At 48.3% G+C, this 144179-nt stretch overlaps 1 protein-coding gene across 1 annotated transcript; it reads right to left on the bottom strand.

The window, feature by feature from the left end:
- Positions 1–12167: 12167 nt before the first annotated feature.
- Positions 12168–86984, bottom strand: LOC119971048 (beta-soluble NSF attachment protein). Its single transcript, XM_038806171.1, has 11 exons — positions 86609–86984; positions 83603–83682; positions 38984–39100; positions 36527–36573; positions 36308–36385; positions 32042–32097; positions 31871–31955; positions 27311–27415; positions 24484–24552; positions 19449–19499; positions 12168–16044 (listed from the first exon to the last, which is right to left on the bottom strand). Exons 1-11 carry the CDS (start codon positions 86704–86706, stop codon positions 15946–15948), a joined length of 885 nt encoding a protein of 294 aa, XP_038662099.1. The 5' UTR covers positions 86707–86984; the 3' UTR covers positions 12168–15945.
- Between the last annotated feature and the right edge of the window lie 57195 nt (positions 86985–144179).

Raw genomic sequence — 144179 nt, forward strand, 5'->3', positions numbered from 1 at the left:
ATGTGGCATAAGCTTGGGTTATTTTAACACGATAGAATGTGACCTGCCGCAGGGGGGATACGGTTTTACATCAGCTTTTCTCCAGCACCACAATTGGTTTATTTAAGCAAGATTAGGAAAACCCCTGTGCAGTGGTTAGCACTACTGTCTCACGGCACTGAGGACCTGGGTTCAATTCCGGCCCTCGTATGGAGTTTGCCCATTCTCCCCGTGTCTGCGTGGGTCTCAACCCCACAACCCAAAGATGTGTGGATTGCCCACGCTAAATTGCCCCTTAATTGGGGGGGGGGGGGGGGTAGATTTGGATACACTAAATTTAGTTTTTAAAAGGTTGGAAAAACCCCTATTTATAGCTTCTGCCACCTCTCCAACCACCAAAGGTACGTGTCATGAAGGTCTGGTGACCTATCCTTTCAGAGTTCTGAGTTTTTTCAGAACCAACTTTTTCCACACCATTTATTCCATATCGTCTGGTTATATTTAAGTTTCAATCACACTTCAATTTATTTAAAGAAAACATTATTTAATCTCTCAACCTCCATCCTCCACAGTTATAAACATGCTTCTTCCCTGAGTGGTTATTTCCCTATTTAACTATATTTATTTTGCTCATGAGAGCCCTTATTCTTTTCCTTCCTATCACCTCCGCAAGTTGTCTTTTCATATTATCTTTTGACCTTTCTAATCTCCCCTTTCACCTCATGATTAATTTTATCAGATGTCCTCTTTCAAACTTCATGTCAGTTTTAATCTCTTTTTATCCATGGAACTCACTTTCCTAATGCCCTCTCATTAAAAAAATGTTTAGTTTGCTTTTTACCCATTTTGCTGTGTAGGTTTCCTGTTGCTGGTCCATAGACATTCTTGCAAAAGGTTTCTGCCCAATCAACCTAAACTGCATTTTTGCCTAATTTTACTTATCTAGAAACTGCATAACCAGAAATATGATTTTGTCGCAAATAAAGCTGCATCTCTGTCATAGCTTCAGTATCACATCCCTCGTGGCTCCTATTATTATTGATTGATGAAATGTGGGCATCACTGGTCCATCCCTAATTTCCAATGAGAAGATAGGGTGGGCCACCACCTTGAACTGCTGCAGTCTCTGTTGTAGGCACACCCTCCGTTTTTTTACATAGAACAGTACAGCACAGAACAGGCCCTTCGGCCCTCGATGTTGTGCCGAGCAATGATCACCCTACTCAAACCCACGTATCCACCCTATACCCGTAACCCAACAACCCCTCCCTTAACCTTACTTTTTAGGACACTACGGGCAATTTAGCATGGCCAATCCACCTAACCCGCACATCTTTGGACTGTGGGAGGAAACCGGAGCACCCGGAGGAAACCCACGCACACACGGGGAGGACGTGCAGACTCCGCACAGACAGTGACCCAGCCGGGAATCGAACCTGGGACCCTGGAGCTGTGAAGCATTTATGCTAACCACCATGCTACCGTGCTGCCCCAAGGAAAGGATTTCTAAGATTTTGACTCTGCAACAGGTGCAGTGCCCTGCCTCAAGCCCAGATGGTGTGCGATTTGGAGGAGAATATCAGGTGGTGGTGTTCCCATGTATCTTGCTCTTATTTCCCTTGTTGATAGACGTCGCGGGTTTGGCGCATGCCATCAAATAAGCTTTGGCGAGTTGCTGCAGCGCGACCAACAAATGGTTTATAACTCTTGACTTTTGTTTTGAATACTTGTACATTCATACATGTACCACTCATTTGTGCTACTGTTATTTTTGAACGTTAACTTGTATTCTGTTCGCCAATTTTCTAATTTATATTTTTATTCTCCTTTGGTCCTTCTGCATCAGTGTTGTTCTATTTCTACACCTTCTTTCCACTTTCTGTCCTCTGGTGGCAGAATCAATTTTAGATGTTCTGTTAATCCTTCTAGATTTCTGATGGTCTAATCTACCATTGTTTAATAAGTATAGCCCAAATTTCAATTTTAAGCTGTGATTGGTAATGTTACCTTGTCCCACCCAGTCAAATTTTCCACGAGTTGATTATGAAACAAAATGATTGCAGTAATTTGGAGTTCTTGGCCAAATTACCCCTCTCCCAGCCTGAGTATTGACTTTTCTTATTCATTTACGGGATGTGGGCATCGCTGGTTAGGCCAGCATATATTGCCCTGGTTACCCTTCAGAAGGATAATGGAGTGGAAAGTGCCTTCGATAGAAAACATTTTTAAGAAAAATAAGGGTACTACTTTCATTTGCAAATATTAAGTAGTTTCAGTCTAAATCTCTGTCAAATACCCCCTTTATGTTATTGAACAATTTCCACTGGGTCACGAGCAACAATTGAGAATTGTGCCGAGTGACATTTTAAAATTGGTAATGGTGGGGGAAACTCTGTAGAGGACAGAAATAACAAAATTGCTCTGGCAACCTTCACCAGAGCATTCCGGCTGCCTGTGTCCGATCCGAGATAATGGACACAATCCAGGCTACTGGCGCCCTTTTTTAAAAAAAAATCACCAGCAAACACGAGGTGAGACCTCCCTAAAATGAGGAGTTCTGATGCTACTGATGTTGCCCCAAACAAATATGCAGCCTGAGACAAATGTGTAAAAATGGGGTGAATGTTTATATTTTTTTAGTGTAATTAAAGTGTACAGGCTTTCCGTCTTTGAAACCTTTGGATTTTTGAGCTGCGTTTTTCAATTTGAGAACAATATCTTCTTTTTAACGCCTATATTACAGACTTGACATTACCCTACAGTTTCTTCATTTGGATTTTTTAGATATTTAAAAACTAAATAGTCAAACTTTCAACGTGAATAGTTCTCCCAAAAACGTCTTATTTTATTTTCATACCTCAAATATATTATGGTGTGTATTTTCATCATGAGTGAAGCAAGATTGAATGTTGTCATTATTTGTTAGCATTGATAGTCTAATGCTTCAAACGAAAATGTTATTTATCTTGGTAAACATCAAGTACTATGTTTATTTTCTTATTTTCCTATGAAAGTGCTTATATGGGTAGTAAAGATATGAATGTACAACAGACCTTTCTTAATGTGTTTTTTAAAATCTTTCTCCACATACTTGGACAGCCTGTTAAAGCTTTATGATTAAAGTATTTAATTTAAATTAATGGGTCTTATCAAAACAGTAAACGTGGTACACACAAAACGAATTTAGGATCAAGAGCAGGCCATGCTGCTCCTTAAACATGCTCTGCCATTCAATTAGACCGTGGCTGATGTACACCAGGACCCCATTTACTCACCTTTGCTCCCTATCCCTTGCTAAACAAAAATCTATTGGGTCTTTGCCTTGAAGCTCCAATTGTTTTGTGATCCATCTTTGGGACACAGAATTCCAGATTTCTGCTGCCCTTTATGTGAGAAATTACTTCAGATTTTGCTCCTAAATGGTCCAGCTTTTGTATTAAAGTTCAGATAGCTTGCTTTTGATTCAAAAGAATATGGGATAAATGCGGAGAACTATCAAATCCTTTTAATTCAAACACCTTGATTAGCTTTCCTTTAACTTTCAAAGCTTCAGTGAGTACAAGCCAAGTTTATGTCCTTGTAATTAAAATCTCTAGCCCTCTGTCATTTTGGTGAATTTATGCTGTATTTCCCATGAAGCCAATGTATTGTCATTGAGGTGCAGTACTCCAGATGGGAAATATAGAACTGCAGTAATTATTCACTTTGCATTTCCACCTACCTTGATGTAAGGTCAGTACTCCATTATCCTTTTTCATTGCTTTAGCACCTGTCAACTACCTTTTATTGATTTCTTTGCTTGGACCCTCACTGCTTTGCTGCTCTATCAATCTTAGTTGCTCAGCGATTCAAAAATACTCTTGAATTCAGCTTCCTTGGGTCCAATGTGGATGACTTTGCAGTAGCCCAAATCAAACTCGATTTTACACATTTGTCCTCTGCAACTTACTGCTCCCATTTGCACTACTTGCAAATTCTTCTTAGTGTCCTCTGCAAACTTAGATCTGCAAGTCTCAATCCAAGTCATGAATAAATACGATGACAATTTGAGTCCATATCATCATAGAATTTACAGTGCAGAAGGTGGCCATTCGGCCCATCGAGTCTGCACCGGCTCTTGGAAAGAGCACCCTACCCCAAGCACACACTTCCATCCTATCCCCATAACCCAGTAATCCCACCCAACACTAAGGGCAATTTTGGACACTTAAGTGCAATTTCGCATGAACAATCCACCTAACCTGCACATCCGGAGCACCCCGAGGAAACCCACGCACACACGGGGAGAACGTGCAGACTCTGTAGACAGTGACCCAAGCCAGGAATCGATCCTGGAGCTGTGAAGCAATTGTGCTAACCACTATGCTAACGGATAACCGGGGAACAGCACTTTTTAGCATAGTGGTTAGCACTGTTGCTTCACAGCGCCAGCGTCCCAAGTTTGATTCCTCGCTTGGGTCACTGCGCAGAGTCTGCATGTTCTCCCCATGTCTGCATGGGTTTCCTCCCACAAGTCCCAAAAGACGTGCTGTTAGGTAATTTGGATATTCTGAATTCTCCCTCAGTGTACCCGAACAGGCGCCGGAATGTGGTGACTCGGGGCTTTTCACAGTAACTTCATTGCAGTGTTAATGTAAGCCTACTTGTGGCAATAAAGGTTATTATATTATTATTATGACGTCATGCCAATCGGAGTGCATACCCTTTACCCTCATTCTGAACTCTTCCTCCCAACCAAGTTGTAACCCAAGCAAAAGTCTTAACTCTAATTCTGTGCGCTATCATCTTTGGTAATATCTTGTTAATTTTCAAGTTGTATATAAGAAAGAACACTGCATTTTAGGAGTTGTACCTTGTCCTCCAGATGTTTCAAGGTATTTCTCAACCAATGAATTACTTCGGAAATGGGGTCACTGTTCAGGGCCGGGATTCTCCCCTACCCGGCGGGACGGGAGGTCCCGGCGGGATGGAGTGGCGTGAACCACTCCAGTGTTGGGCCGCCCCAAAGTTGCGGATTTCCCCGCACCTTTAGGGGCCAAACCCTAACCTTGAGGGGCTAGGCCTGCGCCGGAGTGGTTGGCGCTCCGCCGGCCGGCGGGAAAGGCCTTTGGCGCCACGCCAGCCGGGTCCGAAGGGACTTCGCTGGCCAGTGGAAGTCCGCGCATGCGCCGGAGCGTCAGCGACTGCTGACGTCATCCCCGCGCAGGGGAGGGGGTCACTTCAGGATAGCATGGTGGTTAGCATAAATGCTTCACAGCTCCAGGGTCCCAGGTTCGATTCCCGGCTGGGTCACTGTCTGTGTGGAGTCTGCACGTCCTCCCCGTGTGTGCGTGGGTTTCCTCCGGGTGCTCCGGTTTCCTCCCACAGTCCAAAGATGTGCGGGTTAGGTGGATTGGCCATGCTAAATTGCCCGTAGTGTCCTAATAGTAAGGTTAAGGGGGGGGAGTGGTTGGGTTACATGTATAGGGTGGATACGTGGGTTTGAGTAGGGTGATCATTGCTCGGCACAACATCGAGGGCCGAAGGGCCTGTTCTGTGCTGTACTGTTCTACGTCTGCCATCATGAAGACTCTGGTGATCGCAGAAGGAAAAGAATGCCCCCACAGCATAGGCCGGCCCGCCCGCTGATCACGGGCCAGGCCACCGTGGGGGCACCCCTCGGGGCCGGACCGCCCCGCGCCCCCTTCCCAAGGACCCCGGAGCCCGCCTGCGCTGCCTGGTCCCACTGCTAAGGTAGGTGGTTTGATTCCCACCGGCGGGACCGGCATGACAGCAGCGGGACTTCGGCCCATCGCGGGCCGGAGAATCGCCGGGGGGGGGGGGCGCCGACCGGCGCGATTCCCGCCCCTGCCGAATCTCTGGTGCCGGCGGGGGCGGGATTCACGCCGGTCACCAGCGATTCTCCGATCCGGCGGGGTGTCGGAGAATCCCGCCCCAGTTTTGTCACTTCTGAACAGCATAACCTCCCAAACAGCTGGGGTTAGGCAAGCTGTGTCTATCTAGACAGCTGGAGTCTTGGGGACAGTGCCATGTGATCCTTAACGGCTACCTTTAAGGTAGGCACAGCCACTATTCAATATTTCATTCAAAATTCATGACCTCCACTGCAGTATTGCAAGGGTGCTACATGGTTTGGAGGTGTCAGAATAGCTTGTGGAGATTCTGGTGAACAAGCGGGTGCAGTTTGAGGTGGGAGTATTGTTTCGGACGGGGGAGGTCGCTAAGTTATGGTTAGCGGTAAGCTGGAAGGTGGTCCTGGTCAACATATATGCGCCAAACTGGGGTGATGCAGATTTCATAAAGAGGGTGCTGGGGAAGATACCCGACCTGGATTCCCACAAGCTGGTTATGGGAGGGGATTTCAATACAGTTATGGATCCAGGCCTGGACCGGTCGTGCTCAAAAACGGGCAGAGTGTCAGCAATGGGAAAAGAGCTGAGGGAGTTCATGGAGCAGATGTTAGGGGGGGGGGGGGGGGGGGGGGGCTGGGGGGGCGGATCGACCTGTGGAGGTTTGGAAGGCCGACAGGGAAGGAGTTTTCCTTTTTCTCGCACGTCCATAGGGTCTACTTTCAGATCGATTGTTTTTTTTTAATACTGAGTAGTTATCTACTGACGGGTGGTGGATGCGCAGTATTTGGCAATCACCATTTCCGACCATGCCCCGCATTGTGTCGAGCTACAGGTGAGTGAAGAGAGTTTCCAGCGCCCGCAGTGGAGGCTGGATGTGGGACTGCTGGCGGATGAAGGGGTGTGGGAGAGGATGAGGAAGTGTATACAAAACTACCTGCAGGTCAACGATACGGGGGAAGATTCAGCAGCGATGGTGTGGGAGGCACTCAAGGCAGTGATGAGAGGGGAGCTGATTTCAATCCCAGCTCACAGGGACAAGACGGACAGGGCAGAAACGGACCAACTGTTCACGGAGATCCTGCAGATTGACAGGAGGCAGGTGGGGACCCCGAGTGCGGAGCTCTTGAGGGACGGAGGAGGCTGCAGGCGGAGTTTGGGGTGGTGTCCACGGGTAAGGCAGTGGAGCAGCTCAGAAAGGCGAGGGGTGCGGTATATGAACATGAGAAAACCAGCAGGATGCTGGCTCAGCACCTCAGAAAGAGGGAGGTGGCTAGGGCAGTAAAGTGGTGGGTGGAGGCGGTAACTTGGTAGGGGATGCAGTGGGTGCGAACAGGGCTTTCAAGGACTTTTATAGCAAACTATAGCTCGGAACCCCTCACGGGGCCGGAGGGGCTGAGACGCTTCTTAGACGGCCTGACATTCCCAAAAGTGGGTAGAGAGCTAGTAGAAGGGCTGGGCGCCCCGATCAGAGCTGAGGAGATATTTGAGGGCTTAAAGGCCCTGCAGACAGGTAAAGCCCCAGGGCCGGAAGTTTACCCGGCAGAATTTTATAAAAAGTTCTCCAAGACATTGGAGCCGCTGCTGGTCAAGGTTTCTAATGAGACATGGGACAGAGGGGTGCTGCCCCAGACGATGTCGCAGGCTACCATCTCTTTGATTTTAAAACAGTACAAGAACCCGGTGTCGTGTGGGTCCTATAGGCCGATCTCCCTTAATGTGGATGCTAAACTGCTGGCAAAGCTTTTGGCCACTATGATTGAGGATTGTGTGCCGAGTGTTATTGGGGAGGACCAAACGGGTTCGTTAAAGGTAGGCAATTGGTGGTGAATATAAGAAGATTGCTTAATGTGATCATGATGCTACCAGAGGGAAAGGAGGTGGCAATGGACGCATAGAAGGCGTTTGAACGGGTAGAGTGGAGCTACTTATGGGAGGTGCTGGGATGGTTTGGATTTGGGGTGGGTTTCATCGACTGGGTCAGGCTGCTGTATCAGGCCCCGGAGGCGAGTGTGAGGATGGCTTCTGACTATTTTAGACTGCACCGCGGGACAAGACGGGTGCCCCCTCTCCCCACTGCTGCTTGCGCAAGCTCTAGAACCACTGGCAATTGCTCTGAGGGTGGCTCGGGTCGGGGGGGGTGGGGGGGTGGAGCATAGAGTTTCATTGTATGCAGATGACCTGCTCTTGTATGTTTTGGACTCGATGGCGGGGATGGACGGAATCATGGCGACCCTGGGGGAATTCAGCCGGTTTTTGGGGTATAAATTGAATGTGACAAAAAGTGACATGTTTGTAGTCCAGGAAAGAGGCCAAGGGGACCGGCTGAGGGAGCTGTCGTTCCGGCTAGTTGGGGACAGTTTCAGGTACTTGGGAATACATGTGGCGAGGGATTGGGGTCGACTACACAAGCTGAACCTGTCCCGGTTGGTAGATCAAATGCGAGCGGAGTTCCCTTGGGATGCGCTCCCGCTGTCGTTAGCTGGGAGAGTACATACAGTTAAAATAACTGTCCTCCTGAGATTCTTACTAGTGTTCCAGTGTCTCCCCATTTTCATTTCACGTTCCTTTTTTAAGAGGGTAAGCAAGATCACTTTGGGCTTTGTGTGGGTGGGCAAGTCCCTGCAAGTGAAGAGGGTGATGCTCGAGCAGAACTGGGGGCTTGCACTGCCGAATTTCAGCAACTATTATTGGGCGGCCAATATAGCCATATAAGGAACTGGGTGGTGGGGGGAGGGTCGGATTGGGAGCGGGTTGAGGCAGCCTCATTTAGGGGTACCAGTCTGGGGGCGTTGGTGATGGCGCCTCTGCCGTTGCCGCCGGCGCGCTTCTCCACCAGTCCTGTAGTGGTGGCAGCCCTTTGGATCTGGGGACAGTGGAGGAGGCACGTGGGAGCACCGGGAGCATCGGTCTGGTCCCCGATATGTGACAACCATCGGTTTGCTCTGGGGAGGTTGGATGGGGGGTTTTGGGTATGGGGAGGGCTGGAATTGAGCAGATGGGAGATTTGTTTTTGGAAGGTAGCTTCCCTAGCTTGAGGACGCTGGGGGCCAAGTTTGGGTTCAGGAGGGGGAATGAATTCCAGTGTATTCAGGTGCAGGACGTTTTGCGCAGGCAGGTGCCATTTTTTCCACTCTTGCCACTAAGGGGGATCCAAGATAGGGTAGTGTCCAGAGGATGGGTGGGGAAAGGAAGTGTCTCGGATATTTACAAGGAGCTCATGGGGGCGAAGGAGACGCAGACCGAAGAACTGAGGCATAAATGGGAGGAGGAGTTGGGAGGGGAGATTGAGAAAGGCCTGTGGGCGGACGCGCTGAGTAGGGTTAATGGGACTGCAACATGTGCCAGGCTTGGCCTGATTCAATTTAAGATCGTCCACCAGGCCCATATGACAGTGTCCCAGGTGAGCAGATTCTTAGGCTTGGAGAACAGGTGTGTAAAGTGTCTGAGAGGACCGGCAGACCATGTCCACATGTTTTGTGCATGTCCAAAACTTAGGAGATACTGGCAGAGGTTCGAGGACGTCATGTCTAGAGTATTGAACACGAGGGTGGCAATGAGTCCAGAGGTGGTGATTTTTGGTGTTTCAGAGGCCCCGGAAGTCCAGGGGGAGAAAGAGGCTGACGTTTTGGCCTTTGCTTCCCTGGTAGCCCGGAGACGGATACTTCTAGCTTGGAGGGACTCAAAGCGGCCAAAGTTGGAAATCTGGCTGTCAGACATGGCGGTTTTCCTGGGCTTCGAAAAAATCAAGTTCGCCTTGAGAGGGTCGTTAGGGTTCGCCCGGAGGTGGCAACCATTCATTAATTCTCCGCAAAGAAGTCGATTGTCAGCAGAGGAGGTGGGAGGGTTTTGGGGAATGTAGTATAGGCGGTCAATTAGGCAGATCTGGGTGAGATGGGCTACGGCAATTGCACTATGCACTTTGTTTACTCTACAGTGCTTTTGTTTTCTCATTCTGTAATTCTACTGTGTACAATGCCAAAAAATACCTCATTAAAACAGTTTATTAAAAAAAAAGAATAGCTTGTGGAATCCAGTACTAAAATGGCCTTGAGGTCACAACCTCTGTCTCAGAAGTAATATTAAGCTCAACTAATATCAAGTATATAAAGTGGTTTTAATAATTTCTGTGCAGCTAATAAGCCTATCAAGCACACCCTGTTTTATGCATAGAATATGGATGTCAACATACAGCTCTAAAGTATATCTGCAATAGTTTGTATATAATATCCCTTAGTGTAAAGTTGACAGCTTAGCAGTGGTCCATGATGGCAGAGGTGAAGCAGCAGAGAGGGGGAAATTACTAAATACGTCACTATGTTAGTCTTAGCAGAGACCTGGGCATAGCTGGATAACTAGATACAACTGGCCACGTCAAAAGCAGTTATCTGTTCTGTTGAAGAAAAAGGAGATGTAAGCACTTAATACCAAAATGTTTTTTCAGGGGCGGCATGGTGGCGCAAAGCTTAGTAACTGCTGCCTCACAGTGCCAAGAACCCAGGTTCGATTCTGGCCTCTGGTCACTGTCCTTGTGGAGTTTGCACATTCTCCCCATGTCTGGGTGGGTATCACCCCCACAACCCAATATATGCAGCATAGATGTATTGGCCACGCTAAATTGACCCTTAATTGGGGGGGGGGGGGAAAGTATTGGATACTCTAAATTTTAAATAATCAAAAAAAGCTCCTGTTTATAAACACTAAGATCAGGTTCAAAGTAGGGTAATTGAGATGCATTCAAGTGTGAAGGTAAATTAAAATACACAATCCAGATACCTGGCGGTCTGGAAGATATTACCTTGTCAGGACTAATCTAGCTAGTTCCATTACCATGTATTTTACTGTAGCATGCAATTATTTCCCCCCCCCTTCAGATGCTTGTTCATTTCCCCTCAGCATCTCCCTCCCCCATACCAGACAGAGCAAGGGCAATGGAAAAACAGGAAAGAGGCTGAGGCGCTGCAGCTACAAATATGAGTGAAGATGTTTTGTACAAGGCTTTTGAAGCAGGGGAAGGGATTATATGAACTGCTTTAAAGTAGGAATTCAGAACGAATGCACTGATGCCTGAGTAGACGTAGCAAGTAAAACTCATGGCTGTGACATTCCACTGAGCTGTAAACTATGCAACATCCCAAATGATTGAAGAGAATCTCTTGATCGAGGCTGCCTAAACTGGAGAAGCATCCGCAAAGGTGTCAACCATTCAGAGTTCTTTGGCAGACCAAGATGGAGGCTAAGTGCAAACAGCAGAGGAAGTATACAAAAATCTGAGCATCCCACCCAACCACCAACAGCATCCAACACTACCTGCCCCACCTGGAGCAGAGTGTGTGAATCCAGTATTGGTATTTCTAGTCACCTCAGGAACCACAACACCAGAGTGGATGAAAATCATCCTTGGTGCCAAGAGACTGCTTAAGAAGTATCTGGCTCAAGGTCAGCTAGAAGATTGTGGTGTTTTAGTTCAGCAAGTGATAAAAAAAACATGGGTTATAGTTTTGGTGGTAGCTCGAGTGCAGGGAGGTGATCTTTCAAGAAAGCAAAGTTGTATTAGATGTGGGGAAGGAATCACAGCTGAAGGTCAAGCAGTATGCCAATAATTAGCACCTCTGGACTAAGGTGGAGATGGTAGCCAGGCTGGCTAACAATCAAATTCAGAGGAATTAATTGGCCAGCAGGAACTGAAGAAGCTGTGCAGTTTTGCAGACACAAGAGCAAAAGGAAATTTCGGTTTATGCAAGTAGGCAGTAGGACAGTGCAGCAACAAACTGGAATCAAAGGAAGTGCTACAGACGTAGGCAGATTTTTTATCAATAAGGCGATCGAGGGTTATGGGCAGAAAACAGAAAAGTGGATTTGAGGATCATCAGATCAGCCATGATCTCATTGAATGGCAGAGCAAACTTGATGGGCTGAGTGGCCTGTGGTGAATGTAATATAGATGTATATATGTTAATTAACACTGTCTTTGTACGTGCAGTAGCGCTATTCTACCACTAGGGGGAGTAGCGCTGGGAGCATTCAGGAACTTGTACTGGGCTCCACCCACGACTCCTCCCCCTAGTGCAGCTGTATAAATACCCGTGTCCAGAGTCAGCCTGAGTTCACTACGAGTTCATCATCAGGTAACAGGCTGGCTCTGAAGTAAGTCGATTAAAGCCTAGATTCACATCGGAAACACGTGTCTGGTGAACTGATGGTTCCATCATGGCCTACCTGTCTGTTCTGGATAATACTGAGGGGGATAGAATGTGAATGAGCAAGTGGAGGAGACCGAGACTGGAACTCCATTGTAAGTTCAAGGTTCAGGAAAAAAAAAGTCAAGGAACACACAGCTTTGATAATAGACAGGATATTTTATTTTAATGGAGGAATTGGTTTTTTTTGTGTGTTTCAGTAACAGACCAATTTTCAGAATCATTGGTCTTCATAGTTCTGCAAATTTGACAAAACACCACAAAGACTAGATTGTCTTGATGCATTCAATATTAAACGATTTCTAATACACATTTGTTAACAATACCTATGAAGACACAACATGCTGTATTTAAATAATTACACTGGGACAACACTAACATCGAAACACAATACATTGAAACAAGCATACAATCCGCACGACATAGTGGCAACAGCTCAGTGCCGTTACAAACAAGCTGGATATAATACCAAGGAAAAAGCCAGTGAAGTTCCTGTCAAAATACTCGCTGGTTGTCTAACAAAAAGGAATACACAGCTTTGCAGATATTTAATTTAAAATTTAAACCAGGGAGATGGATGTGCGTGTATGTGGCGGGGGGGGGGGGGGGGGGGGGGGGGGAAGTACTTTAAATTACTTCTTAACATCAAGGGGTGAAGTTCAGAATATCTTCCTCACTGGAATTAGAAGGAATTTCACCCCTATCTTTTTAAAGTCTCTCTGGCTTTCTATGGCATAGTTAAAGCTATCATGCCCCACAGTTGTCAAATATTTTCAATTAAATCCAGTGAGAGCTCTGGGATCACACATCACTATTTGTTCAAATAGGTTTACAATTTTACAGGTGTGGATGGGGGAAAAAATCCAGTGCTACTCTTGTACTGCTGTGTTATTTTGCCAATTGCCGAGTCAGATTTTTAGCCATATAGCAATTGCTTGGCCTATGCTGGGACCACAGAAGAAACCTCAGGATATAGATTTTATTTTTAAAAGGGGTAGGGAATTTTCACTATTAAATTGATTGAGATTGGGGGGGGGGGGGGAACAATATTCCTGACAACTGTGGGTCGGTGTGTTTCTGGTCAACTTGAGCTGGGGGAGAGACTAACTCCATCTAAACAATTTCTTTAAAACAAATGGAGTTTTATTAATTTGAAAGTCATTTGCTGAAAGCTCCAATTGAACAATTTTGTTATTTTTTAATACTAAAGAGAAGGAATGCAAGAGAAGTTATTTAAATTGCTTCATCCCAATGACCAAATTGCTGTGTGACAGGTTGCAACTCACCGGATTACACATCAAGGATATTTGCAGCATTTCATTGGGAATGTAATGAGAGAAATCCGAATTAATGTATTTTTCTTATTTAGTGCCCTATGCATAAAATGTTTATCCAGCACAAATAACTGCTACAATAAAAGACTCAAATCCACCATTAATAGAATGCCTAATAAGGAAGTTTCATCTACATTTTCAATTAAATGTTCAAGAATTGATTTCAGTGAAAATTGCTGCACTTGCTAAATTGGGCCTTTGCAACAATTTGAACCTTGATCCCAGAATTTCATCTGCTACTAGAAATTATTTTTCACAACACCATTGTAACTCCTGTTTTTTGCACAATCCAACTGCAGGTACAAGTTATACAAACTAACTAAACAATTATAGCTTCTAGTTTCTTTCCACTCTTCAAAAATAAATAACTTTAATTCAATCTATATTCTTTAGGTTAAACAGTTGAGGATTTAGTTTAAAAAATCAATTTACAAAATATTGAGACAAGAAAACGCAAAACAAATCACTTGAGTGTAACAACTAAACAGATTTGGAATGAGCACTAGTGAACATGGAGGACACTGAATCCCGACTGGCACCAAAACCTCTTGCTGTAAGATAAGCCTGCAATTTTCATTCTGAAAGTAATGTTATGAACTGAAAATACACAACAATACCTGTACTGAGTTCATTTGTCCGTACCCAGCATCTGCATTTGACAAAATTAAAATATTCTGAAACATAAAACGCCCATTCGTGCAACGTGAGTCAAGCCCAGCTTTGTGTTTTTTCGAAGAGCCAGGTTTGAAGCCGTAAAATAGATCAACAAATTAAATATTTTAGTTCAAGGTCAAATCTGAATACACAGTATCACAAACGCGGAAAACTAAACATCATCAAATGCAGTCATGTATTTGTTTGTAAAGTGTAAATCACAATCACAGGAACACTCAGTACATTGGCCAGCTTCTTTCGGATGCTTTAGTAAACACCGATGGGAACATGTTTATATGTAGAGTGCTCGGCTTCTAAAGATTGCATACGGGGATGGAATGTATTTATTTTATGAAGTATAGTTTATGGAGCCGGACACTTCGAATGGATTTGTATCTCCTCTCTCCCATGCCCTGAGGTGCTATTTCTTGTCCTGCATTCAGCTTATTATTTCTACTTGTCAATGGCAGAGTGGCATTTATTTAGTCTTGAAAGCTTTAAGGATAATACTGCTCATTTAAATCCATATGTGGGAGGCAATATTTGATCAGTGGACTCGCCTGTTACATTGATTGCTTGCAGTACAATTACAAGATCCTAACAGCATCATTACTATTCCCTATAACACAGCTAGGTGTTTCACACATTGACCAAGTGAATAATTTGCTCTGGCAAGCCTCCCCTTACAAGAAGTTTTGCAAAAATCGTGCCCAACAATACAGTTCACAGCTGAACACCTTTAAGCCCAGGCTAATAGTGTGTCAACGATGGACTTGCGCCCACGTACAATAAAGCAGCAGCAGCACACCATTAGACCCACGATAGGCGGTTATAAACTTTGTTACATATACATACATAAACACACGCAATGTCAAAAAAATTTGCAAAAGCCTTTCACAAAATATTCTGTTTTCTGGATTTACAAAAACAAACTTCCATTTATATAAAACATCACATACTCACTTGGACATACTGCCAATTGGAAAAGTTGCCACATTACCAACTATGCACCATGAACAGAAACAGCCTATGCCTGCCACTACATTCCATAAGCAGTTTAAAACAAACCTTTTCCATCATGTCCATGAGCATTCTAAGTTTAAAAAAATAAATAGTAGATTAGAATAAGTGGTTAAAAGAATGCCAATTGAAAGAAAAATCTACTTCAGCCATGTTAATAGAATTATTTACAGCTTGGAAATAAATGTGTTTTGATACATTCTTAAACCATTCCACAAATCAGACAGAACTAACCAGTTTACGGACTGTTTAATCCATAACACTAATTGGTGTGGCTAACATGAAACATTTTTTAACGTACAAAATGAGACACGAAAGACATTGAGTTTTTCCTTTTCCTTACAGTTATCTATGAATCCTGGCGACTGATCATATTTTTTTAAAATCAGCACCTGAAAAAAAGTGCAGATGAAGTTTTCGAACTGGAACATTTTGTATCGCTGCAGAGTCAACATTTTAAAATATGTTTCAATGATGTGCCATTTGGTGAACTAGCGTCATGAACTTCAGGGTTGACCAGAGTGCCGGAATTTCAGAAATTGTACTCCAACATAAGTTTCTCCACAGTCCTTTGCTGCAGCTGCCTGATAAGACTTTCACTGGCACAAAACAGGAAATTGTACTAGAATTCAGAATGGTTTTCAAGCAAAATGAACGTTAAAGGTATCTTAACCATGCCCTTCATAGTGCTGCGATGGCTATGGCTGGGATAATTCCCCAAATTGGACATTAATCAGCAGAATGGGCAAAAAACAAAATAGTTAAATGATACATTACACTGGCATAGTACACAAAGGAAACAAAACTGAACTATTAACACTGAAACAGGTATATCCATGTTTGTTACAACCCAGTACGCACAATAGCATGTCACAACTTAGGAACAGCGCCGCAATTTTTGCATAGCTTTCACTTGAGATCTCCTTCTCCGTGAATGGACTTTTTGATGCGTAGCAACATTGTCGTCAGCCATTGGTCCAATCGTGATATCGAATCAAATTCTTTCACCTATAGGAACAAACAAAAATAAAACGTCCATCCAACTGACAAGGACTGTTTGACATATGAGAACATTTTATCTGGCTTAGAAAAGCACAAACACACACCTGGAGATACCTAGGTAATTCAGAATTTCTAGCTTTGCCCATGTTTGACCTGGTGCCATGGGCTTCATGCAGTCAGATTCAATACTTTATTTTGAAATTTAGAGTACCCAATTCTTATTTTTTCCTAATTAAGGGACAATTTTAGCATGGCCAATCACCTACCCTGCACATCTTTGGGTTGTGGGGGCGAAACCCACGCAGACACGGGGAGAATGTGCAAACTCCACATGGACAGTGACCCGGGGCTGAGATCGAGCCCGGGTTCTCAACACCATGAGGCAACAATGCTAACCACTGCGCCACTGTGCCGCCCCTGTCCAGATTCAATACTAAGGACCCCCTACCACTGTGCCACGACTTCTTGTGGTTCAGGGCATTCCCAGTAATGACAATGAAGGAGAGTGGCTACTGGTATGGCTGTAATGTATGATTCAGTGAGCATGACTATGTCAGGCTGTTGCTTGACTAGCCTGTGAGTGAGCTCTTCCAATTTTTGGCATACATTAGTAAGGAGAACTTTGCAGGGTTGATTAGGCCATGGCGTCCAGCTGTCGTTTCCAGTGCATAGATCAATACTGTGTAGAGTGTCCAACTCTTATTTGACATTTTTTGTAATGGTTTGATATAGCCGAGTAGCTTGCAAGACTGCCTCAGATGGTAATTAGGAGTCAAGCACATTGCTGTTGGTCTAGAATCCTGTGTCAGCGAGGCTGGCTAAGGACAGCAGGTCTTCTCCAAAGGAGATTAATGAATCTGATGGGTATTCACAGCAATCTTGTAGCTTCATGATCATAATTTACGAGACTAGCATTTTTTAATCAATTGCATTCAAATCTCCCCAGCTGCTGTGGTGGAATTAGCATTAGTCCAGGCCTGTGTAGTACTAGTTCAATAACATTACCGCAAGGCTACCATTCCCATCCCTCCTGTAAAATGGCTTTGCAGGTGTTGAAGTTTCTCAATAGAAAAATCGAACCAATAGCAGCAAAAAAATGAATAATATGCACCACCCCATATCTTGTTACAATTATGAGGTATCTAAGATGGTTACACTTTGGGACTGTGTCTGTAATTTCAGGTAAATGAAGATAGCCTTGTGACCTGTGCTGACTTCTGCCTGCTCTGATTATTAAGGGATTTAACAGGGGCCAGATTGTTTTACTAGGAAGAAGATGCAAAGTATTTACATTTGAAGTCAATGGCAGAAGCCTCTATGCGGACAGAGGATAGACTGTGAGTCTCTAAAGTCACAGGAAAGTGTTACAAATGTCTGATTGTGACCAGTTGTGCTGAACAATGTTCATATATTTCCAAGATAAAAGAGAGTTGGGTTCCGAGGGATAACTAATCAGCATTTCTACCTGGATATAAGGCCCATGTGATTCACATTGCCATAGTGATTGGTCTTTGAGGGGGAAGGGTGTGAGATTTCCATGAAAACTCTCAGACAAGGTTAGTCCTCCAAGACCCTAGAGAAGGAGAGCAACTACAAGCAGCAAGATGCTGTGGTTCCTCATGTGGAATTGTGTGGGTGTGTCCACACTTGGACTAAGAAAACAAAATTCAGGAGGAGTTAAAGTGAAACTAGATTTGCTTAGCTTGCACTTTGAGGAAGAATCGGTGTGAAAAAGCCTCACTGTGAAAGTGAGGACCGGGAGAGACGGATAGTAAGTACAGGAGATGAGAGAGGTGGGTGGGGCTGGTGAGGGCGAGGGGTTTATATTTGGAGGAGAGGTTCGCAGTGTGGAAGAGTTGCAGGAGAGAGTAGTGTTCCTGAAAGGAAGTGAATTTAGGTATTTACAAGTGAGGGACTTCACAGGAAAGCGTGGATCGGGTTTCCCCGCTTCCGAAATATTCCCTTTTGGAACGGTTGCTGCGTCTGGATGTGGAAGGGGAGGGTAGGATTGGGGACATATATGGGTGGCTGGAGGAGCAGGGGGGGAATACAAGTGGTGAGGATCAAGGAGAAATGGGAGGAGGAGTGGGGGGGGGGGTAGTGAGATAGGATGGGGAGTGTGGAAGAGGCGATGTGCAGGATTAACTCGACCTCGGTGTGCAAGGATGAGTTTAATACAGTTTTAGGTGGTACACATGACTCAGGCGAGGGTGAGTGAGTTCTTCCAGGGGTGGCAGGCAGGAATGTGTGAAGTGTGGGCAAGGACCAGCAAACCACGCACATATGGTTTGGGGGTATGAGAAGTTAGAGAAATATACTGGGCGGACCTGTACGACTTCCTCCGACTGGAAAAGATCAAGTTCGAATTGAGGGGTTCAGGGGAGGGCTTTGAGTCTCGCTGGGATTGTTCACTGACATGTTTAAGGAATTGTTTGTTGCGGAGGGTGGTGAAAAAGGGGATAAACCTGTACAGTCTCTAAAATTGTGAGTTGGGGAGAACGTTCACCAGATTATTCATGTTTTTGTATTAGAACATTGAACATAGAACAGTACAGCACAGAACAGGCCCTTCGGCCCTCAATGTTGTGCCGAGCCATGATCACCCTACTCACCCACGTATCCACCCTATACCCGTAACCCAACAACTCCCCCCTTAACCTTACTTTTATTAGGACACTACGGGCAATTTAGCATGGCCAATCCACCTAACCCGCACATCTTTGGACTGTGAGAGGAAACCGGAGCACCCGGCGGAAACCCACGCACACAGGGGGAGGACGTGCAGACTCCACACAGACAGTGACCCAGCCGGGAATCGAACCTGGGACCCTGGAGCTGTGAAGCATTTATGCTAACCACCATGCTACCCTGCTGCCCTGAAATAAAATACATGAAAACAAACTACCAGGCTAAGGAAGGGAAAAAAACAAAAGTAGACTCTTCGAAGCTACAGATCTCCCTGGACTAGTTCTGGGAGAATTGAATGTCTATTTGAAGGACAGTGTAAAGTAAATCTGCGAAGCCGCTTTCAGTTGTGCTAAAAGAAAAGGGGGAATTTCCTGTTTGGTAGTCTGAAGTATAAATTAACCACAAAGATAGTGTTTAGTTGATGGTGCTTTTAGTTACAATAAAAGTCGTAAAATGTGAAATCCTGTCTAGTGATCCTTTCAGCTATTAACTGGAAATTTGAATTTCCTTTTAAAGGCTATCGGTCTCTATGGAGATTTTAACACTATGCGTCAGATCACCAATTCCTGAACTCTTTCGATAAATGAAACTATTAATCCATCTGAACTCTCACATCACAATGGATGTCGACCTATGTTTCTGAAACGAATGTTATTTAAAACGTATATTTTGAGTCTGCAATATTAATGGAGTTGAACCTTTCACAACTTGTCAGTACTTACTGCTTCGGTGTATGCTTCACCATTTTGTTCCTCATGAGCTTCAAGCAATTTCTATCAACAGGAAAAAGAAGAACAGTCAATACGGATGCAGGTGCAAGTTCACAATAGGGCTGCTATTCATGCCTGTCGCAATGAATGAAGTGACCACGCAGAGGTAAAGACAAAGTACGACAAGGAGCTGAGGGGGTGGGGTTGGTATATCTGGGGCAGTCCTAGGTTTTGGAAAAATGAGAGTCTTGAAAGACTTGCATTGATATAGAGCCTTTGATGACCAGCAGGCTCTGCAAAGCGCTTTACAGCCGATGAAGCACTTTTAGACATTGAGGTATACCCCATGCCAAAAATAAAAATATAGTGAGGGGAAATATGATATCCCCTTGGGGGATCCCCTTGGCTGTGCCTATGTACTGAGGATAGATCTTAAATTGGGAATCTGATCAATGGATTTATAACTGTTATTTTTCATTCTGTCTCTTACTGCTGATGATATGAAGGTTTATTCTGACAACTTTCTTTTTTCAAATGGTTATTGGGAACTGGTGTTCTCCTCAAACCTTGGAGTATCTTTCCTGTGCTGCAAAGATTTATTGCCACGGAGAACATAGCAGTGATAGGTACTCCAATCCAAGAATGCAAGTGGTCACTTTATTTTTGGCATCGTCCAGGTCCAGAACTCAAGTCACTGTCTATTTTACTCTATATTTTACTCTAATTTATTCTATTACACTGGGATGGTTTTGTTAGGGCAACAAGGAGTCTACACCAAGTAGATCGAAACATAAACTTACTTTATTTTACAATTACAATTATTTACAGTTCCAGTTGTTCCCTACTGGGTCTTCTCTAGTCAATGCCTTACTGGCCAACTCTATTTACACAAGGCCAAGTAACATGAAGTATCCCCCTTATTCTGCAAGTCCAACAGGGTAGTTAATCATCCATGCGGGTTATAATAGATGGGACCCGAGTTATAAATTGTTAAGATTTTTAACTCGGGGCTTATTTTAGCAAAGGACTGTGGTTGTTGTCTAAAAATAAGTGAGCAAAAGAGGGCAATGAACAGAATGATGGACAGCAGCAAGCAATGTATAGTAGCTGCTACTTCTATCATCAATGACCAAATTTGTCATAAAAATAAGCTTTATACAGTATCAAGCATTAGCGGGTTTGAGATATTTATACTTTTACAACTAAGGGGTGAGATTTTCGGATCCTTCCCGCCAACAGGATACCAGTTGCCATAGTTTGCCTCCTCCTCCACCGTGCCGGGGAGTTGGGGGGGGGGGGAGATTAGGAATTAGGAACGATATACTGAGGATAGATCGTAAATTGGGAATCTGATCAATGAATTTATAACTTATTTTTAATTCTGTCTCTTTCTGTAGATGAATGTCTATTCTGATTTATTCTTGCAACTTTCTATTTTTATGTAGCTATTCGGGCTGGTGGTTATTGCCACTCAGCCCTTCGAACCTGCTCTACTATGTAATAAGATCATGGCTAATCTGATTGCAACCTTTCATCTATTGCCAATAACCTTTCACCCCCTTGTTGATCAAAAAATCTATCTAGCTCAGCCTTATTAATATTCATGACTCTGCTTCAACTGCCTTTTGAGGAAGAGAGTTCCAGAGACTCATGACCCTCTGCGAGAAATAATTCTCCTCATCTCTTGTCTTGAATGAATGACCCCTTATTTTTAGATTCTGCCACAAGAGGAAACATCCTATCCACATCCACCCTGTCAATACCCCTCAGGATCTTAAAGGTTTCAATAAACTCGCCTCTGAATACTAATGTTTGATTATTCAATTTCTCAGTCGTTTTTAGTTTTCCATTCTTGCCGTAATTACTTACCTACTATAAAGGCAATCTTTTATGCCTCAGTTCCATAACACCTATTCAGCTTGTCATGAAATATTGATTAGTTAAGTGAAATATAAATAATTGAATTCATGTATAATTAGGATATTATACTTCAGAAATGAATAAATGGTTACCTTAGTTAAACAGGCCAACAGATCTTACCCAAAAGCCTTTGCAGATACATGCCCAGGACATCTCATCAGATAGAACTTTTCCAAACTGTTTCACATGAACATCCTGGTATAGGTTGTTACAAAAGCTTACACAAGGCACAGATACAGCATAATAGTGTCCCAGGAATAGTAGAATATTTAAGCTCGGTCTATTCTGCATCCTAAATGGCTTTTTGTTTTGAGAAAATAAAATGTTAAAAGAGTATCTTAATCTGCCGTAGTCAACGTTGTCTGCAAAGGGGGACACTGATGGTTTATATTTTTAGAAGAAAAATGAATCACACATTGGCTCTAGATGGTACAGAATGCCTCCTTAAATCATTATCAATTAATTTAAAATCATTAATCAACTTAACTGGAATATTGCACATCATTCTTACAAGATTCAATATTTGCTGAAATGGGGGAAAAAAAGATGTATCTGTAAAACCTCAGATACTTTCAACCAGTTTGCTTACTCAAACGTTTTCCCGATGTGTCTTTATTAACGAGGAGAACAAACAACAAATACAAGTTCAAATTCAACAATATTTATTAACACAAATTAACCCTTAAATTACCCACAAAATATACTAGAAGTACCCAAGATCAGTGTATACTACCCACAAAGATGGCTTGGTAGGGCTGTGGATTTGATCACTGCATTCCTTTGGTCTGTCTTCCCGAAGGTGGTTTTCACTGGAAGTCTCTTCCTTCCTTCTATGGTCTGGTCATTCTTTCTTCTCTGGTCTGGGCAAGGTCACCTCCCATGCCGAGTCTTTGCTGCCGAGGAATCCGGAGTTCCTACACCAAATAAGGTGATGGCGGGAACTGTGGGCATCTGAAAGTCTGAAGCGTTCTGAGCTTGCAACAATAGACCCATGCATATCAATCGGATCGATTATATCTTGATGGTCGATTGACAGGGCCGGTTCGGACACTTCTTGGCAGTCCTGTCTGACCTTTTGTGTACTCAAACTTGCCCAGTTTGAATTCCCATGAGGCTGTGCTGGAGCGACTGTGGCTTATTTTAAAGTACCCAATTCCTTAATTTAAAATGACCAATTTCAATCGGGCCTAAGCGCTAGGCCCTGGTAGGTCACCACAACCTCATAATGGACAAAGGAATCTTAAGATGCAGTAGAGTTTAAATTTATTTTGTAAAATACAATTGATGAGAATAAGAAAGTAAAAGTCATTCCAGACATTCCAGAAGATATTACAAACAGTTATTGACCAGATATACGCTCACAATTTTCACACTATGAAGCAACAATTAAAGAGTTATCAATAAAAGGCATGATATAGCCTTATAAAACAGGGAGGGGTTCATACAAAGAGATTGCACCCACAGCAGCTAAGGATGATGTAATTCAATCCAATAGACTACAAGATAGTCATTTGAGACAGGCAGGTTGTACAGAAACCTATAGGTCAACACTTCTCACACTGCTGAAAGGTTTTAAAGCGAGTTTCTGCTCTGGAGAATCCAGCTCATCAGACAGCTAAAACACTTGGGGATTTAAGGTAACACTTTGCTTTAAATATTTAACACATATTCGGAGACATTTTAGTCTGTAGTAAGAATCTTTTTTAATACTGGAACCATGTTAGAAATATTGGGTGCGATTCTCCAGAAATGAAAATGAAAATTCACGACGGCACAAAAGGGGAGCAGGGATGACCAATTCTGGCCCCCACAGGGGCCCAGCATAGCACTGGAGCAGTTCACACCGCTCCAGCCTCCCTTCCCAGCACCAAATGGATGCAGCGCCAACCCGACCATGTGTGGGGGACTTCCTCAGCAACATGGCATGGTGGTTCAGGGGCCAGCGTGCAAAAACGTAGGCCCGGGGTGGGGGGGGGGGGGGGGGGGGGGGGGGGGGGGGGAAGAGGCCGACCCGCCAATCAGTGGGTCCCGATCGCGTGCCAGACCCCATCGGAAGCCCCCCCGCCTAGGGACGGAGCCCCCCTCCCCGAGACTGCCCCCGACCCTTCGCGCAGAGTTCCCGCCAGCAGCGACCAGGGGTGAACGGCGCCAGAGGGACTCTGCCGTTTCCACGCGGCCACTCGGCCCATCAAGGCCGGAGAATCGGCGGCCCTGCCGCGGACAGAGGCCCGCGACTGGCGCCGTGCCAAACGCGCCGGTGCAAATGGCGCCAATTCTCCGCACCTCAGAGAATCGCATGCCGGCATCTGGGCGGCGTGGTGTGGTTGCGGCCCGACGCGGAGCTCGGAGAATCGAGCCCATTGTATTTTACATCTTTGTATTGACTTTAACATTGAGATGTGTTTAACAATTTGGTGTATTGCTAATTATGGTTCTTAAATAAATTAGTAAATCAGTTAGTACGGTATAACCGCTCATGTATGCAACTTGTAAGGACCTCAACTGTTGTACACTCTCAGTGAAGAGAGACTCCCAGACCCTTTTAATATCCATGTAGTTACAACCTAGCTGGTAATTATTAAAAAGGCCAGCTGGAAGAAGATACTGGGCTTGATTCTCTGGTCTCCCGGAAGCAGGAGGTGGCACGCCATTCGCTGGTGGCGGGATTCTCAGATCCCGCCCCTGTCAATGGGAATTTCCATTGAAGCCACCCCATGCCACCAGCGGGACCAGGGATTTCCGCCACTGGTGAACAGCCGGAGAATTCCGGCCATTATCTGGTGGTGGTTGTCTTTCTTGGGGAAGTAGTTATTGTTAGATGAATTGGACATTCTGAATTCTTCCTCAGTGTACCCGGAATGTGGCAACTGAGGGATTTTCACAGTAACTTCATTGCAGTGTTAATGAAAGCCTACTTGTGACACTAATAAAGATTATTATTCTTATTAGTTCATTTGCTTAGACTCAAAATAAGTGTCTGCAGGAAGTGGCTGTTTTAACCTCCAATTGAAGGAGTGCTCTAGATCTGGGATGGCTTAACAGAAAGCGCTTAGGGTTGAAATCCACTTCGAGCTTACCAGATAGTAAACCCTCTTTTTTGAGAAGTGTATTGATTCTCAAGCATTACCTTTAAAAGTTTGCATTCTCGTGAATCTGAAAATGCTGGGAACATTTCTTCATACTTCTCCAGAGCAATCTGTGATAAAACAATGATTTAATTTCATTACAGGCTCATTAAATATGCAAAATCAAAATGGAGGGATAAAATAAAATATTTAACTTATTTTTACTTAAATTGGTTTTCTTTCTTAATAACACTCATGTTCATAAGCATTTTCAATTTGGCTTATTAATACATTTCTGTTCATGATAATGCTAGCATTTCAGTCATGAATATATAGTGCCTCCAATCTGATTACACTTTTGTAGGTTACAGCCCCTTACACAGGAATGGAAAAGATGCTATATTAGCCTGAATTTTGCCAAGTGGTGAGGGAATGGATTTCACCATTCACCTCACTTACAGTTCATTGAATCACAGAATCCCTACAGTGCAGAAGGAGGCCATTCAGCCTATCAAGTCTGCACCGACCCTTGGAAAGAACACCCTACCTAGGCCCATACCCCACCCTATCGCCGTAACCTAGTAACCCCACCTAACCGTAAAGATATAAGGGACAATTTAGCATAGCCAATCCACCTAACCACAGGCCACAGACTTTTAGCAGGCTTGTCAGCAGAGATTTCCCTTCATCCAGCATGTGTTTGAAATAAGTGCTCTCTGCATGGGGATCTGTGATGTTGGAGACAGCAAGCAGCAGCGAAGCTTCTCAACCACATTGAAGAATCCTAACAGATTCATGCAGACAGGCAAAGTAAGAGGTAAAAATAAATTATGTTTAAATAATTGTACAGGAAGCAAACTTAATACTGGGATATACTAATAAGATTAAGGGAAAATAGTAAATAGAAAAGCTTTAAAAAATGGAAACCTGCAACTTAATTTCCTTGTAAAATATATTTTCATTGTCAGCAGAAACCTGCAACTTAATTTCCTTGTAAAATATATTTTCATTGTCAGCTGTATATATCATTTATTACACTCTTAAAAGCACATTTACTCCTTTTTGTAAAAGCTCAAACTTTGCAATCTGTCCTTAGTGCAAGAATGGTGATAACCAACCCAATTCCATGCCACAAAATTGATCTTGGTGACACACAGTGGCAACAGTGTGTACCATATGCAGCAATTTACCAAATCTCATTTGACAGCAGGTGCCAAACTGTGACCTGTACCATCTAGAAGGACAAGGGCAGCAGATGTATGGGAACATAACCGCCTGCAAGCTTCCTTCCAAGTACACATAACATTCCTGACTTAAACCTATATCACCGTTCCTTCACCATCACTGAATCAAAATCATGGAACCCCCTCCCTAGCAGCACTGTGGATGTACCTGCGGCAGATAGACCAGAGTATTTCAAGACAGTAACTCACCACCGCCTTCACCTTGCCAGTGATGCCTACATATCATGAAATAATTTTACAAATTTTGGTGGTGATGGCTGCAACAGCACCCCCTGGAGAAGGAGGGCATCACTGACAGATTTCCAAGCTTACCTGTGCAAGCGCGTATGTCAGGAGTTTCTGCTAGTTTTAATAGTAATAATGGTGAGTGTTGACAGTCTCACCATTATCCGTACAGTAAAATGTGAACTATTACCCCGTTTCATTCTCTATCTCTCTCTGCCTTTCCAGAAAATGTAACTACTCGCAAGAGGGAAATGAATGAACGATGATATGCTCCGCTCTCAATTTTATTTTGGCATGGCTTAGATCTCCACTTGTCCTCTACTACAAGTCAGCGCTGGCTGCCCCACCCAGCACAAGCTCGGCCCAGTTCCAAACTTACCCCAGTTACAAGAATACTTATGCTCTGCACATTCTATAAAATGACTGCCATCCATGTTCTCTGCTAAAGATAGATCACTCAAAGATAAACCCATCAGAGTTTCATCTGTAACCCACCTCTCCCAACAAACTCAAGTTGCAGTATTTCCACTCATTGCTCATGTAAAAGACAGTTCAATAACCTCAACTGTATTATCCTAATACTCACACTAATCCAAATAATGTCAGTTAGACATTTCGGCTCATATTTCTCAACATGCAATGTCTTCTTTCCTTTTGACACCCTACCTTCCTAAAATTGTTCTATTGGGTTTTTTTTTAACCAAACATGGAGGAGGGATATCAGTGGTGCTGTAATTGCAAAAGTAATTACCCTTTCACGCCACAAATGTACTTGAAATCCATCCCCAGAACTATGCCACTTCCTATACCAGTGTGATATTTCCATGAGCATAACCAACCATGTTGCTGCTCTCACCAACAGAGACAGCTACTCGTGGAGTTTTTAAATCTGTGGCTCAAAGGGAACTTTTTTTTATATTCCATTCGGGGATGGGGTGTCACTGTTGGGCCAGCATTTATTGCCTATCCCTAATTGCCCTTGAACTGTGTGCCTTGCTGGGCCATTTCAGAGGGCATTTAAGAATCAACCATATTGCTGTGGGTCTGGAGTCACATGTGGGCCAGACCAGGGCGGCAGATTTCCCTCCCTTAGTGAACCAGATGGTTTCCTGGTCATCGTGCTACTTTTAATTCCAATTTTTTAAAAATTGAATTCAAATTTTACCATCTGCCGTGGGGGGATTTGTACCCAGGTCCCCAAAGAATTACCCTGGGTCTCTGGATTACTAGTCCAGTGACAATGCCATTGTACCACCGTTTCCCCATGAACAGAGTTAAGGCTGTTGAAAATAATTTCATTTAGGGGCCTGACGACCAGCAGAAATAAACTTTCAACTCACCAGCCTGAGCTTGATTATCATCCGAATTCCACTCTACGCCCAGTACCCCAAGTAATGTGTGAGAATGAATTCACACCCACCTTAGCATTCAGCTCATCAACAATAAAATGGCACAGCGCTGCTTTGAAGAAATATTCCTTTGCACTATATTTCAGCAATGGGTTATCCATCGTATTGGTCCCAACCTGAAGAACATAAAGCACCACAACATGCTTGACTAGATGTGAGCACATAACGGAACAATGGGAATTTCTCTTCCCAATCATCCAACACAACTTTGGCGAAAACCTGGAGAAGCAATGTAAATGGAAGTTTGCACAGGTCTACAATCATAACCCGGAGAATTGAGCAAGTGATATCCCCCAGTTGTGTGTCCCAGTTTATGTGCTCCTGGCACTGCCAGGTTGGGAGGATTCAATGTGGCCGGACACTACGGCGTAAAGCCGGTTAATTATATTAAAATTTATGAAAAATCATGCAACTCAAAAGGCATGAACCTGATCATGTCGCCAGTAGCAGGGGGCAGGGAAGATCTCAAACCAAAATCTCACCAGTACAAATCCCGTTTTGGCTGTCTCATGAGATTTAACGACCGTAACGGGATTTGCACCCATGGCTAATGGAACCGCTAAATTGCACCCATTATCAAAGGGGAATTATTTCACATTGCTCGTCAGATTTACACGTTTACTTAATTAATTCATTTGATTCATTCATTCCCTTGAGGACAAGGTCTGCTGTGCTCGACACCTGAAACTGGGACAAAGGAACAAAGAACAAAAAAACAAAGAAAAGTACAGCACAGGAACAGGTCCTTCGGCCCTCTGAGCCTGCGCCAACCATGCTGCCCGTCTAAACTAAAATCTTCTACACTTCCGGGGTCCGTATCCCTCTATTCCCATCCTATTCATGTATTTGTCAAGATGCCCCTTAAACGTCACTATCGCCCCTGCTTCCAACACTTCCTCCGACAGAGAGTTCCAGACACCCACTACCCTCTGTGTAAAACATTTGCCTCGTACAGCTCCTCTAAACCTTGCACCTCGCACCTTAAACCTATCCCCCCCAGTAATTGACCCCTCAACCCTGGGAAAAAGTCTCTGACTATCCACTCTGTCTTTTCTCCTCATACTTTTGTAGACCTCATAGAAGCAGCACCTTCTTCAGAAGCCCAATATTTGAAAGCAATAATCACAGTTTGCTGCGCGCATCATGGCACCTAAAAACACTACCAGGTCTCAAGGCTAGAATCAGATACTCCCAAAAGGTTTTAAGAGCTCAGACACCCCTCAAGAGTGACCCAAGATCAGAGAATGGGAATGATCCAGGGTTACGAGGTTAAAAAGACCATAAATGTCACAACTCTGCCAACTAATATAGCAGGGGGATGGGAATCAATGCTGGATGTTGGAAGGTAGTAAAACAGGGACAGAAACAAAAGGAAGTAAGGGGAAAAGTGCAAGGCAGAGAAGACATAGTCAGAAATCCATAAGGGCGACAGTACAAGGTACAGTGACTGAGGGGAGCACAGTGAATAGGCCCAGTAATAACAAAAGGAATAAAACTGGAGATGTTAAGATTCAAAACAGAGGTAAAAAAACCAACATAAGTGTACTTAACCTGAATGCTCGTAGTATTCGGAATAAAGTAAATGAGTTGGTGGCACAAATCATCGTAAATGACTATGTTTTAGTGGCCATTACTGAAACATGGTTAAAGGATGGTCACGACTGGGAGTTAAATATCCGAGGGTATCAAACTATTTGGAGGGACAGAGTGGATGGTAAGGGAGGTGGTGTTGCTCTGTTATTTAAGGATGACATCCGGGCAATAGTAAGGGATGACATCGGTGCTATGGAGGATAAGGTTGAATCCATTTGGGTGGAAATCAGGAATAGTAAGGCGAAAAAGTCACTGATAGGAGTAGTCTATCGGCCACCAAATAGTAACGAGATGGTGGGGCAGGCAATAAACAAAGAAATAACTGATGCATGTAGAAATGGTACAGCAGTTATCATGGGGGATTTTAATCTACATGTCGATTGGTTTAACCAGGTCGGTCAAGGCAACCGTGAGGAGGAGTTTATAGAATATATCCGCGATAGTTTCCTAGAACAGTATGTAATGGAACCTACGAGGGAACAAGCGGTCCTAGATCTTGTCCTGTGTAATGAGACAGGATTGATTCATGATCTCATAGTTAGGGATCCTCTCAGAAGGAGCGATCACAATATGGTGGAATTTAAAATACAGATGGAGGGTGAGAAAGTAAAATCAAATACTAATGTTTTGTGTTTAAACAAAGGAGATTACAAGGGGATGAGAGAAGAACTAGCTAAGGTAGACTGGGAGCTAAGACTTTATGGTGGAACAGTTGAGGAACAGTGGAGAACCTTCCAAGCGATTTTTCACAGTGCTCAGCAAAGGTTTATACCAACAAAAAGGAAGGACGGAAGAAAGAGGGAAAATCGACCGTGGATATCTAAGGAAATAAGGGAGAGTATCAAATTGAAGGAAAAAGCATATAAAGTGGCAAAGATTGCTGGGAGATTAGAGGACTGGGAAATCTTTAGGGGGCAACAGAAAGCTACTAAAAAAGCTATAAAGAAGAGTAAGATAGAGTATGAGAGTAAACTTGCTCAGAATATAAAAACAGACAGTAAAAGTTTTTACAAATATATAAGACAGAAAAGAGTGGCTAAGGTAAATATTGGTCCTTTAGAGGATGAGAAGGGAGTTTTAATAATGGGAAATGAGGAAATGGCTGAGGAACTGAACAGGTTTTTTGGGTCGGTCTTCACAGTGGAAGACACAAATAACATGCCAGCGACTGATAGAAATGAGGCTATGACAGGTGAGGACCTTGAGAGGATTGTTATCACTAAGGAGGGAGTGATGGGCAAGCTAATGGGGCTAAAGGTAGACAAGTCTCCTGGCCCTGATGGAATGCATCCCAGAGTGCTAAAAGAGATGGCTAGGGAAATTGCAGATGCACTAGTGATAATCTACCGAAATTCACTAGACTCTGGGGTGGTCCCGGTGGATTGGAAATTAGCAAACGTGACGCCACTGTTTAAAAAAGGAGGTAGGCAGAAAGCAGGAAATTATAGGCCAGTGAGTTTAACTTCGGTAATAGGGAAGATGCTGGAATCTATCATCAAGGAAGAAATTGCGAGGCATCTGGATAGAAATTGTCCCATTGGGCAGATGCAGCATGGGTTCGTAAAAGGCAGGTCATGCCTAACTAATTTAGTGGAATTTTTTGAGGACATTACCAGTGCAGTAGATAACGGGGAGCCGATGGGTGTGGTATATCTGGATTTCCAGAAAGCCTTTGACAAGGTGCCACACAAAAGGTTGCTGCATAAGATAAAGATGCATGGCATTAAGGGTAAAGTAGTAGCATGGATAGAGGATTGGTTAATTAATAGAAAGCAAAGAGTTGGGATAAATGGGTGTTTCTCTGGTTGGCAATCAGTAGCTAGTGGTGTCCCTCAGGGATCCGTGTTGATCCCACAATTGTTCACAATTTACATTGATGATTTGGAGTTGGGGACCAAGTGCAATGTGTCCAAGTTTGCAGATGACACTAAGATGAGTGGTAAAGCGAAAAGTGCAGAGGATACTGGAAGTCTGCAGAGGGATTTGGATAGGTTAAGTGAATGGGCTCGGGTCTGGCAGATGGAATACAATGTTGACAAATGTGAGGTTATCCATTTTGGTAGGAATAACAGCAAACGGGATTATTATTTAAACGATAAAATATTAAAGCATGCCGCTGTTCAGAGAGACTTGGGTGTGCTAGTGCATGAGTCACAGAAGGTTGGTTTACAAGTGCAACAGGTGATTAAGAAGGCAAATGGAATTTTGTCCTTCATTGCTAGAGGGATGGAGTTTAAGACTAGGGAGGTTATGTTGCAATTGTATAAGGTGTTAGTGCGGCCACACCTGGAGTATTGTGTTCAGTTTTGGTCTCCTTACTTGAGAAAGGACGTACTGGCGCTGGAGGGTGTGCAGAGGAGATTCACTAGGTTAATCCCAGATCTGAAGGGGTTGGATTATGAGGAGAGGTTGAGTAGACTGGGACTGTACTCGTTGGAATTTTGAAGGATGAGGGGGGATCTTATAGAAACATTTAAAATTATGAAGGGAATAAATAGGATAGATGCGGGCAGGTTGTTTCCACTGGCGGGTGACAGCAGAACTAGGGGGCATAGCCTCAAAATAAGGGGAAGTAGATTTAGGACTGAGTTTAGGAGGAACTTCTTCACCCAAAGGGTTGTGAATCTATGGAATTCCTTGCCCAGTGAAGCAGTTGAGGCTCCTTCATTACATGTTTTTAAGGTAAAGATAGATAGTTGTTTGAAGAACAAAGGGATTAAGGGTTATGGTGTTCGGGCCGGAAAGTGGAGCTGAGTCCACAAAAGATCAGCCATGATCTAATTGAATGGCGGAGCAGGCTCGAGGGGCCAGATGGCCTACTCCTGCTCCTAGTTCTTATGTTCTTATGTTCTTATATAGCTGTGATGCCCCTCCCACTCTGGCTCAAAAATAAGGTACAGAATGTACTAGGGCTATACAAACATTGGGGAAAGGGGTCAGACATGCATGGAATGAAACAAGTTCCTATGATAACTGACCTGCTCGTAGATTTCTATTGCCTTCTGATACTGCTCTAGCTGCGCTGCATATGCAGCCACTTTTAGCAGGCACTTGTTAGCAGAACTGAAACAAGAATAGCCAAATCAGTAGTGCTTCTAGAAATGTGAATATGATGTATTTATTCATTGCACATATAGACTGTAAAATACCTGTTTGATTCTTCTCCTTTATAGTAATCTGCAGCTTGTTCATAGTGAGCAACAGCCTGAGAAATTAAACATGTAATAAATGGTTAAATGTCACAGTTCGCTCTTTGCAGCCTTACCAGCTTCTGTCGATCTCTGTGCTATACATTGCCAAAGGAAACTACTATATATTATCAGACTACTTGGGACATGATGGAATTGACTCGTCGCCCTTGAGTTGGTGACCTCTCGCGAGGCCTCACACGAGATTTGCGACACTCGAAAAATCTCGCAGGATTTAACGGAATCTTACGAGACATCGCGATCTGGATCTCGCCCTTGCTGGGCAAGATCTAGATTCTCATATTTAAGTGAGCCATTATGTGCAGTTTCACACTGGATTCCACAAACGTGGACCAGGTATAACGACACATGGGAAGGTCTCCTAGGTCATTAGCGACCTCCGGAGGTCGGGGTCTGGGCAGGGTGGCACCCTGGCACTCCCACTGACGCCCAGGTAGTGCCACCCTGCCACAACCTGGGTGCCTGGGTGGCACTGCCCGTCAAGGTGCCAGGTTGCACGTTGCTAGAGATCGGGCACGGGGATGCCTTGCCCTTAAGAGGTGGGGTGAGGGAGGGGGGGGGGGGTAGCAGGACCTGGTAAGAGATAGGTTGGCTGCAGTGGGGGGTCCTGAGACCACGGTGGGGTGGCTGAGGGGGGGGGGGTTCAAAAGATAGAGGCTGTATTTAAAAATGCACCCCGGTCCGTGAATATTCTTCTCGGTAGTGCAGGAAATAATGTAAGCACGGCCTTGGCGGGTGTTCCTTGCCAAGGCCAAATAAAATGGGCAAAGTGCCGTTAAATAGCCGTGGCCCCTCTAAATATGCCCAAAACAGGACTCTGCTTTTGTCCTATTAAATCGTGCCCTCGATTCTCCTTTTCACCAATCTTAGACAGGTTCTTCCTCCAACCCAGGGGATATTGTTTTAATTTATTCTTTCACGGAAGATGGGCTTCGCTGGCTGGGCCAGCATTTGTTGCCCAACCCTAATTGCCCTTGAATTGATTAGTTTGCCACATAATTTTAGAGGGCAGTTAAGGGTCAACTAAATTGCTGTGGATCTGAAGTCACATGTAGTCCAGAGCAGGTAAGGGCAGCAGATTTCCTTCCCTAAAGGACATTAGTGAACCAGATTTTTAGGACAATTGACAATGATTTTGTGGTCACCGTTATTGAGACTAGATTTTAAATTCTAGATTTATTAATTAATTTTAAATTCCACCAGCTGCTGTGCAGAATCCTTGACCCTGGGCATTAGCCTGTAGCATTTGGATTAGTGATTCAATGACATTACCATTACGCCACCAAGTGAAAGTGTGTTCCACTGCCATATAGGAGGTATTGGTTCATTTAGTCAAACTATACGTAACCATGAAAGCATGACTGGAGGCCCTAATGAATATGCATGACAAAATCTTAGCACAACAAACCATCAATTACACTCTAATTTTTAGTCCAATTTGCTGTTGCAAAGATTAATGTTAGAACCATAATATGGGCAACATTGGAACCTTGATTGGAAGACTGTCAATTAATGTAAAAGATAAATGAGTGTCCATAGACATTATTTATTTGAACTGCCAGAAGCCATGTGATAATATTCCACCTAAGATGCTATTAGGAATAATGAAAGCACGTGGAATTGAAGATAATTTATTGACAATGGGAGGGAACTGGTGGGAGATAGAGTCGGGATAATTCACAACGCTTTGAGGTTGACAAGGTAAGTTAGTAGGGCAGCTAAGAGAGCATATGGGACACTTGGGCCGCGATTCTCCCGAGTTACGAAAACTCGGGAAGCTGGCGTCAAAAACGGGCGCGTTTGACGACAGCCTCCGCCCCCCTGACCGGGAATCGATTCAGCTCCCCGGTCGGGGCTAGTATCGCGCGGCCGTGAACTCCGGCATCGCGGGCTTAACGAATTTCATTAAGCCCACTAGCCAGAGTTAGCGACGGCTGACGCGTCAGATGACGTCAGATGACGTCAGCCGCGCATGCGCGGATTGGACGACTCCAACCTGCGTATGCGCGTATGACGTCATCGCGCTTGTGTGTGAAACCCGCGCATGCGCGGGCCGTTATGCCCCACAGAAGCCCCGCGGATGGATCCATCGGGGCGGCGGAGGGAGAAAGAGTGCGCGGGGTAAGTACCCGCTGCCCGCGATTGGTATGGCCGTGCCAATCGGTGCTATGGTTCCCGGGAACGGGACTTTACGGCCGTGTTTACGAACGGTCAGAGCAGGTGTGTTTTACGCTTGTAAAAACGGCCGTAAAGGCCTTGGAAATCGGCCCATCAGCCAGGAGAGAATCGCTGCTCGCCGTAAAAAAACGGCGGGCAGCGATTCGTGTCGGGAGGCAGGCGTGGGGGGGGGGGGGGGAGGGAGAATAGCGGGAGGGCGTCGGACCAGCGTGTCCGTAAAAATTTACGCCGCCCGCTATTCTCCGAATTTTCGTGAGAGCGGAGAATTGCGCCCTTGGCTCTGTAAGTTGGACCATTGAATACAAAAGTCATGCTAAATGTGCAGTTAGGTGGATTGGCCATGATAAATTGCCCTTAGTATCCAAAAAAAAAGGATAGGTGTGGTTACTGGGTTACGGGGATATGGTGGAGGCGTGGGCTTAAGTACGGTGCTCTTTCCAAGAGCCAGTGCAGACTCAATGGGTCGAATGGCCTCCTTCTGCACTGTAAATTCTATGATTCTAAATCTTTTACAAATCTCTGGCTACGCTTCAGCTAGAGCACTGAGTACAACAGTGGATGCTGCACCTTAATAAGGATGAAGGTTTACCAGGATGACAACAGCGATAAGGGGCACTTATGTGGAGAGATTCTAGAAGCTGAGATTGTCATCTTTGAGCACAGTAGATTAAGGGAAAACCTAAAAGAGATATTCAAAATTTGACAGAGCAAACAGGGAGAAACTGGAAATTGGCTTAGTAACCAGAGGTCATTGGTTTAAAACAATTGGCAGGGGCGGCACAGTGGCGCAGTGATTAGCACTGCTGCCTCATGGCACTGAGAACCCGGGTTCGATCCTGGCCCCGGGTCATTGTCCGTGTGGAGTTTGCACATTCTTCCCATGTCTGCGTGGGTCTCACCCCCACAACCCAAAGATGTGCAGGGTTGATGGATTGGCCACGCTAAATTGCCCCTTAATTGGAAAAAACATTTAAAAAAACAATTGGCAAAGGAACTAAAGAGGAAATTAGGTTGTTCGGGTCTGGCATACATTAGATTCCGGCTACCGCATCTCAGAAAGGATATATTGACCTTGAAAGGGTGCAGGCATGATATGCTACCGGTGCTAAAAGGGTTAAAGTATAAAGATAGGTTGCATAGTTCAAGCTTGATAAATCAGAAACAAAGGAGTCTTAACTCCAAGCAATCACTGGAAGAATGAAGTGGAGATTAAAAGAGCTTTTTTCTTGATGGGTTCAGAATTCCCAGAGACTCCTGAGGATCCCTTTAAATGATCTGTTTGGCCCTGGAAACATTGAAAGAGTAGCAGTGGGTCTTTCTCAATCCCCCATCTCCTGCTCTTCCCCTCATCAACTCTATGCCCTTTCCAGCTGTATAACACATGCACAGGTTAACGTAGGGCAGGATTTACCGAGCAGACCGCCACGTGTTTTTCGGTGGCAGAGGCAGCCCACCAGCGGGATCTTCTGTTTCCACCGTTGTGACTTCCCATTGAATGCACCCCTTGTCGGCGGACATCCAAGGCAGGGGTGCACCATCGGTGGGACCAGAATATCCCGCTGGTGTGAATAGCTGGTAAATTCCGCCCACAGTCTCTGCTCTATTCTCAGAGACCTGTTTCAACACCAGTATCTGTTTTGAATTTCCAAATAATGTTTGCTTGTTTCTACTCACACCAATTCTGTGATCTGGACTGCCCATCACCTCAGAAGTTGGTACCTCACCATTTCTACTTACCTTTTTGTTTCTTAACTTTCTATCCCCACGTCAACCTCATTCACATGGACATTTCTTGAAACCCAATAATGTCATAATCAGGAAGCCCTCTTTCAGCTCCCAAATTTACTTTGGTCTTAATAGGAACATAGCACAACCAGAAAATACAGGCCGTTTCCCAGAGCATATGGATTATCAATACGGCCATCTCTACAAATGTACAAAATGGGTACCAAAATATTTTTAACAGTTTAAAAACGGTACAATGAAAAGCACACTGTGTGTAAAGAAGATTTAAGTATCATCCAATACCTTTTCAATGTCTACCAGTTCAGATTCATAAATTTCTGCAATGGTAATATGGTGTTTTGCTGCAATAGTAAATCGCCCCTATGGAAAAAAAATAGAGAAGCAGCCATTAAACAGTGCCTTCAAATGAATTTACCACATAAACATCATTTGTTACTCTGCACAATACAGATACATTAATCTATTTCAGAGATTACATGAATTTTAATGAAACTTTCTTACCATATCTGTGTATATGTCAATGGCGGCATTTAAGCAGTTGATGGCCTCTGTGGGGGAAGCAACAAAGGCTACTTCAGAAAAGAAATGTCCAGTTTTGCACTGTTCAATCTGGAGAGAGTATCTCAGTCATTTTAATTTCCTTTTTATAAAAGCACACTCTGGCCCTCCCACTGCAACCTTGATATCATCCAAACTTTATTTCCCATGTCCTAACTCAGACCAACTCCCATTCACCCATCATCCCTGATCCACAATGGTACTAACAAATCAGATTAATTATTTAGATACGTGTAAATTTTTTAAGTACAAATAGATAGTCTGCAAAAATTGGCAATTATGTGGATAAATCTGACAGATATTGCCAACAGGGACACCATATTACTTTTTCTTTTTTTTTAAATAAATTTAAAGTACCAATTAATTTTTTTCCAATTAAGGGGCAATTTATTGTGGCCAATCCACCTACCCTGCCCATCTTTGGGTTGCGGAGGTGAGACCCACGCAGACACGGGGAAAATGTGCAAACTCCACAAGGACAGTGACCTGGGGCCGAGGCCATATCTGGGTCCTCGGCACAGTGAGGCAGCAGCGCTAACCACTGCCCCTCATATCAGTTTTTCTACTGGCAACAAGACTATTGAGCTTTCCTAACAAAACAAAAACCAATGGTTTGTATGGGTCTGCTTCATTCATCTAGACCTGAACACACTCTGACCCTCCCATGTGCCACACACTGCAACATTTGTTTTTCAAATTTTAGAGTACCCAATTCATTTTTCCCCAATTAAAGAGCAATTTAGCGTGGCCAATCCACCTAGCTTGCACATTTTTGGGTTGTGGGGGCAAAACCCACACGAGGACGGGGAGAAAAACCCCACACGGACAGTGACTCAGAGCTGGGATTGAACCTGGGACCTCGGCGCCATGAGGCCGCAGTGTTAACCTACTGCACCACCATGCCACTCTTCACACTGCAACCTTGGCATCATCCAAATTCACACTCCCATTCACCCTCATCCCTGTCCTCGTCCCAATTTTAATCGCTCCACTGAGCCTCAGCTGTCACTGTGTCCATAGCTCTATGTGGGAAAGAGGTGAAACATTAGTTGTCGGGGGAGTGGTTGTTGAGGGACACAAGCTTACCTGTACAAGCACAATGGCCGACACCATTGAGGAACCTCTTATCAGCAGATCAGAATCTCAGGGTACAAGTCAATACATCTATCTCCACACATGCCACCTTCCTTTGGCAAGAGAAAGGTTTGTATGCAAAAGGGACAATAACTATGCAATTCTTTTAATGGTACCAGATGATACCAACTTATCATGCTGAGTGAGCCATAGAAACGTGTACAAAAACAGGAGGTCTTTCTCCTGATGCCAATCCATTTTCTTCCTAAAATGTAGCCAGGTCAGAGGTTTTCTTTTTTATCCATTCATGGGATATGGACATGGCTGGCTGGCTCAGCATTTTATTGCCCATCCGTATTTGCCCTTCAACTGATTTCAGAGGGAATTTTTAGAGTCAACCAGATTGTTGTGTGTCAGGCATCATATGTAGGCCAGACCAGGTAAGGATGGCAGATTTCCTCCCCTAAAGGATATTAGTGAACCAGATGGGACTTTCCAACAATAGAGTCATGGTCATTATTAGACTTTTAATTCCAGATTTTTGTTGAATTCAAATTTCACCATCTACCATGGCAGATTCGAACTGTGGACTCACAGAGCATTGCCATAGGTCTCTTATTGGTGACAATTCTATAACTCCATCCCCTCCTACTGCAGTAATTCAGTCAAAGCCATCACTGGGCACTGGCAGCCTTGCTTCCAAATGGGACCATCCTCCTTTGGAAGGATACCAACTTATCATGCTGAGTGAGCCATAGAAACGTGTACAAAAACAGGAGGTCTTTCTCCTGATGCCAATCCATTTTCTTCCTAAAATGTAACCAGGTCAGAGGTTTTCTTTTTTATCCATTCATGGGATATGGACAGCAGAGAGGACAAATCTCCTGCCTCAAAGGGAACAGCCCTGCCCACACATTTCACTATGGCCACAGTCATAACTCCCTTTACTAGAATGGCAAGCTGCAGTCTGTCTAAAGCTGCTGAATTTAACGTTTTCCAGACCAAATGCCAAGCCCTCAGGGCAAACCTTTCTGACAAGGGAATTTCCACTGAATCTCTGCTGCAGGTGGGCCCTGTATCCTCACCATTTCTGCCCACTCCTTCACAATTGATCGCCGCGTGGTAATCCTAGATTGGAGAGTTGCTGATGCAACACTCTTGGGACTCTAACCAACTCAGCAACCGAGTGTCAAAAGTGTGCACCGTATGGCTGCAGTTTCTCATTCTCTTGGATATCTACCACTAAGCACCTGCACCACTTGCACAAATGTCTGAATAAATAAACCGAGCAGGAATTCTGCATCCGCCATGTTTTAAAAATCCTACCTTGTGGATCTGCCTTCTTGTATGCGTTCCCGGCATCCACAAAACTGGTGGCAGCATCGTGTTTGCTTTGTAACTGTAGGTGCAGTCTGGCTGCTTGGCAAAATGCATTCCCCGCAGCTAGTCAATGGAAAGAAAACAGTCAAATCTACTGTACTTTAAACACATGGAGAGAACTTTACCCATGCAAACTATGAAGGCAGTCCCCTTTATTCAGCACATCTCATCAATCATCACATCTGCTATGACTAAATTCTCCAATCTGTGAACAAGTTCTGGTTTACACCGTTGCGTGGAAACAGGTTACATGGATGTGTATTGCCGTGCATTATAATCCTTTAAAGACTGCTGCAACAGCATTAATTTGTATCAACAATATTCTCATTTGACATGCAACCTCCTTTGCCATGCTTGCATCGAAGTCTACAAATCCATTGAAATTCCTTTTCAAGTTTGTCCTAAAGAAATGAAGGTAGAAATTACAGTTGCCAGTTTCAGTGGTTTGACACATAATGTATCAACTTGACATTGTCTGGATTAACGCACAGTTAAAATAGCATTAAGAAGAACATTACCTGTAAATGTGAATGGCTCATCCATACATTTCACAAACAGTAACTTTTAATATATGAAATCCATTAAGATAGCTATTCTACAATTGGCTTGGAGCTTCCAGTGTGACTAATTAGATCATTTACTCAATTTTAGTTTCTCTTGAATTAACATAGTTCAACACAGCAATTAACTGGTATTAATGTGCGATTGTTTTACTGAACAAAATTTTCAGCTAAAGGCCACTCAAAGAAGGTCATAGAAAAATAATCAAACCTCTTTGCCGCGCTTTGAAGAAAGGCAGCAGAAAGGTTATTCATAAAGAAAATACTTTCGTTGCAACATTAGAAAGATTATTCCAGTTACATTCAATTATTTTTTTTAAAATAAATATTTTTATTCTCCTCCTTTTTCACATTTTCTCCCAAATTTGCACCCACCAACAATAAACAATCAGTAACAAGTGTAATGTCAATCCCCATATCAATAACAGCAATCCCATTCTCCCACAAACACCCAAACAGCAGCCCACATGTTAACAGAAACAAATAACAAAAAGGAATCAGGAATCACCCATAGTCACCATTAATACATACCGTCCCCCTCCCCCCAACCCTCCCAACCCCCTCCCCCCTACCTAATGTGTGATGTAATCCAATTCTTGAAAGTGCATAATGAATAATGCCAATGAATTGTAGAACCCTCCATCCTTCCCCTCAGTTCAAATTTGACTTTCTCGAGAGTCAGGAATTCCAGCAGGTCCCCCCACCAACAGGGTCCGCCTTCGGGCAATCAACAAGGCAAAGGCTACAACATCTGCCTCAGCACCTGTTTCCAACCCCGGCTGGTCCGACACCCGGAATATGGCCTCCCGAGGACCCAGGTCCAGTTTTCGTGCACCACTTTGGAGATTAACCTAAAAACTTCTTTCCAGTAATCCTCCAGCTTTGGGCAGGTCTAAAACATACGATCGTGGTTTGCGCCCTCCCCACAATGTTCACACACATCTTCTACCCCCTCAAAGAGCTGACTCATCCTTGCCCCTGTGAGGTGTGCTCTATATACCACCTTCAGCTATATCAGCCCCAACCTCACGCAGGAGGTGGTGGCGTTCACCCTCCGGAGCACCTCACACCAGAACCCCTCCTCCATACGCTCTCCCAACTCTTCCTCCCACTTTGCCTTCATCCCTTTCAGTGCCTCCTCCTTTTCTAAAATAACCCCGTAAACTGCCGACACTACCCACTTCTCCAGTCCCCTTGTCGTCAGCACCTCCTCCAGCAATGTGGAAACTGGCTCTACCGGGAAGCTCTGTATTTCCTTCCTGGCAAAGTCGCGAACTTGCATGTATCTAAACATTTCCCCCTGCTCCAGCCCATACTTTGCTCCCAGCTCCTTCAATCCTGCACAACAACCCCCAAGAAACAAATCTTTTAGTGTCCTAAATCCTTTCTCCTCCCATCTCTGAAAATTTCCATCCCACTGCAGAAGCCGGCTGTTTGCTAATACATCTAATAGGTAAAAGTGATAGTTGGAAAGATAGCTATTTAGTATTGAGCCCCTGGTCTATTGAATCACTCATAACCTCAGGTCATTTAAAAAAAAACACATGCAGCATTTCAAGAACAGAGCAGCAAACAGAAATTCCTGTGCAGCTAGCAAAATACATTTGCAAGATAAAATAAACCAAGGACAAGGCAAGCATGTGATAAGAAAGCCGAATCGCATTCCTAGCTGATATAAGAATACATTTTAAGGTTAATGTTGCCTATAAATGAGTGACAACTAACCCTCAAATCAAACTCATTTGATGTTAATCGAAACCAATTAGGATTACATAGGGGTGTAATTCGATGGCTAAAGACAGATATGAAACAGTATAACTGAAGTTTTGTTCGGCCATTTTTAGCTGGAGTTCTTTCTCTCTCTCTCTCTCTCTCTCCGGAATCAATCTATACTTTGACTGAACTATTCGCTGTCTTTCATATTTCATTTTCTGATGACTTTTGAAGTTATTACGAGCTGTTTGCCTAAGCAAGAAAATAATTTCTGTGATTCTTTGAAAGTTTCAATTGTCTACGAATTGCCTTTTAAATGTCTTTCGATTGTAATCAATAGAAGACAATAAAACAATTCTTATTTGCACCTGAGAGGTTTTAACTTAAATTTCTACTGAGATTTAGTGATTTGCAAAGTGCAGCTGAATCTGGATGGTAGATCTAACATCCACTTCCCTGGCTCAAATCTATGGTTTCCCCCGAATCGGCATTTCCCTTGACCCTGCCCCCAACTCAAAGTGCTGTCGAAACTGGCTCCAACTTCTCAACAATGCTATTACTAGCCGGACTCCGTTAGTATTTCCCTGGGGCCGTTGAGAGCTAGCGCCTTCAATCCCGACCGCCTACCCAAACTCTCCTCCATTCTGACCCACTGGGTGTCAACCCCTCTGACCCAGCTCCGTACTTTCTCCACATTCGCCATCCAGTAATAATACATCAGGTTCGGAAGACCCAAACCCCGTGCCTGCCTTCCTCTCTGTAGCAGCACCTTTCTAATTCTGGCCACCTTACCTCCCCATATGAACAAGGTAATCATCCCTTCAATCTCTCTAAAAAAAATGCCTTTGGCAGGAAAGTCATCAGGCATTGGAAAATAAACAGAAATCACGGCAACATGTTCATTTGAACCGCCTGTATCCGACCCGCCTGTGACAGAGGGAGACCATCCCACCTTGCCAGGTCAGCTTTCACCCTCCCCACCAAACTAGAAATGTTGGATCTACGGAGCCCCCCCCCAATTCCGGGCAACCTGCACGCTCTGGTATCTAAAGCGAGTCCCTGCCCTACGGAATGGCAGCAGCCCCCCCCCCCGACTGAGACACCACAAAATATTCACTCTTGTCTAGATTTAATTTGTATCCAGAGAAAGACCCAAACACCCGAAGCAGCTCCAGTATTTCCCCTATTGACACAGTTGGTTCCAACACGCATAATAACAAGTCATCGGCACACAAGGATACCCTATGCTCTATCTCTCTCCCCCCCCCCCCCCCCCCCCCCCGCAACACTATCCATTTCCATACCCCTGAACTTCTCAATGCGATGGCCAACGGCTCAATCGCGAGTGCAAACAGCAGGGGGGACAAAGGACATCCCTGCTTAGTCCCACGGTGGAGAGGAAAGTATTCTGAGCTGATGTTATTTGTGTGGACACTCGCCCTCAGCTCCTCATACAGTAACTTTACCCAGTCCATAAATCTTAGTCCAATCCCAAACCGATCCAGAACTGACATCAAGTACCCCCATTCTACCCGGTCAAATGCTTTCTCGGTGCCCAATGCCACAACCACCTGTTTCCTTCCCTTTCACCAGTGCCATAACCACGTTCAATACCCTCATAATGTTCGAAAAGAGCTGCCTTCCTCTCACAAACCCCGTCTGATCTTCACCTATCAGCTTCGGGAGGCACTCCTCTAGCCTACCTGCCAGTACCTTCGCCAATATCTTTGCGTCCATGTTTAAAAGTGATAAGGGCCCATACAACCCACACTCCGCCGGATCCTTATCTCTTTTAAGCAACAGGGAAATCGATGCATGTCCCAACGTTTGTGATAACACCCCCTTCCCTATCGCCTCCTCAAACATCCCCACCATCAACGGTACCAGTTTATCTTTGAATTACCACTCGCATTCGATTAGAAGGGAAAAAATCAATTATGTGTTCCATGGTAGTGCTATCAAACGTTCTATTGAGAAAAGGTTTATGGAGGACTTCTGCATGTAAAGGACACAAGTTCAGGAACCTTAAACTTTTGTCTTGGCCATCATGCTAGGTTAGATAGCATGAATAAGAAGGTTAATTTATAAAAGCTGAACTGGGTGTCATAGAATTTACAGCGCAGAAGCAGGCCATTCGGCCCATCGAGTCTGCACCGGCTCTTGGAAAGAGCACCCCACCCAAGCCCACACCTCCACCTTATCACCATAACCTAGTAACCGCACCCAACACTAAGGCAATTTTGGACACGAAGGGCAACTTGGCATGGCCAATCCACCTAACCTGCACATCTTTGGATTGTGGGAGGAAACCCACGCAGACACGGGGAGAACGTGCAGACTCCGCACAGACAGTGACCCAAGCCGGGAGTCGAACCTGGGATCCTGAAGCTGTGAAGCAATTGTGCTAACCACTATGCTATCGTGCTGCTCTCGAAAGTAGATTCAGTATCTTGGAATGGTGGTCATACTAGCCAACAATGACAATTCAAATTCTGTACATCAAAAAGAATAATTTTTATCCAAGTTGGAACAGTAATCATCAACTGGTATTTTGAAAGCTAAGAACCTGAGTATTAACCATAAGGATGTGGGGAGGTTGCCTATTTCATCATTGGTTGTTGGCTGTTCAAGGGGTATCATAATGTATCTAAGGACAGCCAAGTCCCTATTTATGCTCATTTCCTTTCCTGAAAATTAAATTTTTAAAAATTTTGGACGGGATTCACCGACACCCCCGTGATGGGCCGAAGTCCTGCTGGTTCTATGCCGGCCCCGCCGGCGTAAATTGGACTAGGTCCCTTACCGGTGGGACCTCACGGCGTGGGCGGGCTCCGGGGTCCGGGGGGGGGGGGGGGAGGGGAGCGTGGAGCGATCTGGCCCCGGGGGGGTGCCTGTCCCGCGATCGGGGCCCACCAATCCGCGGGCAGGCCTGTGCCATGGGGGCACTCTTTTCCTACACGCCGGCCATGTCAGCGTCCGCCATGGCCGACGCGTAGGTGAACCCCCCCCCCCCCCCGTGCATGCGCGGGGATGACGTCAGCAGCCGCTAACGCTCCCGCGCATGCGCGGACCCACAACGGCCGGCGGAGTCCCTTCGGCCACGGCTAGTGTGGTGCCAAAGGCCTTCCACGCCAGCTGGCAGAGCGCCAACCACTCCGGGGCGGGCCCGACCCCTAAAAGTGCGGAGGATTTCACACCTTTGGGGTGGCCCGACACCGGAGTGGTTCACGCCACTCCGTCCCTCCAGGACCCCCCCGCCCCGCCGGGTACGAGAGAATCCCACCCCTTTTCTTGTTTCTTCTCTCAAGTGACTGCATAAAGCGATACACTTCCACAACATTCCTGAAATAGCAGGTTAAAAAAAAATCACACAACCAGTGTTCTTGCTCTTGATTGCTATTCAGTTACAATGCTGGATGTTTGTATGTATGCTTAGCATGTGAGGACAGGAAAAGGCTCAGCTTTGACACCATCCCATAATCAAACTGTATGCCAATACTATCTGTCCGAACTCATAAGGGAGTGGCTAATTGGATGAAGTTCCTAGAGGAGGAAGGCCTGTAGTCAAACCCTGGAAACGAGCCAATGCCTTCTGGTGAAAAAGGGTTAAAGGCATCGGATACTGCAAATGCTATAGGCCCTGACAATATCCTGGCAATAGCACTGAAGATGTGTGCAGTAGGACTAGCCACACCCCTAGCCAATCTGTTCCAGTACAGCTACAACATTGACATCTACCCGGCAATGTGGAAAATTGACACGGTATGTCCTGTACACAAAAAGCAGAACAAATTCAATTTGGTCAATTACCACTCCAACAGTCTACCTCGATCATGAGTAAAGTGATGGAAGGAGTTGTCAGCCGTGCAGCACGGTAGCATTGTGGTTAGCACAAATTGCTTCACAGCTCCAGGGTCCCAGGTTCGATTCCCAGCTTGGGTCACTGTCTGTGCGGAGTCCAAACATTCTCCCCGTGTGTGTGCGTGTTTCCTCCGGGTGCTCCGGTTTCCTCCCACAGTCCAAAGATGTGCAGGTTAGGTGGATTGGCCATGCTAAATTGCCCTTAGTGTCCAAAATTGCCCTTAGTGTTGGGTTACTGGGTTATGGGGATAGGGTGGAGATGTGGACTATGGGTAGGGTGCTCTTTCAAAGAGCCGGTGCAGACTCGATGGGCCAAATGGCCTCCTTCTGCACTGTAAATTCTATATCTATGAAGCAGCACATGAGTAACAACAACCTGCTCACGGACGCTCAGTTTGAGTTCCGCCAAGGCCACTCAGCTTCTGACCTCATTACAACCTTGATCCAAACATGAACAAAAGGGTTAAACCCCAGAGGTGAGGTGAGAGTGACTGTCCTTGACATAAAGGCAGCATTTGACCAAACATGGCATCAAGATCCCTGGCAAAACTGGAGTCAATGGGAATCGGGGGAAACTCTCCGCTGGTTGGAATCATACCTGGCACAAAGGAACATGGCGAAAGTTGTAGGAGGTTAATCATGTCAGATCCTCAACATCACTTAAGGGATTCCTCATGCTAGTGTCCTGAGCCCAACCATGTTCAGCTGCTTCATCAATATCTTCCTTCTGTCATAAACTCAGATTGGGAATGTTTGCTGATGACTGCGTACGTTCAGCACCATTCCCAAATCCTCAGATAGTGAAACAACCCAACATCCACCAGGCATGGGTCGACAATGGCATGTAACATTCACACTACACAAGTACCAGGCAAAGATCCTCTCCAACAAGAGATAACCTAACTAAAGCTCCTTGATATTCACTGACAGTACTATTGTGGAATCCCCCACTATCAACATCATGGGGGTTATCTTGTACCCAAAACTGAACTGGGCTATCATATAATGCAGCTACAAAACCAGATCAGAGGCTGGGAATTCTGCAGCGAGTAACTCACCTCCTTACTCTCCAAAGCCTATCCACCATCTACAACGCACAAGTCAGGAGTATAATGGAATACTCTCCACTTGCCTGGATGAGTGCAGCTCCACTAATAACCTCAATGCCCGCCAGGACAAAGCAGACCGCTTGATTCGCATCCCTTCCACAAACATTCAATCCTTCCCCCACCAACAAAGATCTATAAGATGCACTGTAGGAACTTACTAAGGCTCCTTCGGCAACACCTTGCAAATCCACGACCACTACCATCTAGAAGGACAAGTGCAATAGATACCTGGGTTTCACAATCACCTGGAAGTTCATTTCCAAGTCGCAATATCACTATTTCCTTCACTGTCTCTGGGTCAAAATCCTGGAACTCCCTTCCTTGTTTTTAATAAATGTTTTTTATATGGTTTTTGAATAAAGTATATTTACCATTATGTACACAAAATAGAATACACATATATATATATATATATATAGAAGAGAAGGGAGCACGCACAAAAAACGAAACAAACAACAACAACAAAAAAAGTTAGAATAAAATAACTGGTAGGGTATTATGTGCAAGCTCAACAAAAGCAGCTCTGTACAATTGGCAGTATTGTTTTTAGCACATAAGTAGGCATCTGTTTGTGGGGAGGGGGGGAACTGTGGGGGGGGGGGGGTACATATACATTTGGGGCGCCAGGGAAACAAATACAGAACAATTACAGAGGGCAATACGCGAATGGATATGGTGTTGGCGTTGTCGCTTGCTTCTCCCGAACGGTTTTCGCTGCCGTTGTCATCTCGCGATCACCTCTGCTTCAGCCGTTCGTCCCGTCTTACACCTGGATTTTCCTTGTTCTCTGCTCCTGTAGGTGCCAAGTTTGTTATTGTTTCCCGTGCCCTCCTTCCAGCTGTCATTCCCTTGCCTGCCCCCACCTCACTGGTTCCCCGCTATTGTTCCCTGTCTCCTCCGTCTTCCACCCCCTCCCCCCACCCTTCTCCTGTGGTTCACTTTTCTTTTCTCTGAGGTTTCGCTGCTATCCACCCCACCTCCGGTCGATCCCTCCCTCCCCCACCTCGGCTACTTTCCCCTGATTCTTGGCTACCTGACTATTCTTCTGCTTGTTCATTGGCCACAAACAGGTCCCGGAACAATAGGGTGAATGGCTCCCACGTTCTGTGGAAGCCGCGTCTGACCCTCAGGTGGCGAATTTGATTTTCTCCATTTGGAGAGATTCTGAGAGGTCGGACAGTCAGTCTGTAGCTTTGGGTAGTGCTGCTGACCGCCGGCCGAGGAATTCCCTTCCTAACAGCACTGTGGGTGTACCTACACCACATGGACTGCAGCAGTTCTAGAAGGCAGCTCACCACCACCTTCTCAAGGGCAACGAAGGATGGGTAATAAATGCTGGCCTGGCCAGTGATGCTCATATCCTAAAAATGACTAAACAAAAGGTCTTGTTGCTTTTGAGTATAGACTGCTTCACCATCCGAGAAGATGCAGAGTGTTCAGTACCAAAGCGATCATCAGTGAGCATTCCCACTTCTGATCTTATGATGGAAGGAAGGTAATTGATGAAGTAGCTGAAGACAATTTGACTGACGACATTCCCCGAGGAACTCCTGAAAATGTCCCTGAAGCTGAGATGATTGACCTCCAACAACCACAACTCTTCCTTTGTGCTAGATGTGGCTCAAACCAGTGGAGAGTTTTACCCCAAATTCCTATTGATTTCAATTTTGCCAGGGCTCCTTGATGTTGAATGCATTCTTGCTACCAAGGGCAATCAGTCATATCTCACATGTTTTTAAAATTCTTTATGGGCTGTGGGCATCGCTGGCAAGGCCAGCATTTATTGCTCATCCCTAATTGCCCTTGAACTGCTCAACCATTTCCGAGGGCAGTTAGTGAACCAGATGTGTTTTTCAGCAATCAACAATGGTTTCATGGTCACCATTAGACCAGCTTTTCAATTCCAGATTTATAATTGAATTTAAATTCCATGGTGAGATACACATTGGTATAAACACTGGAAAGGTTAATTAAAAACTCATATGAAGTGTAACGGGTACAGCCAATGAGAAAATAATAGACAATGTTAAAAGTGTTGCTTAGAAAGAAAATAACTAAGAGGAAGTGGTGAGAGGTTCTGATATCAAATATTAATGAGCATATATATATATATATATATATGGTGAAAGCATCATAGATAGGAGTTATAGAAACATGGTCACACCCGAGGTGTAGGCAGACAGATGGGGGGACTGCTAGAAAGGGCAGGCAGTCAGTGCAGGAATCCCCTATGACAGTTCCCCTTTCTAACAGATGTACCGTTTTGGATACTGTTGGTGGGAGAATAGCCCATCAGAAGAAAACAACAGCAGCCAGAATAGTGGCACCACAACTGACTCGGAGGGCAAAATGCAGGAGAGCAATATTTATTTTTTTATTTTTTTTATTTTTTTTTTAAATAATTTTTATTGAATTTTTCAAAATACAAACATTTTAACCCCCCCTACATTTACATTTAAATTATAACAAAACAAAGTCAAACCCCCCTACTTAACAAGAAAAAGAAAAAAAAAATCCCCCCCCCCCCTACCCGCGCGTCCCCCCCCCCCCCCCCCCCCCCCCCGCCGGCGAACCGACAGTCAGACCAACTTATCATTTCTAGCAGCGTCCTCGGGCAGGCCTTGCCCGTGCCAACCGCCGCTACCGTACTTCCTTCGTCGTTGTCCCCCCTCCCCCCCCCCCCCCCCTCCCCCCCTCCCGCCCTCCCCTCCCCTCCCGGGTTGCTGCTGTCATGGCCTCAGTTTCTATCTCTGATCCAAGAGGTCTAGGAAGGGTTGCCATCGCCTGGAAAACCCCTGCACCGACCCTCTCAGGGCGAATTTGATCCTTTCCAATTGGATGAAGTTTGCCATGTCGTTTAACCAGGTGTTAACACTCGGAGGCCTTTCGTCCCTCCACTGAATCAGGATCCTCCTCCGAGCCACCAAGGACGCAAAGGCTAATATTCCAGCCTCCCTCGCCTCCTGTACCCCCGGTTCCACCCCAACCCCGAAGATCGCAAGTCCCCATCCTGGCTTGACCCTGGACCCCACCACTCTCGACACCGTCCCTGCCACCCCCTTCCAGAACTCCTCCAGTGCCGGACATGCCCAAAACATATGTGCATGATTCGCAGGGCTTCCCGAACATCTAATACACCTGTCTTCACCCCCGAAAAACCGACTCATCCTTGTCCCCGTCATGTGGGCTCTATGCAGTACCTTAAATTGAATGAGACTTAGTCTCGCACATGACGACGACGAGTTGACCCTCTCCAGGGCGTCTGCCCATGTCCCGTCCTCTATCTGTTCCCCCAGCTCTAACTCCCACTTATCTTTCAGCTCCTCTACTGGTACCTCCTCCACCTCCTGCATAATCTTATAGATGTCCGAGATCTTCCCCTCCCCGACCCAGACCCCTGATAGCACCCTATCACTCACCCCCCTGTCGGGGAGCGCGGGGAACCCCGCTACCTGTCGTCTGGCAAATGCCTTCACTTGGAGGTACCTGAACGTGTTCCCCGGGGGGAGCCCAAATTTCTCCTCCAGCTCTCCCAGGCTCGCAAACCTCCCCTCTATAAACAAGTCCCTCAGTTGTCTAATACCCGCCCTCTGCCAGCTCTGGAATCCCCCTCCTGTGTTTCCCGGCGCAAATCTGTGGTTCCCTCTTAGTGGTGCCCCTATCAGACCTCCCACTTCCCCCTGTGTCGCCTCCACTGCCCCCAGATCTTGAGGGTGGCCGCCACCACCGGGCTCGTGGTATACCTCATGGGAGGGAGCGGCCATGGTGCCGTTACCAGTGCCCCTAAGCTTATGTTGCCGCAGGACGCCCTCTCCATGCGCTTCCAGGCTGCCCCCTCCCCTTCCATCATCCACTTTCGTACCATCGATGTATTTGCCGCCCAGTAATATCCTGAAAGGTTGGGTAACGCCAGCCCTCCACTATCCCTACTCCGCTCCAAAAAGACCCTTCTAACTCTCGGGGTGCCATGTGCCCACACATACCCCATGATACTACTCGTTACCTTCTTGAAAAAGGCCCTGGGGAGGAAGATGGGCAGACACTGGAACAAAAACAAGAACCTCGGGAGGACCGTCATTTTAACTGACTGCACCCTCCCTGCCAGCGACAGCGGCACCATGTCCCACCTCTTAAACTCCTCCTCCATCTGCTCCACCAGTCTGGAAAAGTTCAACTTGTGTAGGGTCCCCCAGTTCTTTGCCACCTGCACCCCCAAATACCTAAAACTTTTAACTGCTCTTTTGAAGGGGAGCCTCCCAATTCCCTCCCCTTGGTCTCCCGGGTGTATTACAAAGACCTCACTTTTCCCCAGATTTAATTTATATCCCGAAAAGTCCCCGAACTCCGCTAGTATCCCCATTACCTCCGGCATTCCCCCCTCCGGGTCTGCCACATACAACAACAAATCATCCGCATAGAGCGAGACCCGATGTTCCTCCCCTCCCCTTGTCAGTCCTCTCCACCCCCCTGAACCCCTCAGTGCCATCGCCAACGGCTCAATCGCTAATGCAAAGAGTAAGGGAGATAGGGGACATCCCTGCCTAGTACCTCGATGGAGCCCAAAATATTCTGACCTCCTCCCGTTTGTTACCACACTTGCCATCGGAGCTGAATAGAGCAGTTTTACCCACTTGATAAATCCCTCCCCAAACCCAAACCTTTCCAACGTCTCCCACAAGTATTCCCACTCCACCCTGTCAAATGCCTTCTCCGCGTCCAGCGCTACCACTATCTCCGCCTCCCTTCCACTGCTGGCATCATAATCACATTTAACAATCTCCGGACATTTGTGTTAAGTTGGCGTCCCTTCACGAACCCCGTCTGGTCTTCATGGACTACCCCTGGCACACAGTCCTCTATCCTGGTTGCCAGGACCTTTGCTAACAGCTTGGCATCTACATTTAAGAGGGAGATAGGCCTGTAGGACCCGCACTGGACCGGGTCCTTGTCCCGCTTCAAAATCAAGGAGATCAGGGCCTGCGACATTGTTGGAGGCAGAACCCCCCCCTCGCGCGCCTCATTGAAGGCTCGCACCAGCACTGGACCCACCAAGTCCACAAATTTCCTGTAAAACTCCACCGGGAACCCATCCGGCCCCGGCGCCTTCCCCGCCTGCATCTGGCCTATCCCTTTAATTAGCTCCTGCAGCTCTATCGGCGCCCCCAACCCTTCCACCAGCTCCTCCTGTACCTTTGGGAACCCCAATTTGTCGAGAAAGTTCTTCATTCCCCCTCTCCTCTTCGGCGGTTCAGACCTATACAATTCCCTATAGAAGTCCCTAAAGACCCTATTCACCTCTTGCCCCTTCTGCACTACATCCCCACCCCTCTCTCTCACTCCCCCAATCTCTCTGGCTGCATCTCGCTTACGAAGCTGGTGTGCCAGCATCCTGCTCGCCTTTTCCCCGTACTCATACGCCGCACCCTGCGCCCTTCTCCACTGCATTTCCGCCTTCCTAGTGGTCAGTAGGTCGAACCTGGCCTGCAAGCTACGCCGCTCCCTTAATAGCCCCTCCTCTGGCGCCGCCGCATATTTCCTATCTACTTCTAGGAGCTCCCCCACCAGCCTCTCCCTTTCCTGCCTCTCCTTCCTCTCTCTGTGTGCCCTTATGGAGATCAGCTCTCCTCTAATCACTGCTTTCAAGGCCTCCCAGACCGTCCCCACCTGCACCTCACCTGTGTCATTCGTACCCAGATAGTTCTCAATGCCCGTTCTCACCCTTCTGCACACCTCTTCGTCCGCCAACAGCCCTACATCCAGGCGCCACAACGGGCGTTGGTCCCGCGCCTCCCCCATGTCCACGTCCACCCAATGTGGTGCATGGTCCGATATCGCAATGGCCGAGTACTCCGTGTCCTGCACTCTCGGTATCAGCCCCCTGTTCAATACGAAAAAATCGATCCTAGAGTACACTCTGTGGACGTGGGAGAAAAAAGAATACTCCCTCGCCCTAGGCCTACCAAATCTCCATGGGTCTACCCCTCCCATCTGCTCCATGAACCCCCTTAACACCTCTGCCGCTGCCGGCCTCCTATTCGTCCTGGAACTCGATCTATCCAGCCCAGGGTCTAACACCGTATTAAAGTCCCCTCCCATGATCAGGCCCCCTGCCTCCAGTCCCGGGATGAGGCCCAGCAGGCGCCTCATAAAACCCGCGTCGTCCCAGTTCGGGGCATACACATTTACCAGTACCACACTCTCTCCCTGCAGCCTACCCCTCACCATCACGTACCTGCCCTCCTTGTCTGCCACCACCTCTGCCGCCACAAACGACACTCTCTTTCCCACCAAAATCGCCACCCCCCGGTTCTTGATATCCAAGCCTGAGTGGAACACCTGTCCCACCCACCCCCTTCTCAGGCGGACCTGATCTGCTACCCTCAAATGAGTCTCCTGCAGCATTGCTACATCAGCCTTCAGTCCCTTCAGGTGTGAGAAGACCCTTGATCTTTTGACCGGCCCATTCAGCCCCCTTACGTTCCACGTGATCAATCGGGTCGCAGAGCGACCCGTCCCTACTCCCTGTCGATTAGCCATGTCTTGTCCCTTGCTCGCCCCGGGTCATCCCTTCTTTTCTGACCCGCTTCCCATAGCGATGGCCCCCCCCCCCCCCCACCCCCCCGGCTCTCCCCTTCTCGTCCCTGGTCTTTCTAGCAGCAACCCGGTGTCCCCCCCCCGGTCCCCCCCCCCCTTCCCCCCCCCCCCCCCCTGGCTAGGACCCCTCCTAGCCGCGATGTACCCCACATCGTACTCCCGAGAGTCAGCTGGTCTCCGCTGACCCGGCTGCTCCTGCCACATTCCGACTCCTCCCGGTTCACCCCATCTGCGCCCGTGAAAGATCCCCTTAAAACCCCCGAGAAAGACCCGCATAATCAACCCGCTCCCCCCCGTCCCGTCTCCCCAACTTAACGATATAAATACAAATACCCAATGGCAACTAAATACATAAATACTTAACTACATACTTAAATAACAAAATAATTAACTAACTATCAACTAACAGTGTGCCCAACCATCACCCTCCATCAAACAGTATAAATAACCGCAGATAACCATAACCCGAAAAGAAAAAAAAGAACAAAAAACCCCCCCAAGCACCCAAAGAAAAAGGGTAAGAGGGGTAAATAACTAAGGGAAATTGGAAACGGGAAAAAACACCCCATAAGAAGCCAACGACCCACAATAGAGATTTCAACAGTACAAATATACAGAAACACCCAACAACTCGAAACCTTCAAAATATTCAGAAAAGTCAACCGTTCGAGAAAAAACACCCCAAACACTCCACGAAACTGTTACCCAGTTCCGACCTGGCCTGAAAAAGAAAAGGGCCACTTGCACAATCAAGAGTCCCCCGGCGGCTACGACCGCCGGTGCTCCCAGGTTTTAGTTCGTGTCCAACTTTTCCTCTTGTACAAAGGTCCAGGCCTCCTCTGGGGACTCGAAATAATGATGTTGGTCCTTGTAGGTGACCCACAAGCGCGCCGGTTGCAACATTCCAAATTTGATCTTTTTCGCGTGTAGCACCGCCTTTGTCCGGTTGTACCGGGCCCGCCGCTTTGCCACCTCCGCACTCCAGTCCTGGTACACCCTTACCGTTGAGTTCTGCCACTTGCTGCTTTTCTCCCTTTTAGCCCACCTCAGGACTTTCTCTCGATCACTTAGCCGCTGGAACCGCACCAGCACCGCCCTCGGGGGCTCGTTTGCCCTAGGCCTCCTGGCCATGACCCGGTATGCCTCTTCCAATTCCAGGGGCGCCGGACCGGCCCCTTCCCCCATCAGGGAGCTCAACATCTCCGCCACATATCCCGGGAGATCCGACCCCTCCAGGCCTTCTTCCAGGCCCAGGATCCTCAAATTTTTCCTCCTCATCCGAGTGTCCAGCTCCTCGAAGCGGCTCTGCCACTTCATGTGGAGTGCCTCGTGCACCTCCACCTTTGCCCCGATGACTGTGGCCTCCTCCTCCCTCGCGGCCATCTCCTGCTGCAGATCTTTAATCGACGCCTCTTGGATCGCCTGGGCTCCCACCAACCTGGTGGCCGTCGCGTTCATGGACTCTAAGAGTTCCACTTTCATCTCCGTGAAAAAACGGAGGAGAGCGGCCTGCTGCTCCTCCGCCCATTTCTTCCACTCCTCCGGTGCACCGCCGGCCGCCATTTTGATTTTCTTCCCCCGCTTTTTTTGGGGAGCTGCTGCCGTTTTTCTTGCCGCTCCACTCCGGGTACCGACCATAAAATCGGTCTAGTTCTCCTCAGGGGACCTTCCCCCACCGGGATTCGTTTTTTCAGCGCCGTTGGGGCCCTCCAATTGGCCCAAAAACACCTTTGTTGCAGGAGCTTCCAAATGTGCGGCTTAGCTAGTCATAGCCGCAACCGCAGAGCAATATTTATAGGGGACTCTAGAGTAAGGGACACAGATAGGTGCTTCTGTATGTTGCCTCCCCGGTGCCAGGGCCAAGGATGCTTCTGAACGAATACAGGGCATCCTGAAGGGAGAGGGTGAACAGCCAGAGGTTGTAGTACACATGGGTACTAACAACATAGGCAGAAGGAGTTCAGGGAGTTAGGCAGTGAGCTAAAAAGCAGGACCTCTGGGGTTGCAATCTCAGGATTACTCCCTGTGTCATGTGCCAGTGAGGCTAGAAATAGGAGGATAGTGCAGCTAAACATGTGGCTAAACTGGTGGTGTAAGAGCGGAGGGTTTCAGATTTCTTCTGGGGCAGGTGGGATCTGTACAAGAAGGACGGTTTGCATCGAAACTGGAGGGGCACCAGTATCCTGGCTGGGAGGTTTACTAGAGTCACTTACTAGTATAGCAGAGGGGTAGGAACCAGAGCGTTAGCTTAGAAGGTGTAATAACTGAAGGTGAAATAGAGAACAAAAATAAGAAAACAACATCACCCTCAGGCAGAGCAAAAAGAATGACAAGTGTGAGAAGGGAGGTGGTCAATGCAGGATTGAGGGTGGTGTACTTAAATGTGTGCAGTATACGGAACATGGTAAATGAGCTTGTTGCGCAGATTGAAATTGGTCAGTACAATGTTGTGGACATCACAGAGACGTGGCTGCAAGGGGATCAGGGCTGAAATCTAAATTACATGGATGTGTGTGCTATTGAAAGGACAGACAGATGGCAGACTTGATTAGGGATCTTAAGGTGAAGGAACCCTAAGGGAGCAGTGACCACAATATGATGGAATTTACCCTGCAGTTTGAGAGAGAGAAGCTGGAGTCAGATGTAACGGAATTGTAACTACAAATGCTAGTTGTATAACTACAAAGACATGAGGGAGGAGCTGGCCAGAGTAGATTGGAAAAGGAGCCTAGCAGGGAAGACAATAGAACAGCAATGACAGGGGATTTTGGGGGTTATTCGGGAGGCACAGCAGCAATTCATCCCAAAGAGCAGGAAACATGCTAAGGGGAGGACAAGGCATTCATGGCTGATGAGAGAAGTCAAGGACAGCATAAAAGTAAAAAAAACGCATACAAAATGGCGAGGATTAGTGGGAAGCCAGAGGATTGGAAAGCCTTTAAAAAAGTGAGCAGAGCACAACTAAAAAAGCAATAAAGGGGGAGAAGATGAAATATGAGTGCAAGCTAGCTAGTAATATAAAAGAAGATAGGAAGAGTTTTTTTCAATATATAATAGGTAAGAGAGAGGCAAAAATAGACATTGGACCAGTTGAAAATGTCATTGGAGAAATAATATTAGGAAACAAAGAAATGGCAGAAGAACTGAATAATTATTTGTATCAATCTTCACAGTGGAAGACACCAGTGGGATGCCAGAGCTCCAGGAGAATCCGGGGGCACACGGAGTGTAATGGCCATCACTAAAGAGAAGGTTCTGGGGAAACTCAAAGGTCTGAAGTGGAAAAACCACCTGGACCGGATGGAGGACACCCCAGGGTTCTAAAAGAGATAGCTGAAGTGATTGTGGAGGCATTGGTGTTGAATTTTCAGGAATCACTGTAGGGAGGGTCCCAGAGGACAGGAAAATGGTTAATGTAACACCGCTGTTTAAGAAGGGTGGGAGGGACTTCCGGTGACGGCAAGGAAAATGGAGGTTGGGGCACCAGGGGAGGCCGCATTGCTCACGGTTGAAGAAATAACTAAGGTGATAGCTGTGGAATTTGAAAGGCAGTTCACAAAACACATGGAGGCAATGAGGAAGGAAATGGGGGCAGTATTTAAAGTGCTGATGGAGGAGGCAATTACCCCAGTGAGGATGGCGGTATTGAGCTCTCGTCAGACCCCATTTGGCATATTGTGAGCAGTTTTGAGCCCCGTATCTAAGGAAGGATGTGCTGGCCTTAGAAAGGGTCCAGAGGCGGTTCACAAGAATGATCCATGGAATGAAGAGCTTGTCGTATGTGGACTCTGGGACTGTACTCGTTGGAGTTTAGAAGGATGAGGGGGGGATCTTATTAAAACTTACCAGATACTGCGAGGCCTGGATAAAGTGGACATGGAGAAGATATTTCCACTTGTAGGAAAACCTAGAAATAGACGACACAATCTCGGTCTAAAGGGGCGATCCTATAAAACAGAGCTGAGGAGGAATTTCTTCAGCCAGAGGGTGGTGAATCTGTGGAACGCTTTGCCGCAGAAGGCTGTGGAGGCCAAATCACTGAGTGTCTATAAGACAGAGATACATAGGTTTTTGATTAATAAGGGGACCAGGGGTTATGGGCGAAGGCAGGAGAATGGGGATAAGAAAAATATCACCCATGATTGCATGGCGGAGCAGACTCAATGGGCCGAGTGGCCTAATTCTGCTCCTATGTTTTCTGGTCTTATTGTGAATCCAAGACGGCACAAATGAAGAGATATATTAGAAGAGACCCTTACATTCAATTAGTCCCAAATGATTGAAATAATATGTTAGGTATGGGTGCGTTGGAGAGGGGGGGGGGGGGGGGGGGGGGGGGGTGGAAATACAATAACGATTACTAGAGAAATTAACGGGACTAAAGGCCAATAAGTTGCCTAGGCTGATGGCTTGCATCATTGGATATTAAAGTAAGTAACTACAGAGAGTGGATGCACTGGTAATAATCTTCCAAGAACTCTTAAATTCTGGAAAAGTGTCAGAGGATTGGAAAACTGCCAATGTAACACCCTTATTCAAAAAGGGAGGAGTCATAAAACATGTAACTATATGCCAGTTACCTTAACAACTACATTGGGAAAATGTTAGAGGTACATTATAAAGGACGTAATAGCACAGCATTTAGAAATACATAATATAATCAAGCAGAATCAGCATAGCTTCATAATAATAATAATCTAATAATCATTATTATTTTCACAAGTAGGCTTACATTAACACTGCAATGAAGTTACTGTGGGAGAATGTGCAGATTCCACACAGACAGTGACCTAAGCCAGGAATCGAACCCGGGTCCCTGATGCTGTGAAGCAACAGTGCTAACCACTGTGCTACCGTGCCGCCCCATGAAGGGAAAATCATGCCTGACAAATTTATTAGAATTCTTTGAGGTGGTAATGGGCAGGATTGGTAAAAGGGAAAACCAGCAGATGCTATATTCTTGGATTTCCAAAAAGCATAGGGTATGGTACAACAAAAAAGGCTACTTGATAAGAGCCCATGGTGTTGCGGGTATTATATTATTATGGATAGAGGATTAACAAACGGAGAAAAGGGAGAGAGTTTGGAAAAGAGGTTTCATTTTCAGGATGACAACCTGCAACTAGTGGATTTCCACAGGGATCAGTGCTGTGGCCACAATTATTTACAATATATATATATTAGTGACTTGGACAAGGGAAGTGAGAGCACTATTGCCAACTTTGCAGATGACACAAAAATAGATGGGAAGGCAAGCGGAGAGGAAATCACAAAAAGTCTACAGTGGGATATAGACAGGTTAAGTGAGTGGCCAAAAACTTGGCAGATGGAATATAATGTAGAAAAATGTGAAGTTATGCACTTTGGTAGGGTGAATAACGGAGCTGAATATTATTTAAATGGAGAATGAGTGCAGAAAACTGCAGCACAAAGGGATTTAGGAGTCCCCTGGCATAAATCACAAAAAGCTAGCATGTACGTTCAGCAGGTAATAGGAAAGGCAAATGGAATGCTGGCCTTTATTTTTTTTAAATTCACCTACAGGATGTAGGTGTCGCTGGTTAAGCCAGCATTTATTGCTCATCCCTAGTTGCCCTTCAGAAGGTGGTGATGAGTTGCCTTTTTGAACCACTGCAGTCCATGTGGTGTAGGTACACCCACAATGCTGTTAGGGAGGGAGCGACAGTGAAAAAACAGCGATAAATTTCCTAGTCTGAGTGGTGAGGGACTTGGAGGGGAACCTCCAGGTGGTGGGGTTCCCAGAATCTGCTGCTCTTGTCCTTCTAGATGGTGGTGGTTGTGGGTTTGGAAAGTGCTGTCTAAGGAACCTTGGCAAGTTCCTGCAGTGCATCTTGTAGATGGTACAAACGGCTGCCACTGTTCGTCAATGGTGAAGGTTTTGAATGTTTGTGAAAGGGGTAGCAATCAAGTGGGCTGCTTTGTCCTGGATGGTGCTGAGCTTCTCAAGTGCTGCACTCATCCAGGCAAGTGCAGAGTATTCCATTACACTCCTGACTTGTGCCTTGTAGATGGTGGATAGACTTTAGGGGTCAGGAGGCGAGTTACTCGCGTAGGATTCCTGATCTTTGATCTATTCTGGTAGCCACAGTATTAATGTGGCTGGTCCAGTTCAGTTTCTGATCAATGATAACTCCCAGGACATTGATTGTGGGCAATTCAGCGAAGTTAATGCCAATGAATATCAAGGGGCGATGGTTAGATCCTCTTTTGTAGGAAAGGTCATTGCCTGGCACTTGTCTGGCACGAATGTAACTTGCCACTTGTCAACCCAAGCCTAGATGTTGTCCAGGTCTGCCTGCATTTGGGCATTGACTGTTTCATTATCTGTGGAGTCGCGAATGGTGCTGAACATTGTGCAATCATCTGCAAACATCCACACTTCTGACCTTATGATGGAAGGGAGATCATTGATGAAGCAGATGAAGATGTTTGCCAAGGACACTACCCTGAGGAACTCCTGCACTGATGTCCTGGAGATGGGATGATTGACCTCCAACCACCACTACCACATTCCTTTGTGCCAGGTATGACTCCAACCAGCAGAGAGTTTTCCCCCTAAAACCCATTGATCCCAGTTTTGCTCGGGCCCCTCGATGCCATACTCGGTCAAATAATCAAAAGCATAATCTTTATTAGTGTCACAAGTAGGCTTATATTAACACTGCAACGAGGTTACTGTGAAAATCCCCTAGGCACCAGACTATGGTGCCTGTTCGGATACACTGAGGGAGAATTCAGAATGTCTAAATCATCTAACAGCACTTCTTTCGGGATATGCTGCTTTGATGTCAAGAGCAGTCACTCTCACCTCACCTCTGGCATTCAGCTCTTTTGCCCAAGTTTGAACCAAGGCTGTAATGAGGACAGGAGCGGAGTGACACTGGCGGAACCCAAACTGAGCATCCATGAGCAGGTTATTGCTGAGTAAGTGCCACTTAATAGCAATGTTGATGACTCTTTCCATCACTTTGCTGATGATGGAGAGTAGACTGATAGGGTGGTAATTGGTTGAGTAATTTGTCCTGTTTCTTGTGCACAGGGCATACTTGGGCAATTTTCCATATTGCCAGATAGATGCCACAGCTGGCTAGGGGTGCAGCAAGTTCTGGAGCACAAGTCTTCAGTACTATTGCCGGGATATTGTCAGGGCCCATAGCCTTTGCAGTATCCAGTGCCTTCAACCGTTTCTTGATATCATGTGGAGTAAATCGTATTGGCTGAAGACTGACATCTGTGATGCTGGGGACCTCCGGAGCACACCGAGATTTCAAAGGGAATGGGGTATAAAAATAGGGAAGTCTTGCTAAAACAATACAAGGCACTAGTTAGAGCACACATGGAATACTGTGAACAATTTTGGTCTCTTTATCGAAGGAAAGAAATACTGGCATTGGAGGCAGTTAAGAGAAGGTTCACTGGATTGGTTCCGAGTATGGTGGGATTTTCTTATGAGAAGAGGTTAAGTAGGTTGGGCCTGTACTCATTGGAGTTTAGAAGAATGAGAGGCGACCTTATTGAGACATATAGGATTCTCAGAGGGCTTGACAGGGTAGATGCTGAAGGTTGTTTCCCTTTGTGGGAGAGTCGAGGACCAGAGGACATAATCTCAGAATAAGGGGTCGCTCATTTAAGACAGAGATGAGGAGGAATTCCTTCTCTCAGAGGGTAGTGAATCTGCAGAATCCTGTAGAGGCTGAGTCATTAAGTATGTTCAAGACTGAGATAGACAGATTTTTAATCAGTGAGGGAATCAAGGGTTATGGGGATAAGGCAGGAAAGTGGAATTGAGGATTATCATATCAGATCAGTCACAATCTCATTGAATGGCAGAGCAAACTCGATGGGCCGAATAGCCTACTTATGCTCCTACGTCGTCTGGTCTTAGTGTAAGAACAGACATTCAAGAACAGAATTGAATGTCAAAGTATTGAAATGAATTTTGGTGGCCCAAATTGACTATTTTCATCCCTGAATTTTCTAATGTCCTTCTGCAGGGACAGAGATATCCTGTACTTGCAACAACTGCAGGGTACTTTACTGTAACTGAAGACAATCTGCTGTACAAATATTATCAACCTCCCTGTGCTGTTAATTCATTTTGATGACTGACAAGAACAGAATTTTTTTTAAAACTCGTATCGTTGGCATCAATCTGGGCAGTTTTATTATTGGTGCGAAATTTACAAAGGAAAGGGAGCAGAATCTACTAAGGCCCCTATAAAGAAAAGCAATGATCAAGTGAACTATTCCATTACATAATCTATTGGTTAAATGCAAAGGAAGCTGATCATATAATATTCAGCATTGCAATTATTGCTAGTGGGTGCTTCAGAATCTAAAGTCAGTGTTTAAATAAAACAGCAGTTTGTGTTGGAAAAATAAACCAAAAAGCTGGGGGACACTTTCTTTAAAGCTAGGCGCGATTCTCCGCTCCCCACACCGGGTGGGAGAATCGTGGGGGGGCCCCCCAACTAATTTCACGACCCCCTGGCGCCCCCCCCCCGCGATTCTCCCACCCCCGCTCGGAAGAATCGGCGCTCGCTGTTTTTCACGGCGACCAGCGATTCTCCGACCCGGATGGGCCGAGCGGCCTGCCGTTCGCGACCATGTCACAACGGCGGCAACCACACCTGGTCGCTGCCGTCGTGAAATCGTCTTGAGATGCCCATTTTGGGGCTTGTAGGGGGTCTGCTGGGGAATGAGCACCACAACTGTGCTCGGGAGGGGACAGGCCCGCGATCGGTGCCCACCGATCCTCGGGCCGGCGTCTCAATCGGACGCACTATTTCCCCTCTGCTGCCCCGCATGATCAAGCCGCCACGTCTTGCGGGGCAGCTGAGGGGAAAGACGGCCACCGCGCATGCGCGGGTTCGAGCTGTCAGCTGGCGTGACGTCAGCCGCGCATGCGCAGGTTGGAGCCGGCCAACCTGCACATGCGCGGCTGACGTCACATAGGCGCCGCCGTCGCGTCACTCTCGGCGTGCCTCCCGGTGGCCGAGAGTTACAGAGCGCCGCTCCTAGCCCCGCCGGGAGGGGAGAATAGGGAGCGAGGAGCGGCCTCCGAGGCCGTCGTGAAACTAGGTCGAGTTCACGACGGCCCTCCCGATTTTTCCCGGGAGTGGAGAATTCCGCCCAAGAAATCTCATCCGAACAACCGTGCATTTCGGAAGTGGGAGTTGTTCATCCTGCCAGAAATCTCGTTGCACTGTTGGAAATAAATTGCAATACGAGAAACCTAACTTCAGATAAAATCCAAACCAGTTCCGGCAGAAACCATCCATCCATTTTCTGGACAGCAAGGTCGATGCCGGAATCCTACTCCGCATGTGTCATTTCCTACCCACATAACGCATCTTGGTAGCGATGTCGGAAGATATCAAGAGGGAGTTTCTCCAGAGGAAGCATCTAATCATTCCAAATGGGAGAAAGGAAGCCATTCAGATTTATACTTTTGTCTCTTGCCAATGCAAGATGGCTGCTGATAGCTGTCAGCATATGCACACTCGTCCGTGCAAGCGCCAAATCCAACAAAGTCACGCTGCCATGCTGAACCTGACAGTGTTTTTAAAGTTTCAGGTCGATGACCTCTCATCAACATTTCTGCTGAAAGGTCATGGACCTGAAACGTTGGTTGGAATTTTTTTGGAGAAGAATGTCATAATACAACTGCCATGATATACAGTTAATCAAATGAATTGCACATTTTGTTTCAAGCTACAAATGGAATTATCAGTTACATGTGTACAGCTACAAACATAATGCCAATTGGTGCACATACAGAAAGGTATGACGTTAAGAAATTAGTGATTCAGTAGCAATTATTTTCAGGGGACCATGGCTAAAGCTTAACATTGGATTTTGCAAATGGGTGTCATAGTCCAACCAGTAGTTTTAGAACATACTGTACAGAAGGAGGCAATTCGGCTCATTGAGTCTGCACCGACCCACTTAAGCCCTCACTTGCACCCTGTCCGCATAACCCAATAACCCCTCCTAACCTTTTTGGCCACTAACAGTGAAAGAGCGCGAGGAGAGCAGCGGGGACGCAGTGAAAGAGCGCGAGGAGAGCGGCGGGGACACAGTGAAAGAGCGCGGGGAGAGCGGCGGGGACACAGTGAAAGAGCGCGGGGAGAGCGGCGGGGACGCAGTGAAAGAGCGCGAGGAGAGCGGCAGGGACACAGTGAAAGAGCGGGAGGAGAGCGGCGGGGACACAGTGAAAGAGCGCGGGGAGAGCAGCGGGGACACAGTGAAAGAGCGCGGGGAGAGCGGCGGGGACGCAGTGAAAGAGCGCGAGGAGAGCGGCAGGGACACAGTGAAAGAGCGCGAGGGGAGTGGCGGGGACACAGTGAAAGAGCGCGAGGAGAGCGGCGGGGACACAGTGAAAGAGCGCGAGGAGAGCGGCAGGGACGCAGTGAAAGAGCGCGAGGAGAGCGGCAGGGACGCAGTGAAAGAGCGCGAGGAGAGCGGCGGGGACGCAGTGAAAGAGCGCAAGGAGAGCGGCGGGGACGCAGTGAAAGAGCGCGAGGAGAGCGGCAGGGACGCAGTGAAAGAGCGCGAGGAGAGCGGCGGGGACGCAGTGAAAGAGCGCGAGGAGAGCGGCGGGGACACAGTGAAAGAGCGTGAGGAGAGCGGCGGGGACACGGTGAAAGAGCGCGAGGAGAGCGGCAGGGACGCAGTGAAAGAGCGCGAGGAGAGCGGCGGGGACACAGTGAAAGAGCGCGAGGAGAGCGGCGGGGACACAGTGAAAGAGCGCGAGGAGAGCGGCGGGGACACAGTGAAAGAGTGCGAGGAGAGCGGCGGGGACACAGTGAAAGAGCGCGAGGAGAGCGGCGGGGACGCAGTGAAAGAGCGCGAGGAGAGCGGCGGGGACACAGTGAAAGAGCGCGGGGAGAGCGGCGGGGACACAGAGAAAGAGCGCGAGGAGAGTGGCGGGGACCCAGTGAAATAGCGCGAGGAGAGCGGCGGAGACACAGTGAAAGAGTGCGAGGAGAGCGGCAGGGACACAGTGAAAGCGAGGAGAGCGGCGGGGACAAAGTGAAAGCGAGGAGAGCGGCGGGGACACAGTGAAAGAGCGCGAGGAGAGCGGCGGGGACACAGTGAAAGAGCGCGAGGAGAGCGGCGGGGCGCAGTGAAAGAGTGCGAGGAGAGCGGCGGGGACACAGTGAAAGAGCGCGAGGAGAGCGGCAGGGACGCAGTGAAAGAGCGCGAGGAGAGCGGCGGGGACACAGTGAAAGAGCACGAGGAGAGCGGCGGGGACAGTGAGTGAAAGAGCGCGAGGAGAGCGGCAGGGACGCAGTGAAAGAGCGCGAGGAGAGCGGCGGGGACACAGTGAAAGAGCGCGAGGAGAGCGGCGGGGAGACAGTGAAAGAGCGCAAGGAGAGCGGCGGGGACGCAGTGAAAGAGCGCGAGGAGAGCGGCGGGGAGACAGTGAAAGAGCGCGAGGAGAGCGGCGGGGACACAGTGAAAGAGCGCGAGGAGAGCGGCGGGGACACAGTGAAAGAGCGCGAGGAGAGCGGCGGGGACAGTGAGTGAAAGAGCGCGAGGAGAGCGGCCGGGACACAGTGAGAGCGAGGAGAGCGGCGGGGCGCAGTGAAAGAGCGCGAGGAGAGCGGCGGGGCGCAGTGAAAGAGCGCGAGGAGAGCGGCGGGGACACAGTGAAAGAGCGCGAGGAGAGCAGCGGGGACGCAGTGAAAGAGCGCGAGGAGAGCAGGAGCGACTCAGTGAAAGAGGGCGAGGAGAGCGGCGGGGACACAGTGAAAGAGCGCGAGGAGAGCGGCAGGGACACAGTGAAAGAGCGCGAGGAGAGCGGCGGGGACACAGTGAAAGAGCGCGAGGAGAGCGGCAGGGACACAGTGAAAGAGCGCGAGGAGAGCGGCGGGGACACAGTGAAAGAGCGCGGGGAGAGCGGCGGGGACACAGTGAAAGAGCGCGAGGAGAGCGGGAGACACAGTGAAAGAGCGCGAGGAGAGCGGCGGGGACACAGTGAAAGAGCGCGAGGAGAGTGGCGGGGACACAGTGAAAGAGCGCGAGGAGAGCGGCGGGGACACAGTGAAAGAGCGCGAGGAGAGCGGCGGGGACAGTGAGTGAAAGAGCGCGAGGAGAGCGGCGGGGACACAGTGAAAGAGCGCGAGGAGAGCGGCGGGGACAGTGAGTGAAAGAGCGCGAGGAGAGCGGCGGGGACGCAGTGAAAGAGCGCGAGGAGAGCGGCGGGGACACAGTGAAAGAGCGCGAGGAGAGCGGCGGGGACACAGTGAAAGAGCGCAAGGAGAGCGGTGGGGACACAGTGAAAGAGCGCAAGGAGAGCGGCGGGGACACAGTGAAAGAGCGCGAGGAGAGCGGCGGGGACACAGTGAAAGAGCGCGAGGAGAGCGGCGGGGACACAGTGAAAGAGCGCGGGGAGAGCGGCGGGGACACAGTGAAAGAGCACGAGGAGAGTGGCGGGGACACAGTGAAAGAGCGCGAGGAGAGCGGCGGGGACACAGTGAAAGAGCGCGAGGAGAGCGGCGGGGACACAGTGAAAGAGCGCGAGGAGAGCGGCGGGGACAGTGAGAGAAAGAGCGCGAGGAGAGCGGCGGGGACACAGTGAAAGAGCGCGAGGAGAGCGGCGGGGACAGTGAGAGAAAGAGCGCGAGGAGAGCGGCGGGGACAGTGAGAGAAAGAACGCGAGGAGAGCGGCGGGGACACAGTGAAAGAGCGCGAGGAGAGCGGCGGGGACAGTGAGAGAAAGAGCGCGAGGAGAGCGGTGGGGACACAGTGAAAGAGCGTGAGGAGAGCGGTGGGGACACAGTGAAAGAGCGCGAGGAGAGCGGTGGGGACACAGTGAAAGAGCGCGAGGAGAGCGGCGGGGACGCAGTGAAAGAGCGCGAGGAGAGCGGCGGGGACACAGTGAAAGAGCGCGGGGAGAGCGGCGGGGACAGTGAGAGAAAGAGCGCGAGGAGAGCGGCGGGGACACAGTGAAAGAGCGCGAGGAGAGCGGCGGGGACACAGTGAAAGAGCGCGAGGAGAGCGGCGGGGACACAGTGAAAGAGCGCGAGGAGAGCGGCGGGGACACAGTGAAAGAGCGCGAGGAGAGCGGCGGGGACACAGTGAAAGAGCGCGAGGAGAGCGGCGGGGACACAGTGAAAGAGCGCGAGGAGAGCGGCGGGGACAGTGAGTGAAAGAGCGCGAGGAGACCGGCGGGGACACAGTGAAAGAGCGCGAGGAGAGCGGCGGGGACACAGTGAAAGAGCGCGAGGAGAGCGGCGGGGACACAGTGAAAGAGCGCGAGGAGAGCGGCGGGGACACAGTGAAAGAGCGCAAGGAGAGCGGCGGGGACACAGTGAAAGAGCGCAAGGAGAGCGGCGGGGACACAGTGAAAGAGCGCGAGGAGAGCGGCGGGGACACAGTGAAAGAGCGCGAGGAGAGCGGCGGGGACACAGTGAAAGAGCGCGAGGAGAGCGGCGGGGACACAGTGAAAGAGCGCGAGGAGAGCGGCGGGGACACAGTGAAAGAGCGCGAGGAGAGCGGCGGGGACACAGTGAAAGAGCGCGAGGAGAGCGGCGGAGACACAGCTGCCGGAGAACCGGCCTTCAGATTTTCGGCGGGAGCAGTGGCCAGGGGTCTGTCGGGAAGAGTGATATCACAGCAAAGCAATGACCTGATTGGCTGGTAAGGAAAGTGCTCCAATTAGCAGTAGCTGGGAGAAATTCAACTCTTCGTGTGTTGGTAAGTATTGTGATTGGTAAGTAAAATGAATATCAAGGGGCGATGGTTAGATCCTCTTTTGTAGGAAAGGTCATTGCCTGGCACTTGTCTGGCACGAATGTAACTTGCCACTTGTCAACCCAAGCCTAGATGTTGTCCAGGTCTGCCTGCATTTGGGCATTGACTGTTTCATTATCTGTGGAGTCGTGAATGGTGCTGAACATTGTGCAATCATCTGCAAACATCCACACTTCTGACCTTATGATGGAAGGGAGATCATTGATGAAGCAGATGAAGATGTTTGCCAAGGACACTACCCTGAGGAACTCCTGCACTGATGTCCTGGAGATGGGATGATTGACCTCCAACCACCACTACCACATTCCTTTGTGCCAGGTATGACTCCAACCAGCAGAGAGTTTTCCCCCTAAAACCCATTGATCCCAGTTTTGCTCGGGCCCCTCGATGCCATACTCGGTCAAATAATAAAAAGCATAATCTTTATTAGTGTCACAAGTAGGCTTATATTAACACTGCAACGAGGTTACTGTGAAAATCCCCTAGGCACCAGACTATGGTGCCTGTTCGGATACACTGAGGGAGAATTCAGAATGTCTAAATCATCTAACAGCACTTCTTTCGGGATATCTTCCGGGGAGATTTGCATACGTGCAGTGCGGTCAGCGTAAGTTGAAGGTGCACCTGCATCAGTGACCCGAGGAGTTCGACGGAAGGTGAGCATCCAGCAGAGGGCAGCAGAGCAGAGCTTCTGATTGGCTGTTCCGGGGAGATTTGCATACGTGCAGTGCGGTCAGCCGAACTTGAAGGTGGTTTGTGAAGGGGCTGTTCTCGAGTGACAGCTTTACCCGAAACACTACTTACGTAGTGTCTCCCACCCATCCTCCTCCTCTAACCAAAAAAAAAAAGCTCTGTCCGTTGGATTGCTAAACTAACAAGCTTTTTATTTTTCAGTTGTTGGGAAGTTAGTCCAGTGGGAATGGAGGCTAGGGCAGTTGAATGTTCCTCCTGCAGAATGTGGGAGGAAAGGGTCACCTCTAGTATCCCTTCTGACTACATCTGCGGGAAGTGCACCCAACTCCAGCTCCTCGAGAGCCGCATTAGGGACCTGGAGCTGGAGCTGGATGAACTTCGGATCATTCGGGAGGCGGAGGAGGTTATTGAGAGGAGTTATAGGGAGGTAGTCACACCTCAGGTAAAAGAAGAAAGTAGATGGGTTACCGTCAGGGGAGGGAGAGGGAACCGGCAGGCAGTGCAGGGATCCCCTGTGGTCGTTCCCCTCTATAACAAGTATACCGTTTTGGATACTGTTGTGGGGGACGACTTACCAGGGGTAAGCAATAGGGCGCAGGTCTCTGGCACAGAGTCTGTCCCTGTTGCTCAGACGGGAAGGGAGAAGAGGAACAGAGCACTTGTCATTGGGGACTCCATAGTTAGAGGAACAGACAGGAGGTTCTGTGGGAACGAAAGAGACTCACGGTTGGTATGTTGCCTCCCAGGTGCCAGGGTTCGGGATGTCTCTGATCGTGTTTTTGGGATCCTTAAGGGGGAGGGGGAGCAGCCCCAAGTCGTGGTCCACATAGGTACCAACGACATAGGTAGGAAGAGAGATGGGGATTTGAGACAGAAATTCAGGGAGCTAGGGTGGAAGCTGAGAGCTAGAACAAACAGAGTTGTTATCTCTGGGTTGTTACCCGTGCCACGTGCTAGCGAAATGAGAAATAAGGAGAGAGAGGAGTTGAACACGTGGCTACAGGGATGGTGCAGGAGGGAGGGTTTTGGTTTCCTGGATAATTGGGGCTCATTCTGGGGTAGGTGGGACCTCTACAAACAGGATGGTCTTCACCTGAACCAGAGGGGTACCAATATCCTGGGGGGGAGATTTGCTAGTGCTCTTCGGGGGGGTTTAAACTAATTCAGCAGGGGGATGGGAACCTAAATTGTAGTCCCAGTGTACAGGATGTTGAGAGTAGTGAGGTCAGGGATAGGGTTAAAAGTTCGAAAGAGGGCACCGGCAAGCAGGACGCTGGTTTGAAGTGTGTCTACTTCAACGCCAGGAGCATCCGGAATAAGGTGGGTGAGCTTGCAGCATGGGTTGGTACCTGGGATCTCGATGTTGTGGCGATTTCGGAGACATGGGTAGAGCAGGGACAGGAATGGTTGTTGCAGGTTCCAGGATTTAGATGTTTCTGTAAGAACAGAGAAGATGGTAAAAGAGGGGGGGGTGTGGCATTGTTAATCAAGGAAAGTATTACGGCGGCAGAAAGGACGCTTGAGGACTCGTCTACTGAGGCAGTATGGGCCGAGGTTAGGAACAGTAGAGGAGAGGTCACCCTGTTGGGAGTTGTCTATAGACCTCCGAATAGTCCCAGAGATGTCGAGGAAAGGATTGCAAAGATGATTCTTGACAGGAGCGAGAGTAACAGGGTAGTTGTTATGGGGGACTTTAACTTTCCAAATATTGACTGGAAATACTATAGTTCGAGTACTATAGATGGGTCAGTTTTTGTGCAGTGTGTGCAGGAGGGTTTTCTGACACAGTATGTAGACAGACCAACAAGGGGCGAGGCCACATTGGATTTGGTACTGGGTAATGAACCCGGCCAGGTGTTAGATTTAGATGTAGGTGAGCACTTTGGTGATAGTGATCACAACTCGGTTATGTTTACTTTAGCAATGGGCAGGGATAGGTATATACCGCAAGGCAAGAATTATAGCTGGGGGAAAGGCAATTATGATGCTATTCGGCAAGATTTAGGTGGTATAGGATGGGGAAGGAAACTGCAGGGGATGGGTACAATCGAAATGTGGAGCTTTTTCAAGGAACAGCTACTGCGTGTCCTTGATAAGTATGTACCTGTCAGGCAGGGAGGAAGTTGTCGGGCAAGGGAGCCGTGGTTTACTAAGGAAGTTGAAGCACTTGTCAAGAGGAAGAAGAAGGCTTATGTTAGGATGAGACATGAAGGCTCAGTTAGGGCACTTGAGAGTTACAAGTTAGCCAGGAAGGACCTAAAGGGAGAGTTAAGAAGAGCGAGGAGAGGACACGAAAAGTCGTTGGCGGATAGGATCAAGGAAAACCCTAAGGCTTTCTATAGGTATATCAGGAACAAAAGAATGACTCGAGTAAGATTAGGGCCAATCAAGGATAGTAGTGGAAAGTTGTGTGTGGAATCAGAGGAGATAGGGGAAGCATTCAATGGATATTTTTCGTCAGTGTTTACACTGGAGAAAGACAATGTTGTCGAGGAGAACACTCGGGTTCAGTCGACCAGGCTAGATGGAATTCAGGTTCAAAAGGAGGAGGTGTTAGCAATTTTAGAAAATGTCAAAATAGATAAGTCCCCTGGGCCAGATGGGATTTATCCTAGGATTCTCTGGGAAGCCAGGGAGGAGATTGCAGAGCCTTTGTCCTTGATATTTATGTCGTCTTTGTCGACAGGAATAGTGCCGGAAGACTGGAGGATAGCAAATGTTGTCCCCTTGTTCAAGAACGGGAGTAGAGACAACCCTGGTAATTATAGACCTGTGAGCCTTACTTCGGTTGTGGGTAAAATGTTGGAAAAGGTTATAAGAGATAGGGTTTATAATCATCTTGAAAAGAACAAGTTGATTAGCGATACTCAACACGGTTTTGTGAAGGGTAGGTCATGTCTCACAAACCTTATTGAGTTTTTTGAGAAGGTGACCAAACAGGTGGATCAGGGTAAAGCTGTTGATGTGGTGTATATGGATTTCAGTAAGGCGTTTGATAAGGTTCCCCACGGTAGGCTATTGCAGAAAATAAGGAAGTATGGAATTGAAGGTGATTTAGCGGTTTGGATCAGTAATTGGCTAGCTGAAAGAAGACAGAGGGTGGTGGTTGATGGCAAATGTTCATCCTGGAGTTCAGTTACTAGTGGTGTACCGCAAGGATCTGTTTTGGGGCCACTGCTGTTTGTCATTTTTATAAATGACCTGGAAGAGGATGTAGAAGGATGGGTTAGTAAATTTGCAGATGACACGAAGGTCGGTGGAGTTGTGGATAGTGCTGAAGGATGTTATAGGATACAGAGGGACATAGATAAGCTGCAGAGCTGGGCTGAGAGGTGGCAGATGGAGTTTAATGCGGAAAAGTGTGAGGTGGTTCACTTTGGAAGGAGTAACAGGAATGCAGAGTACTGGGCTAATGGCAAGATTCTTGGTAGTGTAGATGAACAGAGAGATCTCGGCATCCAGGTACATAAATCCTTGAAAGTTGCCACCCAGGTTAATAGGGCTGTTAAGAAGGCATATGGTGTGCTAGCCTTTATAAGCAGGGGGATTGAGTTTCGGAACCACAGGGTCATGCTGCAGCTGTACATAACTCTGGTGCGGCCACACCTGGAGTACTGCGTGCAGTTCTGGTCACCACATTATAGGAAGGATGTGGAAGCTTTGGAAAGGGTTCAGAGGAGATTTACTAGGATGTTGCCTGGTATGGAGGGAAGGTCTTACGAGGAAAGGCTCAGGGAATTGAGGTTGTTTTCGTTAGAGAGGAGAAGGCTGAGAGGTGACTTAATAGAGACATATAAGATAGTCAGAGGGTTAGATAGGGTGGACAGTGAGAGTCTTTTTCCTCGGATGGTGATGACCAACACGAGGGGACATAGCTTTAAATTGAGGGGTGAGAGATATAGGACTGATGTCAGAGGCAGTTTCTTTACTCAGAGAGTAGTAGGGGTGTGGAACGCCCTGCCTGCAACAGTAGTAGACTCGCCAACTTTAAGGGCATTTAAGTGGTCACTGGATAGACATATGGATGAAAATGGAATAGTGTAGGTCAGATAGGCTTCAGATGGTTTCACAGGTCGGCGCAACATCGAGGGCCGAAGGGCCCGTACTGCGCTGTAGTGTTCTATGTTCTATGTAGCACGGTGGGTGTACCTACACTGTAACTCCCTAACAGCACTGTGAGTGTACCTACACTGGAACTCCCTTCCTAACAGCACTGTGTGTGTACCTGCACTGTAACTCCCTAACTCGGGGCAGCAGGGTAGCATGGTGGTTAGCATAAATGCTTCACAGCTCCAGGGTCCCAGGTTCGATTCCCGGCTGGGTCACTGTCTGTGTGGAGTCTGCACGTCCTCCCCCTGTGAGCGTGGGTTTCCTCCGGGTGCTCCGGTTCCCTCCCACAGTCCAAAGATGTGCGGGTTAGGTGGATTGGCCATGCTAAATTGCCCGTAGTGTCCTAATAAAAGTAAGGTTAAGGGGGGTTTGTTCGGTTACGGGTATAGAGTGGATACGTGGGTTTGAGTAGGGTGATCATGGCTCAGCACAACATTGAGGGCCGAAGGGCCTGTTCTGTGCTGCACTGTTCTATGTTCTATGTTCTATATGCTGCTTTGATGTCAAGAGCAGTCACTCTCACCTCACCTCTGGTATTCTGCTCTTGTGTCCATGTTTGAACCAAGGCTGTAATGAGGACAGGAGCGGAGTGACACTGGCGGAACCCAAACTGAGCATCCATGAGCAGGTTATTGCTGAGTAAGTGCCACTTAATAGCAATGTTGATGACTCTTTCCATCACTTTGCTGATGATGGAGAGTAGACTGATAGGGTGGTAATTGGTTGAGTAATTTGTCCTGTTTCTTGTGCACAGGGCATACTTGGGCAATTTTCCATATTGCCAGATAGATGCCACAGCTGGCTAGGGGTGCAGCAAGTTCTGGAGCACAAGTCTTCAGTACTATTGCCGGGATATTGTCAGGGCCCATAGCCTTTGCAGTATCCAGTGCCTTCAACCGTTTCTTGATATCATGTGGAGTAAATCGTATTGGCTGAAGACTGACATCTGTGATGCTGGGGACCTCCGGAGCACACCGAGATTTCAAAGGGAATGGGGTATAAAAATAGGGAAGTCTTGCTAAAACAATACAAGGCACTAGTTAGAGCACACATGGAATACTGTGAACAATTTTGGTCTCTTTATCGAAGGAAAGAAATACTGGCATTGGAGGCAGTTAAGAGAAGGTTCACTGGATTGGTTCCGAGTATGGTGGGATTTTCTTATGAGAAGAGGTTAAGTAGGTTGGGCCTGTACTCATTGGAGTTTAGAAGAATGAGAGGCGACCTTATTGAGACATATAGGATTCTCAGAGGGCTTGACAGGGTAGATGCTGAAGGTTGTTTCCCTTTGTGGGAGAGTCGAGGACCAGAGGACATAATCTCAGAATAAGGGGTCGCTCATTTAAGACAGAGATGAGGAGGAATTCCTTCTCTCAGAGGGTAGTGAATCTGCAGAATCCTGTAGAGGCTGAGTCATTAAGTATGTTCAAGACTGAGATAGACAGATTTTTAATCAGTGAGGGAATCAAGGGTTATGGGGATAAGGCAGGAAAGTGGAATTGAGGATTATCATATCAGATCAGTCACAATCTCATTGAATGGCAGAGCAAACTCGATGGGCCGAATAGCCTACTTATGCTCCTACGTCGTCTGGACACAGTGAAAGAGCGCGAGGAGAGCGGCGGGGACGCAGTGAAAGAGCGCGAGGAGAGCGGCGGAGACACAGTGAAAGAGCGCGAGGAGAGCGGCGGGGACACAGTGAAAGAGCGCGAGGAGAGCGGTGGGGACACAGTGAAAGGACGCGAGGAGAGCGGCGGGGACACAGTGAAAGAGCGCGAGGAGAGCGGCGGGGACACAGTGAAAGAGCGCGGGGAGAGCGGCGGGGACAGTGAGTGAAAGAGCGCGAGGAGAGCGGCGGGGACACAGTGAAAGAGCGCGAGGAGAGCGGCGGGGACACAGTGAAAGAGCGCGGGGAGAGCGGCGGGGACACAGTGAAAGAGCGCGAGGAGAGCGGCGGGGACACAGTGAAAGAGCGCGGGGAGAGCGGCGGGGACACAGTGAAAGAGCGCGGGGAGAGCGGCGGGGACACAGTGAAAGAGCGCGAGGAGAGCGGCGGGGACGCAGTGAAAGAGCGCGAGGAGAGCGGCGGAGACACAGTGAAAGAGCGCGAGGAGAGCGGCGGGGACACAGTGAAAGAGCGCGAGGAGAGCGGCGGGGACACAGAGAAAGAGCGCGAGGAGAGCGGCGGGGACACAGTGAAAGAGCGCGAGGAGAGCGGCGGGGACACAGAGAAAGAGCGCGAGGAGAGCGGCGGGGACAGTGAGTGAAAGAGCGCGGGGAGAGCGGCGGGGACACAGTGAAAGAGCGCGAGGAGAGCGGCGGGGACAGAGTTAAAGAGCGCGAGGAGAGCGGCGGGGACAGAGTGAAAGAGCGCGAGGAGAGCGGCGGGGACACAGTGAAAGAGCGCGAGGAGAGCGGCGGGGACACAGTGAAAGAGCGCGAGGAGAGCGGCGGGGACGCAGTGAAAGAGCGCGAGGAGAGCGGCGGGGACGCAGTGAAAGAGCGCGAGGAGAGCGGTGGGGACACAGTGAAAGAGCGCAAGGAGAGCGGCGGGGACACAGTGAAAGAGCGCGAGGAGAGCGGCGGGGACACAGTGAAAGAGCGCGAGGTGAGCGGTGGGGACACAGTGAAAGAGCGCGGGGAGAGCGGCGGGGACACAGTGAAAGAGCGCGGGGAGAGCGGCGGGGACACAGTGAAAGAGCGCGAGGTGAGCGGCGGGGACAGAGTGAAAGAGCGCGAGGAGAGCGGCGGGGACACAGTGAAAGAGCGCGAGGAGAGCGGCGGGGACACAGTGAAAGAGCGCGAGGAGAGCGGCGGGGACGCAGTGAAAGAGCGCGAGGAGAGCGGCGGGGACGCAGTGAAAGAGCGCGAGGAGAGCGGTGGGGACACAGTGAAAGAGCGCAAGGAGAGCGGCGGGGACACAGTGAAAGAGCGCGAGGAGAGCGGCGGGGACACAGTGAAAGAGCGCGAGGTGAGCGGTGGGGACACAGTGAAAGAGCGCGGGGAGAGCGGCGGGGACACAGTGAAAGAGCGCGGGGAGAGCGGCGGGGACACAGTGAAAGAGCGCGAGGTGAGCGGTGGGGACACAGTGAAAGAGCGCGGGGAGAGCGGCGGGGACACAGTGAAAGAGCGCGAGGAGAGCGGCGGGGACACAGTGAAAGAGCGCGAGGAGAGCGGCGGGGACACAGTGAAAGAGCGCGAGGAGAGCGGCGGGGACACAGTGAAAGAGCGCGAGGAGAGCGGCGGGGACACAGTGAAAGAGCGCGAGGAGAGCGGCGGGGACAGAGTGAAAGAGCGCGAGGAGAGCAGCAGGGACACAGTGAAAGAGCGCGAGGAGAGCAGCGGGGACACAGTGAAAGAGCGCGAGGAGAGCGGCGGGGACACAGTGAAAGAGCGCGAGGGGAGCGGTGGGGACACAGTGAAAGAGCGCGAGGACAGCGGCGGGGACACAGTGAAAGAGCGCAAGGAGAGCGGCGGGGACACAGTGAAAGAGCGCGAGGAGAGCGGCGGGGACACAGTGAAAGAGCGCGAGGAGAGCGGCGGGGACACAGTGAAAGAGCGCGAGGAGAGCGGCGGGGACACAGTGAAAGAGCGCGAGGAGAGCGGCGGGGACAGTGAGAGAAAGAGCGCGAGGAGAGCAGCAGGGACGCAGTGAAAGAGCGCGAGGAGAGCGGCGGGGACACAGTGAAAGAGCGCGAGGAGAGCGGCGGGGACACAATGAAAGAGCGCGAGGAGAGCGGCGGGGACACAGTGAAAGAGCGCGAGGAGAGCGGCGTGGACACAGTGAAAGAGCGCGAGGAGAGCGGCGGGGACACAGTGAAAGAGCGCGAGGAGAGCGGCGGGGACACAGTGAAAGAGCGCGAGGAGAGCGGCGGGGACGCAGTGAAAGAGCGCGAGGAGAACAGCGGGGACGCAGTGAAAGAGCGCGAGGAGAGCGGCGGGGACACAGTGAAAGAGCGCGAGGAGAGCGGCGGGGACACAGTGAAAGAGCGCGAGGAGAGCGGTGGGGACACAATGAAAGAGCGCGAGGAGAGCGGCGGGGACACAGTGAAACAGCGCGAGGAGAGCGGCGGGGACACAGTGAAAGAGCGCGAGGAGAGCGGCGGGGACACAGTGAAAGAGCGCGAGGAGAGCGGCGGGGACACAGTGAAAGAGCGCGAGGAGAGCGGCGGGGGACACAGTGAAAGAGCGCGAGGAGAGCGGCGGGGACACAGTGAAAGAGCGCGAGGAGAGCGGCGGGGACACAGTGAAAGAGCGCGAGGAGAGCGGCGGAGACACAGCTGCCGGAGAACCGGCCTTCAGATTTTCGGCGGGAGCAGTGGCCAGGGGTCTGTCAGGAAGAGTGATATCACAGCAAAGCAATGACCTGATTGGCTGGTAAGGAAAGTGCTCCAATTAGCAGTAGCTGGGAGAAATTCAACTCTTCGTGTGTTGGTAAGTATTGTGATTGGTAAGTAAAATCTTTATTCCTTTCACTTAGTCATGATTTGATATTATATTTGTAATCAGTTAAGGTAAAGTGTACAAATGGCAGGAGATCCCAGACCCGTGTTATGTTCCTCGTGCTCAATGTGGGAGTTCAGGCACGCGGCCGATGCCCCTGACTCCTTCATGTGCGGGAAGTGTGTCCAGCTGCAGCTCCTGTTAGACCGCATGACGGCTCAGGAGCTGCGGGTGAGCTCACTTTGGAGCATCCGCGATGCTGATGAGGTTGTGGATAGCACGTTCAGTGAGTTGGTTACACCGCAGATTAGGATTAGTGACGGAGACAGGGAATGGGTGACCAAAAGGCAGAGAAAGAGCAGGAAGGCAGTGCAGGTGTCCCCTGCAGTCATCTCCCTCCAAAACAGGTATACCGTTTTGAATACTGTTGGGGGAGATGACTCACCAGGGGAAGGCAGTAGGAGCCAGGCTCATGGTACCATGGCTAGCTCTGCTGCACAGAAGGGCAGGAAAAAGACTGGCAGGGCTATAGTCATAGGGGATTCAATCGTAAGGGGAGTAGACAGGCGTTTCTGTAGTTAAAAACAAGACTCCCGAATGGTATGTTGCCTCCCGGGTGCTCGGGTCAGGGATATCTCAAATCGGCTGCAGGACATACTGAAGGGGGGAGGGTGAACAGCCAGTTGTCGTGGTGCATATAGGCACCAACAATATAGGTAAAAAAGGGGATGAGGTCCTACAATCAGAATTTAGGGAGTTAGGAGATAAGTTAAAAAGTAGGACCTCAAAGGTAGTAATCTCAGGATTGCTACCAGTGCCACAGGACAGTCAGAGTAGAAATTCAAGAATAGTCAGAATGAATACGTGGCTTGAGATGGTGCAGGGGGGAGGGATTCAGATTTTTGGGACATTGGAACCGGTTCTGGGGTGGTGGGACCATTACAAATCGGATGGTCTACACCTGGGCAGGACACCTGGGCAGGACTGGAACCAATCTCCTTGGGGGTGCTTTTGCTAACACTTTTGGGGAGGTTTTAAACTAATGTAGTAGGGGGATGGGAACCAGGGCTGGGATTCTCCCCTACCCGGCGGGGCGGGGGTCCAGGCGTAGCGGAGTGGCGCCAACCACTCCGGCCTCAGGCCTCCCCAAAGGTGCGGAATTCTCCGCACCTTTAGGGGCTAGGCCCGCGCTGGCGTGGTTTCCGGTATGCCGATGGCGCCAAAACTGGCGGCAACGGCCTTTGGCGCTCCGCTGCCCAGCATCGGGGTTGGCCGAAAGACCTTCGCTGGTCCGTGCATGCGCCGGTGTTTTAGCGGCCACTGACGTCACCACCGGCGCATGCGCGGTGGGGGGGCCTCTTCCGCCTCCACCATGGTGAAGGCCGTGGCGGCAGCTGAAGAAAAAGATTGCCCCCACGGCACTGGCCCGCCCGCCGATCGGTGAGCCCTGATCGCGGGCCAGGCCACCGTGGGGGCACTCCCCAGGGTCCGAACGCCACGTGCTCCCCCAGGACACCAGGGGCCCGCTCGCGGTCTGGAGAATCGCCACTGGGGGCACGCCGATCGGCGGGGCATGATTCCCGCTCCCACCGATTCCCAGGTGGCGGAGAATTACGGCCACGGCGGGGGCGGGATTTACGCCGGCGCAGGGCGATTCCCCGACCCTGCGTGGGGGTCGGAGAATTCCGCCCCAGATTAGGAAGTTAGAGGTCAGTAAAGAGGCAGCAACTAAAGCCAGTAAGGTACTAGGTACAAACTCAATGTGATCAAGGGGAAGAGTAGACAGGGAAGAGATCATGAACGCAAAGGGACAGATGGTCTGAGGTGCATTTGTTTTAATGCGAGAAGTGTAGCAGGTAAGGCAGATAAATTTAGGGCTTGGATTAGTACCTGGGAATATGATGTTATTGGTATTACTGAGACTTGGTTGAGGGAAGGGCAAGACTGGCAACTAAATATCCCAGGGTATAGATGCTTCAGGAGGGATAGAGAGGGAGGTAAAAGGGGTGGAGGAATTGCATTACTGGTCAGAGATGATATCACAGCTGTGATTAAGGAGGGCACGAGGGAGGATTTGAGCACTGAGGCAATATGGGTAGAGCTAAGAAATAGGAAGGGTGAAGTAACATGGTTGGGACTTTACTACAGGCCTCCCAAAAGCATGCGTGAAGTAGAGGTACAAATATGTAGACAGATTATAGAAAAATGTAGGAGCAATAGGGTGGTTGTGATGGGAGATTTTAACTTCCCCAACATTGAATAGGACTCATAGTGTTGGAGGCGTAGATGGAGCAGAATTTGTAAGGAGCATCCAGGAGAGTTTTTTAGAGCAGTATGTAAATAGTCCAACTCGGGAAGGGGCCATACTGGACCTGGTATTGGGGAATGATCCCGGCCAGGTGGTTGAAGTTTCAGTCGGTGATTACTTTGGGAAGTTTTAGAATACTCATGGGCATGGACGAGAGTGGTCCGAAAGGAAGAGTGCTAAATTGGGGAAAGGCCAAGTATAACAAAATTCGGCAGGAGCTAGGGAATGTGGATTGGAAGCAGCTGTTCAAGGTTAAATCCACATTTGAAATGTGGGAGTCTTTTAAGGAAAGGTTGGATAGAATGCAGGACAGACATGTCCCTGTTAAAATGAGGGATAGAAATGGCAAGATTAGGGAACCATGGATGACGGGTGGAATTGTGAGACTAGCTCAGATGAAAAAGGAAGCACACATAAGATTGAGGCAACTCAAAACTGACGAAGCTTTGGAGGAATATCGGGAAAGTAGGACGAATCTCAAATGCGCAATAAAGAGGGCTAAAAGGGGTCATGAAATATCTTTGGCTAACAGGGTTAAGGAAAATCCCAAAGCCTTTTATTCGTACCTAAGGAGCAAGAGGGTAACTAGAGAAAGGATTGGCCCACTCAAAGACAAAAGAGGGAATTTATGCATGGACTCAGAGGAAATGGGTGAGATTCTTAATGAGTACTTTGCATCGGTAGTCACCAGGGAGAGGGACATGACGGATGTGGAGGCTAGGAGTGGATGTTTAAATACTCTAGGTCAAGTCGGCATCAGGAAGGGGGAAGTTTTGGGTATTGTAAAAGGCATTAAGGTGGACAAGTCCCCAGGTCCGGATGGGATCTATCCCAGGTTACTGAGGGAAGTGAGGGACGAAATAGCTGGGGCCTTAACAGATATCTTTACAGCAGCCTTGAGCACGGGTGAGGTCCCGGAGGACTGGAGAATTGCTAATGTTGTCCCTTTGTTTAAGGAGGGTAGCAGGGATAATCCAGGGAATTATAGACTTGTGAGCTTGACGTTAGTGGTAGGCAAACTGTTGGAGAAGATACTGAGGGATAGGATCTATTCACATATGGAAGAAAATAGACTTATCAGTGATAGGCAGCATGGTTTTTTTGCAGGGAAGGTCATGTCTTACGAACCTAATAGAATTCTTTGAGGAAATGACAAAGTTAATTAATGAGGGAAGGGCTGTAGATGTTATATACATGGACTTCAGTAATGTGTTTGATAAAGTTTCCCATGGCAGGTTGATGGAAAAAGTGAAGTCGTATGGGGTTCAGGGTGTACTAGCTAGATGGATAAAGAACTGGCTGGGCAACAGGAGACAGAGAGTAGTGGTGGAAGGGAGTGTCTCAAAATGGTGAAGGGTGACTAGTGGTGTTCCACAGGGATCCGTGCTCGGACCACTGTTGTTTGTGATATACACAAATGATCTGGACGAAGGTATAGATGGTCTGATTAGCAAGTTTGCAGATGATACTAAGATTGGTGGAGTTGCAGATAGCGAGGACGACTGTCAGAGAATACAGCAAAATATAGATAGATTGGAGAGTTGGGCAGAGAAATGGCAGATGGAGTTCAATCCAGGCAAATGCGAGGTGATGCATTTTGGAAGATCTAATTCAAGAGTGGACTATACGGTCAATGGAAGAGTCCTGGGGAAAATTGATGCACAGAGAGATCTGGGAGTTCAGGTCCATTGTACCCTGAAGTTGGCAACGCAGGTTGATAGAGTGGTCAAGAAGGCATAGAGCATGCTTGCCTTCATTGGATGGGGTATTGATTACAAGAGTCGGCAGGTCATGTTACAATTGTATAGGACTTTGGTTAGGCCACATTTGGAATACAGCATGCAGTTCTGGTCACCACATTACCAGAAGGATGTGGATGCTTTAGAGTGGGTGCAGAGGAGGTTCACCAGGATGTTGCCTGGTATGGAGGGTGCTAGCTATGCAGAAAGGTTGAGTAGATTAGGATTGTTTTCGTTGGAAAGACGGAGGTTGAGGGGGGGGACCTGATGGAGGTCTACAAAATTAAGGGGAGAAGTATGGACAGGATGGATAGCAACAAGCTTTTTCCAAGAGTGGGGGAGTCAATTACAAGGGGTCATGATTTCAAGGTGAGAGGGGGAAAGTTTAAGGGAGATGTGCGTGGAAAGTTTTTTTACGCAGAGGGTGGTGGGTGCCTGGAGCGCTTTGCCAGCGGAGGTGGTAGAGGCGGGCACGATAGCATCATTTAAGATGCATCTAGACAAATATATGAACGGGCGAGGAACAGAGGGAAGTAGATCCTTGGAAAATAGGCGACAGGTTTAGATAAAGGATCTGGGTCGGCGCAGGCTGGGAGGGCCGAAGGGCCTGTTCCTATGCTATAATTTTCTTTGTTCTTTGTACTAAAGGCAATTTATCATGGCCAATCCACGTAACCTGCACGTCTTTGGACTGTGGGAAGAAACCGGAGCACCCAGAGAAAACCCATGCAGACACGGGAGAATGTGCAGACTCCGCACAGACAGTGACCCAGCGGGGAATCAAACCTGGGACCCTGGCGCTGTGAAGGCACAGTGCTAACCAATTGCGCTACCATGCTTCTTTTTTCTTTAAGTCTTTTATTCTCCTCATTTTCAACATTTTAATTAATAAATAACCAAAGAAAAAACAAGCAATAACAAATACAGTAACAATCCCCCACGCACAAACCCCACCCCGCTCAATATACAGACCAAAACATCCACCCGTACATTCCAGGTAAAAAACACAAATTAACAATCAATCCGTAAACAGCACAACCAAAGACAACTATCGACGACACACCCCCCCCCCCCCCCCCCCCCCATGTTCAATGGCAACCAATTCTTGGAAGTGCAAAGTAAACAGCCCCATGAATTGTGAAACCCTTCCTTCATCCCCTTCAGCTGAGAGTCAAAAAAATTCAAGTAGGTCCCCCCCCGCCAAGCCGTGTCACAGGATGGAGAAGCTGACCTCCACCCTGTAATGACATGTATATAGTCAAGTTAGTGAAGGGTTAGTTATTACAACTCTGTATAATTCAAACACAAGAGGGAACCATCACTTTTCCGTATATATATCAGACCTCAGGGAATGCTGGGTAGTGTTAGTGAAGGAGAAAACCTGGGAACAGCACTAGAAGGAGATTAGATCAGATAGAGCTACCACGAGGTAAAATTAGAATATTATTAGTGACCATTTAGATTATTGATTACTGCTAGACAGATTCAATATTACTTTATTAACAATAGCTCAGTAGAGTGTGCAAACTTCATTTCATTAATTGTTATGCGATAAATTAGTTTAGTTTCAATCTAATAATTGGTGGATTCTTTGTCATCAACACAACGGACCATTCTGGAAGAAAGGACAAAGTACACAATATATTACCACCAAAGGTAATAGAACATGGTACCAGAGTGACTACTGAAGCTAGTTAGATAATTTCGTAAGGATTTAGTCAGAAAAACTAATACGCAACTCAAATCTCGAATCACCGACCTGTTACTGCAACTCCGGTTCACGGGTAAACTTGATGTTAACTAGAGAGTGTTCAAACAGCCCTCATGAATTGTGAAACCCTTCCTTCATCCCCTTCAGCTGACACTTAACCTTCCCGAGAGTCAAAGAAATTCAAGAAGTTCCCCCTGCCAAGCCGTGTCATGGAGTATGGAGTATGGAGAAGCTGACCTCCACCCCAACAGCACTCACCTGCCGCCCGAGCCAGTCCGACACCCCAAAAATGGCTTCTCGGGCCCCTGGTTCCAAGTTCACAAGCCCTAACCCTGAGATGACACTGAAAACCTCCCTCCAACAAACCCCTCACATTCCATGTCACTATCCTAATCTGGGGTCTCTCACCTCCCCCGCCCCTCCTATCCACCATCATCAAAACTCCGGGCCCTGTCCACTGGGCTTGGCCCGCCTCTTCCCATTATTACCATCGAACCCCTCCCACAATTCCCCCATCCACTTCCTCTCGAAAACACCTCACCCCGTATTGGTCCTCTCCCTCACAAGTTTTATACTTTAAGTCAAGTTCCATATCACACCTGTTGACAAGTGATGGACGATTTCATTTTGAATCCTGTTTTGACATAAAATCCCAACCGTGTTTTTTTTTAATTTAAGCTCTATCTTTTAATATATCTGTTTAATATCTACACACTGAAGCTACTTTATATTCATTCCCAAGAACAGCTTGAAGGGTTTGGGACACAATGACATTTAAATCTGCTCTACGTCTGGTCAAAACACCTCTAAGTTCCATCAGCTGAAATTTAAAAGGCAAGCCATATGTGAACAATTAAACGCTGCAAGTTAAAAAGGGAATTGCCTTCGAAATACATGAGGAGCTTCAGCAGTTCATTGGTGTGTGATTACCTCCAAACGTCACAGTTAATCCTCTAATCTCCTTTCATCCATTTTTTAATAGTGTTTTTCCATCCTTCCAATGGAAGATTTATTTTTGCTTAAACCTGAAGTAGATCTGTGTTTTTTGTATTTGATCTCCATCTATTTACAAGATAGTGCATTATTGTTTAATGTTAAATTTAATTTTCAAATGGCTGGTGACCTGTAGGTGGGGCTTATTGCAGATACTGGAGAAGGAATGATTTAAAGCTCCCTTTCTTCATGCACTGAAATCAATATTAATTGCAAAAATAAGCAACTGATTAAACAAAGAAAACCCCGAAACCTACTGACAGTGACATTCTGATCACTGCTATTAGCAGGCAGCACCAGGCCCAACATTCTGGATCTGCAGAGACTGAACATAGTCACACATGCTTGACTGCAGTATGACTCAGTTTCACAGGAAGCCAGTGGTACAGTAGCATAAGCCACAGGCAGTCTGTTGCATGTGCCAGTCCAGCAGATGTGGAAGAAGGCAGCCCCTCCACATCCATCGGACGGCTGCACTGAAATCAATGAGGCAAACATGTCCTTTGACAGCGAAACTTTGGCTGAATTTTAATTCCACGATATCAAATCTTGCGTCAGCATTGTGCCAGATTGCAGCCTCACTACATGCTGAGGATTTGTATTATTGGAAGCAAGGTTCAGTTCACATAACGATTTCCCCAGTGATCTCCATCGACAGGAAGTATGGGGAAATCTCATTACCAGAATGCAGGTAAGCACATACACACATCAGTCATTTATGTAAGGACTGATTTTAAATGTAACAATACTGTTAATAATAATTTCACCGATAGGTTATGGAGCCATGCAGTTCAGCCATATTGAATTACCAGGATAACATTCTCAGGCCACAAGTGTGTGGGATGAGTTACATGTAACTATCACCTTTACCGATAGCATTGTAACAGCAGCAACATTGCGATAGCATTCATCCTGTAGACTGTAACCCAGATTTAAATAGGTAACTCACCACTCCAGTTTTTAGCCATCTTGAACATGTTTGCAGCTCTGGCAAACATCTCACATGCCTCTTCCACTCTTGTGTTTCCTCTATTATGAAATAAAACATTAAAGATATAACCAACTATGAAATACTTTTATTTATCCTACTTCCCTTCCTGTAATGAGCCTTCTCCCCAGATTTCCCCAATACCACCTCAATCAGCATAGGAGATGAGATTCAGCTGGGACAAACTCAGCTCCAGGAGTGTCGCCCAGCGCTCCTGCCACATAATGCACCTCCTCCCAATCCCGCATGTTACTTGATGAAGACAGTTGCAATGAATCTCATTGCATTCACAGTTACAGTTGTCAGGATGGTCTCCCAGACACACCTCAACATTCAACATCAGTGTCTCACTCAACGCATGATCTGCAGACTGGCCTTTGCTTCTTGTCTGCCATTTCTCCATTACTTTCCATGTTTTACCCACATATTGACCAAAGAACAAAACCCAAACAACGTCAGGAATGGAATCTGATGTACTAATAAACTGCACTTTAAGTCTACACCAGAAGAGGCATTTTAAATAGCATTTTATGGCACCCACATTACTGGCACTGTAAGGCTCCGGGTGCATAGTACAGGTTTGGGGCAGGGCAGTTGAATCTGCAGCTCACAAACTCAGTTGTATTTACACTTAAGGTGGTTTAGCATTGGTTTGCCTTGTTTGAATTCCATGAGCTTGGAGATTCCATTATTGCCACATGGGAGTGAAGGATCCTAAATTAGAACATCAAGATTTGTTAGCAGAGAGTTTAAGATAGATGCAACTTAAAGTAAACGTCAATTTAAACTTTATATGTAACCGCAAAACTCCTCAATATGCATCTCAACGGTACACAGAAACCAGAAGCTTGGCCATTCTTGGATCAAAGTTTTCTCTGTTCAGCTTCTCTGGAGCTCTCCAACCCAGACAGCCATGGATTCTCAGCCACTAAATATATTCAAGTCTTGAGATTAGCAAAGTTTGGACTCAAAGAAAATCAAAGGATATTGGACCAGGCAGGAAAGTGGAATTCAGGTCAAAGATCAGCCATGATCTTACTGAATGGCAGAGCAGGCCTGAGGGGGCCATATGGTCTACTTCTGTTTATGTTCCATACTATATGGTAGAGGAACATAGGAGCAGGAGTGGCCATTCAGCTCCTCAAGCCATTCCACCATTCAGTTAGATCATGGCAGATCATCAATCTCCACGGAATTTACTCATGCTATCCCATATCCCTTGATGCCATTAGTATCCAGAATCTATTGTTCTCTGTCTTGTATCCATTAAGAAAGAGACAAAGAATGTTTTATAATAAATAAATCATATCTCCTGACAAAATCAAATATAGATCAACATCTGGTCACAACAAAAATAAATGAAAATGTGGTTAAAAGAAAAAGTATCCTGAGGCAGTGATTCATGAAGAGAATCCTATTCTTATGCTGGGTCTCACTTTATATATTGTAACTAATTGTTATTGGATCATTAATTCTTCAGTTTTATTTTGCTTTGACTATTGAAAATAATGTACTTGCAAGTAAATGTTTAGTTGTTGATATTAAGAGCCAAGTAAGATATGGCAAATGTCTCATGTTTGTGACAGCAATTTAACCCTCTCTGTCAATTTCCCAATGCCTCAGCAAGTTAAGCCAATAGGTAGCTGAGATTTGGACAGCAAGGTCCAAGGTGCAGTTTTTGGTCTTTGGTGAATCAATGGTGTATGCTGAGGCAGATGTAGGGGCACTAGGATTAGGTTAAGGAGGGAGTAACACATCAGTGTTCCTGCTGTCGACCATTATCCAGGGATCTCACTCTACACCTACAAAGGGTGCAGATGTAGATATTCAGGGAGGACAGAATTGGGATGGGCTGTGGTGGCCCTGCAGGTCAAATAGCTTGTTGATGCTCACCTACAAGGCTCGCATAATACAATAACCGCTTAGAGGAGGTGTTAACACCTGGTGGGTATACAGTTTGTATCCATATTGCTGTAAGGGGGAGGTGGAGGAGAAAATCGCCTTTTTAGCTCATTTGTCTCAAATGCATGAATAGGTTCTAAGTATGACTTTTTGCACATTTTCAATAGTATCAATATGGATGGCTTTGGGGATACCATTTATTGTGTGGCATCATTTCCCGTAGCCCCCCCCCCCCCCAAATCAAGCCTTAAAAATGTTGATGTCATGTATTTTCAGTTAAATTAATTATAGACACTAAAAAATAACACTTTTTTGAGCAGCATATGAATTTTCTTAAAGCTCACAACCACTTGGGAATAGTTCAGGCACCAATTTAAAACATCCTTGCGGCTACTGCTGATAGGCGTTCCTGCCACATGCAGTCTCAATCCCAAATTCAGGGCCGTACGAAGTGGCGATAGTCGAATCTTGTGCATTGGGGCCGCCCACCCCCGCTAATAATGCTCAGCACCAGAAACTGGACAGCTCCAGTAACCTTGAACTGCCACCCTTGATGCATACGTCGCTTTGATACTCTGCAACGCTGCCTTTGTGGCAATTTTAACAGACACGAATTAAAATTCTAAACCCTCTCCCCCTCAAAAGAAAATAGAATGGATTTTTCCCAACTGCATGGGGAAATTGTTGCCACATATCTTTACCACTCCCATGCCAGCCTCAATACTTGCACTGCAGATGAAGACTATCATAAATGAAATGAATGAAGATAAAATCCTCCCCAAACCCCTTTATTTCCAAGCAGAGAAAAAAAACAAGGGTTTGAAATTACTCCAACCCCTACCCTCCCCCCCTAACCAAGATAGAAAAATGGCAGCCAGCAAACACTGCAGTATTTTCAATGAAGTCTGCAGACTAATACATCCGAGAGAGAAATAAATTCTGAATTGCAATTTTGTACAATATTTTTTAATTTTTTTTTTAGTAGACCGCAAACGTTATTTGATAGAGACAATTTTATTAAAAAGTCAAAAAGGGCTGCCCTCCAACACAGGCCAATTCTCTTACCCGAATAAACCTCCGAGGAAGGAATGCGATGATTTCACCTTCTTCTCTGCATCTGCCATCAGTTGCATGGCTTCTTTCTCTTTACCGGAATTGTCCATGTCCTCTGTTGCTGCTGTGTTTCTCCCCCCGCTTCTATATTCAACTCAACATGCAATGTATTGCTGATGCCCCCTCCTCCCAAGCTTTGCAGATGTTAAAAGCCTGTTTTTCCTCCTCACCCCCAACCACAGGTGCCCCCCCCCAAAAACCTCCTCCTCCGTCCCTCAGCTTTGGCACAGGGAGGGATCTGAGCCTCTTTAATCCGCCCGCAGCGCCGCGTTACCAGAGTCAAAGCAGCAGCGGAGCGAGGGCTCACACACAGTACGCCAGCTGATGGGAGCGCACCCTCAGCACCGCGCGCAAAGCCTGCCGGTCTTTGTAGTCCGGCCGCGGGAAAGTCTACAAGTCCCAGAGGGTCCCGCGCCCGTCCCCCCTCCCAGCGCCAGCCTGGCTGGATTGTTACATTGCACCGAGTTTGTTACAGAAACAGGTCCGACGTTCATCCCGCTGGACTTTGGTTGTCGGGCAGCAAATCATTTCTTTAAAAATAAAGTTGCAACTCACTTACGAGATGTACCCCGCAACTGGACAATCACGGGGGCATTACGGCGCTGAAGGAGGCCATTCGACCCATGGCTCTCCAAATGAACATTCTGACTTAGTGACAACCCCCTGGTTTTTCTATTGCTTCCATTCAGATAATCATCCCCTGCCCTCTTGGAATGTCTCAATAACTTACCACACTTCCAGGCAGTGCATTCCAGATCCCAAATACACCCTATGTGAAACGTCTTAGTTACCCACGTTAGCCCATCTAAAACATTGGGCAGGATTCTCCACCAGCAGGATGCTCCGTTTTGCCGACCGCCCGGCGTAATGGAGAATCCCGGCGGCGGGGTGAGGCCGAAATGTGAGGTTGGATTCTCCGCCCCTCCCTGCCACGCCACATTTCTGCCCCGACCTGCCGGCGGGATTCTCCATTACGCCCGCCAGTCAATGCTGTTTCCCATTGTGGGGCAGTCCCATGCCGTCGGGAAACCCCCGGGGTGCCGGCAAATGGAGAATCACGCTGGCGGAGAACCAAACACAATTGAGTCTGAGAGAGGTCTTGCCGCAATAGGTAATATCCCGACCTCAGATCCAGAAGCTCTGGTTTCTAGTCCCACTCCAGGAATAGATGGTCACAGAAGGTGTACTCATTGCATGGCCAAACAGGTTGATTATCAACCTGCAAATCCTTCCAATGGCAACTGGTAAGAGAGTCTCCTGGCCAGCCAGGATCCTGTGGTACCGCAGCGCAGCAGCCTCCACACTTAGAAAATAGTTGCAGGATTAGGCCATTCAGCCCATCGAGTGACAGATGTAGATTGTGTGTTACAGTCTTTTTTCCTTTTATTTAATAATAATCACTTATTGTCACGAGTAGGCTTCAATGAAGTTACTGTGAAAAGCCTACTCGCCACATTCCGGCGCCTGTTCAGGGAGGCTGGTATGGGAATTGAACCCGCACTGCTGGCATTGTTCTGTATTACAAGCCAGCGATTTAGCCCACTGTGCTAAACTAGCCCCTTTAAGAACTGTTTTAACTGTTAATTGGAAATCTATTACGGTGTTGCTAATGTGATTGATTGTGTGTTTAAATCAAAGTTTGCTTTAACATAAAAGATAGCTATTGGTCAGCATTATCACTCCTGTGGTTCAATAGTCTTCCCTCACAGTCTCTCAACTTGCAAATTGTTGCCATTTTTGTATGCACAGTCCTATCATAAACTTCCCAAGGAAAATGACTAAAAGATAATGGCCGGGTTTTGCACCCCCTGAACCCAACCCCGTGGCATGTTTACCCTCAGCAGAGGCGACTCATCGTTGGCCGCTGACGGACCTTCTGCTCCCGCCAAGTTCTACGGTGTTTTACATGGCTGGTCGGTTCCATTGCCATGAAACCCACCCACAGGAAGTGCCAGAAAATCCCGCCCAATGTTTTTGATACAGAATCCAGTGGATTCTCACTCCTAAGGTGGCTTCACAAGGTCAGAAAATCGCCTGGCTTGCCAACATATCCGAATGACAGGATCTTTGTTCTGGGACAACAGGTGTGGGATAAAGTTGGAGCCACTACCCCAGGATCCAGATCCGAGACAGCCACAGGAGCAGTTGAAGGCCGAGGCAGGCTGGATAAAACGCTTGCCTGAGTTCTCTGGAATTTTGTGCCAGTTGTTTCGTTAAATAGTCGGTCCTTTAGGCCTCACCCCTCAACCCACGCCCACCCACTCCTCATGCTCATGCATGCCAACACATGCCTTCACCTACTCCCATCCTCCCTTATAGCTCCTGTGCCAACTTAGTGCCAGTTCATTCTGTGATGAATATATGAAATTGTTATATGGATTGTATTATATATATCTGGTGCAGTAATTTTGTTTTTAAATCCGAGTTGAACCTAAAGGCAAGCAGTGTGTCTGTAAAATTTGCAATTAAGATGTTGTAAATGTGAGAACATCATTCATTCCAACCTTGTATTTGTTTACAAAGAGAGGCCGAATGGAATTTTGTTATGATTGCTGGAGATTCCCCGAAGAGTAGATCATTTAAGACATTGTGTTTAGATTTAGGTAAGCAGGTCATGGGATCTGAGTGGGATAACTATGATGTAATTAATCGGAGGAGCCAGGTCTGTCTGTAGTTTTGCAGTTTGATATAGGTTTGGCAGTCTACTAGGAGTTTTCAGTTGAGCAGCAGTTTTTGCAAAACGCTGTCAGGTAGAGCAGTAGTCTAACACAGACAGTAGTATCTGCAGGCTGTTTCCTGAAATGGACTCTCCTCTTCAAGCAGTTTTTCCAAGAAATCTCTATACAAGTGTACAGCAAGTAACCCTGTGTTTGCTAACTTTATTTATAAGTGGCTTTTGACCTGTGATGGGATTTGCTTAATTGGAGATAGAGATGGTATAAGTTAGTAGTAAAAAGGGTTTTCTTTTATTTTAAAAATTGTTTAACTGTTAATTGAAAAGCTATTTTCTGCGATGTTAATGTGTTTAATCCTGTGTTCAGAATAAAGTTTGATTTTTTAAATTAAAATATATTTATTCAAGGCTTAACAAAAAATATATAAATATACAAAATGTCATAACAACCAAAGAACATCAAAAGAACATCACTTTAACCCAACAAAGAACACCAACCCTCCAGCTCCTGACACCTACCCCCATCCAAGTCTCGCTTTCCCCATTTTTACTCACTTACCCCCCTCCCCAAACAACCCCCCCCCCCCCCCCACCCCCGTTGCTCTGTTTCGGTCGCATCAGCGTCGCCAATACTGTGGGTATTTCTATTTATCTTAGTGAACCACAAGCCTTTCCCTTTATCGATCAAATGACCACACAACCAGTTACTTAGTTCAAAAGATGGTTTGTTTACATACACAAGAGTTATCTCAACATGCAAAACACAATATCTACTACGAGTTAAACTACACCTATGAGCGACAATAACCTATACTTAACTTCAGGGCGACCGGCACTGTGCAAGTGGATAAAGGCCTTTATCTGAATTTCACTTGGCTGGTTCAAAGAAAGTGGCTCTGTCTCTGCTGGGGTCATCCGTCAGGTAGCAATCGTTGGTCTTGAACATAACTGGCTGTTCCTGCTGCAATTGGGTGTCACAGGTCGGATACGAGAGAGACAGAACACTCTTTTATCCCTCTGGGATTTTGCGCTCTTTGGGGCGGTCCTTAACCTTGGATCCAATAGTTCGACAGGGCTCTGATCACTGTCTTCCATTTCGGCCAATAAAGGGGCGGGTGCCTTGGTGGCTGGGTGGGTCCTTAGCGGTTATTGACCTTGGCAGTTGGGCTTTCTGAGTAAAGGGAGTGGCACTGATCAGTCTGTGGCTGTACCGATTGCTTGATTGGAGTTCTATTGTCCTGGGAAAATGGGCATTTAAAATGCAAACGAGCGGGGGTTTCGATCAGATACATAGGCTGTGTATCTGTCTGAGTCTTGGGTTGGCCATAATTCCAATGGTCCTTTGCAGGTGGCCATCTTAGATGGCTACATTCCATCCTTTTGATCCTGAACGTGAAGCATGGTGGATCACACTATTGATCCCTGTTCATCCTTGGTGGACCGGTTACCCTTGGTCGAGGCAAGGTTCTACTCTATCTTATGGTTTGGGACATTTACCTAATATTGCATTAATACATTCATAAATGTTACTAACGGTTACTCTAATTCAGGACACTATGAAACATTTAATTTATCTGCACAGTTGATCTCTATCTAACGCTATCTAAGCTACTCTCATGTTGCTGGTGAATATCAAAGAACTTATATACAATACAAAATGGAAAACAGCAGCATCACATTTCTACTTAATCCTACTAAAGTTAAAGAGGTACATGGTTTAGTTTTAGCAGCGATTGTTACATGAGTTCAATGTTATTGAATTTTAAAGAAGGGGGCTCAGACTGTATATATCAAAGAGCGGGAGGCTTTTGCTCGCCATTTATGGAGTTAGAGTGTCTGAATGACACTGTAGATTATTGCAATTACTAGAAGGGCCTCCACTATGTATGAAAGGGGTTTCCATTTGGCAATGTTTCCACACCAGGTGGGGGTTTTGATGTCTGTCTTTATGTATGGTGTAGTGTCCAGGCTGGTGGTGTCCTGTTATATGGTAGTGTTCAGGGCTGGTGTAGTGTTTGTCACAAAAGTTCGTTCCGCGGGCAGTTGCAGAAGTTCAGCAATGATCCAAATGCATGTCAGCAGTCCTTGCTTCATCCTGTGTCTTCAGTTTTCCATGTAATCCTGGGGGGGGGGGGGGGGGGGGGGGGGGGTGCAAGCATAGTATCTGTTATTATCTTTGGTTAATATCTCATTTTATTAGTCTTTCTCTCCTTACTCCAATTACCCATTATGATTGTCACCATGTGTGACTCCCACATTTTTTTTTGAAATACCATTTTGGAGAGACAAGAAATGCAATTTTTAAAAGTACAGAGACTCTCGCAGCTTGTGATCGATGCGGGGAGTGGGCGGACAATTTCATCGACCAGTCTTTTCTTTACTTGCAACCAGTGGTGGTTGAGGTTTATCTTAACCAGCCGAATTTCAGGGCGGCCAGTTTTATAGATTTTCGTCCCAGGGCTCAGAGGTAGTTCGCATGTAGCAGTGTGACTAGCAGCAGGGATCAGCAACCAATTGTGTTATATGTGTAAATAGCATGTGGGGAACGACCAGTGGGTCACGGGAGGTAAAGGAAAGAAGGGGTGAGTGTACAGAACGTGGAAAAATCCATTCTTTATACCACAACCAAAGAGAGAGTAGAGAATGTGAAACTAAGGGCTTGCCAAAGGCAACGCAGAGTGTAGAGAACCATTCCAGAGCGTATGAGGTGAAGGGAACATGAGGTACAAATGGGCCACTGCGGGAGAGGAATGGGTGGAATCCCTGGGTAGGGCGGGGGTTTGTGCCATTACGCCACTACCCGAGCTTAACTGACCGGATGCATTTCGGGTCCTCAGGTAGGGCGGGAATCAGTGCCGTTACTCCCTACCTGGGTGACCTGGGTGGACGGTAAGAGTTTGCAGTCATGTGGAACCCTGTCAAAAAGACTGGGAGGACAATGATCCGTTTCCCAACAAACTTGTGCCTTTAACTGTCATAGGACATTGTACCCTCGAATCAGAAGAGTAATTTTCTTTTGGACGACATTAATTAAAACCATGTGGTAGAAGAAGAAGAAGGAAAAAGGCGGGCAGACTCCATCAGAACTTGGACATTTTAATACTTAAGCGTTGTCTCTTTCTCATCATCTGGACACCTCAGGGTTCTGTACCAAACAGTGTTGTAAAGTTTAGGGTAGCACAGTAGCACAGTGGACAGCATTGTGACTTCACAGCGCCAGGGTCCCAGGTTCGATTCCCTGCTGGGTCACTGTCTGTGCGGAGTCTGCGCGTTCTCCCCGTGTCTGCGTGGGTTTCCTCCGGGTGCTCCGGTTTCCTCCCACGGTCCAAAGACGTGCAGGTTAGGTGGTTTGGCCATGCTAAATTGCCCTTAGTATCAAAAACGTTTAGGAGGGGTTATTGGGTACGGGGATAGGATGGAAGTGAGGGTTTAAGTGGGTCGGTGCAGACTCGATGGGTCGAATGGCCTCCTTCTGCACTGTATGCTCTATGTAAAAGGCATTACCGAAACAAGACTCAGTATCTGAATCATCACCATCTCCCGGTTGCCAGACTCGTGTCTGTCGTTTCTGTGCCTTGGCTGCGTGGGCCGTGGATTGTCCGAATCGTCGTGCCTTACCAGTCTGCAAGAGTTGTCGTGATGCCAAAGAGGGGCTAGTTTGTCGTGAGGCGTAGGTGCGGTGGGAGTGGAGGGCAAGTTACTGTGGTTGGGCGGTGGCTGTGGCCACGGGAGGGCATATAGGGGGTCAAAGATATCTAAGTCGTGTTTTCCGGGGGCTGGGGTGACTGAGGGCAGAGAGATCGCGCCAGTGTTCAGAGATAGTAATCAAATCCAGGAGGCTCTCGCTGTCGTCGGAGTCGAGTTCAAGGTGAAAGTCCTTACCTGTGGGCGGAGACAAGTTCGGGTCTGTGGGCGCAGACAAGGGATAAATGCCGGCATGGCTGGGGGAGGGTTGGTGTAGGGGTTGGACTAGATTGTCGATGGGCGGGGCATGATTGTCTCCTATTGCCAGAGAGATGTGGTGGGAGTGGCTACATTGTGATCAGTAGACTTTGAGTTGGCTGATGTGGAACCAACCAATTTTACAATTGGGGTATGTTATCTTGTACATGGATGGGCTCACTTTGCCTGAAATGGAGTAGGGTCCTGCAAATTTGGGGGAGAGGAAAGAACTGGGGTTCTAAAGTGAAATCATTCTTTGCTGATCGACTGTGTACTCTACGGGGGGGGGGGGGGGGGGTGGACGGTGCTGTCAAAGCAGGTTTTACTCTGCCTCTTTCTAGCGCCTAATCGGACAGCTGCAGTGAGTTGTGCCGCTTTAATGTTATCTGTAACCTGGTGGACTGCTTTTTCGTGGGTGAGGGCAGTTACTGTAGGGTTTAGCAGATCGAGGCCTAATAAATATTAAATACCCTTCATGGGCCATCAGGTCATGGGAGTCTGGTAGGTGAAACCTGTCGAACTGGAAACGGTGTTCCGAATAAACATGAGAGCAAATGGGAGGATATAGTTCTGTTGCACCATCTTCCTAATGGCCGCTTTTAAAGTTCGATTCATTCTCTCGACAATGCCACTGGATTGGGGGCGATATGCTATATGGAATTCCTGCCTGATCCCAAAAATTGTTTAAACATTTTGCATCACTCTGCCAGTGAAGTGGGAACCTTGGTCTGACTCAATGCTGCGGGGGAGACCCCAGCGTGTGAATATCTGGTGGGCTTTGCTGTGTTTGTCTGTGAGGGAAATGCTTCTACCCATTTAGTAAAGGTGTCGATTACAACCAGCACAAACTTGAAACCATTTCTGCAAGGGGGAAGGGGGTCAATGTAACCGATTTGCAAATTTGTCCAAGGTCCATTCACAGGTCGGGTGTGACGTAATTGTCCTTTCTTTGAGTAACATTCAGCATTGTTCTCAGCACAGATAAGGCAATTCTTGACAGAATGGGTTACATCGCTTTTTAAATCAGGCCACCAACACAAAGGTCTTAAATTGTCAATGGGATTGTCTATCCCCTGTTGTCCGTGTCCGTCATGAAATTGGTAAATGAGCTGGTTTCTGTCCTGGGTGGGCACCACATAAATTTCATTTTTTTAAACTATGCCGTCCTGTACAGTCAGTGAGTCCTTCCATTTATCATAGGGGGCTGGGAAGGTGCCGTCTAAAACCTGTTTGAGGGTGTCGTCTGCTTTTTGGGCTTGAGATAGATGCTCAATATTGGTCTGGGAAACCTGGTCTGAGTGTATCGGATCGCTTTCGAGGGGCTGCCAGAAGTGACCATGGCGTGATCCTGCTTTGGCTAAGCCGTCTGCCTTTACATTACCGGATGGGGAGGAGCGATGATGGCTTCTTACTTTAACAATACCATATGTGCGATCTGAGGCTGTCTTGAGAATGTGCTTTAACAACGGGGCAGAGGGTAGGGGTTTTCCATCAGCTGAAACAAAACCTCGAGATTCCCACAGGAGCAGGAATTCCGTTAAGCTGCTGCACACATACAGGCTGTCGGAGGGTATGTCTGCAGGGGTTGGAAAAGAGTCGGGGTGCTGAATTACATAGGCTATGGCTGTGAGTTCTGCTGCTTGTGAACCTAGGTGGTCGGGCAATTTTAAAGAGATCTCTTCCAGTGGGCGTCCCTGCGCGTCTTCCACGTAAATTCCACAATCAGTAATTCTAACTCCATTTTTGATTGTGAGGAACCGTTTACATAAATTTTTTAAGTATCCCCTGTGGTTTGGGAATTCTGTGTCTTACTGCCTGCTCATGGGTGTAGTGACTTTGGGATAAACGGTACTGTGTGGTGTTGGGCTGCTATGATCTGGCACTCATGTGGGGTCCCTGCATGTTGGAGGTTATCGGCCAGAAATGTGTGGGTTTTGGTGCGTTTTACCGTAATGTCCCTGCCTTGTAATAGTAGTGTTCAGTGAGCTGCTCTGATTTGGCTGACTGAACCGTCCTTTAATCTACCATCTAGTAATAGTTGCGTGGGGCTGTGTTCGGTCAAGAAAGTGACTGGGTTGAGGCCTGTGATGTATGCAAAGTACTGTACTGCCTAAAAGACTGAAAGCAAGTGCCGTTCGCAGGCTGAGAATCCGTGCTCTACGGGGTCTAATACTCTTGAGGCATAGGCTACAGGTCCTAAATGATCATGTTGTTCTTGCAGGAGTACTGCTGATAGGGTTTGGTCGTTGGTTGCTACTTTGATGGCATAGGGCAAGTCTGGGTCTCGAACTTGTAAAGCGGGTTCTGTGTTTAGGGCGCAGTTTAAATCATCAATGGTGTCCTTGTGCTGCGGAAGCCATTCCCATGGGGCCTTCTTTTTAAGGAGCTCTGAGAGTGGGGCTGCTTTGGTGGCAAAACCATCTATATAATTTCTGCAATATCCTGCCAAACCTAGGAATGACCGGAGTGCAGTGACATTTTGGGGCAGGGGCAATTCAACGATGAACTCAATCCGTTTTTGCTCAATTTCTCTCTTCCCATGGGTGATGATGGTGCCTAAATGAAGAACCTTTTCCTTTAAAATCTGGGCCTTTTTGGGGTTTACCTTTCATCCGATTGATTGCAATAGGCTTAGTAATTCAGATAAGAGCTCTACGTGTTCCTATTTGGTGTCCATTTGCAAGAGCATATCGTCTACATATTGTATGAAGCATTCGGGTCGGGAAAATTTAGAAAGTCCGTTGGTCAATTGTAGGTGGAAGAGGGGAGTGATGTAAGCCTTGTGGGAGGCATGTCCACGTGTACTGCTGCCTTTGAAACGTAAATGCGAATTTATACTGGCGGGCCCTGTCTAACGAGATGGACCAAAATCCATTGCTGATGTCCAGCACTGTGAAGTACTTTGCCTATACTCCCTGTTTGAGCATGGTCGCGGGACTCGATCGTTAGTCGCCATGAACCATCGGGTTTTTTTACGGGCCAAATTGGGGCATTATTTGTGGAAGCTATGGTTCAAATAACTTCTTGGTCTAACAAACTGTTAATAACCTTCGAAATCTCACCCTCGGCTTATTGTGGGAAACCGTATTGCTTTTGCGGCTTTGGATCGGGACCTGAAATCTTCACTGTACCTCGGATTTTCCCACAGTCGTGTTTGTGTTGTGCGAACGAAGCTTTGTGATTTATCAGGACCTCTCTAATCACCTGGTCTGCACTAATTGTTTGTAGATTAAATCAATAGTCCCCTAAGCAAATCCTGTTTTCATAATCCCCTACTGTGAGTGTAGCGGGAGCCCCAGCTGTTTTAGCCATTCACCATACACATTTGTTTACTGAGTCAAATGAAAGATTATGGGAGCTCACAAATCAATGCCTAAAATGTGCTCTGCAGTTTGGGGTAAGTCAACTAAAACAACGGGGTGTTTGGTGCTAATGTTCCCTATCTGAATGGGTACGGGAGCTGTGATATATCCTTGTTGTATGGGGCCTGTGAATCCACTCAGGGTGATGGTGTCTGTAGTGGGCCATATGTCCTGTTGAAACATGGTGGAGGAGTTCAAAGTGATGTGGGATCTTCCTGTGTCCCAGAGAAAATCGACTGTATGTCCCCGGACTGTGCCTGTAACTACTGGTCTGCCTGATTTGTCCCAGCGTGTGTCATGGACCCAAGTTGGGGAGTCCGAACACTGTCAATATGTGGAGTTAAACGCTATGTCGTCTGAACGGGCGCTAACATTATGCATGGGCCTAACATTGTTCCCAGGTGGGGGGTTTAGTTGTTGGTATCGGTGCTGTTTCGGGCCGTTTTGTGGGCAGTCGTGGGTGTAATGTCCCATGTGGCCACAATTGTAACAACCTCGTGGTGCCTGTGCTCTGGGGTGCTGCCCCTCGTGTCTACCCTCGTTTATCCATGCTGGGTCCTGGCTAGTCCTAACTGGGTGCATGTTTGCTTCTATATCGTCCTGATCTGTCCGTTGGTGTAGGCTTTGTTCCCATGCTCTGGAAAATCATTTAAGTACCCAAACTTCATTTTGTGTATGTGGTCTGCGGGGTCGTAGTTTACACAAGCCTTTTGACCGACATCTGTGGCATGCGAGATTAAGGTGCAGGACCATTTATGGTGTCCTCCTCATTTAGGTGTGCGCGGTTCAATTGTCTGTAGACTGCCATGAAATGAATCCACAGATGAGCAGCAAACGCGGTCTGGTGTTCTCCCTTCTTTTGCCTGCAGTGATTTAAACCCTCGACTGGATCTCTTTTATTATACCCGATGGCATCTAATATGGCTGTTTTCATTTCCTGTAGGGTTCCTCCTGCTACATTTTGGGGTTCTGGCAAAGCTGACCTTGCGGACTGGCTAAGGCTCATACTATTAGCTTTACTTCCTCTCTCTCGTCTAGGCCGTACATAACCTTTTGTTGCCGCACCTCCTCAAAGAAACTGTGCGGGTCTGCGGTGCGCTGGAATGGACTAATTTTTGTGCAAGCGTCTCTTAATTGGGTTATGGATAGTGGGGTGGTGTAAACGATATCAGGCTCCTCCTGATCCAATGACTTGCGTCTGTGGTAACCGGATTCATGAGGGTCGAATTGTAAGTGGGGGTGTGGGGGCAGTCGGTGCAACGGGTGCTTTTCTTTTTGTGGCGTGGTGGGCTTGATTTTGATTTCCCGTGTCCTCTACGTATCTTTGGCCGCTTTCGTTTAACTCTTGCCAATCAGGAGCATCTTCCTCATCCAAATCCTGCCCGAAAGTGTACCTGAAACCATTCTGTACTGAGAGTAGCGACTAACTTTTCTATCTTCTGTCGGCATTTAGCATGGTCAACGGTACTCTGCCTCTGTTCCTTAGTGGAGCTGTGAGGCGCTCTCAAAGCTGCTTTTAAATCTGCGCATTTGCTAGTTAGCTAGGCGACCTGTTGTTCTGTTTCCTCTCTTACCAGGACTGCGCGCTGTGTATCTTGGTAGGCTTTATAATACTGGGTCTGGAAGCTACTAAGGTTAACTAGACAAGATTGATGTGCGCGTTTACATCGGCCATTTCCTTATCCTTAGCTGCTAACTGTTCCCGGAGTTGCTCAATTACCTTCTCACTTTCGTTACTGTTTCCCTCGTTCTTTTCCTCTTTCTCAATTAACTGCCTATGGAGTGTCTTAACGACCTTCTCTGTGCCTTGCAACTGTGCCAAACATGACACTATTGCCATCGGCTTTCTGACTTTCCCAATGTTTTTCTTGTGGACCTCGCTTAGGTTCTCCCACCAAGTCTGTCCTATCTTTCCTGGTCCTGACTCATCATTAGCATAAAAATTCGACCAAAGGGGCCATCGTTTCCCCTTTAAGTATTTCCTTAAATGCTCTGCTCTGTTGGTCTGTGGATTCATCAATCTTTCCATTGCTTTAGTGGCCTTTACTTCTCTTATCTCTTTCTCTACTTTTAATTTGGGACAGGGGAATAAGGCGGTGATTTGAACAGCTTAAGCTGTTTTCCGGCTCACAATCCCTCGATAGTTGTACACAATTCTAACGAGTTTACCTTACTCTTCCTGTTAGGTACGCATACGGGTTAGTACACACTTCCAAAATTCGGTTATTTGGTCGATAAGGGACTTGCACTTGTGGTTCTTTCTCTTTATCGCATTGGGTTCAAAGTTTGTGGGTTCTCTCAGAGTGACAGTCACTTCGAATCGAGTCCCATCAGAGGTCGCCAATAATGTTGCTCTGTTTCGGTCCCAACTGCATCGCCAATACTGTGGGTATTTCTATTTATCTTAGTGAACCACAAGCCTTTTCCTCTGATCGATCAAATGACCACACAACCAGTTAGTTAGTTCAAAAGATTGTTTATTTACATACACAAGGGTTATCTCAACATGTAAACACAATATCTACTACATGTTAAACTACACCTAATAGCTACAATAACCTATACTTAACTTCAGGGCGACCGGCACTGTGCAAATGGATAAGGCCTTTATCTGGATTTCACTTGGCTGGTTCGAAGAAAGCGGCTCTGTCTCTGCTGGGCTCATCCGTCAGGTAGTGATCATTGGTCTTGAACTTAACTGGCTGTTCCTGCTGCAATTGGGTGGTACAAGCCGGATCCAAGAGAGACAGAACACATGGCTGTGCTCTCTTTTATCCCTCTGGGATTTTGCGCTCTTTGGGGCTGTCCTTAACCTTGGACCCAATAGTTCGACAGGGCTCTGATCACTCTCTTCGATTTCAGCCAATAAAGGGGCGGGTGCCTTGGTAGCTGGGTGGGTCCTTAGCGGTCATTGACCTTGGCAGTTGTGCTTTCTGAGTAAGGGGAGTGGCACTGATTAGTCTGTGGATGTACCGGTTGCTTGATTGGAGTTCTATTGTCTTGGGAAAATGGGCCATTAAATGGCAAACAAGCGGGGGTTTCGATCAAGTCTGGTTACCTGTGTTTTAGATACACATAGGCTGTGTATCTGTCTGAGTCCTGGGTTGGCCATAATTCCCATGGTTCTTTGCAGGTGGCCAGCTTGGATGGCTACACCCCTCACCCCCCCCCCCCCCCAACCTGCTGACCCCACAGTCCTCCTTGAAGAAATCTATAAACGGTTTCCACCTCCGGGTGAACCCTGCTACCGATTCCTGCAATGCAAACTTTTTTTGAAAATGTATTTTGTTCCAAACTTATATAAAAAGTTACAAAACATAAACAATTTTGGGAGCAAACACCCCAACACACAACTATACAGTTTGTTAAAAAATTTCCATTTTCACCCCCCTCCTCCCTCCCCTGCCTCATCTCTACCCCATCCTCCGCCACGAACAGCTCCTCAAGCACGGCCACGAACATCTTCCACCATGCCTCAAAGACCTCCACTGAACCCCTTAATTAGTACTTGACCTTTTCCAGCCAAAGAAATCCAAGTAAGTCCCCCAGCCAGGCCGCCACCCCTGGAGGCATTGCTGACTGCCACTCCAACACAATTCTTCACCGGGCATTCAGAGAAGCGAAGGCCACAACGTCGGCCTTCCCCCCCATCTGCTCCGGCCTCTCCGATATCCCAAATATCACAGCCACCAAATGGTCCGGCTCAACCTCCTTCTCCACTATCCTTGTTATCGCCGCAAACACTCCCGCCCAAAATCTCTCCAACTTTTCGCAGCCCCAGAACACATGTGCGTGATTCGTTGGTCCCCGCCCACACTTCCCATACTCATCTTCCACTCCCTGGAAGAACCAACTCATTCTTGCCTAGTCATATGTACCCGGTGTACAAACTTGAACTGTATCAGACTCATCCTTACGCACAAGGAGGTCGCATTTACCCTTCTTAGCTCCTCACGCCACACTCCGCAGTTTATCTCCCCTCCCAGCTCCCCCTCCCACTGCTCCTTAATCTTCACCCATCTGCTCACCTCCCTGCTCTCCCAGCCACCAATATATGTCTCCGATCCTGCCCTCCCATTCCACATCCAGAAGCAGCAGTCACTCCAACAGTGTGGCAATCTCGGCAACCGAGGGAACTCTTTCCAAACCTCCCTGTAGGTACCTAAACTCACTTCCTCTCGGGAGCTCAGCCCTCCCCTTCAGTTCCTCTATACTGGCAAACCCCTCTTCCAGGTACAGATCCCTCACCTTAACCAGCCCCACTTCTCTCTACTTCCTATACATGCCATCTATTACCCTGGCTTGAAGCTGTGGTTTTTCGCACAGCGGCACCAGCACCGACATCCCTTCTCTCCTGAAATGCCTCCTCAGCTGCTTTCAGACATTTACTGTGGATTGCACCACCGGGCTCTCCACGTATTTCCTTGGCGCCATTGGCAATGCCGCCATCACCATAGGTCTCAGACTGGACTCGATACAGAATTTGTCCTCCATCCTAACCCATTCTGCCCCCTCTCCTTTGCACCGTCCCCTCACCTTATCCACGTTCACCGCCCAGGAATAGTGAAGCAGATTCGGCAATGCCAACCCTCCCTTCTGCCTCTGTCTCTGTAACAGGGTCCTCTTAACCCTTGGCACCTTCCCTGCCCGTACAAAGCCTGAGATAATCATATCCAGTTTTCGAAAGAAGGTCTTCGGTACAAATTTAAAAAAATTAAAATTGCTTATTGTCACGAGTAGGCTTCAATGAAGTTACTGTGAAAAGCCCCTAGTCACCACATTCGGCGCATGTTCTGGGAGGCTGTTATGGGAATCGAACCGTGCTGCTGGCCTGCCTTGGTCTGCTTTCAAAGCCAGCGATTTAGCCCTGTGCTAAACAGCCCCTGATCGGGAGTGTCTGGAATACAAAGAGGAACCTCGGCAGAATGTTCATCTTCACCACTTGGACCCTCCCTGCCAAAGTCAAGTACAGCATGTCCCACCTCTTCAGATCCTCCCTAACCTCCTGCACCAGCTTTGTTAGATTCAATTTATGTAGCATCGCCCATTCCCTCGCCACCTAAATCCCCAGGTATCTAAACCTGTTTCTGGCCACCTTGAATGGAAAGGAGCCCCCCCCCCCCCCCCCCCCCGCGAGGTTGACTCACGACCCAACTCATTCACCGGGCACACTTCACTTTTCGGTACATTTAGCTTGTATCCCATGAACACCCCAAATTTCCCCAACAGGCCCATGATCCTCTCCATGCTCTTCAGTGGGTCCGAAACATACAATAGTAGGTTGTCCACGTATAGCAATACCTGGTGCTCCCTTCGTCCCCTCGTAATCCTTTGCCAACTGCCACCATAGAAAACTGCCTCCCCTTTACGAAACCTGTCCCAGCTCCACTCCAAACTTCTTATAAAATTCGATTGGGAACCCGTCTGTACCGGGATCTTCCTTGCCTGCATTGCCCCCAACCCATCCATCATCTCCTGCAGCCCAATCAAAGCCTTCAGGCCCTGAACCTGTCCCTCTTCCACCTTGGGAAACTCCAACCCATCCATGAACCGCGTCATTCCCTCTACCCCCCTCGGGGTTCCACATCATAAAGCCTCCAATAGAAAGGCCTCAAATACCGAATTCACCCCCTCCGGACCCAAAACCACCTTACTCCTTCGTCCCTCACTCTACCGATCTCCCTTGCTGCTGTCTGCTTCCTCAACTGATGGCGGCATCTTACTTGCCTTCTCCCTGTATTCATATACTGCCCCTCTGGCACTCAGCAACTGCCCCACCTCCTTCCCCGTCGCCACTAACCCAAACTCCATCTGGAGCCTCTGTCTCTCCTTCAACAACTCCTCCTGCGGCACCACTGACTACCTCCTATCCACCCTCAAGATCTCCCCGATCAGCCTTGCCCTCTCCTCTTGCTCCACCCTCTCGCTATGTGCCTGAATCAAAATAAACTCCCCTCTGACTACAGCCTTAAGTGCCTCCCACAACGTGGTGGCTGTGTCCTCCCCCAGATCATTCACTTCGGCATAGCCCCAAATGGCAGCCCTCACCCACTCACACACACCCACATCCGCTCCACATCTAACCAACACTGTGGCCGTTGGGCCCACCCGAACTATCCGGAAATACATCTAATGCGACACGTGGTTAGAGACCACGATCGCCGAATACTCCGAGTTGGCCATCACCGCCAGCAGCACTTTACCCATTACAAAAACATGATTTGGAATACACTTGGATGTACATGGGAGATGTACGAAAGCTCCTTCACCCTCCACCTCCCAAACCTCCATGGGTCCACCCTCCCATGTGCTCCATGAACCCCTTCAGCTCCCTAGCAACTGCCGACCCCCAGACGACTTTGGGTTCGACCGGTCCTAGCTCAGGTCCAGGGCCATATTAAAATCTGACGTCATCCCCGCACATGTGCAGGGGGGGTCACCTATGCATCAGCCATTGCGGAGGCTTACACGGCCAGCGCGTAGGAAAAGAGTGCCCCCACGGCACAGGCCCGCCCGCCGATCGGTGGGTCCCGATCGCGGGCCAGGCCACCATGTGGGCACTCCCCGGGGCCAGATCACCCTGCTCCCCCCCATGAACCCGGAGCCCGCCCATGCCACCAGTAAGGGACCTAGTCCAATTTATGCCGGCGGGACCTGCATAGGGCGAGCGGTTCTTCGTTCCATCGCGAGCCGGAGAATCGTCAGGGGGGGCTGCTGCAAGCGGCTGCCGACCAGCATGGTGCGATTCCCGCCCCTGCCAATTCTCCGGCGCCAGAGAATTCATCGGCCGGCGGGGGAGGGATTCACGCCACCCCCCCCCCCCCCCCCCCGGCGATTCTCCGACAAACTTTATGAATTTGTTCGGTGTGTTTTTTCTTTTTTTTTAGTTGTTGACGTGGTGATATTGGTATTGCAACTCCTTTGTGAATGTCATGGGTGTTCTTGTGTTAAGTAACCAACAGGTCATCCCAAGGTGTTTGAATGGTCAAACCACTGATGTTGACTGACGTGGACTATTTTTTCCTGTGCTTGTGGTATCGATTTAGTGTGTCATCTGCCTTGAAAGCTGGTGTGCTTGCTTGGTCTGGAGCAGATGTGAATCCGTGAGATTCTTTGTCATGCCATGGCATGTTTGTAGTCTTGTCATTGTTTTGCAGTGTGCTGTGGCATTGTGCAAAGCTGCACCATGTTGTACAGGTCGTTGTTTCATTGTTGGTGTTTCTGTCGTTTCTGTCTTTGTTGTTTTCGTTGTCATTCTTGTTGTTGTCATTCTTGTTGTTGTTTTTATTGTGCTTGTTGTTTCTGTTTTTGTTGTTGTCGTTGTTCTTGTTGTTTTTCGTGTCGTGCTTGTTGTTTCTGTTTTTGTTGTTTTCGTCGTTCTTGTCGTGCTATTTGTTGTCTTTGTAATGCTTCTTGTTGTTTTTGTTGCTGTTCTTGTAGTTTTTGTTGTTGTGCTTGTTGTTTTTGTTGTTGCTGTTGTTCTTGTTTCTGCAGTGCTTCTTGTGGTTTTTGTTGTTCTTGTTGCGCTTCATGTTGTTTTTGTTCTTGGTGTTGTTGTTCCTGTTTCTGCTGCGCTCCTTGTGGTTTTTATTTTTCTTGTTGCGTTCAATGAGTGTTCCGTGTGGATAATTTGAGTAATTGTCACAGTTATTGATGTGAGTGTCCTTTGTGGTATCTGTTACATTGAGCATTTTGTCTAGAGAATGGTGAGAATGATCTGATGTTGCATTGATGTTGGTGACATTAGTCATTTGTGGTGGATTTGATTCCTCTTCTTTGCTCCCTTGGCGCTCCTCTTCTGGAGTCAAAATCTTCATGATTTCATTCTCTTGTGGGTCTTGGTGCTCCTGTTCTGGAGTCAAAATCTTCAAGATTTCATTTTGTTGTGGGTTGTGGTGCTTCTCTTCTGGAGTAAAATCTTCAAGATTGCAATTGACGTGGTCTCTCGGATATCATCGAATTACCAAAATCTTCCCACGTCGAATGTCCGGTAGGAGTTTTCCTTGCCATTTTGGTCTTTCTGTGTCTGCAGCTTGTGTAGTGTTATAGAAAGTGTTCTGAAGTCTCCTGGTACCACGTGTTGTTCCTTGTCTCTGAATAAAGCTCGTAGTCTTAAAGTTGAAGTAGATGCTTTATTGTGAGTTCGTACTCTCTCCAGCACTTAACTTGTGTGTTACATCTGAGCTGCTTGTCTGTTATGCTCCCAGCTGCCGTTCCTGTGAAGTGCCCTCTAACTTACTGTCTGCCTCTATTTATACCTCTCCTGTGCTCCCTCTAGTGCTTGCTCAGTTGTATTGCATCTACATTGACCCCTTGTATATATACAGATTACTACATTGGGTGAGTCAGATTTACCACTCGGGTTCAATATCAGGGCCCGGGGTGTAGCGGTATTGGTGGACAACAGGGTGATACCCATGAGTTAATAGTGTGTGTGTTTAGGGAGGGTGGGAGGGAGAGAAGAGTGGGATAAGATGCAGGAGCCAAAGGTGGATACGTGTCAGCCGCGCTTACTGGCCCAGTCAGGGGGGACAAAGCCACTGGCTGGGCTCATGAGGGAGATGGGAGGAGAGGACCTGTGGAAATTCTTGCACCCAAGGGAACGGAAGTATTCGTTTTTCTCCCCAGTACACAAGGAGCACTGAAAATAGACTTTTTCATGGTGGGGTAGGCACTACTGGCTGGGGTCAGGATGTCGGAGTATTCAGTGCTAGTGATTTCGGACCATGCTCCGCATTGGGGTGATGTGGTTTTGGAGAAGGGGATGACCCAGAGGCCGGGATAGAGATTGGACGTGGAATTGCTAGTGGACCGGAGCTTTTGTGAGAAGATCGAGAAGGTGATCGATGTATTTGTGGGGTTTACGTGCACGGGGGAAGTTTTGCAGCCAATGGTTTGGGTGGCTGTGAAGACAGTAGTGAGGGAGGAGGTGATTTAATTCAAGGCTAAGGTGGATGAGGAGGAGAGAGAGGAGTGCCAAAAGTTAATAGAGGAGATTCTGGAGCTGGATGGGAGGTACGTGAGAGACCCGGCCCTCTTGGCCAAGAGGAACGAGCCTCAGGCGAGGTTCGACCAGTTGTCCACAGGGAAAGCAGTGAGCCAGTTGAGAAGAGTGAGGGGGCTGGTCTATGAGCATGGGGAGAAGGCAGGGCGTATGCTGGCCGGCCAGCTCAGGAGGGAGGTGGATGTGAGGGAGATAGTTCAAGTGCGGGATAAGATGGTGGCTGCCCCGGAGCAGATCAATAAAATATTTGAAGAGTTTTATAAGAAGTTACATAGGTCGGAGCCACCGGGGGAGGAGCGGGAGACGAGGGAGTTCCTGGATAGGTTGGGGTATCCGAGGCTGGGTGAGAAGGATGGAGCAGGCTTGGCGAGGCCGGTAGAGGGCAGGATGTGAAGGAGGCGATTGGGAGGATGCAGGCAGGGAAGGCAGCAGGATCTGACAGGTTCCCAGTTGAATTCTATAAGAAATTTAAGGATAAGTTGGCGCCGCTGATGGTGGGAAGATTTGAGGATGCGATAGGCAGGGATATCTTGCTGCAGATGATGGGACATGTTTCGATTTCCCTGCTGCCAAAGAAGGATAAGGATCCAGTCGATTGTGGGTCATCTAGGCCCATATCCCCACTGAATGTAGATGCCAAGATATTGGCAAAGATTCTGGCAGTAAGGTTGGAGGGATGTCTTCCAAAGGTGATTGAGGCAGATCAGACGGGTTTGTGAAGGGAAGACATCTGTTCTCCAACGTGAGAAGTTTGCTGAATGTGATCCACTCTCCAGCAGAGGGATAAGAGATGGAGGTGGTGTGGCACTGGATGCAGAGAAGGCGTTTGATTGGGTAGAATGAGGTTATTTGATGGCGGTATTGGAAAGATTTGAAATTGGGACGAGGTTCATGGCATGGGTACGTCTGTTGTAAGAGAAGCCGATAGTGAGTGTTCGCACTAATATTATGAATTTGGGGCATTTTGCTCTGCACCGGGGTATGAGGCAGGGGGTCCCTATATACCCCCTGTTGTTTGCATTGGCTATAGAACCTTTGGCCATCATTCTAAGGAGCTCAGGATAGTGGAAGAGAATAGTGAGGGGGGGGATGGAACAAAGGGTGTCCTTAATCGCCGATGATGTGTTATTGTACATCTCGGAACCGAGCATGTTGGTGAGGAGTATAATGGAGCTGCTCCAAAAATTCAGGACGCACTCGGGTATAAATTGAACCCAGACAAGAGCGAGTATATCATGGGGCGGGATTCTCAGACCCCTGCCGGGTTGGAGAATCGGCGGGGGGCAGCGTGAATCCCGCCCCCGCCGGCTGCCGAATTCTCCGGCGCCGGGGATTTGGCGGGGGTGGGAATCGCGCTGCGCCGGCCGGGGGCCGTTGGCAGCGCCCCCCCCGGCGATTCTCCGGCCTGCGATGGGCCGAGTGGCCGCCCGTTTACTGCCGGTTCTGCCGGTGTAAATTACAACAGGTACTTACTGGCGGGACCTGGCTCCGCGGGAGGCCTGCGGGGTCCTCGGGGGGGCGCGGGGGGGATCTGGCCGCGGGACGTGCCCCCACGGTGGCCTGGCCCGCAATCGGAGCCTACCGGGCCTGTGCTGTGGGGGCACTCTATTCCTCCACGTCGACCGCTGTAACAGTCCACGATGGCCGACGCGGAGATGAACCCCCCTGCGCATGTGTTGGGATGACGCCAGCACACGCTGGCGCTCCCACGCATGTGCCAACTCGTGCCGGACGGCAGAGGCCCTTCGGCGCCGGTTGGCGTGGTGCCAAGCCCCTCCGCAGCAGCCGGCACAGCGCAAACCCTCCGGCACCGGCCTAGCCCCTGAAGGTGCGGAGGATTCCGCACCTTCGGGACGGCCCGACGCCAGAGTGGTTCACGCCGCTCCTTCACACCGGAGATGCCTGCCCAGCCGGTTCGTGGAGAATCCCGCCCCTGGTGTCCCAGCCAGGAGTAGGGCCGGGAAGGGGGGACTGCAATTCTGTCCAGCGGCAACCCACTTTAGGTCCTTGGGGTGCAGGCGGCAAAGGACTGGTGTGGCTTCGAAGATATCATTTTACTAGTCTGGTGGGGAGGGTGAAGGCCAATCTGGCAAGGTGGGACAACCTCCCTCTGTCGTTGGCGGGCCGGGTGAAGACAGTTTAAATTAATGAGTTACTGTGATTTTTTTATCTTATTCCAGTGCCTGCTGGTCTTTTTGCCGAAATCCTTCTGCGGGGGGGTGGACATTTTGATCTTGTTTATCTTGGGGGCGAAGTTGGCCAGGATCAGAAGGGTGGTCTTGCAGAGAGGGAAACAGGCCTGGGGTGCTAGGCCTCCCAAACGTCTGTACTATTATTGGACGGCGATTACGGAGAACGTGTGGGGCTGGACCAAGGAGGGGGTAGCCCGATGAGTTAAAATAGAGGCGAGCACGTGTTGGGGATCGGGCTGCAGGTGGTGACAATTCAGTGAGTCCAGTGGTGGTGATCGCCTTGAAGATTTGGAGACAGTTTATGCAACATTTCAAATTGGGGGCCGGGTCAGGGGGGATGTTGATTAAGGGGAATCATGGGTTCGAACCGGGGAAGATGGATGTGAGGTTTTGGAGAGATGAGAGGGAGATCAATGAAATGAAGGATTTTTGTTTCTTGGGGGGTGATTTGCGAGTCTGAAGGAATTGAGAGAGAAGTATGGTTTGGTGCAGGGGGATGGGTTTAGGTACCTGCATGTTCGGGATTTCACAAGGAAGGTGTTCCCGCCCTTATCAATAGTGCCGGCCTCCTTGTTGCTGGAAGAGATGCTGTCAGTAGGAGGGCTGGAGCGGGGCGTTGTTTCAGCGATCTATGGGAGAATCCTGGTGGAGTATAGGGTGTCTATGGAAGGGATTAAGGCAAAGTGGGAGGAGGAACTGGGGGGGGGGGTGATGGAAGAGGGACTTTGGGGTGAGGTGCTGTGGAGGATGAAAGCTTCAACCTTGTGTGTATGACTGGAGCTGATACAGTTTTTTTTTATAAATGTTTTTTATTGAGTTTTCATATTTTATATATGACAAATTACAAATTATTAGAGAGAGAGAAAAAAAAAGTAAAACACAAAAATTTAACATGAATATTTACAGGTAAGCATCTTCATAACAACAATTGTGGCCGCCCCCTTTAGCCAGCATACATATTTTACATTCCCCAATATGGCCGAGGCACATGTTTATAGGCATTTATTTATAGTTTGGTTTTAGGCCTTGGCTTGCCATCAAACCCCCATACCGAACCCGTAACCCCCCCCCCCCCCTCCCCCCGGCTACCTTCCCCCGATTCCCGTCCATTTTCCCCTGGTTCTTGGCCACCCGACTATTCTTCCTCATGTACGTTGGCCACAAACAGGTCCCGGAACAGTTGCATGAATGGCTCCCACGTTCTGTGGAAGCCGTCGTCCGACCCTCGGATGGCGAATTTGATTTTCTCCATTTGGAGAGATTCCGAGAGGTCGGACAGCCAGTCTGCAGCTCTGGGCGGTGCTGCTGACCGCCAACCAAACAGGATTCTACGGCGGGCGACCAGGGAGGCAAAGGCAAGGGCGTCCGCCCTCCTCCCCAGGAATAGATCTGGCTGGTCTGAAACCCCGAAGACCGCCACTATCGGGCATGGCTCCACCCTCACCCCCACCACTTTGGACATAGCCTCGAAGAAGGCTGTCCAGTACTCCACAAGTCTGGGGCAAGACCAGAACATGTGGGCGTGGTTGGCCGGGCCTCTTTGGCACCGCTCACATCTGTCCTCCACCACCGGGAAGAACCTACTCATACGGTTTCTCGTTAAGTGGGCTCTATGTACCACTTTTAGTTGCGTCAGGCTGAGCCTTGGAGCTGATACAGTTGAAAGTCGTGCATAAGGCACACCTCACAAAATCAAAGATGAGCCTGTTCGAGAGGGTGGAGGATGTCTGTGTGTGGTGTGGGAGGACCCCCGTGAACCATGTTCACATGTTTTGGTCCTGCCCGAAGCTGGAAAGGTGTTGGAGGATGGTGTTCAGTACAGTCTCGGGGGTCTTCCACATGGATGTGGAGCCCGTTCCCCGAGCAGCCATATTCAGGGTGTTGGACCGGCCCGCGTTGCAGATGGGTGCGGGGGCAGATGTTTTAGCCTTCGCCTCGCTGATCACTCGTAAGTGGGTCCTGTTGGGGTGGAGGTCAGTCTCTCCACCCTGTGCCTCGGCATAGTGGGGGGTCCTGCTGGAGTTTTTGACTCTAGAGAAGGTGAAGTTTGAGCTGAGGGGGAGCGAATGAGAGGTTCTACAATTATTGGGGTTTGTTTATAATGCACTTTCAGGAGTAAGTTGCCATTGATTGTTGGGGGTGAGTTTGGGTGGGGACTATTTTCTCTTCCTTTTCATATTATTGGGGTTGTTTTGTTTTTGTCTATCTTTTGAATGGATAAAATGACGAAAATATGGTGAATAAAAATATATTTTTTTTAAATCCCCGCCACATAATAAACAGATGCACATCTAAATTCGGAATCCTCCCCAACACCCGCCTTATAAAATCCACATCATCCCAATTCGGGGGAAAAACATTAATCAGGACCACTGGCATCCCCTCCAGCTTCCCACTAACCACCACATACCTACCCCCCCGGATCATCCACAATGCTCCCCAACTCAAATGCCACCCTCTTATTAACCAATACTGCCACTCCCCTTGCCTTCAGATACAGCCCCGAGTGAAACATCGGCCTCACCCATTTCTTCCTTAGCCTCGTCTGATTCCCCAGCTTCAGATGCATCTCCCTCAGAAATACCACGTCCACCATCAGACTCCTCAGGTGCATAACACACACGACCGTTTGACTGGTCCATTGAACCTTCGCACATTCCACGTGACCAGCCTGGTTGGGGGGGGGCTCCCTGCCCACCTCCCCTTCCGATCAGCAATACCACATCACGCGTCCATCCAGGGCTGTCCTCGGATGTCCACCGCCATCTCTCCATTGCCAACTACTCCACACCATCACACCCATGTCAGCAAATCACCCCTCCCTCCTCCCTCCACTCCCAAACAAAGAACCAACCCCTCTGCCCCTCCCCCCCCCCCACCCCACCCCCCCCCCCCCCCCCCCCCCACACAGTCCTCCTGGCAAGCCCCCACTTCACGTCCATTAACTAGCCCGCTCAGGTAGCATGGTGGCCCCCGCCCAAGGCCTCTAACCTTCCTATCCCCCTCCAATCCACCCCTCTCCACCCAACCACCAACACAGAAGTACAAAAGCACCCCCACCATCGCTGCTCCACTATCGAAACCCACCCCACACATTCTACCACATACGAAGTTCAGTGTCCTCACACTCCTCCCAGTCCATGGACTCTCATCAAGTCCATCGCCTCCTCGGTGAATCAAAATTAAATTCCTGCTTCTGATGAGTCACCCATAAACAGGCTATAGAACTCCAAACTTCACTCCCTTCTTGAAGAGGGAAGCTTTTACCCGATTGAACCTGACTCACTTCGCCAGCTCCGTATCCAGGTCCTGGTAGATCCGCTGCTCACTCCCTTCTCAGGTGCACCTCCTGTTCTGCCTCGCCAACTGCAAAATCTTTTCCTTGTCCAAAAAGCGGTGCAATCGCACTACCATCACCCTCAGCTGCTCCTCCACCTACGGCCACCTCCTCAGCACCCTGTGCGCCCGATCCACCTTGAGGCAATGATCAAAGGCCTCCTCCCCCATCAACTGCTCCAGCATCCTTGCCACATACTTGGTGGCCTCCACTCCCTCGATGCCCTCGGGCACCCCAACTATCCTCAAATTCTGTCTCCAGGAGCGAATCTCCAGGTCCTCCAGCTTCTCTCTCAGCCTCTTCTGGCTGTCCACCACCATCCACAACTCCGCCGGCAGCGAGGCCACCCACTCCTCATGTTCCCCCACCTTTCGCCCTCAGAAAAAAAAAACATTTGGGGGTTGTACACCTTGAGTGGGAGTCACCAAATGTGCGACCACTCACTCTATGGCCACTACCGAAATTCCCCCCATTAAAGTTTGTTTTAATATAAAATATTTACCTAATGGCCAGTGGAATTACTCCTGGAGTGACGTATCCTTTCCTCATAGTTTAAAATTTTTAGAAAGTGTTTTAGGTACTTGTCTGATATCATAACAAATGGTGAGGTCTGATCGGAGAGCTAAGCAATTTCAACTCATTATCTCCACTCACCACCCTTCCACCCTCATGCCAACTCAACCATGGGCAGACCTCAGAGCCATACTGAGATGAAATTAAACAGAATTCTACACATCTATTACAGATTTTAAAAATCATCCTCATTTTTGGAAGCCCATTCAAAACATTTAATTCCCCTCAAGTACTTAATCCTTCTCCAAACAAACATTTGTATTCATTGTATTCTCCTTCGACAGCACCTTCCAAACCCACAACCCTTACCTCCGAGAAGTGCAAGAGCAGCAGATGCAGTGGAACACCACCACCTGCAAATTCTCTTCCAAGCTCTGCACCATCCTGCCTAAGAACTATATCAGCATTCCTTCACTGTCGCTAAGTCAAAATCATGAAACTTCCTTCCGAGCAGCACTGTGGGTGTTCCTACAATGCATGGACTTCAGCGATTCAAGCCGGCAGCTCATCACCACTTTATCCAGAGAAATTAGGGATGGGCAATAAATGCTGGCCTGGCCAGTGATGCCCACATTCCATGAATGCATAAATAAAAACAAAAACCCTACTTTAAATACAGCTAATGCTTTAATAACCTTTTATAACTGACAATAAAACTGTGATAATGATAGGCTGTACCAACAGTCAAGCATCAATAAGGCTATAAATGAGAGCATTTCAGGTTATATCAACAAACATCTGTTGAAACTGAAAGCACAGATATTTTCAACTCCTAATTGCTGTTTTGTTTTAATTTTTAAAGGGAAGATTATTTAAATGATTTGGTAGCTTGACAGTACCACAAACAATATCTACCCATTACAAACATTTATATCTACTCTAAAAATTTGTAACTCCCACACTGTGGGATTAGGCTCTTGTTTCAATGAAAATGGGGTTTGTTTGAATACTGAGTTCAAATGGCCCTGCTGAGTTTAGCGTTCCACCCGATGTGTGAATTATGTCTGACCCTAAAGGCAAATATAGGATCTGTGGGAAACAGGAGCGGGATTTTCAGATCCAGAGTCCCAGTGCCATTCTGGATAAGCCATGGGTCACCACGTCTCTAGGCTATATTTATAGTTTCTGGATGAACGTTATTTGAAATTCTGACTTGGCCAATATTCACATTCGGAAAAATTCTTGAAAAATAGATATTACTGGTCTGGCTACTTTACATTTCACAATGGATTCTCCCTCTTGGAACAAGGTATTAAAAAGTGCAAAACAGAAATATAATGCAACTAATTGTGCAACTTGTAGCTAGATTGGTACAAAATGTGTATTAATAAGCACTTGAGAAAGAAAGGACTTGTAATTGTGTAATTATACCATATTTGCCAGAGGTGCTGTCCTTTGGGTGAGATTTAAACCAATACCTGTCTCCCTGCTTGGGTGGATGTAAAAGATCCAATGGCGCTATTTCTGAAAAAGAGCAGGGGAGTTATCCTCATTTTCCTGGTCAATATTTATCCCTCAATCAAATTACAAAAAACATTATCTGGTTAGGTCACAACTGGAGTACTATGTGCAGTTCTGATCACAACATTATAGGAAGGATGTGATTACACTGGAGAGGATGCAGAGGAGATTTACCAGGACGCTGCCTGGGCTGGAGGCCTGAGCTATGAGGAAAGATGAAATAGATTGGGGCTGTTTTCCCTGGAGCAGTGAAGGTTGAGAGGGCACCTGATTTAATGATCTTTATTAATATCATAAGAAGGCTTACACTGCAATGAAGTTACTGTGAAAATCCCCTAGTCACTGAAAACCCCCTAGTCACCACACTCAGGCGTCTGTTCGGATACATTGGGAGAGAATTCAGAATGTCCAAATGTCTTTCGGGACTTGTGGGAGGAAACGGGAGCACCCGGAGGAAACCCACACAGACACGGGGAGAATGTGCAGGCTCCGCACAGACAGTAACCCAAGCCAGGAATCGAACCCAGGTCCCTGCCGCTATGAAGCGACAGTGCTAACCACTGTGCTACCTCGCCGTCCATGGAGGTGTATAAGATTATGAGTGGCATATATAGGGTGGTTAGGAAGGTGCACTTTCCATTAATAGAGAGGACACAGAATTAAGATAAGAGGCAGGAGGCTCAGAGGGGAGTTGAAGAGGAACCTTTTCACTCAGAGGGTGGTGGGAGTCTGGAACACATTGCCTGAACTGGCAGGAGAGCTGCTGCTTGGTCTCCCTCAAGAGAGTCAAGCCTGGAACTTGTAAGCTTTTTTCTAGGTCCAGATTGCTCCCTGGCATGAAGAAAACAATGACAAAACCTGCAGGCCAACCAGAATGCAATAAATGGGCCAGGCCATCATGCAGCTAACTTTCAATTTACAATGGCCCAGTCTTCCACAAAGCGGCATTCACCATCGCCTCGCCACTCTGCCCATTATTTTCTTCCCCACGACACACCTCTGCATTTCTGGTCAGCTTTTCCAAGTCCAGTGCATACAATCAGGGAACTCTGTCGCAGCGCTGTAGTGTTGGGGGAAGACCGGACAGGCCCCCTTTTTACAACACTAGATGCCCGGCGTGTATGTCAGTGAATGGCTGGGTGAATGAATGAGTGAATGGGTAAGGATGATAGGGGTGGCTGGCTGGGTGAGATAATTGGGTGAGTGATTGGGTGGCAGTGAGTGAGATGGTAGGTGGGTAAGTTGGATCGGGGGTGGTCAGGTCAGTAGGAGCAGTCAGGCTTGGGGCTAATCAGATTAAGTTGGGGGATAGTGGAGTGGTGGGGGTGATAGTCCAGTCTGGTCGGAGGGGGTTACTGTGGTGGGGTTGAGTCGTGGGGGAGTAGAGAGTGGAGTGACTTAGTGTGAGTGAATGGGGGGTCAGTTCTGTAGTTACTCAGGAGTTAGACACGGATTTCTCTGTCTAACCTTTTCCGGGTAACTATCCAGGTAAGTTAGTCAGAACTGACCAAAGTCTCCAACTCTAACTCAGAGTTGGAGAATTTTGCAGAGGGGGCCAGGGAAAATGGGATTGGTCATCTGAAGTTCAAACTTCCCAACAATTCCTTTAGAGATCAGCATGTCGGGACATCTTGTCTCCGAGAAACTGGAGACATGGAGGGTTTGGGCCAATATATTGTGGTGTCATGCCATTGGACGAAGTAACTGCTTCAAGGCTTTCAATTGTATGTTGCAGCGTGAATGTGTGCCCTCATGTGGCTTGGTATGCACAAGATATGGAAAAATCTTGTCCTTATTTAATCTTAACTTGGAGGATGAATGAAGGTGAAAAGAGTTGGCATGCAGTGTGTTCAATAGAAACACATAGTGCTGTTTGGTAGCCTTATCTTGCCTGAATCCTGCTTTATGGTTCCCTTTAATACCAACCAGGACTCGGGGCTTCGATTAGTGATAGCAATCCCAGGGCGGTGTGGGCCCCACGAATGACCCACCTTCATCTCATAAATTTAAATAAATTTAATACACACCCAATATTTTAGAACATAGAACAGTACAGCACAGAACAGGCCCTTCGGCCCTCGATGTTGTGCCGAACAATGATCACCCTACTCAAACCCACGCTATACCCGTAACCCAACAACCCCCGCCCCCCCCCAAACCTTTCTTTTTTTAAGGACACTACGGGCAATTTAGCATGGCCAATCCACCTAACCCGCACATCTTTGGACTGTGGGAGGAAACCGGAGCACCCGGAGGAAACCCACGCACACACGGGGAGGACGTGCAGACTCCGCACAGACAGTGACCCAGCCAGGAACCGAACCTGGGACCCTGGAGCTGTGAAGCATTTATGCTAACCACCATGCTACCGTGCTTCCCATTTTGTAACGAGTTGTAGAAAATGATGACCCATTACATAGGACTAGAACAGTCATCGACTTCAAATGGGAAAAAAAACAAAATAAAATTTCCGCTTACGTTACTTAAAGTACAAAAGTAACATGAAAATGTGCAATTTCCCAGTGTCGTAGCCAAGATGGTCTCCCGGGACAGGGTCATTTTGTTAACACTGCTTGAGTAGCTGGAATCTGCGGGGCGTGCCGACTGAACCGTAACAGCGCTTTGATTGGATGTTGAGGAAGTGCATCGCTCTCACAGTCATTGTGTGCAATCAGCACGCACCTCACTTCACTTCACGTTCCTTTGCTTTACTTGCGTATTACTTCAGTAATGTTGGTGGAAGAAAACTACGCGGATATAGACCAGTGGGGTCTGGCAACTCTGCATGTGGGCAATGGTCAACAAAAAATCTCACAGGTCACACTCAGCATCTGGTGGGCCCATGTGATCTGGGGGCCTCCGCTTGCCCACCGTTGGGCATTGCTGCTGTGTAAGTGATCCCCGATAGGTTACTTCCATTTCATGCCCCCACATTGGGTCTCCTCTCACCTCATTTTCAGCCAGTCTAGCACAGTGGGCTAAACAGCTGGCTTGTAATGCAGAACAAGGCCAGCAGCGTGGGTTCAATTCCCGTACCAGCCTCTCTGAACAGGCGCCGTAATGTGGCGACTCGGGGCTTTTCACAGTAACTTCATTGAAGCCTGCTTGTGACAATAAGTGATTATTATTATTCTCCACTCTTCACCCTTCATAAAGCCTGAAAGGTAGGCCGGAGTCTTTCTAAAAACCGCAAAGAATGTTTGCCCCCTCCATTCAAACCACTCCGCTCTCAATATTACATCAATCCCTTTAAACGTCAGCTGAAATATAATTTGATGTTCCCCGCCCTAATTAGGCACATCCCCTGTCCAAAGCCCATGCTTCCCAAAAAACTGTAATTAATAATGTAAATCCTTTTTTTTATTCTTTTCACCAGAGAAAGGCATCACTGGCATTTTTATTACCCGTCACTTATAACAAAGTAGAAAATTGTTGGGAGCCAAATTACTGTGTAGCCAGCCCACTTCGTCGTCATAATTATCAGCTCAAATTTCCACTATTTGCGTGAATCCTAAGAATGTTTGCCATTTGAAGGAAAATTATATTGATATAAAATTGGGGTTATAGCTCTCACACACCAGGTGCTGTTACAGTACAGCTTAAGTCATGGCCCTGCAGAGGACCAACATCAGACCAACATCTTAATGAGTGAGCTGACAAAGCCATTACCAGCCCTCAAACATTCATTATAATCTAAGGACTTCTGGGTGAGTATTCACTATATCCTGGGTAATGAGTAATGATGCTATTGCCCTTGAGCCAGGAACCACATGGTGGCAGTAGAAGACCTTTGTTCTGCTTTGTTGAGCATAATTATATCTATGAAGATCTTTTCAAAAAAGCCATATCAATATTTCAAGTTTTCTTTTGATTCATTCATGGGATGTTAACATCGACGGCTAGATCGGCATTTATTGCCCATCCCTAATTATCTTTGAGTAGGTCGTTTCAGTGGGATTTTAACACAGGTCGCCAGAGCATTACCCTGAATCGTACAAGGCTAGTGACAGTGCTACGACTACACCACCATCTTCTCTTCATTTAATAACTCAACTTTGTCTTTTCAATGCCTTGAGTGTTTAGATTTCTTTAATGAAACAATTCCCTTTGAGTGCTAACACAGACGCTGGGAATGTACCTCCCACTCCCTGGAATTGCAATTCAGAACCTGTTAAACGATGAACCAAACGATGAACCATTCATGGTATGGCAACATTTATTTGTCACACATTTTGCAATGTTTACCTATTTGACATAGATCTAAACAAATTATGTTAGTCTGTCCATCTTTTTTTTTAAATTTAGAGTACCCAATTCATTTTTTCTCCAATTAAGGGCCAATTTAGCGTGGCCAATCCACCTACCCTGCACATGTTTGGGTTGTGGGGGCGAAACCCACACAAACACGGGGCGAATGTGCAAACTCCACACGGACAGTGACCCAAAGCCAGGATCAAACCTGGGACCTCGGCGCTGTGAGGCAGCAGTTCTAATCACTGCATCACTGTGCTGCTCTAGTCTGTTCACCTAATGTAGATTCATTTTATCGATGTCACACCCACGGTTGTGTTGACATAGTTTCAAATAGGCACTAGCTTTGTGAATGAGTTTGCAATTTCAATTATTTATTTTTATTTGTTACTGGGACATGGGCATAGCAGCCTGTGTCAGCATTTATTGTCCATCCCTAATTTCCCTTGAGGGGGCAATTAAGAGTCAACCACAATGCTGTGGGTCTGGAGTCACAAGTAGGCCATACCAGGTAAGGACAGGAGATTTTCTTCCCCTAAGGGCATTCGTGAACCAGATGGGTTTTTATAGCAATCAACAATGGTTTCATGGTCATTATTCAACTTTAAATTCCAGATATTTATTGAATTCAAATTTCACCATCTGTAGTGGCAGGATTCGAACCTGGGTCCGCAGAGCATTAACCTGGGTCTCTGGATTACTAGTCCAGTGACAATACCACTATGCCACCTTTTCCCCTTTGAAACCCAATTAAGGGCCACTTTAGCGTAGCCAATGCACCTACCCTGCACGTCTTTGGGTTCTGGGGGTGAGACCCACACAGACACGGGGAGAATGTACAAACTCTACACTCACAGTGACCCAGGGCCGGGATCGAGCCTGGGTCCTCAGTGCCGTTTGCTTAATTTCTAAGAAATTAAAACAGTTACATATATGTTTATTTACTCTAGTCTAAATTATACATGAACAAATGATCAGATGTATGAAATTTGCAGTGTTGATTTTTAAAAGAAACATCTTCTTCCCTTTTAATGTACAAAACCAAAGGAGCCATTTTTGTACCACGTTCTGTGAGACTAATCCCTTACCAACAAAACCAGTATTAAAGCGTGGCAGAAACTGTTTACGAACAGACCATTCGGCCCCTTGAGCCTGCTCTGCCATTCAATAAGATCATGGCTGATCTGTTTGTGTTTTAAGTTCTACATTCTCATCTATCCCTGGCAATCTTTGAGTCCCTTGGCTAACAAGGATCTATCTACCACCATCTTTAAAATATACAGTGACCCCTGCCTCCACCGCCTTCTGAGGTAGGGAGTTACAAAGGTGCACAACGTTCCGAGAGAAAATGTGGTAACTTGAGACCATAAAGTAGATAGTGGAATGTATTGTTTAAAATAAGGAACTTCTTTATATAAATAAATAACAAAGTTTGACACGAACAGTAATTCAGTAGAACAGTAGTAGCAGTAATAACTATTGTAACAGTCCCCACGAGGCTCATGGGGGATACCCTCATTGATCTCGCCGTGGGACTCGTGGAATGTGAGCTTCCCCGCTAGTGGGCAGAGGCCCGCCAAATGGGGCTCATAAGAACATAACATGCAGACCGGCCCGGACAGGGACCGGCATGCTGGTTGTCCCAACGGGACTTTACTCTCTCTATATATTCACTGCCATAGGCAGACATTTTGGGACTGTAAATAAATCGCCGATCATCTTACCACTCGGCTTCTAGGTTCTTAAGAATTATGAAAACAAGAGCACTAGTAAAAACAGGTCTTACTTACCGGTCAACCTCTTGCAGACTTAAAAGCCCGCACATGCTCAGAACTCTCAACAGATGCCAGAAAAACAATTACATAGGGGAAAGGCTGGGCAGCACAATGGCGCAGTGGTTAGCACTGCTGCCTCACGGCACTGAGGACCCGGGTTCAATCCCACTCCCAGTGGTGTGGTGTGGAGTTTGCACATTCCCCCTGTGTTTGCGTAGGTCTCACCTCCACAGCCCAAAGATGTGCAGGGTAGGTGAATTGGCCATGCTAAATTGCCACTTAATTGGGGGGGAGGGGAAATTAGGTACTCAAAATGTATTTAGAAAATACGTAGGAGAAAGGCTTATAAGAACCCTCTGCACTCAAAATGACACTCTGCAACAGAAGAAAATTCTCATCTCTGTTTTAAAAGGATCTACTGTGACTGTAACGGCACCACAGAAGAAAATAGATAGAATACACCTAATAATAATAATCACTTATTGTCACAAGTAGGCTTCAATTAAGTTACTTTGAAAAGCTCCTCATCGCCACATTCCAGCACCTGTTCAGGGAGGCTGGAACAGAAATTGAACCCGCGCTGCTGGTCTTGTTCTGCCTTACAAGCCGGCTGTCTTAGCCCACTGTGCTAAACCAGCCCGCTGCTAAACCAGCCCCCTACCTGATAATACTTTTATAAGTTGTGGATTTCTGTATCATCTCTCTGGACTTTTCTCATTTACCTAACTTTCAAGGAAAGTAGTTTTCTCCATAGCTTAGGACCATTACCTTATTTCTGGATTATCAATGCTTTCACGGGGCTATGTATGTTTTGACTTTCACAGCTTGCTGATCAATCTCAGTGTCCCTTGTTGAAACAGCTCACATGTTGAAACTGAAATGCCGTGTGCTAGTACTCTTTCTTTGAAATCAAAAACTCTCACCATGAGTGGGTCCCAACCTGCGGTCAGTGGGGGAAAATACATTACGCGAACCTCGTATAAATGATAATCGGTGTGACATTAATATTCGCGGTGTAAATAGCTTCACACCAGCCTTGTGTAATATAATCCGCAATGTATTGTGGATGTGCATCATAAACTATTAGAAATAGCTGCATTTTTAATATCCGGTGACATGTAAGTTGATTCCCGTCAGACATAGGCTGTGTAAAAAGCAATGTTTAAAACGTCTTACATAGATTACATAGATAGATTACATAGAATTTACAGTGCAGAAGGAGGCCATTCAGCCTATCGAGTCTGCATCGGCTCCTGGAAAGAGCACCCTACCCAAGGTTAACACCTCCACCCTATCCCCATAACCCAGTAACCCCACCCAACACTAAGGGCAATTTTGGACACTAAAGGCAATTTATCATGGCCAATCCACCTAACCTGCACATCTTTGGACTGTGGGAGGAAACCGGAGCACCCGGAGGAAACCCACACACACACGGGGAGGATGTGCAGACTCCGCGCAGACAGTGACCCAAGCCGGAATCGAACCTGGGACCCTGGAGCTGTGAAGCGATTGTGCTATCCACAGTGCTACCGTGCATTGTGGTCGCAAAAGCTATTGATGACGATCTGTGGTCTGCATAAAGGAAAAGATTGGGAACAACAGGGATAGCTATCAGGTTTCTAGTGTATCCTCAAGGTGTCAGTCTTCCCCCAGTGTCTCCACTCTTGTCTCTGAGGCTTCATCCTGAGCACATTAATCTAAGATGACACTTTAGCTGCACGATCGGTGCCATCTTCTAGATAAGACTTCAAACTCAGGGCCTGTCTGCCCTTCAGCATGCATGTGAAGGATTCAACAGCAACCCTATGTGAAGAAGTATAGCGAAGCTTTCTCGTTGCTAATACTTATCCGCAAACCAACTTAATTGAATCATTGGCTATTTAACTCATTGCTTATTGTGCTGACCATGTTGAAAATCAGGTCCCACAATTCCTACATTACAATTGGGTACTCTTCACGATTGGCTGCCAAAGACTTTGGGGTGGTTTGAAAGGTGAAAGTCAATGGGTGGGATTTTCCAGCCTCGCCCACCCTGCGTCACGTATTCCAGCGGTGAAGGGGGCTTGCTCTTGCAACGGGGAACCCGCCACTGTGGGGTGGAGGAGTCGCCATCGGCAAGACAGGAAGGTCCCGCCCACCCGTCAGCGGAAGCGCCGGAAAATTCAGCTCAATATTTAAAATCAAATTCTTCTTTTCACAACTGTATCAGGCTATCAAAGCTTTTCATCTTCTACTCATCGGTACAGCTCACCGAGGAGCAACAATTTATACTGCATGAGAAGAGAGCACTGGTTGGTTGGCAAGTGGACTTGGCTTGGTGGAGATGTTGCCATGGAGAATGCAGCATGGAACAGTTAACTGCCCAGCTTTGTTCAAATTCTAATCGGGCAGGTCGACTCAAATTGGTCACGGCATTGACAACAAAACTCTTTTCTGTATAGCCTCAGCACCTGCACAGTAGCGCAGGATAGTCAATTAATCCCATTTGTTTTGAAGACGTATGGAGGAAATTTATCTTTTTGGAATGGTTATCTAAAAGCAATTTGTCCTGTGAAAGCCTACAGGAAGTCTATGGGCGAGTGTAAGTCTTAAGGCATGTCTGAACCCCATTTGCTTACTGTCCCAAGCAAAATGTAGCCTGTTCCCACCTTTATAACTTATCAATCGACTGTGGTTTGACTTCTACACAGATTCATCCTAAAGCTGCTCTTGAGGTAAATATAGGAGACACATTTGCCTTTGGGCCAATAGTGTAGCTAACTCAGATTGCTGGGTTGTTGTTTAATTGACAGGTTGGATTTGAGCAGTTCAGGTCGCCCTGCTCCTCGGTTTGTGCAGGAGAATGAAAGGAGATGATTCTATTCTATTCAAGCCAAATTTCAAGTGTTTTTTTTTTTCCTGAGCAGCCAAGCATTTTACACGAAACACAGTGTTCTACAGTGTTGGTTGAAAGAATGGATAATGCCAACCCTCTAGTTCTCATGCGTTTCGCATTTGACATTCACATTTATCTTTGTAAAGCCTTTTGTGCCCAGTTTGTTTCTTCTTAAGCATACGCTGTCACGCACTAAAGCATTTTCTTGGCAGATTTGGATTGCACAGTTACCAAAGTCTCCCATCTTTAAAAAAATCTCTTTTGACCTCCTTGGATACTAATATCCAGTCAGCCGGATTCTCTGTACCTGAGACTAACCGTCTTGACATTGGGGCAGGATTCGTGGAGTTCTACGACAGCAAAAATGGCCCCGCACCTAGACTGAGTCACTGACCGTTAAGTGGCTAGCACCTGCGCCACCTGGAACACAATTGATTCCAATGAGAAACGGTGCGGAATTCGCCGGGTCCGTGATTTACACTCATAAGGCTGACAAGCTGCAGCGGCATATACACATTTCACTCCCCACACACACCATCCCATTCAACAATATGGCAGCAAGACGCATGGCCCTGAGATTCACTGACGTCGAACTGAAGACCCTACTGGACGCTGTGGAGAAGAGGCAGGTGATCCTGTACCCTGGGGTGGGAAGAAGGCTGTTAGCCGTTGACGTTCACAGGGCCTGGACACTGATGGCAGAGGTGGTCAGGTCTCTGGGCAACACCGTCCGGACCGGCCAGTAGTGCCGGAAAAAACTGCTCAACCACCTCAGGGCGGCCAGGGTGAGTTGGTCCTGGCACTAAGCCCCATCTCTCACATCTGTAACCCTACCACCCTCCCGTCCGGAGTGCGGCTAATCCTCCACCCTGGCTGCCATGGCCGGGTGCTCTGGCCATAGAAGTCACCAGCTACCCACCCCCTGGTCCATGCATCGGACTGTCGAACACTGTGCATTTTCTGTGTGTGTCCCCAGCCCCCCCGGCCCCCCCCCCCACCCACCCCCCCCCCCCCCCCCCCCCCCCCCCCCCCACAGGACAAGGCTGTGCACAACCGCCGTGAGTGGGAGAAGACTGAAGGGGGATCACCGGACCTGTGGCCTCTCACTGCAGCAGAGCAGAGGGCCATGGAGGTGGCCGGTGGGCCCGAGGAAAGGGCAGTTGCCGGGGTGGAGGTCAGCATCGGGTGAGGAAGTGAGACCCCCACTGAGTTGCGGTTCCCCCTGGCCTATGTGTCCCCGCACCCCCCCCCCTTCCCCAACGCCACCCACCCACCCACCCATCACCCTCGCACCCACCACCATCCCACACCACCCTCACACCCACACCACCCCCACATCTCCGCTCCACCACGACATGACACACAGGTCACAGGGTGGGAATCACATCAGACTGCCTCCATTCCTGCTGTACATCGTGGGATCCACCAAGACATAGCATTAGGGCCCGTAAGGACAGATTGGGTTGGCACGGGTGCAGGGCTATGGCACAAGCCTGTATATATGTTTTCACATTAAACACCTGTGCACATTGTTACAGCCTGCCTCGGTGCTCTGTCAGAAGATTGTGATGGGTGAGCTGGTCTGGACTGACCACAGAGGGAGTGCAGGGGCGGAATGGACACACATTGGGGGTGGGCTTTGCCCAGGGACCACAGTTCAACCAGCGGTCACCAGTGCTCACCGCTCCGGTGTCACATCCCCCCCCCCCCCCTCTTCCCCCCCCCCCCCCCCCCCCCCCCACTGTCCCCACCATCCCCACATCTGCTACCCCAGAAATTTGATGGCACTGTGTGATGGAATAGCCAGCTCGCATGCAGGGATCACCCAGGTGGACGGCGGGAAGTGCGACCATGGGCAAGAGTCTGACGTTATCAAACGATGCGGAGCACCAGAGCTCATCCTAGAACAGGTTGTCATTATCCTGTATCCCATTGACCATGCCCACTGATACTGCAGACCCTGAGCCTGCACCTGTAGTGCGGCAGGTAGGTATTACGCAGGGGGTTGCAGTCAGGTGTGGGGGGGGGGGGGGGGGGGGGGGGGGGGCTTGGAGGGGGTTGGGATGCAGTGTCCGTGCCAGACTCCCCTCTCCCCCCAGTCGGTGAACCTGGAGGCAATCAGCGCACCCGTGCGTGTTGGCCCTGGCGCACACATTGTGCAGCCTCCCAGGCCCCATGTCCTGACCATCCTCACCCTCTCCATCGTTCTCCTCATCAGACGAGGACTGATGTTCATCCTCCTCTTCCTCCAGCATATCGCCCCTCTGTTGAAAATGAAATGAAAATGAAAATCGCTTATTGTCACAGGTAGGCTTCAAATGAAGTTACTGTGAAAATCCCCCAGTCGCCACATTCCGGTGCCTGTTCGGGGAGGCTGGTACGGGAATTGAACCGTGCTGCTGGCCTGCCTTGGTCAGCTTTCAAAGTCAGCAATTTAGTCCTGTGCTAAACCAGCCCCTGGACGATGTTGTGGACGATGTTGTGGAGGATGCAGCAGGCCACCATGATATGGACGACCCTTACAATGCTATACTGGAGGGACCATATACATAGCGGTCCAGGCACCTGAACCAGGAGGCCAAAGCACTGGTCGATTGCGGCCCTGGTCATGGCATAGACGTCATTGTAGTGGGTCTGTGTCCTCTGGATGGGCATCCTCAGCCATGGCCACAGTGTATAACCCCTGTCACCCAGGAGCCAAGCCCCCAAACAGGAGTGCACCTCAAAGAGGCCAGGAACCGTCTAGTGTGCCAGGATAAAGGCGTTGTGCACACTGCCCGGATATTGGCCGCAGACGTGCATGATGCACAGCTCAGGGTCATACATCAGCTGTATTACCATCGAGCGGACCGCCTTTCAGTTTGTGAAGGTTGGCCTGTCATCTGCAAATGCTCCTTGGGCAACATGCATCCCATCGATCACCACCTGAACTCAGGGCATCTTGGCGATGGCAGTGAATCCTGCTGCCGGGGCTCGGTCCACATTGAAATGAATGTACTGTGCCTGTCTACTGAGCATACAGGATTTTCGTGATGGCACGGCTGGACCAGTGCACCGAGCTCTGTGAGATGCCGGACAGGTCCCCACACGGCGCCTGGAAGGATGCCTTGGCATAAAAGTTCAGGGTGACCGTCACCTTGACGGCCACCGGGAACGGGTGTCCTCCCCCATTGACCCGAGTTGCCAAGTGCACCATAATCTGACAGATATATGGCATTGTCCCCCTGCTAAGCTGGACTCTTTGACAGCATGCCCGGTCTGGCGGATCCTCAAATGACAGGGGGTGTCGGTACACACCAGGCCTAATGCGGCACCTCCTTTGCACCTGCTCCACCTCTTTCCTCCTCAGCATGTTGAACGGCCGGCTCTCCATCCTCACTGGTTGCCTCCTGTTCCTCTGGAGCAGGCTCCTCTGCTGCAGGGACCCCTCAAGCAGCTCCAGCTTATACAGCTGTAGTGCATCCCCCAGGGCTGCAGCAACTAGGAAGAAAGGATGACATGTTAGCATGGTGCGTACCCCCATGCCCAACCAGCTCCCGGGCTACACGGTGGCCCCAGTTGGCACTGCGGACCCTGCCCCCGCATGTCCCCCTCCATCCCTATCAGTGCCCGGCACCATGGGGGACTCTGGCCCTGGCGCCCGTCCCTGCTGGCAGGGATACCGTCGGCTGTCGTTGCCCATGCCAGTGATACGCTTCGCAGCCCCCGTCCAGCGCCCCTTGTATGGGCTACTCTGGGCATTGAAATGGAGGTGAGTGTCGTGGCCATCACTAAGGAGAAGGTTCTGGGGATGCTGAGAGGTCTGAATGTGGATAAATTATAGTCCTGAGAATTTTTGCCTCCAGCGAGGGATTAGATAGGGTGGCCTGTTATCTCCATTATTGTTTTCAATGTCCATCGCACTCCTGGCGGAGGTAATTAGGCAGGATCCTTCATTTTTTGAGCTACACAGTGGAGGAAAGCAGCATAAAATCATGCTGTACGCGGATTATATGTTGCTGTTTGTATCTAAGCCGGATGTTTCTATTCCCACTGTTATTGATGCGGTGGATCAACTTAATCTTTTCTCGGATTATAAAATCAATTTTATAAAGTCTGAGGTTATGCCAGTGGGTGGGCTTAAAGCAGTTCAACACCCACACCCTTCCGTTCCCCCCCCCCCCCCCCCCCCCCGCTAACTTTCCACTTAAGTGGTCGCCTTCAGAGTTTACTTACTTGGGAATTGTGGTTACCCCCTCCTTTAAGCATTTGTACAACACTTAGAGCATGGAGGATGGTCCATGATTTGGAAGGGAGCTTAAAACTAGCTTTCCCTCTCTCTCCCATTCAGGAAAACCCAGACTTCCCACCAGGTTTTATGGATCATGGATTCTATCATGTGCCGCTTATGCTGTTTGGCATGCACGTAATTCTGTGTTGTAACTCCATCAGGTTGACACCTCATTTTTTGGTATGCCTGATGTTGTTCCTGGCATGCCCTCCTGCATTCTTCATTGAACCAGGGTTGATCCCCTGGCTTGGTGGTAATGATAGAGTGGGGGGGGGGGGGGGGGGTATGCCAGGACATGAGGTTACAGATTGTGGCTGAGTGCAATTTTGCTGCTGCTGATGGCCCATAACACTTCATGCCCAGTCTTGACTTGCTAGATCTGTTCTGAATCTATCCCGTTTAGCACAATGGTAGTGCCACACAACACGATGGAGGGGATCCTCAATGTGATGGTGGGACTTTGTCTCCACAAAGACTGTGCAGTGGTCACTTCGACCAATACTGTCATGGACAAATGCATCTGCAGATTGGTGAGGATGAGGTTAAGGATGGTTTCCCCTCATGTTGGCTCCCTTACAACCTGCTGTAGTCCCAGTCTAGCAGCAATGTCCTTTATAACCCGGCCAGCTCGGTCAGTAATAGTGCTACTGATTAATGCTGTATTGTGAAATTAAATGAAATGAAAATTGCTTATTGTCACAAGTCACAAGAGGGGCTGGTTTAGCACAGTGGGCTAAATCGCTGGCTTGTAATGCAGAACCAGGGGCTAGGGGCTTGTCACAGTAACTTAATTGAAGCCTACTCAATAATAATAATCACTTATTGTCACAAGTAGGCTTCAATGAAGTTACTGTGAAAAGCCCCTAGTCGCCACATTCCGGTGCCTGTTCAGGGAGGCTGGTACAGGAATTGAACCCAGCTCTGCTGGCCTTGTTCTGCTTTACAAGCCAGCTGTTTAGCCCACTGTGCTAAACCAGCCCCTATTGTACCAGTTTTGAGGGTTTGTTGCATTATTTTTGAAAATGAAGATACTTTAATAAAAAAAATTAAGAACAAGGGCTAATTGCATTGATGCAATTAGCTTCTTCACATCGTTCACCTTCTCATTACAAATGGCTCCTAAGGCATTTTAGTTTGACTGGTGTCTGTAGGCATAGTCTGTTCTTAATACAGCCTGTTCATCACAATCATTCATTATGTCATCGGTGCTGAAACAATTAATTACTTCAGGTATTGTTAATGACCATGTTTGTGGAATAATTGATCTGAGAGCTGAGAAATGGTAGATTGAATCAGCCAGTAGGGTGAGTGGTAAATCAATTCAAGACCAGTTGTTGTTTTCTCATGCATTCGCTTGAATTACATTTGAGGCTCAAAAAAAAAGAGCTTCCAGCCACAGGACCTACAGTTAATACAGTGACACCATTGGCTTGAATCTTAACTGGACTATCCTCACAGATACTGTGAGGGGCAGTAGGGTAGCATGGTGGTTAGCATAAATGCTTCACAGCTCCAGGGTCCCAGGTTCGATTCCCGGCTGGGTCACTGTCTGTGTGGAGTCTGCACGTCCTCCCCCTGTGTGCGTGGGTTTCCTCCGGGTGCTCCGGTTTCCTCCCACAGTCCAAAGATGTGCGGGTTAGGTGGATTGGCCATGCTAAATTGCCCGTAGTGTCCTAATAAAAGTAAGGTTAAGGGGGGGGGGGTTGTTGGGTTACGGGTATAGTGTGGATACGTGGGTTTGAGTAGGGTGATCATGGCTCGGCACAACATTGAGGGCCGAAGGGCCTGTTCTGTGCTGTACTGTTCTATGTTCTATCTATACTCTGTCTGCAAGAGCAGGTCAGTGGCTGAGAATCCTGCGTGAGTAACTCACCTCCTGACTCTCCAAAGCCTGTCCACCATCTATAAAGCACAAGTCAGGAGTGTGATGAAATACTCTCCATTTGCTTGGATGAGTGCAGCTCCAACAAGACTCAAGACACTCGACACCATCCTGGACAAAGCAGCCCCACTAGATTAGCAAATCATCCACTTCAATAAGCAATTACTCCCTCCACCACTGATTTTTTTAAAATTTGTTTTTATTCAATAATTTTTACAAACCACTACAAAAAGAAAAACAATGAAAAGAAAACATAGCAATAAAACAAAAAACAACTTAACCATTTAACAATTTAACAAAACAAGGTGGGGTACCTGCCCTTTACAAATAAAATCAATCCCCCGCCCAAACCAGCCCCCCCCCTCCATCTTCCTCCCCCCCACCCCCTCTGGTTTGCTGCTGCTGCTGACCCCCACCCAACGTTCCGCGAGAAAGTCAAGGAACGCCTGCAAGGACCCTCACAAGGCAAACTTTATCCGCTCCAACCTGAGAAATCCCGCCATGTCACTGACCCAAGCCTCCACACTTGGGGGTTTCACGTCCCTCCACATTAACGAGAGCCTTCTCTGGGCTACCAAGGAGGCAAAGGCCAGAACTCCGGCCTCTTTCGACTCCTGCACTCCCGGATCGTCCGATATCACAAATATCGCTATCCCCCAGCTCGGTTTTACCCGAGTGTCCAAGACCTTGGACATAGCCTTTGCAAAGCCTTTCCAAATTTCCGTAAGTGCCGGGCATGCCCAGAACATATGGGCGTGGTTTGCTGGGCTCCCTGAACACCTCACACATCTGTCCTCCACCCCAATGAACTTACTCATTCTCGTCCCTGTCATATACACCCTATGTACCACTTTAAACTGGATCAGGCTGAGCCTGGCGCAAGATGAGGAGGAATTGACCCTCCCAGGGCGTCAGCCCACAGGCCCTCATCCAGCTCCTCCTCCCACTTGCCCTTCAACTCTTCCACCGAGGCCTCCACAGCCTCCTGCAGCTCCTGGTATATTTCTGATATCTTGCCATCCCCTACCCACATGCCCGAGACCACCCTGTCCCGTAACCTCCGTGCAGGCAGCAGTGGGAATTCCCCCACCTGCTTTTTCACGAACGCCCAAACCTGCATGTACCTAAAGGTATTCCCCGGGAGCAACCCAAATTTCTCCTCCAGCACCCTCAGACTAGCAAAGTCCCATCAATAGACAAGTCGCCCATCCTTTTGCTACCCGCCCTGTGCCAGTTTAGGAACCCACCGTCTATTCTACCTGGAACAAACCTGTGATTGCTCCATATCGGGGTCCAGACTGAGGCCCCTACCTCCCCACTGTGCCGTCGCCACTGCCCCCAGATCCTCAATGTCACCGCCACCACCGGGCTCGTGGTATACCGCGTCGGCGGAAGCGGCAGCGGTGCCGTTATCAGTGCCCCCAAGCTAGTATCCTTACAAGACGCCACTTCCAACCATTTCCATGCCGCCCCCTCTCCCTCCATTACCCATTTCCGAATCATAGATATATTCGCTGCCGGATAATAGTTGGCAGCGCCAAGCCACCCACCCCCCGACTGCGCTCTAAGAACAGTCTCTTAACCTGCGGGGTCTTGTTTGCCCACACAAATCCCGTAGTATTCCTATTTACCCGCTTAAAAAAGGACTTGGGGATGAGAATGGGAAGGCACTGGAAGACGAACAAGATCCTGGGGAGGACCGTCATCTTTACGGACTGCACCCTGCCCGCCAGGGAAAGCGGCAGCATGTCCCACCTCTTAAAGTCCTCCTCCATCTAATCCACTAGCCGCGCTAAATTGAGCTTGAGCAGGGCACCCCAACTCTTAGCCACCTGAATGCCCAAGTAACAAAAGCTCCTCTCCACCATCTTAAGCGTTAGCTCTCCCAATCTCTTTTCCTGGCCCCTCGCATGTATCACAAAAAGCTCGCTTTTCCCAACATTCAGCTTATACCTCGAAAAGTCTCCAAAATCTCTAAGAATCTGCATGACCTCCCCCATCCCCTCCACCGGATCCGCAATATACAGGAGCAGGTCATCCGCATACAGTGAAACGCGCTGCTCCTCCCCATCCCCGAACCAACCCCCTCCAGTTTCTGGACTCCCTCAATGCCATGGCCAGCGCCTCGATCGCCAGGGTAAACAGCAGGGTTCCTCGATGTAATCTAAAGTACTCCGACCACAGCCGGTTCATCGATACACTCGGTACCGGGGCCTGATACAACAATTTAACCCACCCTATAAATTCCTCCCCAAACCCAAATCTGCCTAACACTTCACACAGGTACTCCCACTCCACCCGATTAAAGGCCTTCTCCGCGTCCATAGCCGCTACCACTTCTGCATCCCCCCACCCCTCCAAGGGCATCATGATCACATTCAGGAGCCTCCGGACTTCTGTATTCAACTGCCTGCCCTTCGCAAACCCCGTATGATCCTCATTGGTCACTCCCGGGACACAGTCCTCAATCCTAGTGGCCAAGATCTTGGCCAACAGCTTGGCATCCACATTAAGGAGCGAAATCGACCTATAGGAGCCACATTGCAACGGGTCCTTATCTCGCTTGAGGATAAGCGAGATCAGAGCCTGCAACATTGTCGGGGGAAGGGTTCCCTTTTCCTTAGCCTCCTTGAAAGTCCTCAACAACAGCGGACCCAACAGCTCCGTGAATTTCCTATAAAACTCTACGGGATATCCATCCGGTCCCGGGTCCTTGCCCGCCTGCATACCCCCTAACCCCTTAGCAGTTCCTCCATCTCAATCGGGGCCCCCAATCCCGCTACCCGTCCCTCCTCCACCTGTGGAAACCTCAGTTGGTCCAGGAACTACCTCATCTCCTTCCCCCCCCTCTGGGGGTTCTGACTCGTACAATTTGCCATAGAAGTCCTTGAAGACCTCGTTAATCCTTGCCGAGCTCAGCACCATGTTATCGCCCCTATCTCTAATTCCCCCAATCTCCCTGGCCGCCTCTCTCTTCCGCAGCTGATGCGCCAGCATCCTACTTGCCTTCTCCCCATACTCGTACACTGCTCCCTGTACCTTCCTCAACTGAGCCTCAGCCTTCCCTGTGGTAAGCAAGTCAAACTCCGCCTGCAGGCTCCGGCGCTCTTTTAACAACACCTCCTCGGGGAATTCCGCATACCTCCTGTCCACCCTAAGTATCTCCCCCACCAATCTCTCCCTCTCCATCCTATTCCTCTTCTCTCTGTGAGCCCTGACTGAAATTAGCTCCCCCCTGATAACTGCCTTCTGCGCCTCCCAGACCACACTCACCGAAACCTCCCCATTATCATTGGCCACCACGTAGCTTTGGATACATCTCCGGACCCGCCCACAGACCTCCTCGTCCGCCAGTAATCCCACGTTCATTCTCCACAGAGGGCGTTGGCCTCTCTTCTCCCCCATCTCCAGGCCCACCCAGCGCGGGGCATGGTCCGAGATCGCAATGGCCCAATACTCAACCCCCTGCACTCTCGGGATTAGCGCCCTACTTACCACGAAAAAAATCAATCCGTGAATACGCCTTGTGCACATAGGAGAAGGAAAACTCCTTCGCCCTTGGCCTAGCAAATCGCCACGGATCCACTCCCCCCATCTGGTCCATGAACCCCCTCAGGACCTTGGCCGCTGCCGGCCTCTTACCCGATCTCGACTTACTCCAATCCAGTGCCGGGTCCAGGACCGTGTTAAAGCCCCCCCCCCCCCCCCCCCCCCCCCCCCCCCCCACACCCACAACCTCCCCCCGCCAACTAGCCATCTCCTTTTTTAGGCCAGCCACGTGCCCGCACCTCCCGCACCCTCCAGCCCCCCAGGCGGAGGCTCCCCACCCTGACTCTCCCCTTTAGCATCGATTCCCCCTCAGTCAGCACAGCAGCATCCCAGCCCACCCCCCATTAATCCCCCCCCCCCGGGTCAAGCATCCGCTAACCCCCGTACCCTACCATTGCACTCCCGCAAGTCAGCTGACTCATCCTGACCGCGGCCACTCCGGCCTCCAACTCCAATCCCCCTGTGGGTTCCTCTTACAAATCTCCAACCACCCCTCCCCCCAACCTAAGTGGGGTTGAGAGAGTTCCCCCCCTACACCCCGTGTGAACCGAGAAAGAAAACAAAACAAAGTACCGTACACTCAAACCCCCAGCTTCAGGGGCCACCCCCACCATTTCGCGGGTAAACCGCGCTCCCTGCCTGGGCCGACCCCACCTCCTGACGCAGCTCCTCCCAAATGTGACCTCGCCCAAAGCCAAGAGGCCACCAGAACACAAGAAAACACGGGGGAAACCCCAACATAACACCGCCTCTTCCCCCCCACCCACAACCCCCACAACATACTGCAGTCCATTAACTCGAGTCCAGCTTCTCATTCTTGATGAAAATCCACGCCTTGTCCGGCGTGTAGAAATAGTGGTGTCGGTCCTGATATGTAACCCACAGCCTCACCATTTGTAACAGCCCGAACTTCACCCCCTTCCCGTGGAGGACCGCCTTGGCCCGGTTAAATCCCACACGCTTCTTAGCCAGCTCTGCATTCCAGTCCTGATAAATCCGGATCTCGGTGTTCTCCCACCTGCTGCTCTGCTCCTTCTTCGCCCATCGCAGGGCACACTCCTTGTCGGTGAAGCGGTGGGACCTTACCACCATAGCTCTCGGCGGCTTGTTCACCCTCGGCCTCTTTGCCAGGACTCTGTGTGCCCCATCCAGCACCAGAGGCCGCGGGAAAGCCCCCGTGCCCATCAGCGTACCCAGCATCGTGGTCACTTACTCCCCAGCATCCGACCCCTCCACGCCTTCAGGTGAACCCAGAATCCGCAGGTTTTGCCTCCTGGACCTATTCTCCAGGTCCTCCAGCTTCTCCTGCCATTTTTTGTGCAGCGCCCCGTGCGCTTCCACTCTAACCGCCAGGCCCAGAATCTCGTCCTCGTTGTCAGAGGCCTTCTGCTGCACCTCCTTGATCGCCGTCTCCTGCATCTTCTGGGTCTCCACTAACATTTCAATCGGCGCCTTCATAGGGGCCAACATCTCCGCCTTTAAATCCGCAAAACTGCTTCTTAAAAACTCCTGCTGCTCCCGTGACCACTGGGCCCACGCTGCCTGCTCCCCGCCAGCCGCCATCTTGCTTTTTCACGCCCGTTCTCCTCTCTTCTCCGAAGCCACTTTTTTAACCGACCCATTCCTGGTCCACTCCATACAGTGCTGGGGGATCCTCACTGTTTCCTTCCCACACCGGGAATCGTTGTCAAAGTGCAGCTGGAGCTCCTTAAAAGGGTCCAAAAGTCCGTTATCGGCGGGAGCTGCCGACCGTGTAGGCAGCTCCCTCCACCACTGATGAGCTGTGACAGCAGTACGGACGAATCCATAAAATCCCCACAGTACAGAAGGAGGCCATTTGACCCAATGAGCCCTCTGAAAGAGCATCTTACCTAGGCCCTCTTGCCCACCCTACACCCATAACCCCACCTAACCTGCACATCTATGGACATTAAGAGGAATTTTATCATGGCCAATCCACCTAACCTACAGATCTTTGAGTGTGGGAGGAATCCGGAGCACCCAGACGAAATCCACACAGACAGGGGAAAAAAGTGCAAACTCCACACAGTCACCCAAGGCCGGAATCAAACCCAGGTCCCTGGCACTGTGATGCAACAGTGCTAACCACTGCTCGCCATGCCGCCACTTCCAAGCCCATGACCTCTGCCACCCAGAAAGACATGGCAGCAGATTCTTGGGAACACCAACACCTGCATATTCCCCTCCAAGCCCCTCACCAAAATGACTTGGAAATATGTCGTCATTCCTTCACTGTCGCTGGGTCAAAGTCCTGGAACTCCCTCCCACTGTGGGAGTTCCTGCAGCACATGGACTGCAACTGATCAAGAAAGCAGCTCACCACCACCTTCAATTAGCAATGTGCAATGAATGCTGGCCTTTATAGCAATGCTCATATTCCAAGAAGGAATTAAAAATAAATAATATTTTAATATTTTGAAAAATGTACTGATCAAAGCTTTGAGATTAAACAACCACATTAATGAATGTAAATAATGTGTGTCTCTGTGGGGCTAAAGCTTAGTATTGTACTAATCAACTGGAACAGGGATGTCTGACTCAAGATATTACAATGAAATTAAGTAGAATATTCAAGCTATGGCTGGTATAATGAATTATATTTGCATATTCCCTTTGATCGTCAAAGATTAAAGTAATATAAATTAGTACAAACATTTCGTCATTGACAAATGATTTACCCACACAACCATTACGGGGGCAGCAATGGCCTGGATTAATAATCCAGAGAACATAAATTTGAGATTAGAATTGACCTTTATTTTAAAACTATGCAAATAAAACATTAGTAACAGTAAGAGTGAACAAGAAGCCGCCAGATTGTCATTAAAAACTCACCTAGTGACACTTCCGGTGGCGGCTATGAAGGAGTAAGTCGCGCATTTGGTGGCTCCCGTTCGGGTCGGTCTTTTGGACCTTTTCCCCCGATTTTGTACCGGACTTGAATTGAAAAATTGATGTCAGAGGCAATTGTGAACTGAATCTCCACATCGGTGCATGGAGAGAAGGACTAGAATTGCTCGCAAAGGCAGAGACAGAAGGACAGAGAAGGCTTGGTCTGAAGCTGCAGCGGGAGGAAGCATGGCGGAGGACCAAACCTCTGGCTTGTCGACCCAGCGGTCAACAGAGCAGTTATCCAGGAGGGCTTCACCAAGCAGAAGCAGGACTGCTTGGACCTGATTAAAGAGGCGATTTTACGGCTGGAATTTAGATTGAATGCCCAAGATCGGGCGATCCAGAAAGTAGAAAAGGCGCTGGCTGACCAGGAGGAACATCAAACTGCAGTAGAGCTGGAGGTGGGGATGCTGAGAGACCAGCAGAAAAGGCTCCTGGAGAAGGTGGAGGACCTAGAGAACAGGTCCCGTCAGCAGATCTTGAGGATCGTTGGGCTCCCAGAGGTTTCCGAAGGAGCGGACTCTGGGGCATACATAGCGGCCATGTTCGATAAGCTTCTGGGGAATGGGGCATTCCCCCGACCCTTGGAGGTGGACAGGGCTCACAGAGCGCTTGCGAGGAAGCCACGAATGGGAGACACTCCGAGTGCAATGGTGGTGAGATTCCACAGATATCTGGATAAGGAGCGTGTTTTACAGTGGGCCATGCAGACACGGAGCTGCAAATGGGACAACAGTATCCTGCGGATCTATCAAGACCTGAGTGCGGAGGTGGCCAGGAGAAGGGCGGGGTTTAACCAGATCAGATCGACCCTTTTCAAGAAAAAGGTGAAGTTCGGGCTGTTGTATCCGGCCCGCCTCTGGGTCACATACGAGGAGCAACATTTCTATTTTGAGTTGCCTGAGGAAGCACTGGACTTTCCGAAAAGGAAAGGACTGGTATCGGACTGAGAACTTTGAACTTTGAATTTTGCTGTAGCATTTATGTTTTTCAAAAAAAGTTTCTTGTTTCTTGTTTTTTCAGAAGTTATTTGTAATGCCTGCTGTATGGATCTGGGGCCAGCTACAGAGCTGAGTGAGGTAAAGTTTGCATTTGCACTGTTGGGGGATGGAGGTGTGTTTGTTCAGATGCTGGATCTTTTGCTTGATCTTTTTCTTTGTGTTCAATTTGTTTTTTTTTTATCTCTGTCGGACAATTGTGTTGGGATTGTTTTTCATTTGAATATGTATGTATGAGCGGGGGGGGGGGGGGGTGGGGGGGGGGGGGGGGGGGGGGGGGGGGGGAACAATAGGTGGGAGATTGTCTGGCACCAGGGGCGAGGGTCACCAAGCTAGCTGGGCGGGCTAGCTTACGGAAGTGTACTGGGAGGTGAGCAGATGTTAGGCTTATCAAAGGGGTTGATTTATTTTGTGCTGTTACTGGAGGGGGGAATGTTCTGTTGACGAGGGAGGGACTTTTGCTGAAGGACAGAGAAGAGGTTGGGGCCGGAGGCTGCCTGGGGGTGGGCCAGAGGAGGCGTGGGGCATGGGCTGGCGACTGGAGATGGGATGGCTGATCAGCAAAGGGGGGGGGGGGGGGGGGGCAATGAGCCCCCCAATTAGACTGATCACCTGGATGATAAGAGGGCTCAATGGGCCGGTCAAGAGGGCACGCATGTTCGCGCATTTGAGAGGACTGAAGGCGGACGTGGTAATGCTGCAGGAGACGCACCTTAGAGTAGCTGGCCAGATTAGGTTAAGGAAAGGTTGGGTCAGACAGGTTTTTCACTCGGGACTGGACTCGAAGACCAGAGGGGTCGCGATCCTGATCAACAAGTGAGTGGTGTTTGAGGCGGGAAGAATAGTTTCGGATAGGGGAGGCCGGTACATAATGGTCAGTGGGAAATTGGAGGGGGTGCGGGTGGTACTAGTAAATGTATACGCGCCAAACTGGGACGATATGGAGTTTATAAAGAAGATGCTGGGGAAGATACCGGACCTGGATTCGCATAAACTGGTTATGGGAGGGGAATTCAACACAGTTATTGACCCTGGTTTAGACCGGTCAAGCTCAAAAACGGGCAGGGTGCCAGCAATGGCAAAGGAACTAAAAGGGTTCATGGAGCAGATGGAGGGGTGTGGGCGGTGGATCCATGGAGATTTGGGCAGCCAAGAGTAAAGGAGTTTTCCTTCTACTCACACATGCATAAAGTGTACTCCTGGATTGATTTCTTTATTCTGAGCAGGGCTCTCCTGACGGAGGTGGTGGAGACAGGGTACTCAGTGATCACAATCTCAGACCATGACCCGCATTGGATTGACCTACAGGTTAGTAAAGACAGTAATCAGCGCCCGCACTGGAGGTTAGACGTGGGGCTTTTAGCGGACGAGGAGGTGTGCGGGCGGTTGAGGAAATGTATTCAGAATTACCTGGAGGTCAATAACACGGGGGAAATTTCGGCAGCGGTGGTCTGGGAGGCATTGAAGGCGGTGGTTAGAGGGGAGCTGATCTTGATACGGGCCCACAGGGAGAAGGTAGACAGGGCAGAGATGGACCGACTGTTAAAGGAGGTACTACAGGTCGACCTGAGGTATGCGGATACCCCAGAGGCAGGGCTTTTAAGGGAACGGCGGAGACTACAGTTGGAGTTCGGCTTGTTAACCACAGGAAGGGCAGTAGAGCAGCTGAGAAAGGCGAGGGGGGAAATTTATGAGCATGGAGAGAAGGCCAGCAGAATGTTCCCACTCATAAAGATCGAGGACAAGGGGACACAGGTTTAAAATGATTTGCAAAAGAAATAAATTGATGGGTGAAAAAATCCTTTTCATGCAGTGAGTGTTTGGGGTTTGGAATGCTGGGAGTGTGGTGGAGGAAGGTTCAATCGGGGCATTCAAGAAGACATGAGATGATTACTTGAATGGAAACAATGTGCAGGGGGTATGGGAAAAAGGCGGGAGAATGGCACTAAGTCACAATGCTCATTTGGGGAGCTGGTGCAGACAGGATTGGCCAAATGGCCTCCTTCTGTGCAGTAATAATTCTGCAATTCTGTGAGTGCCCTTTAGGGAAGGAAGTCTGCCCTCCTTGCCCAGGTTGGCCAAATATGTGACTCCAATTCCATGTCGACATGGCCACACCACTTAATGTGGCCTGGCAAATAACTCAGTTCCATCAAAATGGTGGCAAAAGGAGGCGGACAATAAATTCCAGAGGTAGGGCAGCACGGTGGTGCAGTGGTTAGCACTACTCCCTCACACCGCCGAGGACCCAGATTCAATCCAGCCTCGTGCCACTGTCCGTGTGAAGTGTGATGATATGTAGACAGCTATGTACCGAAAGAGTTAATCACAACACATGGCAGAGGCATAACCACTAGAGGGCTTTACAAAACCCACTATATTAACTGAGCTCCCAGAAGCTCTCTGGCTCTTTCCAACAGGGGTTACCAGACGAACAGCAGTGCAGCAGAGAGATCTCAGCCCAGCCACCACGTGTAGCTTAGATACAGTTTGTACAGTTAGTTATTCTTGCTTCATTGCTAGAGCTAGATCAGTAGAGTGTCAAACTAATTTATTAGTTTTGTCATTACTTAATAAATTATTTCAGTTTACTTCGAAGACTCGAGTGTTCTTCAACATCGTCTAGTTAGTCACATAAACCAAGTAACATAAGATGGAGTTTGCACATTCTCCCCGTGTCTGCGTGGATCTCACCCACACAACCCAAAGATGTGCAGGGTAGGTGGATTGACCATATCTTTTTTATTAAAACAGTAAAAAAATATACAAGGCCAAACGGTACAAACACCAATTTTGTGTTGGAGAAACAGGGTACCCTCCCCTCAGCATCAATGTACGGGGAGGGGGAGTGGATACTCTGATTATTAAAACAGTTCACGACACATTTCGACAAAAACACAAATGGTACAACCACTAAACTTTGCACTGGAGAGACCAGATACCCTCGCCTCTGTACCAACAGAAGGGAAAGGAAGGGGGTGGTGGGGAGAGAGGGGAATGGAGGGTGGCGGGGAGGGAGGGAACCATACATTTTTATTAAAACAGTAAAAAATATATACAAGGCCAAATGGTACAAACACTCATTTTGTGTTGGAGAAACAGAGTACCCTCCCCTCAGTGCCAATGTACGGGGAGGGGGGGTGGATACTTTGATTATTAAAACAGTTCACAACACGTTTCTACAAAAAAAATGGTACAAGCACTAAACTTTGTGCTGGAGAGATCTAAATTGCCACTTAATTGGTAAAGAAAAAGAATTGGGTACTCTAAATTTTAAAAACAGTACCGGGGCGGAATTCTCCGACCCTGTAGGGTCGGAGAATCGCCCGGGGCCGGCGTAAATCCCGCCCCCGCCGTGGCCGGAATTCTCCGCCACCCGGGAATCGGCGGGAGCGGGAATCACACCGCGCAGATCGCCGTGCCCCCCACGGCGATTCTCCGGCCCGCGATGGGCCGAAGTCCCGCCGCTGAGAGGCCAATCCCACCGACGTGGTTTCAACCACCTCTGGTGGCGGCGGGATTGGCGGCGCGAGCAGGCACCCTGAGGTCCTGGGGGGGGGGGGGGGGGGGGGGGGGGGGCGATCGAACCCCGGGGGTTGCCCCCACGGTGGCCTGGCCCGTGATCGGGGCCCACCGATCGGCGGGCGGATCAGTGCCGTGGGGGCACTCTTTTTCTTCCGCCGCCGCCACGGCCTCCACCATGGCGGAGGTGGAAGAGACCCCCCCCTACCGCGCATGCGCCGGTGGTGACGTCAGCGGCCGCGAACCAGTGAAGGCCTTTCGGCCAGCCCCGACGCCGGCCGGCAGGCGTCAAAGGCCATTGGCGCTGGTCTTGCCGCCAGTCGGCGTGGCGCCAACCACTCCGGCGCGGGCCTAGCCCCTCAATGTGAGGGCTTGGCCCCTAAAGGTGCGGAGAATTCCGCACCTTTGGGAAGGCCCGACGCCGGAGTGGTTGGTGCCACTCCGCTACGCCGGGTAGGGGAGAACCCCGCCCCAGAGGTGCCCATTTTCCAAGAAGGAGATTTTCCATGAATTTGAGTGTGAATGTTCTCAGGGGGAGATGAAATGGAGAATATGACAGTCCTCCATCTTCCTTCGGGCAACCAATTGTTGCCATCAAGCAATTGCTAATAACACAGCCTCAGAGAAGGGAATGTGAAAAAGGAATGTGAAAAGAAATGGAAGACACAGAAGAGTTAACTATAATTTCAATAATACTAGTTGGAAATTATATCACCTCCCAAGCTAAGTATTTAACATTTTCCCTATTGATAAATGACACTTGCCCTAAAAATTCAGTTCTATCCACCATCTTACAGATATTGCCTGTCAGATATTTTGAAAGGAAAAGTACTTAGAACTACCATATTAATTTGTTTCCCATGAACTGAAAATAAAACAGAATATAGAATATTTTAGAGTTACGCTGCTGATATGAATGTGGTCCCAGTGAGATAATGGTCGTCAATACTTTCTTTCTCTTATCAGAATCAACTACTGGCCACATCTGCTTTCCCGAAGGCATGAAGAACAGCCTGTGTCACCCAAAGTGTAGATAATGCAAGAATCTGTACTTATACACACACAGCTAACACACACTGAATCGCAAAACAGGCTCATAAGACTGGACTTGACCCTGAAATAGAATTTGTGCTCAGCATTAAGTTTTACAACCACCATATCACAGCCATTTATCACAGCTCCAGCACCATGTATGGTCAGAGGACAGCATGATATGGCACTGAGCCAGATTATTGGATATATAGAACTGCTCCAAGCCCTCCTGTAGAGGATAAAAGGACGGGAAACAAAACTCTGTAAGTACAGTACTGTACCAACAAATTTCAACATTATCACTTGGCCACTTGGGAATAAGTGGCACTGACACAGATTGATAACTGCAGGACTGCAGAACAGCCCTCAAGTGGGACAAAGACAGACCCTTTTCTTGCCTGCCCAGCCGCACACTCTTCACCTTTTGAAAGCGAAACTTTCTTGACCTTTGACCTTCAAGCTTTGAACTTTAATCCATTCCTGACCCTCGACACCAACCCTTCACAGTGCTCACTCTCTCACTTAGACATTTCGCACTATGGCTACTAAGATCTCCTCACAGCATTGATCCACATGCATGGCCCAAAAACCTCTTTCTTCACTTGAACAGCCTTTTATTGTCCATCTCTTACTTCATCTCACCCTTGCCATCTGACAGGCATGCCTCAGCTGCTTTTCAAAATCTTGATTTATTGTGTCGGGTGCAGTCAGGAAAGTGGAGTTGAGACCATAGCCAGATCTTATTGAAAGGCAGAGCAGGCTTCAAGGGCCAAATGGGCTATGCCTGCTCCTAAGTTCTATGTTGCTATGAAGGGAGTCAAGTGTTCACTGTTATTCTGCCATCCCCATGATGCAGCATCGCGTGGGCAAAACCTTCCACCCGCACCTCTCCCTCCCTTCTCTGCCTCCTTAATCCCACAGTGAGGGTGCCGTCCCCCTTTCCTGAAGAGCCAGCAGAGCCATGGAAAATTAATGATGTTGAAGAGGATGACGTGGACCAAGCCATCGAAGAGTCACAGCTGAACAAAACTGGCATCTATCAGGGCAGCAACAAAGACGCCATGGCTTCAGCTGTTCACCCACAAACTTTGCACGTCACCTATGGAACCTGGCTGCCTGGTAGCAAACTGACATGAGACGACGACCACCTCAGTCCCATGAGTCCTTTGGAGGCTTTGATCACTTTCTGCAATCCTTGCCTCAGGCGTCACCTAGATGAAGCCCATCAATAAGTGAACAGAGGGATTACTCCTGAGGTGCCTTGACTGAAAGTAGAAGAAGGTGAGGGGTAGAAAAAATCTGTTGGTGGTCCGACGCTCTGAGAAACAGTCAGAATCGTCCATCGGTCTCTGTAAGCAGACTGGCGAGAGAGAGCTGCTTTAAAATTGCATCGTTACCCACAGCGTTCTGAATGGAAGGGCCTCAGCCCACTTCCTCACTGGTTCTTACCTCATAAAGTTGTGGGCACATTGCCCCTGCAGCCCAAATCCAGGAAATTCCGCCATCCCCTGCCCTAACGCGATCAGGTGAGGTCAGCGCAGAGCCAATGGTGGGAGAGCTGCAGTTACGCGAGGAGACTGAGGGGAAGCCATTTAATGGTTTTCACCCAGGTTTCCCCATAGAAAAATAAAGCTGCCAATGCCATTCTTACGTGATGCATACACTAGGGGCCATCAGCACATTTGCCCTTATGAGTAATGGGCATTGTACTGGAGAGTGTCCTGAGGGGGGGCAATAACCGGGGAATTGTTACTGGATTATAAATCTAGAGGCCTTAATTAATGCTCTGGAGATGTGTTTCAATTCATTAATAGCCCCATAATTAAAATGTACATCTCATTGATAAGGACCATGATCATAAAAACCCATCTAGTTCACGAATGTCCTTCAGGGGAAGAAATCAGGAGGTCTAACCCAGTCTGGCCTACATGTGACTCCAGACTAATAACAATGTTGTTGATTCTTAAATACCCTCTGAAATGGCCTAGAAACTACCCAGTTGTATCGAGCCACGTAGTTGACAAGGGCAATTAAGAATGAGTAATAAATACAGACCTTCCTAGCACATGCTCACATCCCAAGAACAAATCAAGAAAAGCACACCCAAGGCGACACAGTGGCACAGTGGTTAGCACTGCTGCCTCACGTGGCCGAGGACATGGGTTCGATCTCGGCCCCAGGTCACTGTCCGTGTGGAGTTTGCACATTCTCCCCATGTCTGCGTGATCTCACCCCCACAACCCAAAGGATTGCATGGTAGATGGATTGGCCACATAACGGCCTTTGGTGCCCCCCCGACCTGTGTCGGGGCTGGCCGAAAGGCCTTCGCGGTCGGCGTAAGTCCGCGCATGCACCAGAGCTTCAGCGGCCGCTGACGTCACCACCGGCGCATGTGCGGGGCCATGGTGGAGGCCGTGGCGGCGGCGGAAGAAAAAGAGTGCCCCCACGGCACAGGCCCGCCCGCCGATCGGTGGGCCCCGATCGTGGGCCAGGCCACCGTGGGGGCACACCCCGGGGTCCGATCACCCCGCGCCCACCAGGACCCCGGGGCCCGCTCGCGCCGCCTGCTACTACCCAGAGGTGGTTTATACCACATCGGCGGGAGAGGCCTGACAGCGGCGGGACTTCGGCCCATCGCGGGCCGGAGAATCGCCGCGGGGGGCCCGCCGACCCTGGGGCGCGATTCCCGCCCCCGCCAATTCCCGGGTGGCGGAGAATTCCGGCCAAGGCGGGGGCGGGATTTACGAATGCCCCGGGCGATTCCCCGGCCCTGCGGGGGGTCGGAGAATTCCGCCTGTTGTTTATGACCTTCAAATGCAAAACAAGAGCACATCCTGTGCCAACTGTAGTGACGACAATAATGTTTTCCCAGGTAGACTGATTGAGCAATAATATGCAGGGTTCAGGCATCACAAATACTATGATGGCCTCATTTATAACATTTGAAATCAAGTTCACCAAATCACAGCTGTAATGTAAACAATACCATGTTACATATTTAACCATGAGTCTGCTGGTGTCTCTACAATATTATTTACTTCCTGGACAGCCGTTCGATTTTTTTCTTTCTTTCATTCCTGAGATGTGGGTATCACTGGTCAGGCCAGCACTTGTTACCCGTTACTAGTTGTCCTTGAACTAAATGTCTAGGTAGGCCATTTCATTTCAGCGGGCAGTTAAGAGTCAACCACATTGCTGTTGGTTTGGAGTCACATAAAAGTCAGACCAGGTAAGGACAACAGATTTCCCTCTCTAAAAGACATTAATGAACCAGATGAGCTTTTGCAACAATCAACAATGATTGTCAATCTTAGGCTTTTAATTCCAGATTTTTATTGAATTCAAATTTCACCATCTGCCACGGTGGGATTTGAACCCAAGTCCCAGGCTATTACACGAGGGGCTAAATTTAACGCTCGCCCCAGACAGGTAGCACGGCAGCCCGGTAGGACAGTGGTTAGCACTGTGGATTCACAGCGCCAGGGTCCCAGGTTCGATTCCCCGCTGGTCACTGTCTGTGCAGAGACTGCACGTTCTCCCCATGTCTGCGTGCATTTCCTCCGGGTGCTCCGGTTTCCTCCCACAGTCCAAAGACATGTGGATTAGGTGGATTGACCATGCCAAATTGCCCTTAGTGCCCAAAAAAGGTTAGGAGGGGTTATTGGGTACGGGGATAGTGTGGAAGTGAGGGCTTAAGTGGGTCGGTGCAGACTCGATAGGCCCAATGGCCTCCTTCTGCACTGTATGTTCTATGTTCTGAGGCGGGGGGGGGGGGCGTTAACTTGCATGGACGGTATTCCCTCTGTTATACCGCCTGCCCCAACCCAGATGTAATTTCACAGAGGTGCACTGGGCATTGGACAGGAAACCCACCCTTACCCCTCTTCAGGCACCGCTAAGTGACCAGT

Source organism: Scyliorhinus canicula, chromosome 1, assembly GCF_902713615.1.
Source record: "Scyliorhinus canicula chromosome 1, sScyCan1.1, whole genome shotgun sequence".
Taxonomy (NCBI): domain Eukaryota; kingdom Metazoa; phylum Chordata; class Chondrichthyes; order Carcharhiniformes; family Scyliorhinidae; genus Scyliorhinus; species Scyliorhinus canicula.

What these genes read in the sequence shown, in the direction of transcription:
- LOC119971048 (XM_038806171.1), bottom strand. Translation starts at nt 86,706, where the DNA reads ATGGACAATTCCGGTAAAGAGAAAGAAGCCATGCAACTGATGGCAGAT. An exon ending in TTGACATATACACAGATATG is followed by an intron (nt 36,386 to 36,526) that starts GTAAGAAAGTTT and finishes TTTTTTCCATAG; the next exon opens with GGGCGATTTACTATTGCAGC. An exon ending in CAATAGAAATCTACGAGCAG is followed by an intron (nt 27,416 to 31,870) that starts GTCAGTTATCAT and finishes TATGTTCTTCAG; the next exon opens with GTTGGGACCAATACGATGGA.